At 32.3% G+C, this 114,900-nt stretch overlaps 4 protein-coding genes, 1 long non-coding RNA gene and 1 other non-coding gene across 6 annotated transcripts in view; 4 read left to right on the top strand and 2 right to left on the bottom strand.

The window, feature by feature from the left end:
* The window catches only part of LOC130441222 (uncharacterized), a 16,753-nt gene extending 7,698 nt beyond the window's left edge, over positions 1 to 9,055 (top strand). Inside the window, exons 3-4 of the mRNA XM_056774796.1 lie at positions 3,889 to 4,136; positions 8,799 to 9,055. Of these exons, the coding sequence (XP_056630774.1) occupies positions 3,889 to 4,136; positions 8,799 to 9,055 (505 nt within the window). The remainder of the gene's footprint in view (positions 1 to 3,888; positions 4,137 to 8,798) is intronic.
* On the bottom strand, positions 8,239 to 8,357 carry LOC130442232 (5S ribosomal RNA). The gene has a single exon (XR_008909702.1). It is a non-coding gene; the product is annotated as a 5S ribosomal RNA (ribosomal RNA).
* Positions 9,056 to 37,565: 28,510 nt separating the features above from the next.
* On the top strand, positions 37,566 to 41,207 carry LOC130441803 (uncharacterized). Its single transcript, XR_008909635.1, has 3 exons — positions 37,566 to 37,596; positions 37,661 to 37,713; positions 40,767 to 41,207. It is a non-coding gene; the product is annotated as an uncharacterized LOC130441803 (long non-coding RNA).
* A 4,914-nt stretch (positions 41,208 to 46,121) lies between these two features.
* On the top strand, positions 46,122 to 53,296 carry LOC130441218 (high-affinity zinc uptake system protein ZnuA-like). The gene is made up of 2 exons (XM_056774793.1): positions 46,122 to 46,207; positions 52,606 to 53,296. The coding sequence occupies exons 1-2, from the start codon at positions 46,134 to 46,136 to the stop codon at positions 53,294 to 53,296; spliced, it is 765 nt and encodes a 254-aa protein (XP_056630771.1). The 5' UTR covers positions 46,122 to 46,133.
* A 9,756-nt stretch (positions 53,297 to 63,052) lies between these two features.
* LOC130442089 (titin-like) lies at positions 63,053 to 89,980 on the top strand. Its single transcript, XM_056776097.1, has 12 exons — positions 63,053 to 63,733; positions 64,049 to 64,210; positions 69,528 to 69,858; positions 72,037 to 72,180; positions 76,680 to 78,982; positions 81,423 to 81,650; positions 81,912 to 82,282; positions 82,371 to 82,667; positions 85,976 to 86,112; positions 88,112 to 88,289; positions 88,424 to 88,733; positions 89,747 to 89,980. The coding sequence occupies exons 1-12, from the start codon at positions 63,385 to 63,387 to the stop codon at positions 89,794 to 89,796; spliced, it is 4,860 nt and encodes a 1,619-aa protein (XP_056632075.1). The 5' UTR covers positions 63,053 to 63,384; the 3' UTR covers positions 89,797 to 89,980.
* Positions 89,981 to 93,671: 3,691 nt separating this feature from the next.
* LOC130442088 (sideroflexin-2) lies at positions 93,672 to 107,437 on the bottom strand. The gene is made up of 5 exons (XM_056776096.1): positions 106,737 to 107,437; positions 101,778 to 101,976; positions 100,713 to 101,005; positions 98,982 to 99,029; positions 93,672 to 95,220 (listed from the first exon to the last, which is right to left on the bottom strand). Exons 1-5 carry the CDS (start codon positions 107,057 to 107,059, stop codon positions 95,109 to 95,111), a joined length of 975 nt encoding a protein of 324 aa, XP_056632074.1. The 5' UTR covers positions 107,060 to 107,437; the 3' UTR covers positions 93,672 to 95,108.
* Between the last annotated feature and the right edge of the window lie 7,463 nt (positions 107,438 to 114,900).

Below are 114,900 nucleotides of genomic sequence, written 5' to 3'. Positions count from 1 at the left end.
ACTAGAATATAAATCTGTTATTATTTTTCTGCCTTCTCTTCTCACCCACCTAAACTTATGATATTTTATATCAAAGATAAAATTAACTATGTATTTTCACCAATCATCAAAGTAGAAATTTGTACGATCATAATATGAAATAACCGTGACCATGAAATGGATTAGATAAAAAAAAATTTAGAGCGAAACCTTCTAATTGATGTATTAGAAAGTAAACTTCTCAGTTTCTTTTTTTATCTTGTTTAGAATTACTTTCACCGCGATAATATATTTATGTATATAAACTATAATTTATTGCGACAGAATTAATATGATCGCAAACAATTTGATAAATTTCTAATCATTCAATGTTATTAGCGTATAAGTTTATGTATTCAAATAAGAAATATTGAATCTTCGCATAGTTCTTTCTGTATCTAATGCGCAAAAAAATTCAATACAAACGTCAAAAAAGCCAACCAAATTGCTGGAATAATTTTTACTATAATGATAGTAAACTTTATAAAAAATCAACTAAAATTATCAAATTCCTATACGTACACTGGTCATTAATTTCGGAGAACTTAAGCTACGCTTCTTGTTAATGTGGAGGACCATAAAAAATAATCAAATGAATTTTCACTTGAAATTTTATCAGCGAACTTCACAATAGTCTCTATGAAAAGTATTTTTTAGAAACCGTATGAAGTTAACCTGTTTAATACCAAATTTAACAACTTCTTGACATGCTCTACCATGATGAATTCCTTTGTGGTGTACTTCATCGTGGAAAATAAAAAAATCTCAAGTGTATTATTGGGAATATAGAGTGGGAGCATCATCATTGGAATGATCAATGACGAATGATCTCCAGCGAATATCGTAGTGATAGATCCAGTCTATATAAGTGACAACATCCAATCACTTTTTGGCAAACAAGAACATATTTACCATAAACGACGCTATGATAGCGAAAAAATTGATTAAAAGTTTCTTGGACTGCGACTTGGATATGTCTTATTTCGTTCAGACATTTTAACCCACTGCTCACTGTTTTCGGGTCCAAGAGTCATACTCAAATATCAAGCCCTTATCTAGCTTATCTAACTCCTTCAACATCTACTGTACTAAAACAGTTTCTTTAAAAATATATGCACAAAATAGAAACCAAAAAATATGCTATCGAATTTAAGCTCCAAATAAAAAATTATCTTTGCTAGGCAGATTTAGACAAAGAGACGCATTGATATCAATTCCCGATTTTAGACTGAATCCTAGAACTATGACCACATTTAAAACTTCTTGACCTGCTCTACCGACTTCATCGTGGAAAATAAAGGAGTCTCAAGTACATTATTGGGAATATAGAGTGGGAGCGACATCATTGGAATGCCTTTTTTGTCAAAAACTCTTTTGCAATCAATGATGAATGACCTCCAATGCATTATTATAGTATGAGATCCAGTGATAACATCAAAGCACTGTTTAGCCGACAAAAACATATTCACCTTGAACGACGTTATAGATATCAAAAAAATAATCAACATGTCCTTTCATTGCGACATGGATATGTTCTCTTTCGTTAGATGTTCAACCCACTACTCACTGTTTTCGGGTCATACTCAAGTATCAAACCCTTATCTAGTGCTTATCTGATTCCTCCAACATCTACTGTACTAAAACAGTTTCTTTACAACTATATGCACAAAATACAAACCAAACATGCTATCGACTATCAACTCAAAATAAAAAATTATCTATATTTGAACGCACTCATACCAGTTCCCGATTTAAGACTCAATCCCTAGAACTATGGCCACAAGTCGTAAGTGTTATGAAGAGACCTGAAGGATGGAAATCTTCGCTAATTGTTAAAAGGATACGTGGAAGATTTTATTAATAATAAAATTCAAATTTTAGACTGTGAAATTACAGGAATGCTATAACCTTTATGCCAGTTGCTTCAAAGTCAAAAATAGACAGTTTTCCAACCCCAACAACTACAATGTCACAATATAAAAACAAATTATCTAGTTCACGATTAACCATAAGTTATAAAATAGCTGCACCATTAATGTTAATAATTAATAGAATAAGGTGAGTTACGAAGGCCACTTTATATATTTTGAGATGCCACTCAACTGAAGGTCTTTGAGTAGTAAACTCTGAATATAATCGAATCGCTGCTACCAGAGAGTAAATAGTTTTGCTTACGATTGGTTATCGAATTATAAATTTAGAAATGTACGCGATATGATCTACTATTTTTTACAAGGTCGGTTTAAGTGAACAGCAATGTCTTCAACGGTTTCAACGAGCAATTGGTGATACGTCCTCAATAAGCAACTGCGTGTCGTTGCTAGCGAATTTAAAAGACGACAAATATTGCTAGGGGATGAGACATGTACCAGTAGGCCCACTTCTTTTATTACTGATTTAATCATTTAGAGAATGAGACTTATGATCAAAGAACATCCAAGATTTATCAAATGATAGAGATGTATCCGCAATAATAAATTGGATACCACATACGTTTAAAGATTCCCAAAACACAGAGCGAGTAAGAATCATCATACATAAAACTATGTTCCTGAAAAGATGATTTTTTGAAATCTCGAAATATGACCAATGTATATAGGATCAATGGATACTTGAATTTCAATAGTATGAATCTACGTGTGTGTGTTAACCAGATTAAAAAAATTCAGTTTTATTTGCAATTGCTATGAATATTTATCGAAATCTCAAAACTTTAACCAAAAGCTAGAGTTCTTCAGTTTTCTTGGTACCTTTTGGTTAAGCATGGAAACCTTATTTCCTCCATGCATCTTACCTACGCATACCACTACCTTGTTATTTGTCTATAACATCCTTTATTCTATTATTATTATCTTCTCTTCCAATTTTTTTAAATAAGCATCTTCTCGACACCTCCCTGTTTTAACATACTTTTTATTTTATTAGCTGGAAATATTGGAAACTCCATTCAAACTCAACTTAAGTTTTATTAAATTTTTTCTCATGTTGCCAACACCAAGTTAACATAAAGTCGTCTTCCATTCAATTAACACTTTAGTTTACAACTGTTTGTCCACATCAAGACGATTTTATTAAAGAAATTCTCGATTGATGACGATTTTATGCTAGCAGACTTCATATTTTAAGTAAAAAGAAAAGAAAGCATAGATATTGTATACGACCAAAGCTTAAAGTAAGAGATACACGTGAAGAAATTGAGCCAATAAACACTATAAGAGATGACTTGATAGAAAGACTTATTGAATATTAACAAGTTAAAAATTTTCTCCATATAACTGATGATGATTTTCATTGATTGCTCAATATTTTAAAACAACAATTCTGAAAAAAGTTGAACTGATTTTAGTAATATAAGCCCAGCTACCGTCGACTAATTCCTTTAAGATGTTTGTGTTATTTCGAGATCATCTACACTTATTTTATCACTATTATTTGTCTTGCATCATTATCCTTATTTTTAATTTCAAAATCCTAGAAATGTCAGTTCGTGTTCACAATGACATATCCAAGTGAATGTTGTCAACACAAACATTATTTTGAAAAACTGAATCACGGTTGACAATATGAGGAAATTATTTACAGAAACATTTGTACTGACTCTTGTTATTAACCCTTCGGGGAAAAATAAACTCGATACATATTTAATAAATCTAAATTTTCCTGTCTATACGCATGTGTTAACTCGTCCAATCTATTTGCTGATGAAAGAGAAATCTACTAAAACATGAATATATTATGAATTATATTTTATTTTTATATTGACAAAATATCATTGATTTTATATTCAATACTAATTGTTTTCGTAGTTTGCTCAAAAATTATTTTTATCCACTCTTTTATCAATATTATTTTCTATTTTCTATTTTCTAGACACAAGAAAGTGATCATCCACGTCCCGTTCAAAGTGAAACACATCCACCACACCCACACAGTTGTCAAACATGTTGGACATGAAGGAGGAGGTGGAGATGAAGGCTACAAAGTCATTGGATACTCAGGAGGCATTGACGATGGTGAAGTAGTTGCACATGATAGTGGCCATGGAGGTTATGGAGGACACGGAGGATGGGAAGGTGGCACTATTGGAGGTGGTCATGGATATGGAATTGGACACTCAGGTAGATAAACAAATATCTATTTCCACTCCATTTTCCATTAAATATCAGACTGAGAAAATGAATCAATAGATTTTCATATGAATTAACTGATAGGTACTGTCACAACCATAGAAAGATACTAATATTCATCAGTACTTACCGAATATGTGTCATGAAATTTATCGTTTATTCATCCTCTCTAATCATTACTATTACTACTACTTCATTAAAAATCTGTACTGTTTTTACTAACAAAAAATGTGGTGTTTATCATTACATTTTCACCAGGTGACAGTTTTCTGATCAGGAAATTTCCAGGGAATTTGTCTACAATATATTACAATAACAAAATCTTGTTTGTATTAAATTTTTAATTATTAAAATGGTGATAAATGTCTTTTTCAGTTTTATTAGTCAGTTTAGTCATGCTTAAAAGTATGGTAATTAGAATTAACTTTAATCGGCATCGACAATAACAATTTCCTGTTCAGAATACACTCATCTAGCATTTGAATCATAGAAACATTTTGATCACATACAAGTTTAAGCAATATATGCATTAGAAAGTTTATCATGAAGAATAAGCATCTGAAGCAGGAAGTAGCCAAAGTTATGAGAGAGCATAACTTTCTTTTTCCATTGAAAATTGGTTTTTAACACTTAAAAATATTGACGATTCGACTTATTTGGGAATGTTTTGATATAGACGGAAATAAATGGAAACGTCAATATTTTCACCTGTTTTAAAAACCTAATCAAATTATATTTTTCATATTAAAAATTTCATAGTTCTATTAACAAAAAATTCCTTATTATAAACTTGTAGGTGCTCAAAATTAAACCTCAAATTACATACTATCAAATCCATTACTTGTATAAATTGTTTTATAGTTAGAATAAATATGTACAAATTGGCAACATCGGTAGTTCTTTTTATGTACATAGAAGTATATATTACAACTAATAGATATATATCTTTTAATGTGGTTGTAGTTAGTAGTATTTTACGACAATGAGATTTAGTATCAACATAAAAATAACTACCAGTTATCACAATATTTGTTGTAGTTGTAACTAATTTTTAGCTGTGTTGTTGGTGTTTTGTGAATAAATGTATATAAAAGTTCATTCGTTTCTCATTATCTTTCTCTTTCATGTAGATATTCTAAAACTAAATCATTAAAAAATAACAATCTTCAATGTCCATATCTACTAATTTACTAAACTTTTTTAACATCATTATAGTTTGTTTGAAAATGAACTCATAGTTTTTATGATCCAGGAGGTAAACCAAAATATTAAATTGAAAATCAGTTACTTATCCTCAATTTTATTGTCACATCAGTATAGTGTGTTGTACATACTCCCCAGAAAATGGTATAAAGATTTGAAAATCTTTCAGTTAAGATTCATATATCTGTTTATATAGTCCCTTAGTTGTTACCTGCGCAATTTATTAGTTGCATTTGTGCAATAATTAATTTTAGTATGAAATCTACATGAACATCATACTAGAGGATACAATGATTACAAAGTTGATGCAAAGGATGGACGAGAAGATGAATAAAGCCAGAAAAATTGGAAAAAGCAAACCCGAATACAACTTTGCATTGTCTTTGGCTGAAGATTTAAAATCATTTCATCGAGACTATAAAATGAATGCCAAAATGGAGATCATGACAGTTTTGAAAAAAAAGCATATGTCTAACAGCTATGCTCCAAACTAATCAAGATATTTTAGTCCAGAGCAAACCAGGAATTGCAGCCAATTAATTCTTCCCCAAGTGTTTATGACGAGAACAGTAACGCTAAAGATACAATTTATAATGATTTTTTTCTGAATTGTAATTTTCTAAATCCTGGTACTTACCACCTTTTATTCATTTTGTTATTGTATTGTGCGCTACAAACACGCAACGAAAACATTTCTGCCACGCGTCCTCCACGGGCTGAACCGCGTCGGAATTTTGAAAATCTTGACGTTTCGACTTCCACTTTGGAACCATTATCAAGAGAAGGATGGGGATAGGGTGTTTATTCGTTCATTGGTAAAAAGTGATCTGATTCCGTGGTCTTAATCTACCTACTCTACGCAACGAATCACCCCTTTCACCTCGTTGATTCCAAATCCTCAATCTGCCTACTCCTTGGAATTTCACCAAGGAAATGAAAGGCTAAAGCAAAAAAATATGACATGATTAAAATAGAAGCGTGAACCACTATATGCCAGCTGTTGCTCGATTATACGCTCCACGTTTTTTTATTATGCTCCAAAATTCGAGCTCCGACATTTTGAAAATAAAGCAGTTGGTTATAGGAAATGAAAGTCTGAAGCAAAAAAATATGAAATGATTAAAATAGAAACGTCGTTTTAAAATTTCAAATTGGTTTAACCCGTGAACCACTATATACCAGCTGTTGCTCGATTGGAGACTCCACGTTTTTTTTATAATGCTCCAAAATTCGTGCTCCCAAATTTTGAAAATAAAACAGTTGGTTAATGGCCATTAGCTCGCTCAATTATCAAGCTAGAAACTTTTTTAAAAAAGCATGTTGTGGGAATTTCAAGTACTTCAACATCATTTTAATAAAACTTTTTTTAATCTCCGGTTTTGAAAAGGGTGCATCTCAAAGGGATTGCCAAAGAGACATTTGTTGCGCGAATGCAAACTTTGAACTAATGTATCCCTTCAATTTTTATTACATATAAATTCATATAAGCCCAAAGTCTTTGACAAGAAAAACTCTACAATTAGTATCCGAAACATTTTCTCATTTTAAAGGTTTCTCTATGTGCTTTGAAAAAGATATTCTGAGTTTTTTCCAAAAATTGCATAAACTTAAGTTTATGCAATTTTTGCAACTTTGCAACTTTATTATAAAGTTTTTTTAGGTTGAATGTTTTCAATTTCGGGACTCCCCAAATATAGCCATCCTTCAACCAGCAATAACTTTAAATTTACAGAGGTCCTTGAAAAACCAATAAAAATTGTTTAGAATAAGTAAATCTATCGACCTATGAAATAAATTTTTATCTCCAATAAGGGGTGGCTTTCACCTTAAGCGCAAAAGCACACTTCGATACTGGGTAGATTTTGAAAATCTATCTTCACTAACAAACATTTGGATAGAAGAGATAGAGAAACTACAAATGGAAATTAACATAGAAAAATGCAAAAGAATGATAATAGACGAGAAACTTAGAAACAAAGTCAGACTAATAGAGAAAGAAGTCACAACATTTGATTATCTTGGTACAGAGTATGGTAAACTAGAAGCGGAGGTTACAAACAGAATTAAAAAAGCAACAAATGTATACTATGCATTGACTAAAACGGTCAAAGAGAGTAAATCTGTTCATATACAATGTGAAACTAACAATAAGATAGTTAGGAAAGTAAATATAATCGAGATGGAGTACCTACAAATAATAGAAGGAAAAACTAAAATGGATAGAATACGAAATGAAATTATATGTAGGTACTATAAATATATATAAACATATATAACTATTCCATTCTTTCCTTCAAATACGCCATCTCGGTTACATAAATTGTTTTCTATTGCTAGAAAAGTTATTGTCATTCAACTCTAATATGTGGTAATGAGTATGCATTTACGTACAATGGTATTGAGAATTCTATATAAAATAATTTTGAGATTTTAGTTTACTCACAGTAATGTCTAATAGATTTTGGGTATATACTATTTACACTAATTAATAATAAATAAGAAAAGAATTAATTATTATTAAATAACGATGGTTACTCAAAAACCATGTTTAGACAAAATAAACTGTCAAGATTAAGAGAAAAAAAAACGACATTTGACTCAACCTTCAATAGTTGAGCTTAATTAGAATCTGTTAGAAAAATCACGTCCGGAAACAATCAAAATGTAATCTCAATAAGTATTTATAAATATACACTAACAGATATTAAGTACACTAATTGACCAATAATCAATTAACCAATAAATGACATTCTTTTTTAAAAGTCTAGCGAAGAATCAAAATTACATAGTTGCATATTGGGTGTAATGAATTGACTTCAAAATAATGAGAAATAATTAAAAACATTATTTTATCAAATGATAATTACAAGCATTAAGTAGAAAAAAAATAAGGCAACAACATGCGGTGTTCCCAAGCGGTCACCCATCCAAGTACTAACCGCACCCGACACTGCTTGACTGCGGTGATCGGACGAGAACCGGTATATTCAGTGTGGTATGGTCGTTGCCGTCAATTTATCTACTTTTAAGCTTTATGACGGAACTGCACATTTAACGAAATCTTCAATATTTAAGTTTAATTAAAATCTGTTAGAAATTCTACGTCCGAAAGCAATCAAAATGTAATCTCAATAAGTATGTATAAATATACACCAAAAGATTTTAAGCACACTAATTATTTATTGATGAATGGCATTCTTTTTTAAAAGTCTAGCGAAGGAATCAAAATTACATAGTTGCATATTGGGTGTGATGAATTTACTTGAAAATAAGGAGAAGTAACTAAAAACATTGTTTTGGCAAATGATAATTATATGCCATAGAAATAAATATATACTGTTATGTGGTATGGCCGTTGCCGTAACAAAACACATTTTTGATCTTTATAACTGAATTTTAGTTTCACCAAATTGTCAATAATTAGTTTAATCACAGTAAAATTTCCTCCAGTTTCAGAAGGTCATGAAGGCGGAATTGGAGGAGGCCATGGTTATGCTTTAGAATCGCACGGTGGATCTTTGGGTGGTCATGGAGAAAGTTTACATGAAGGCGGAGGTGCTGATTATGGTTCATTGAGCCAAGGTCTAGGTGCTTACGGTGATCACAATTCTATTTCCAGCGGACATGATTTCGGCGGAAGTTTAGGCGCCAGTGGCGGTGGATATGAGAGCATAGGCAATGAGGAAGGCCACCATGGCTATGAATAAATATTATACTTTTTTGTTCGTTCATTTAATTTTTTGTAAAATGCCAGGACTAGTCGCAATTTATATGCATTTTGTAAGCTATATAAATTATTGAGAATATTTATTACTTGAAATTCAAGTAGGTAATTGATATTTTCAAAATATATACAGCATCACTGTTGTTGTAACATATTGTTATTTAATGTTTAGTTGTTATTTTCGTACTTTTAAATTATTGTTCACAATAAAAAATCAAAAATAAATTTCTTATTGTTTTTAACCATCAGGGAGGCGTTTCACGAAATTTGATGTATTCTGCAGTTGCTTGGATTTAAATGACGATTTTTTTTAATATACAGAATTTTTATGGATATATGCCGTCTTGGAAACAACTTTTGATTCTTCCGAATTATTGTAGTCGGTGTGACGCTTCACAAGAAACCTCGTAATTTTAGATATATTTTCAGTCGAAATGTATGTAATTGAAAAGTTCATCTTTTTATTTAGTTGTGCTAGAAATTCAAAAACTCTTTTTCAAAATTCTAAAAACTATGAGAAAGGAGAAAGCTCCATATAAGCTAAAAAGGTATAAAGCATCGGACTACGTCAACATTATAAGATAAATGCTACAAAATTTGGAAGAAAAGGGTTTACAAACACTAACAACATTGATGCAGCTAGTATGGATGGAAGAAAAAATTTAGATAGGTTGGGAAATAGGCTATCATTTTACCATCTCTAAAAGGGACATAACAGTCTTCTACAATTATAGAGGCATAACATTGCTGTTGTACTGAAAGTCCACAATAGTACCTTAGGGAATAATAATAAACAACAGCTAAAAGAATCGCAAAGCGGCAAAAGTACCCAAGAAAAATTTGTTACATTGAGCCATAACAGAGAAAAAATTTAAAACAAATGTAAAGGCATAAATTGTTTTTATAGACATTAAAAAATCATTCGACGACGTTCGAAGAAATCTGATATAAAAAAGCTTCCAACAAAGACAAGTCAAATCGAGAAACAATATCAAATGAATGTATATATATGGAACGTCAAGAAACCAGATGGGAAAATGTAATGACCAATTATAAAATTATAAAATCAAAAGACTCTATAAAGTCTGAGTGCTCTGATGGACATGGAAATATTAAGAGGGCTAGAGTTTCTGAATTCTGAATATCGAATATCGAAAAGTGCCTTTTGGAATGGATAAAACAAACTCTCGATAAGAATATTCCCATAGATGGACCTTTGTTGAAAGAAAAATCAATAGAGTTTACTACAAAACTGAGAATCCAGAACTAACTAACTAGCAAAGGCTGGTTAGAGGGTTTTAAAAGGCGACATGACATAGCTTTCAAGAAAGCAGCTGGAGAAAGTAAATCTGTGGACCAAGGTGTGTGCAACCACTGGACTGAAGATCTGTCAAATCTTTTAGAAGGGTATGAACCAGACGATATTTACAACGCGGATTAAAATGCTTTGTTTTTTAAGTGCTTTCTGGATAAAACATTTACGTTTAAAAGCGAAAAATGCCATGGAGGAAAACAAAGCAAGGAACGCCTTACACTTCTCCAGTGTGTAAACATGAGTGGTACGGACAAACTCCCACTTCTCATCATCGGGAAATCAAAGCGGCCTAGATGTTTTAAAGGTGTCAAGACTCTACCCGTTGATTATGCCAATAATACAAAGGCTTGGATGACCAAGATACTATTTAAAGATTGGTTGAAAAAATTTGACGAACAAATGAAGATAAACCGAAAAAAAATTCTGCTATTTATTGACAATTGTGCTGCCCATACCAACATAAAAGTAATGTTTTTACCTGCTAACACCACTAGTAAACTTCAACTATTAGAACAAGGCATCATTCACACTTTTAAACGCTTTTATCGCAGATAAGTCGTTAAACATATTCTTACGTGTCTGGAAGAAAGCAGTAGCTCTGACATTAACGTATTTCTAGCTATGAAATTTGCTAGAAAAGCATGGTACTTAGTCAGTGACGTTACTGTCAAAAACTGCTTCAAGAAAGCTGGGTTTTGGAAAAGTACAGATGATCAAGACCTGCCAGAGGAAAATGATGTTTAAGTTGGACGTAGCAACGAGGAATGGACTAAGCTTGTGTCTCACAAATCCAATATGTTAATGCTGAGCTTCGAAGATTTCGTTCAAATTGACGACGATAACAATAACTACTACTTGAGAACAAACCGACGACGATATCGTTAAGAATTTTGTGAACACCTATATTGCTAGAAATGACAGTGAAGACGAGGCACAGATTCCGAAAACAGAAATAAAGATCATTCCACTCAAGCTAGCTTTAAATGCGTTGGAGACGGTGCATCAGTACTTTGAATAGGCGGCGGTTGTTGAAGCAATTTATGAGTTAGAGAAAAACATTAAAAATACAAAAACAGAAACCCAAACGAAATTAACGGTTTTTTTGAGTGCAAATAAGTTCTAAATAAAATAAAATTACGTAGTACATGAATTTTTGTTTTGTTTTCGTAAGCACTTAAAAATATATACATATGTACATAATATATGTTGTGCATATCATGCACATAATTTTATCATATTACATATTTACTACATTTGTACTTGCTGTGACTTGTTATTGCTGGGTACCCCTATAAGAGAGAAACGCTACCCATGTACCTGCATTAGCGAGAAACTCGGCTTAATGAGAAACCTCTATAAGTGGGAATGAGATTTTACTCCTTTGAACTCTCTCTTATCCAGGTTTGACTGTAATCTGAAAACAAAACAAAAAGATTCAATAGAGAATCAAACAATGAATTAAATAAAAAATTTTTAAATTATTATAGATAAATAGCCTGGGATGCTTGATGTCAAATAATATTTATGTCTTGACCTTCACTAAATTGATTTATTAGTCGAATGTTTTCAACTCATTCTTCATTTCTCTCACCATCAAAATCAATAATGAAAACCCCGTTCGGTAAAGCGCAAGGCTTTTGCAATTGATTTGAAGAAATTATCTCAAACTTGAGTATTGCTAACTTTAAGTTTAGGACCAGAAAAACTGGTGACTAGGGTCACCTTCGCTTTATGAAAAACTGTAAGAACGTCATAGTTAGAGGCATAGATGGAATGGCTTTCCCTGCAAGATATCTAGTTCGAAAATAGAAAGTTCGATACAGTCCATTCACCAATGAGCTTCTGTCCATCAGTATTTTAAGAGCCAAGCTGCACCATAAGAAAGTTCAGCTCGCAATGCAGGAAACGTAACTCACGAAAAAAATGTATATTCACTACCTAACAAAAAAGCAAGCCCACAAGCGATTGATTTTCATTAGTATGGATAAAACACTCATTTTTTTATTGGACCAGAACCATTCATTGATACATACCAGAGAGAATTGTTCCAATTAGAATGAGATTAGGAGAAGAGCTACTTAATATCATAGGAATATATGCGCCGGAAAATAATAGAGAAGAAAACGTTCACTACGAACAACAAGGTTTTAGAAGTGGGAGATCATGTACAGACGCAGTATTTGTAACTAGACAAATCACAGAGAGAGCTCTAGAATATAATCGACCGGCGTTCATTTGTTCAATTGAGTCGACAAAAGCCTTTGACAGAGCTAGATTAAAAGACGTGGTTCTCCTTTTATATAATAGACAAATACCGTTAAACATCATCAAAACAATCGGAGACATATATAAGGACAACAAAATATAGGCTAGAATAGACGGACAACTTACAGAAAAACATAGGCACGGGAGAGGAGTATACGACAGGGAGATTCCTTAAGCCCCAAAAAACAAAAACACTGATAATTAGCAAAAAACCGATTAGATGTAAGATAGAAATTGACGGCACCAGCATTGAACAGATTATGGAAACTAACTACTTAAGCATCACACTATTGAGTTATGGAGATGTAGAATCAGAAGGAAAAAAACAAATACAGAAAGCCAATAGAGCAGCAGGATGCCTCAATAATACAATATGGAGAAACAAACATATTAGAACAGAAACTAAGACTAGAATTTACAAAGTTGTTTTAAGACCAATAATGACATATACAGCAGAAACGCGACCGGACACATCCAAAACACAAAGAAAGCTGGTAACGGCTGAGATGATTAACGAGTGGTTATTGAATAAAAAAAAAGAATGGAACAACCATATAAGTAGAATGACAGATGATAGGTTAGTAAAGATCGCAAGAGACAAATCGCCGGCCGGGAAGGAGAAGTGTCAGTCGACCCCGGAAAATATGGTGCGATAATATAACTTAAAAGCACAACAAAAGAAGCTACCAAGCATTGGCAATTAACAAAAGAACAAGACAAGATTCTGGTAAGTAATTGAAGGATTAAAATAGAATAAATCAAGCTTGTAATACTGGAGGAGCCGAAAGAACAAAAATATATCACTGGAAAAAGAGAAATAAATTGAACAACGTGCTTACTAACGAGAGATTACCTCATAAATTATCATATGCAGAGTAAAGAAAAGGCTCCCGATTGTACCTGTCACTTGTGCGATGAAGCAACTGGAATAGTTGAACACTTACTCGGCAATCTTATGGCTATCCATAGGCCTGGTAGTGAGGTTTATTGCGACCTTACTGTCCGAATGATAAGTAATGAGGGGTTACAAAATGTGAATGTTGAATAGTTCAAATGTCTGACAAACATCTGATATACTTAATTTTCTGGCAGAGCTTCATCGATGGTATGGGTTATAGTGGCTGGCATATGTGGATTATAAAGAACCTAAATAAAAAAGCCTAATTAGTTCATATCGTGAGATCTAGGTATCTAGTTCAAATCATATCTACGTGAGGGTGACAAATTGTTTCAAATCGCTTGTCAATGATACCGATTTAGACATGAGCTGTGTGGAATGCAGCTCTATCTTTGAAACCATATGTTGTTGGTGTCCATGTTATTTACTTTCATAATGAACTTTCAAAATTGTAGTCGCAAATATATTCTTCTTGGGAAAGCTCGGAAAGATCTAATATGCTTTTTAAAATCATTGGTAAAATAGGAATTGTTGGTATTGAGTAACTGAGTTATAAGTGGAATTTCCTCCTTTTGTATTTAGTATAACCTTTGGACTTGTTCCTGGTGGTAATATAAGATGATTCAGTGCTGTTTACAAGTTATAATGAGAAAATTTAACTTTGTTGAATACAATAAATAATGATGCAGTTGCTCTCGGTTCAGAGATCTGGCACAGTTTTTTTCATAAACTATTTTGCCTGATTTTAGGATTCAGAGTAACTTTGAACGAACAACTCTAACCAAAGAAATGTAGGTGGCTTTTCATACGATATAAATCTTATAAATGTGGCATAAAATTTTGGAAATTAAAAGGTGTAGAAACGAAATATATTAGGAAATGATGAAATAACACCTAGTCAACATTTGGGATAATGCGTAATAACCTATTGCAATTTAATGTTATCCATAAATTTATCAATCAATATTAAACATCATTCACTAAAACTTATCCTTATCTAACCAATAAAAATTCAACGTCATTCAAAATCAAACCAATCAAAAATTAATAAAAATTCCTATAGTAACCAGAATAAATATTTCAATTAATCAATATTTCTATCAAAGTCAATTTGAATATTGAATTTTGAATTCCATGAGATTAACAATTTTATTATTGTTACATATTTATACATATTTCTTATATTGTACTTGACCATAGTTTCAATACCAGACGATGAATACATATGTATTCGAAAGCTCGGAAAATATATTGAGGTTAGTCCACTTCGGTGTTTCCTTGCCACGTTCCCAATAAAAAACTACTCACTTGATTTGATTATACCCCCTCTTATTCCTCACTTATACGAATTCAATTCAGGCGAGACACGTTTAGAATGCCAATCGTTTCTAGCGGAGCTACTCCTAGAGATTAGGCACAATATTTCTTATATTGTATTTGACCATAGTTTCAGTCCCAGACGATGAATACATATGTATTCGAAAGTTCGGAAAATATATTAAAGTTAGTCCACTTTGGTGGTGTAAGTAAAAATTCCAACTTAGTATGTATGCGATACCTCCGAAATTTCCACACCTAGTTTTTTCCTCTTATTTCGAAATTGAATATATTAGTGTCATCTTTCATACAGGGTGTTCCAAAAAAGAAGATCCCGTCTCTAGGCTAAACAGTAAACTAAAAAACATACCAAGGCCTCCAATAGGTTAGTACTGATAATTATTTAACTTCGAATTTTAAACGGCAACAGCATTTTCTCTGAGTTTGTCATGGAAAACTATAATTCATTGATAGTTATGACATTGACTCAATAATAATTACATTTCTGAAATCTTTTTAGATATTGTTAATCAAAATGTACTAAAATCGACATCGACATGTTATGAACTTTAGGCGAGTGTTTACGAAACTCTAGTGCAGCTATTGCGCGTTATGCAGAAAAGTTTCCTCGAAGAAACTTACCAAGTAAAAATACATTTAGAGCCATTAAACAACGTTGTCGAGAAACTGAGAATGTGAGATCTAAAAAAATAAATTCTGGTAGGCCAAGAACAACAAAAACCATTAATAAAGGAAATATGATTGTGAATGTAGTTGATCAAAATGCAACAGTAGCCGTAAGGGATTTAGCAAGACAAACAAAAACGTCTTCTTCAAGTACATGGAAGATACAACAACTACATCCTTATCATTACGGATAAGTCCAATAGCTCTTGCCAGACGATTTACCGGATAGAGTGGATTTTTGTCAAACATTACAAAAAAGAACAGTCCTCAATCAAAATTTCTTAAAATGTATTTTTATACGGACGAGGTCACTTTCACGCGACAATTTTTGTTTTACTCCCATAATACAAACTACTGGTGTGATGAGGATCCACATGTCAAAAGGATATCAGATTACCAACACTCTTTATCACTTATTCAAGATATTAGCCTTTTTTTAAATTCTCCTCGTGATTTTTTATTTAATCAATACATTTATCATTACTTCATACCAGCATCAGTTATAACTTCATAATTTTTAAATCAATATATTCCGAAAACGGTACACAGTGTCGAGTTTTATCAAGAGTACCTTTTTAGTGTAAAATTAAATGATGTTCAAGTTTAATTGAAATTTTCCTTAGTAAATCTAATATTGAAAAGTTATATCCTATACTACTTGGTACGAACCGTGTAACTAATCCCTCCATGAGAGGGGCATAAAATCAAAGATTTTTAAGTTTTCTATCTATCCTAGAGACGGGATCACTTTTTTTGAAACACCCCGTATATCACAAACAATAGGCTGTATATTGTTTTTTTTATATGTTCTCCACTACATCTAATGATTTATGCGAGGATTCCATTTATCTGACACTTTTATTATTTTCCAGATCATTTATAGTTTTAGTTGATGGTCATGATTCTTTCTCATTTTATAAATAGGAAGAAATTACATAATCGCGTCATTAAATAACCATAATATATTTTTCTTATGCTACTATCGCGTAATATATATCGGAAGTGGTACCCAAATGAAGCAATGAAATTGAAAGTTTTCACTATCACGTCAGATTAGATTGATAACTATTTGAATATATACTAAGTGGTTTGATTTTTATTTACTAAACAAGTATTTAATTCCGTTTGAAATAAAGAGATAACTGTAAATATTTTTAGCCGATTTCAAGAAAACATCGATTTGCATATTATGATTAGATTTTATGAGGAAGATCGTACATAAAATATAATAATCCCGTACAAATTTTACCGAAAATGTATTTGGCGATTTTTCAGAAAATCTAGATAAAACAAAATTTTGTTTAACAAAATTCTAGACTCCCTATCGTTGTTTTAACTATTATCTTAGAAAAATTTGTAAAATAAAACAAAGATTGTATCTATTTGTAAAGAGTCATAGTGGTTCAAAACGAACAAAAAGCAAAAAAAATCTCAATTTCTCAAAAATCCTTTGTCATATTGTAATGTAATGTAATTTTATCAGGCAATACCCTAGCAATCGGCAAAAATACTGAACACGAAATTGTATTTTTATTAGAATAAACTTGCAGCTAAAAGTATGAACTTCAAAATAATACAAAATATTTAATGTTTCTTGCTCTCACAGTCCAACAATTTGTTATGATCGGGAACCACCTTTCTTACGCTTATTTACAACAGTTCTAATAAGGGGGAAGTGACCCTTATAAAAGTTATCTACCTGACCCACTACTATCAGTTAACCATCAAACGTCAACCGATACACATTCTCCGTTAATAACAAACAAGAGATCAAGTCCAAGAAAAGCTCAGAGTGGCTGTGAGTAGCTGGACAGTCAGAATAATACTTGAGGCGGCTAACCTTGTGCAGCTACTGGCCCCTGATTATTCCCTGCTCATTAAGCAGCCCAGCTTCTATTTGTCAAAGAAAACGTTAATTAAACTGATGTACAATGGAGCTCCCTTCTCTTCTCAGATTAAAGCAGAGTATATCTGCATGATAGCGATAAGAGAGATCAAACCTACAGAAGACGCAAGAAGAAGAAATATTCGCTCAGTGTTGCATAAATGAAAATGTGGCTTTTGGAAAAGATTCCTGGATAGTTTGGGTAGGCATATCAATGGAAGCAGAAATGGTGATGGTTAGATTAGTTTTTTACAATAACTTCAATTTTAAATTTTGTTTTTCTTTATGAAGGAAGCACAAAGATTACAGTTCTGGGATGGAACTTGATATTCTTCGATATAGCCAATTCTGTGAATCTTTCTCTAAATACTTGGTTGATAACTTGCAATATTCATTGCTATTATACAGCTCTGAGGGAGAAAATCTATCATTTGTTCGAACCATTCTCTCAAAACATCAGGTAGGAGTCAATAAGTCAAAAACCTTTAGCCTTATGGTCGATTTGAACCAGTAGATAAACTACGGAAGCCGTTTTTTTCAGCCTCCGATCGCTTAGTGCAGACGCTACGCGGGTAAAAGAAAGCAGGCTTGCGCTGTAGACGACTAAAAGCTCTCGCACTACACACTCCCCAATTGTTGACATTCAGGAGTCAGTCGACGTTGTGCTACAGACACGTAAATATGTCTGCCATTATTGATGCTCCCGCCAAGTGTGAATTGCGAAGTGTGATTCGTTTTCTACAGGCTGAAGGCCAAAGTACTGCAGAAATCTATCGGAGAATGGGTCGTGTGTATGGGGAAAACCACATGAATGGTGGTGTTGTGTGTGAATGGTATCGAAAGTTTGAAGATGACCGTAATGATGTGCATGATGAAGGGGGCCAAGAATGTAAATCTGTCGTTTCAGATGATCTGGTTCAAATAGTTGACAGAATAGTTAAAGAAAACCACAGATTCAGCATTACTGCTTTGTCTACGTAATTTTCAGAAGTTTCAAAGTATGTTTTGTACTCTAATGTTACTGAACGGTTAGGCTACATTGGTAGCAACTTTCTTTGAAGAGGGTATTGAAAAGCTTGTCCACAGATAAGACAAATATCTCAATATCTTCGGTGATTATGTCGAAACGTAACAGTAAGTATACCAATCTTTTGGTAATAAAATTATTGTTTTATATAAACTTGTCTTTTATTTATAACGGCCCTAGTATTTTCGTATTTAAAAAGCCTATCTTTGACTTTTAACAGTCTCGTCTTAATAAAATCATATTTCTTCTTTGGTTTCTCATTTCTTCAAATATTCTTAACTAATTTCTTCTGCATACTACACTATCGCTTCTTTTTAAAGAAAAAGAGACTTTCTGGTATTCTTTTTCTAGCGAAAACCTATTTCTTCTAAAAGTTTTCATGGTGCACTTTGACTCATTTCACGCTAATCTTTTCTAATGAAAAGCGCATACACTTTCCGTCGACGTTCTTCTTTCAAATGATTTTCTATTTGAGATTTTGGTTTTCCTGGAGATTTACGTGCTGTTTGAAGCTCGCCACCTTTCTTAAGTTTCCCAACACCAAGCGTACTACTAACTAGTTATGTTTCATAAACACTTATACATAATTTTTTTTTGTAAATTATTTAAAATAATTATATATTAATGTTAAATGACCGCTTTTTTGACGTATATACGGCTCTTTCAAATTTTCCATTCCAAACTGTTAAGAATACTTAACTTGGACCTGAGAAAAAATTTCTAATACGGTTATGTAATTTTCGATAACAATCTCATTGTCAAATTTATTGTTTTTTGAACAACATACTCAAGACATAGCAGAATAGAATGTCACATATTTGCCAGTTTTTGTATTTTATTCTCATTTATTATATACTCTCTACCATACATCTACAATCTCATATAAATATATATACAGTGCTTTTCAGATAAGTATCCACCTTTAATAACTTTTGTAATACTGGTATTTAGAAAAAATCCAAAAACATGTCAATTTATGTTGGAAGGGGCAAGCATTATGGCTTATTTAAACTTACTGGAAAAGCCACCCCCTCACCCCTAGCAGCATCCCCTTTATTTTTGTAAATTACTTTTCATATTTTTTATGTAAAATTTGGATACTCCTCTTTGAGCTGATTTCAAAAATGTATAATACTTGTAGGTTAAAGTGGTTAGTTTATGAGATAAACAATTTTTCTTTTAAGAGCACAAATTTTACTTATTATTTACTTTCACCTTATTTGCCTGTACTAAAATGGGTTGTACAACAGTTCAAACTCTTTAATCTTTTTAACTGTGCTATTTATTATGAAGTTACAATAAGTGTTCAAAATGAGTACCATTCACTTCCATACAATGGTATAATCTATTTTGAAATGCTTCTCTGACATTGCCTAATATGGCTGGATTTAATTGTCGACATTCATTTTCTATCCTTTCTCGTAAATCATCCAGAGATTCTGGTTGGGTAGCATAAACTTTTGTTTTTAAATACCCCCATAAAAAGAAGTCTAGGGGTGTTAAATCCGGTGACCTAGGTGGCCACTCCATCATCTGCCCCCTTCTACCTATCCAACGAGCGGGGAATGTTTCGTTTAAAAATTGTCGGACAGGCATAGCATAGTGTGGGGGAGCTCCGTCTTGTTGAAATACCAGTAAATCTTCGGAAAGGTTATCATCATTTTCTATTATTGTTGTAATACGTGGGTCAACCCCTTCCCTGAGTAACTCAAGATATGATTCACCATTTAAATTTCCGTTGATGAAGAAAGGTCCGACAATGTGGTCACCCAGGATACCACACCAAACGTTTAACTTTTGGGGATGTTGTGTATGGAATTCACGCATAATATGTGGATCACTTTCAGCCCAATATCTACAATTATGCCTACTTACTAAGCCATTTAATGACCATGAGCATTCATCAGAAAAGCAAATATTGTTTAACAATTGTGGATTGTTATTGATAATTTGCGTCATTGATTCTCAAAACTCTAGACGACGATCAAAATCATCTTCATTCAACTCGTGCACCAACTTAACTTTGTATGGGTGGTACTTGAATTTATGTAGAACTCGGAAAACTGTAGAAGATGAAACACCGATCGCTCTACTTATTGTTGACAACGATTGGGGTTGTTGAGCCTCTAAGCTGACTTGCCCTAAAATTGCCACTTGGATTGCTTCGTTATTTACGAGTCCCTCTCGCTTATGCACTTTATTGCAAACAGACCCTGTTGTGGTAAATTTCTCCATCAGTTGAATTACATACTTATGAGTTGCATGTCTTCCGTTATGTAATTCGTTAAATATTCTAGCAGCAGCTCTTGCACAATTATTATTTTGGTAGTATAAACCTACAATTTCAATTCTTTCTTGCAAAGAGTAAACCATTTCAGAGAAACAAAATAAATAATGTATCAAATTACACTATCAATAGTGACTACAAATTCTAGTTGACAATGTCAAACTTTAATAAAAAGTAGAGTTTCTTGTTGTTTGGATTTTTTAAGTAGAATATATAGCACAGTTAAAAAGATTAAAGAGTTTGAACTGTTGTACAACCCATTTTAGTACAGGCAAATAAGGTGAAAGTAAATAATAAGTAAAATTTGTGCTCTTAAAAGAAAAATTGTTTATCTCATAAACTAACCACTTTAACCTACAAGTATTATACATTTTTGAAATCAGCTCAAAGAGGAGTATCCAAATTTTACATAAAAAATATGAAAAGTAATTTAAAAAAATAAAGGTAAGTAAAGTAAGTTTAAATAAGCCATAATGCTTGCCCCTTCAAACATAAATTGACGTGTTTTTTGGATTTTTTCTAAATACCAGTATTACAAAAGTTATTAAAGGTGGATACTTTTATATATATATATATATATATATATATATATATATATATATATATATATATATATATTTTAGAAACATCTGATTAAAACAAATATTTTCAATATCAGCTGATTGACTAAGTCAAGCTATATTTTTTCATCAAATATTAAAACATACTGCAGCAATATAAAACTTATGTGTTTTAGTCAAGTTTTTAATAAAAAAAAAAACCAGAAACAGCTCTTTGAAAAATGTATGTAATAAATTATTTCCACTCCAACAGCGTTTTGACACCTCCATGTGGTAGTGTAAGCTTTTGTGGTATGCCTGGTAAGCCCAATGCACTATCACTAATTTAGCGCATTTTCCTTTGCTTCGCTATTCTGGATGGTGCAGGTTTTGGAAGTTCATCGTTTTAGTACTGAGCGAATTGTCGTCAATAGAAATTGCTTTCACGTCATCTGCGATTGAATCACAGTTCCATTGTAGTCCTCTTGTTCCTAGATTTTGTCTTGTTTGCTCGAAAATAGATTCTGTGACTTCTCATCGTTATCTTGTAGTGGAATATTATATATAATTAAATTAGGCGGTTTTGATTTTCTAGATTTTGAGACGGGCACGCATTTTCAAAATTTTGGGAGAAACTCAAAAATATTTTGAATCTCGAATAACTCGAAACCTACATAGAATTGGCAAAAAAGTGCCGGAGCAAAAACTGTACAGCACAAAATTCTCCATAATACTCTTACTCTCAGTAATAAAATAACTAGAGATGTTTCTTAAGAATTCACAAATTAGTATGCGCTTCATCAGAAATGGATGGTCCTCACTAAAACTGTACAAGAGCACATAACATCATTTCACTTCTACTATTTTTCATATTCTTACATACTCGTAATCCTTACCGTTTCAGTCAAAAATCCTGCTTATTTATGTACAAAAACTCGTCTGCGCACATGTGTGTTTTAGATGATCATCCCTGCAGGTGGCAAGGTTACTCATGAGAAAGAGACGAGAAGAAACATTTCGTTCTCTTAAGCTAAATATCTGAATACAATGTCACGACTCGCAATCGATTATGTGTAACGTGCTTTCATAAATACAACTCAAAATTTTCGAATAAACTTACTCTTGGATATTTATGGATAAGGATAGATCATCCTGAGAATGTTTTTGTATAAACTTGAAACTAGGATCCTAAACTTCAAAATGACTACCCACATTTTTGTGAAAAAAGTCTGTAAGTATTGAAATAATAATCAACCGAGACCGAAGACAGCGTTCGCGTTTTTTAGTTAGTTCATTTGAAACCAAGAGGTAGTTCAAGTGTGTGTGTGCTTGCTTCTATGGCAAGTGATGAAATATATCCATTGAAACTTCAAGTTCTTATGTGGCCAATATACCTCTTCATCTCCCAAAATTTTCGAAAATTTCCTAAGTCAAAAATTATGCTGCTTTACCCGAGTAGAAAATAGAGATCTTAAACCTCATGGTGCATTTTGATTTTTTTTTCAAGAGTTAGAATTAGAGTCAAGAGTCTCCATGTGCACCTGAAACGTAAATTGGCTTGAATTCGCACTGGCGGGAATTCGCGAGAGCAGATGCTCCGACTCCGGATTTTTTTTAGTTACAAGTTCCAAAATTTCGGAAACACGTGCCCGTAATTTTATTAAGAGTTGCTAGGCTTATTCAGTAATCAAAATGAGAGAATCTAAAAAATCAGAAGCGCCCAATTTAATTTCGGGTTCAATCCCATTTTACCTGTACTAAAATAAAATTATATTGTTAGTGGAGTGTGACCACATCCTAAACATGCTCAAAACAGTACGACCTCAAGCAAGCTTTAAAATAATATCTTCCATTGATAATACACATATATACTATATGATAGCACAAACGCGCCTGTTTTTGTTTCATTCAAGCCTCTGACATCGCTTCCTCTGCGCAAGCAAGCAGAGATGAATTTCTCATTGTTAAGTTTTCAATACGCATCGTGAATAGCTCTAGATTTCAGTCTCTCCAGAAGTTTACTCTTGTCATCCTTTCTTCGAATACTTTCCTTTACTTCAGTCACACTAACTCACTCATGTCGTACTGAACTTTCACAAATGAAGCAGGTCACATTCTTCAATTCTATGACTCTAGAAATACGAAGACGCTACACAATGTTAAACTTGCTCTGATTATTTAGGCAGAATATTTGAGCTCGGTCGACAGATATTCCATACCATGGAGGAAGAGGGTGTCGGCCAAAGCGACATGTATTTTTATACCTACTATGAAACTTACAAAAATAGTAGCACAAACTATTTATAATATAGACGTTCCGCACGAATAACTCAAGGTTCAATCAAGTTTCTAATTGAAGTTGAGGGCTTTAGATTGATCTTGCATCGTAAGTAGATAATAAGGAAATTTTACACAAAATTGGATACTTATTGGTATACATTGTACAGATGATTCATTCTCGTGTTGTTGTGTAATGTATAGCACAAGTCGTTGTAAATTTTTCAAAATGACTTTCAATAAATATTGTGCATAAATTTACGAATCTATCAATCTCATGCATATGTTCCCAAATCCTCATAAGTTTTAATAGTTGACTACCGGCTATAAATAATACTAAATTAACTGCAAGGGATTTATTATGAAGTTCAAGTAATGAAATTAATTCAATTTAGATCTAATTACTTAGAATATAACATTTCAATTAGCTGTTTTTCTATGCAATATTTTATTTATAAATATATATTTCCTTCCACTTTTATTCCCACCTTATTTATAAACAATACCACATTTTGTTCAGACTATTATTATAATTGAAAGATTATCATATAACTATAAAAACCTGATTTGTCTACATTTTAATTAAGTAAGAAAATAAGTGCTCTTACAATAACTTAATATTTTTATCATAACCAGATTAAAAATGAAATTTATATATTTTTTCATAACGATCCTTAAAATCTCATCTTTTGTAATACTGTATTGTGAAAATATGCCATTCTGTGAAATATTAAAAACAAAAAATGAATTTGAAACTATACTGCTAAGAGTTTACAGAGCTCTCATACGCTCAAAGCTTGACTATGGTTGTTTTATCTATATGTCCGCTTCCAAGTCTAAAACTGACTTGTTGAACTCTGTACACAACACCGCTCTTCGCCTTTGTCTTGGTGCCTTTCGCTCAAACCCCGCCGCTAGTGTCAATCTAATGAGTCACCACTATTCCTAAGACGACAATCTCTTCTCGTGTCATATGCTGCTAAAGTATCTTCCAATCCTTCTAATCCTGTCCATTCGCTACTTACCACCACTTCCGTACCTAACAGCTCATGAATAACTGTAAATTCAATCCCTCAATTGCTCACACCTCTACTCCAAAATACCAACCTCTCGTTGACCTTTCCACTTTCTTTACCTTCTTCTCCCCCGTGGATAAAAAATATTCCCATAGTAGATACATCACTAACCATCTACAATAAACACGAATCCCCTAGCGTTCTTGTAGAGAAAGCATTCTTGGAAATTATGCATAAAAATTCCTTCGACCTAATTCTCTATACGGATGCCTCCAAAGCTGAATTCGCTGTGGGTTGCGCAAACCACGAACTCATAAGTTCTTACCGCTTACCCTCGACCTGTAGTGTTTACACAAGTGAACTATACAGTATCCTTCAAGCCTTCAAATATATTTCTTCTCCCCATAAACATATCGCCATATGTACTGACTCTCTTTCATCTATACAGTCTATCACAACCATATTCACCGACCTCCCAATAGTCCAAAACAATCATGACATCTACCAAACTCTTATTGCTCTTGATATAACAGTCTCTCTCATCTGGCTTCCATCGCACACTGGAATTGCTGGAAACGAATGTGCCGGTCGCAATGCCAAAGATGCCACAACAAATCATCTTGAAATCCCAGTACAGCTGTGCAATGATCTGAAGATTACTTTCAAACACCTCACTAAAAAATCTTGACACGATACATGGAGCAAAAGCACTACAGCACTACATCAAATCCACCCAACTACTTCTCACATTTCCCTAAACTTTCTGAATAGGAGAGAAGCTGTAAGAAGACTTCGTATCAACCACACGAAACTTACTCACGACTATTTGATGTCGTCAGAAAGTCGTCCTGTCTGCCGAACTTGTCAAGTTCCTGTGACTGTTAAGCCCATCCTCACCGACTGCAGAGAATATTCCACCGCATATCAACAGTTTGATATGAAAACCAACCTCCAGGAGACATTAACTGTACAAGAAAATATAATTTAATTTATACATTGTAACAGATTTTATTTTTTGTGTGTAACTGTATTTAACTGTAATTTTATTTTTATTTAATTCGAATGTATTTATCTTATGATTGTTTTTGTGTGCCAATGACCAGCGCTGTCAAGGCACGTTAAACTGAAATAAAAAAAAAACAAAAAAAAACAAATTTTAAAGGTATTAGTTATTATGTAGCAGTTTGAACTACTGAATAATCTAAGTTACGCGCCTAAAATTCAAATTTAAATATTTTTAGGAAGGATGTCACATTGGTAGTTCAGGTTCAGACTCCCAGTCGACGTCAATTTGGTTAGAACAAATGACATTGTCGTGATCCATCTAAATATAGGTGATCTATGAGTGGTAGCAGGGCTTTTAACATGTAGGAAAATATTTTCGTTAAAACAGAGTGTTGCAGTCAATCCTGCATTTTTGAAATGGCTGTGAAACTAAACGGATCCATTTTTAAAAGTTTTATTGTTATAGTCTTATTATGTATGAAAAAGCATAAGACGAAATGTGAGTGTGATTGATCAAGATTTAAATTTAACACCGGTCAGATGGCGTCCTTTCCGATTAATGCCTTCTTGCAGGCGATTTCTGAAATTGCCTTTCACTTCTTGAAGAAAGCGATGAAGAGTTGTCAGGATTTCGAATCGGATTCTTTCCTTAAATTCTTCTACTGTCCAAGGTCGTTCTTCACTTTTCAGGAATACCCTCAAAGAAAAATCACATATTTTTAGGTCGAATGAACGGGGTGCCAAGGAATCGCTCTGTTTTGGGATATCACACGATTCGGGAAAACCTCATTAACAATATTCATTCTCACACGGGCTGTTCGGCTTGTGACTTTGTCTTTTTGAAATAAGGTTTGATCATTGATCTCATGTTGACAAAATTTAGGAATGAAGAATGACCTTAACATTTCCAAATAGCCCTTAAGTTCACGGTTACTAAAAAAATGAGCCTATGATTCTCGATGAGGGCATGGTACACCAAAATGTTACCTTGACTGAGTGGAGAGGTTGTTGATAAAGTTCCTTTCGCAGAATCACTTGAATTATGTAAGAGTGATTATGCAAATTTGACCTCAAGACCCGACGAGGGAGATTCCAAGAGTGGCACTCTGCCGACGCGCGAACTTTCGCTGACTTCTTCCTACAGTAACCCTCACGCGTTCAACATTATCAGGAGTTTGAATGGATCTCGTACTGCCATCTTTTTTGCTCCACCGATATTTCCAAAATTGTCCTCTCACATATAACTTATAGGAAATTTCCTCTAGTTTGATCAATTATAAAACATTTTTTATGGTAAGATGAGTCGAAATGGAGCAAATCTCAAAAATCTGTGTTTGAACGCCATTTTTTCAATATTTTGGCACAAACTCGAAGGTTCGAGGTGGTAAAGTGAAGAGAACTTTCCAGGTTACTCCAATATGAGCATGACTGTACTATAAAATATAATAAAGACCTTGATAAATATGTAAACTAGTGTTTGTTGATTCATATTTCTCATGCGTGGTAACCGTTCCAATAATTTATCATTTGAGTACGGAAACACACCTTCTAGACGTTTTTTTTTTTTTTGAAAACATTACAGAACAAATAAAAATTTTTACTACGAGTCTCTATTATGGCAACCATATGAAACGCTTTAGAGAAGTCAATATTTATCTGGATTAATATTTATTATTTGTTAGTGAGATTCTAATCTCATTTCATTTAATTCTGTTTTGTTTTGATTTAATCCACACAGGAAGCTTTTTGATACCATTTTCTGTATAAACTAACAATTTTTCACTTCTCTTATAGATCTTGACCTCATCACTTACAACATAATTTTTTCACCCGGTACATTCCTAATTCTGATCGTTATTTTCTTCCATTTAACGGTTAGTAACCGTACATTTCACTTTCACAGTGTGTTATTAAAATATGCTGATAGTAATGTAATTAAAAAAATTAGGTGCGGAATTGGTTATAGAAACTATATCAATCCATCCATGGCTTTCACGCAAATGTTACTATTTTCATTAATCAAAACAATTATTCCAACTTTTACTTGTCTAATTAATCTGTAAATTATGAATGATTTCGGAGCATTATAATTCAACCTGACAATTACTTGAAGTAAACCTTTGTTTTGTTTATAATCAATTTTTGGGAACAATCACTTATTCTGTCGAAGGTTCACAATAAGTGATTTATCTATGCAATTTCCGAAAGTTCTAAGATCTGCTATGTACTCTAAATTGAACAGTTGCGCTTCAGAAAAGTTCGTGCTCATTGGGTCCTAACGGTGTTGACTGACAAGTACAAATCTCGCCGAATGGGTGCAGCTTTGGAGTTCCTTGATCTTTGAAATCCCTTGTGACAGATAATGAGACATAGATTCTGTGTGAACGCTCGAATCACATCGATGGATGCACACAAACTATCTAACCAGTCTCACATAATTGAATCAAACCTTCAAAACCATAAAAAATTCCTGAGCGTACACAGGGAATTAGACAAGCAATCTTGACATCTCCTACAGAGCCCAGAAGATATTTCAACGTTTCTAGCACTGGATTCCACTTGGTTATTTCCAAAGAGCTCTCAGACGGATGACCCCACTTAGTACAGACCTATCACGTGCCTTCCCACTTTATATAAAATACTCACAGCTTTTATCACTTACAGAATTTACAGGCACGTTTAGGAAAATAACATCTTAGACGAGGAACAGAAAGGTTGCAGAAGAAATCACCAAAAGTGCAAAGAAATACTTGTTGCTTTCGTATATTACAAGAAAGCGGTTGATAGTATACCTCATTCCTAGCTTGTAGAGAGCTTGCAGATTTTCAAAGTCCACCCAGCTATTGTAAGCTTCCTTTCCACAACGATGAAACAAAACTCAGTACTGACGAAATACCCATTCGTAAGGAAGTATACCAGGGTGCCTCCTTGAGTCCGATGTGGTTCTGCCTTGTAACGATACCCCCATCTGCAATGCTCAATGGATTCAACATTAAAGCTAACAGAAACACCAACTGTACCATCTTCCATATTTTCTACATAAAGGATATCAAGCTATTCGCAGGAAATGAGCGTCAAATCGGTCACCTCTCGGTATAACGCATCGATTCTCCACTGATATACTCATGGATTTAGGACTGTGCAAAACTTTACATATAGAGAAAAGCATTGTCATAAACGGAAATGTGCAACTTCCCAACGGAGCTTATTTATTGAATCACAAGCAGGCGAAAGCTATAATCCAGGATCAATAGACCAGAGGAGTGAAGTCACTTATGAATTCCGAATTTGTAATCCTGAAGTGTACGAAAACAGAGTTAGAGGGTATTCAAAGGTTAACACGAATAATGATGACGAAGAACAACAACCACAACCTGAAGTCATTCATGACTAGAACATTACCCCGAAAAGAGGGTGGAAGAGGCTTGATCGATCTGTAAACCTACACTCTCAACAGATAATGAAACTACGTGAATTTTTGCACAGGAAATCAAAACCCTCAGCTTTACACCGAATTAGATCCAAGGCGGATAAGGATTACTAACCCCTCAACCTCGCAATCTGAATTGAAGATAATATTAGACACAGGAAAAGCACTACACGGTAGACATCATCACGATCTCAACCAGCCTCTCAAGAAGCTTTGAACCTATAGCTTACTAGTGGAAATCTGTTTTCAGAGAAGGATCAGAATCAAGTTCTTAACACGATAACTACAAGAAAATTTGATTAAGCATCCGAAAACTTAAACAAATGCAGAAAAACAGATTCCATCCTAATTAAATAAAATTATTTTACAACAACTGTAGTAGTTAGGTATGGACCGTAATTTGTACATGGCGCCACGCATTTTAGTTATATGTTATTTGTCATAAGAACCTCCTCATACGTAAAACGTCAAAATCAAGTAATGAGTGTAACATGGCGGCAGTTTGTTGCTCTTTTAATTTTTATGTCATTTTGGCCAGTTTTTCCAATTAAAAGTTAGATAATATGTACTTTGTGTTTTTGTTATAATAGCTTGTAGTGTGTTAGCTAATACTGACTATCTACACCGACATAATCAAGTGTGCAGCATTTGTCTAAGCATGTCCCTTATGCCACATCTCAGTATGTATATATATATATATATATATATATATATATATATATATATATATATATATATATATACAGGGTGATTCATTAAGAATGTCCAATCTCTGAACTGTAGATTCTAGACCTCAAAATAAGATGATTCTGCTCAACATGCCTTATGCAAATATTGCTAGTTTCCGAGATACGGAGTGTTCAAAGTTTAAATTTAAATTTTGATTTTAGCAATAATTTTTTATGTTTTTACGTTTTTTGGCATGAGGAATCATAATTTGCACTCTAATTTAACATTGCTAATAGGGGGCGCTAGTTACACTTGTTTGTGTTAATTAAATCAAAGTAAACTTTATTTGGGCTAAACTTACAACTAAAATAATAAAAAAATATTAAAAAGCGTTAAATTCTACAAAAAAAAGTTACTCTTCTTTGATTCGTGTAACTCAATCGGTTATCGAGTTATTTGCTTCTAAAAGCATATACAATTTACCAATTTTTTGCATGATAAACAAAATATTAACCCAGATTTTCTGGATACGATTCTTTTTACTGATGAGGCAACATTTACCAGACGAGAAATATTTAATTATAAAAATAATCATTTGTGGGATTCTGGAAATCCACATGCTTTGAGGGAAACACATTTTCAGCACGAGTTTAAGTTTAACATTTGGTATGGTGTAATATATGGGTATTTAATAGGTCCTTTTGAACTGCCAACCAATTTAAATGGACCTCTTTATTTAGATTTTCTTCAAGAACATGCACACGAATTACTAGAGGATATACCTCTCGCTTTAAGACAAAATATGTGGTTTTTGCACGATGGAGCACCACCACATTATTCTTTACAAGTTCGTCAATACTTAAACGAACAGTTTCCGCATCGATGAATTGGTCGTGGAAGTGAGTTTGCTTGGCCACCAAGGGGCTCTGATTTAAATCCTTTGTATTTTTCAATTTCGTCGCAAATTAAGGCATTAGTTTACAAAGAAAAAATTACTTCTCTTCCACCACTGCGACGGAAAATAGAAAAAGCCGCGGGTGTACTTAAAAATAATAGAAAAGGATTATTTGATATTAAGAGATCTTTACGAAAGCAACATTTATAAAGTTCAGCTTTTATATAACGAGGATGTTTTGATATCTAGTTAGCCTAGACCAGTTCCATGCATAAACAAAATATTACGTTACCATAGCAACAAACAATAACTTATTAGAAGTATTAAAGTTTGACGTCAAAAAAGTAAACCAGAGTTGCGCAAAAGGGTTAAGAGGTAAGCAGATTTACGAAGATATGCTTAATATCCTTGGTGATCAATGTCCTTCGTATGCGACCGTGAAAAATTGAGCTTCAAGGTTCAAAAGAGGTAAATTTTCTATTGAAGATAATGATTATTTGGATAAGGGTAGAACAATAACAAGAGATTACAATACGAGATTACTGACTACTCTACGGGAAAACAATTAAAGAGAAAAGACGCGGAAAGCTATCCAAAGGTGTTTTGTTTTTGCAGGACAACGCTCCTGCTCACAAATCTCATGTTGCCATGCAAAAAATTCATGATTTAGGGTTTGAATTACTAGAACACCCCCCTTATTCACCAGATTTGGCTCCGTCCGACTACCAAGTTTTTTCCTTAACTGAAAAAAATTAAATTGTAATTATTTATTGAAAATACGTACAGGACATATTGAAACATTGAACAAACATTTCTTGGAGAACTAATGAATAAATAAATAAACATTTGTACTATATACTATCGAATATATAGTAGGTTAATGTTCAATGAGCTATTTAATAAAAACGTGCAAGTGACTTAATTTATTAATATCAGTTTGTAATAAATATTTTCAATACCTGTCATGAATAATTATCACGTCGTATTTGAAGTTTCAATATGGCAGAATTTACTTTTAGTGAATATGTATTTGATGTATGATTTGGCTTCTGGTAACTGGTAAGAAGCCAGAAGGTTGTATACTGAACGCTTTCCGGGCAGAATTATATCCGACTGTAGAGGTTTGTTAGGGTTGATCGTAGCTTACGAGAAACAGATATGTCTACATAAATTGAGTAAACTAGTTTCCATGATTTTTTATGAAATTATATTTCAGTAAGTGTTCTAGGGTACAGAATGGGTCCCCACTGCCTAAAGGTATTGTTTTATGTAGATGATGGTATTGCCGTCTACTATATTAGATGAAAATTTCCGCCGATAAATTTGATATGTGCATCTCAGTCAACAACACACTCAATGTTAATATCAAAAAATCCTATTCTATGCAAATTGGCAGTAGATAGCAGAATAATATAGCAGGTATCAATTACCTGGGAGTGAATATCTCTAGTGAAAGAAACCTTACAGAGGAGGCACGAACACAAGCGATGAAAGCATCAAAAGTCAGCGGCTGTCTAAGAGATATAATGTGGAGAAACAAAGCGATGAGCTCACAGAGCAAGACCAGAATCTATAAAACGTATGTGAGACCTCAGAAACTAGAGCCGAAACATCAACAACAAAAAGAATAATGAGAGATGAAAATACTGCGAACCATCAAGAGAGTCACCCTCAGGGAGAGAATAAGGAGTGATGACATAAGAGAAGAATTGGACGTACAGGATGTGGTGAGATGGGTCAGGGCACGAAAAAGATTCTGGAGGAATCACGTAGAAAGAATACCAGAAGACAGATGGGCAAAGTTAAAACTCAGAAACCGAACACACGCAGACCTGTAGGCAGACCACCAAAGGGGTGGTACAAGAGCTAGAGTTCAGCTTCTCAGGAAGATCCAGGAAGAGGGTCAAATGTACAGGATTGAACAGGACCTGATCCTATTGAAAGAAGAAGAAGGAAAAGAAATGTTCTACCAAACAAAGATGACGAAAATAAAAAATGAACTATTCGAACAACAGCATTAGAGCATTAGAGCAAAATGCATCAGATGCAGTTGATAGTGATCCCACAACTAGCGTACGCAAAATAACTATTCATAGGATACTCAGGAGCAACTTCTTTACCTCTTTCTCATCCAGAAAAAGCATGCCCTGGAAGTAGAGGATTATCCAGGAAAACTTGCCTACACTCGTTGGTTTCTAGATAAACAAATTGTTGATAGTACACTCGTTGGAAAAGTACTGTTCACTGATGAAGCTGGAGCTGAAGACGGTTCTATCAATTCCCATAATTCACATTCATGGGCAGATGAAAATCCTCACGGTAGAAATCAAAATCTATATTGTGTTAATGTGTAGACAGGAATTGTGGGTAATAATTTAGTAAGTCCATATTTTTAATTATTACCTGAATGGTCAGAGAATTTCTTCAAAATGATTTCTCCCCTATTGTTATGTGATATTCCTTCAAACATTCGCAGAGACATGTTGCTCATGCATTATGGAGACTATCTTCACTAAATGATGTAAGAAATCATGTTAATAACAACATTTTTTGGGGATATCTTAAAAGCTTGATATATGCAACACCGGTAAACACAAGCAACGAAATAATCGATAGAATAAACTTCCATTGTGACAATATGAGGCAGAATCTTGTAATGCTCTTCCAAGTTCCAAGAAATACCCTCCGTAGACTCCGGAAGTGTGTAGAAGTGCCCACATTTATTATAGTTTTTTTTTCTATTTTCAATTGTTGTAAGTTGTATGCTAACCAACTAAATTTTAACACATTTCGATTTTTTCCTCATATAAGTAACACGATGTTCGCCAGTATGCAATTCAATTAGAATGTTTGATTGTGTTTTAATACCTCCTGTGAGTATTTTCAATAAATAATTACAATTTATGATAATTTTCTTTAGATCGTCTCTTTATGGCGGATAGTTTTCTTGGTATGTAAAACGATCTAAAAATTTACATATTCTCTAACTAAGACATCAACTTTATCGAGTTAAGCAAAGAGTTTCTTTTTGTCAAAAACTTAATTAAAAAACTCATTTTTGCTATCTGGCCTTCAGATTTGGTGTAGAATTATTTATTTCATTGATAACACTACATGGACATATGTAATCATCCATTGAAAATTCATAATGTTTGAATGTATAATTTAGAAAATATACTCAAATATAAGTTCTGCTTCCGCAACTTTAAAGACCTATATCTCGTATGAGAAATTTATTTTGTCACGGCATTATTTTTACGTCATCTATTCACTCCCAAATTTTTTACATCAACCCGTAAATAAACAACTAAAATAAAAACATATATTACCTATAATTTATTCAATTTGAATTTTAAATCAAAAATTTTTCTGTATAAAAGTTGGAAATATCTGAATTATCTATTTTGCTTATTATAACTTCGGGTGCAGATAGTAACGTTATATTTAGGACTATAAGAAACTTTGGTTCTCTTGCGTTTCTGATCTCTCAGTTTCTTCAATGTATTGTCTTCCTCTTCTTCTGACCAATCTGTGTCTTCACTATTAGCTATCTGCTCTCGTTCAAATCCTCAACCGCATATGCATCTCACTCCAATGAGTGACTTTATTTCCCTTTATAACAGCTTTCAGATTCTGTTCTGTTGTTCTTTTCTAAGGTCTTCTCAAATTTCTTCACGATATTCGTAGCAAAGATCATTAGTTATAGATATATCACTACTTTTCGATATTTTTGAAAATACTTCCTGTTTCTTAAAATGAGAAATGAGCTTTGGGACAACTGCAGGTTTTTCAGTGTTTCCAACTGCGTATAAAAAAATCAGTTTTACTAGTATTTAAGCTCAGAGTAACATTTAATCCGTTCAAAGTATCTTTCAATAAAGAATCTTTGCCGAACTTTAAACCAAAAATTATTATATTACCTATTTCTTCTAAACCTTCTTTGAGTGACAAAGTAATGTTTCTTTAATTCTTGTGTTTTCTTCTGAACATCAATTTTATTTTCTAATTTCAATTCTAGTTACTCTATGCTGAAACTCTTTTTTTCAATTCATCAATTTGTTTTTATTATTAGCTGTCGAGTTTGGAGCTCATTAGCTTCGTTTATTAACTTTAGTAATTTTTCTTTATCAACAATATTTTAATACTATCAATTTTAGAATTTTAGTGCTATGCCTATAACCAAAAGAAAAATCGAAAAATATGGAGAAATAGAGCAAAAACTTGAATTATTATCAACAGACTACTGATTCTGGTGCTAATAGATTATGTTAGGTTATACAGAGTGAGTTTTATGTATAGAACGCCTCAATTATCTCGGAATTATGGTAGTATTTACATTGTTTTCAGATCTTTCCTTTTTCCGCAAAAATCATGAACTTCGTTATTCCAACTGGATCACCCTGTATATTTGTTGCTTTTCGAAATTCTTAAGAAATACTTATTATTTTTCATTTAAAGTTCCCTATTCCTAAATGCCATAACTTCGTTTATCTGAAAAAGATATTGAATTGATACTGATATTTTAATGATATTAGGATATGGTGATAGGAGTAGAAGTCAGTAAATTAGTAAAAAGTTCATCGAAACTGGTTCAGTAAAATTTTTATACAAATCAAGGCGCAGAAAAAGTGCATCAACTGAAAACAAATTTTTAGATGTTTGTCCTGTTAGAAGACGATCCACACTTGAGTACAAGTCAAATATCCATGGAACTTGATATTTCGCAATCAACCGTAATGAAAATTTTACGTGATAATAATTTCCATCCATACAAAATAACGTTGGTTCAAGAGTTGTCAGATGACGATTTTGATAGACGTGAAGAGTTTGCAGACCTAATGATGGTAAAATGTTACAAACGATCAAAATTTTTTGAGTAATGTTATGTTTTGCGATGAGGCTACTTTTTACATTGATGGACCGTAAATCGGCATAATTATAGATACTAGTCACGTAGCAATCCTCGTTGGATGCGTGAATCTCACACCCAATATCCCGAAATGAATGAATGTATGGCTGGAATAATAGGAGACAAAATAATTTGACCCTTTTTCATTGATGGTAACTCAAATGGTACGGTGTATTTATATTTATTGGAAAATAATATTAATATAGCTGAGTTGGCTCGGATATTTCCAAATCCAAGTAAGTATTTTCAATTACATTAAAAAAAACTTCAATATTAGAAATTTTCAGAGAATAACAATATCCCAAACGGTAACACAAACAATTCCTAAATAATGTGTTTTCCAGAATATGGATTGGAGGGCGTGGTTAAAAGAAGAAGATAAAAGGAATTCAGCAGTTAGGGATGTTGCTAAATATAATACAAAGTTTTAAAAATCGCATTGCTTGTTGTATTGAAGTAAATGGACAATATTTTGAGCATCTGCTGTAATTACCTTTACTGTATGTTGTATTGAAGTAAATGTATGTTACTGTATGTTTTCTTAAATTCGTAATTTTGCTTCTTCACAAATGTGGATCTACTTCTAACGTGACACAAACATTTGAAGATTTGTTTACAGTTGTTGTAGGTTTTCTGCGCCATGATTTGGATAAATCTCTCACTGAACCAGTTTCGTTAAACTTTTTTACTAATTTACTGACAGTAGATCCTGTTAAGAGATTTCTGTTAGGATATAAATTATTAAAAATATTACACGTTTCTTGTTGACGTCTACGCCTATCACCATATCCTGATATCATTAAAATATAAATTCGTTATTTTTCAGATAAACGATCCATTGTGACTTTCAATAAACTTTAACTATAATAATTTATTGAAACATCAAATTTTTTATTGTAGCAGTCATAGCCACCTAAATGTATTAGTTTCACTTCGGTGGAGATATCGCAAGACCCTTGTACACAAAAATTTATAAAAATCGTTCCAACCGTTTCCTCGAGGCATTCCATACATAAAACTCACTTTGTTTACGTTATAGATCATCTATTTGAAAATTCTTTCCATTCCTTCCACTACCACTACTACTATTGTTCTCAATGTGATATAAAAATTAAAAATGTTGCTTACCATAATCATCTATAAACACATTTCTTCTGACACTTTTTACTACTGTCCAATGCTACAGTGACGTATCTTAAGATAGCAACTGTTTTTTAAGTACGTTTCTTGTGGAGAATAAAATCCTGGCAGTTCTTTTTTGATTTATAAAATTTGTTATATGGGACGAAGACACAGCGAAATAACAATATGTATATTTGGTTTGACAGAGATAGAAAAAGAGACTGAATGAGAAATTCAAAGGGAGATTCAACAAAAAGACTACATATCAAGACCAAGGTCATTGTTACATAAAAGTATTAAATTTATCACATCCAAGAAATCTATTAAGATTCAGAATGCGATTTTGAATACTTCTCAAATATAATCATATGGATAACCATTTGAACTTAGAGAACATTTATGACCATTTTGTAACTAATTTTGAATATCTTTTTGATCTCAAAATGTCTCAATTTTCGCTACTAAATAGAAAGAGTTTCTTTTCTCATTAGCGTTAAGGAAATGTCTAAATAAACATTTTTTTTTTCTTTCATGACAGCTAAGTACATATTGAGATTATTTTTAACTCCATTTAACAGTTCAGTTCGTCCGAATTTCTTTAGTCAAAAGCAATGAGATGGAAATGATTCGATTGGCAAATATTTCAATTGGCTTAATCGTACATTATTTATAACAAAAGATTCATGTCTACAATTACCTAAAACCACCTTTGCTAATTTTTCAAACCAAAGTTTCGTTTACTTCTAAGAAAATTAATAAGAAAGACGATCTCAATGATACACTTCCCGTTCGCTATTATATAATTATCGTTGATTAGGAAGAGAAAGTGATTTTTTTTATATATGTTGATAATCTTATAATGACTGAACGGGAAACATATGGTTGGTATAAAAGCGGCAACTAACAATCTTCGAGTGCCACAATTAGAACTGCCAACCGGTATTCCATAAAAACAACTCAACTATGTCTGCGAAAGTTTGGGTAATAAGAAGTAGCAAAAAAACTAATTTAACTATATTTACAATTTATTTTTATTGTGTTTTAGTTTTGGTGGTGCATCCTAGCTTTCGCTGCTTTGTTTGGAGTTAATTGCGGAGGGTGAGTACAACAAAAATGTTTCACAAAATTTCACCAAACAATATTTTCTACTTGAAAGTAAATCTGAAAAAAACAATGTGTAGATGCAGTAGCATAATATACTGTTATATGGACGTTTAGGTTGGATAAAAGTTTTTTTGTTTTCAAATTACAAATCTAACTGTCAAGGCCGCATAATTCTAGCTCTACTTTTTTCATATTTATAAAAAAACAAGTGACGGTAACGATTTTTTTACGAAAATAATTAACAATAAATCTATGTACAATAGAAGACTATTTGACAGTATCTAATATTCAAATTCTAATTTATCATTATTTGAGAAGCTGTTATCAGAATTTTTTTTTCAATTCAAGTCAGTTCAACCCGATTATGACCTTCTGTCTTCTAAGCAATAGATTTTTAGATTTTATTAGATGAATATGTACATTAATTTTCTTCAAATTTTTAGTTCTTAGACCTTTTTATATATTATTCGTGATAATTTGTCTTAATTTTAGGTCACGTTTCTATGAAAATCAGTTTAACATATAAAAATTAACATTTCGACTTATAGATACTATAAAGACATCTATTGCTTACTTTTTCAAATTCATTTGTCTTTAAAATCTCTTCTTCATCGTACGTTAGGACTTAGTCCTGTGTTTGCATCAATGATTGTCTAGCTGCAGCTCGGATTAGGAAGACCAGCTTTCGTACCATCTTGTAGGTGGTGGTCATGATGTATTCGGTTTTACTTCCTTTGCAATCTTTGCTAACCAGTTATCAAACATTCTGTCCACGTGGTCTCTCCATTCCCTTCGCCGATTTCTCGCCCGTCTCACTTCATTCTGGATGTCACATACCTCCCTTATTTCTCTTGTGGTCAAATAATGTGTGTCTCGCTATTTATCTCAGCGTTCGCATTTCAATAGCTCTTCAAAGCCGCTTAGTTATGGTGTTCTCTGCTTTGGTCTCTATCGCGTATGTCATTACTGATCTCACACAGGTCTTGTATATTCTAACTTTGCTCCTGTTAGTCATATATTTATTTCGTCAAATTACATCTCTCAAGTACCTGATATTAATGACGCCTTTGTTGTTTGAGCTTTCACTTCATTATTTAGATTTCTATTACTTGTTATGTTCGCTCCTAGATATTCTTCTCAGTTCTCTAGATACTGTAAAAGATTTGGTTTTCTTCAGGGATATTTGCATGTAAGTTTTTTTCGTCTTCTGAGATGATCAAGGCTTTATCAGCATAACATACTATTTTTATTTCTTTGTTTTCCATTCAATATCCTCTTCCAGCTTACTTTACCTCGTTTATAATCTCATCCATTATGATGCTGAACAAGATCCGGTTGAGGCTATCTCCTTGTCTGATACCGGCCGGCACAGGCATTCTACTGCTCAGTTTATTTTCAATTTCGATATGTGTAATTATCGGTGTTCAGTTCTCCGATTACTTTAAACACTCAATTCAAGTAATTTCGGACAGCAACACTCATTTTGTTCACTTTGAATCTGCAATCTCCCTACAAGTATTTAATATAAATGTTGAGGTATTGTAGCACTCTGAATAGTTTTGAAAATAAACACATTTACTTAGAATGAATGAATTTTTTGTTCCCTATATCATATTTTAACGATAAATAAAACAATAAAATTTCCATGTTTGACCTTCCAAAATTCTATCAGTTTTTGCTGTTAATTCAGCAATCTACGCTCCGCGCTTGCAAAATTAATATTGAAAGTACTGACACATACGCTCAAATGCTCGCGTGTTATAAAGCCCGTCCCGTAAGACTTCCATCCCCGGACAAAGTCTCTCTTTCACCCTAGCAGATCCTCATGGTTATTTCTCGCGTAATCTCCTCCCTCTCTCCCTAGTTCTATGAGAGAATTCGGGTGGTCTCTTCTTGTTAAGGGTTAGCTCTGGTGGCTATACCCTTGTCATCACGGTCGTTCGTTCGTTGGAATGTGTGTATATGCTTTGCTACTTCGGGTAAACCCTTTCAAACTTTATTCGACAAGGTAAGATCCAATCTGAGTGGTCCTTCGCCTATATATAACTCAGCACTTGCATATGAAGGAATTACCATGTCGGGGGTGCCCTCATATGGACTTAATATGGACTTGAGTTCTAGATCTTCGTTTTTGTTTGTTTTTTGTTGTTGTGTATGCGGTTTTGTGTTTATTTGTTTCTTTTAATCCTTTAACCTAACTTATCGATCCTATTGTCTCATCGGTCTCCCGCATTTCAAGTCATCTTGTCTTATGTACTTTATAAGTTCTCTTAATTCCTCTTTCTGATGTATTTCCACTTCCTCGAATAGCTTTATTGTCTTGGCGTCCAATACTTGGGGTCCCGTTTCTTCGTATATTTCCTCGCTAGTCTATTAGACATTTCAAGTTTGTTTCGACGTTATGTTCTGTTAAACCTGCAGCTTCTTCCTGTTCGTTTTGCATGTGTTTTCAGTTTACTTTTTCTATTAATTAATCTCAACAGTCTAACTCTTGCCTGTCTTACTTCATCTTTTACGCCGTGTTTTAACGTGTTCGTTAAAAGTGAGACATTGGTTCAATGTCACGCTCAGCTATTGTTTGATCTTGTTTGTCCACTGGGTTTCATCGATGCTGATTTTTGTGTTTGTAGCTCGATGTTTTCGTGTAAAATAAATGACGACTTGGCTTTTTTCGCTGTTTTTTTTTCTATCTTTCATAATTTATACTACTGCTGCTCTCCGATTTCTTGTTCGTCACCTTCACTTGAAAACTCTTCTCCTTGAGATAGGTGCTCGAGAGTTTTATGAAGGGGTTTCGTGTATCTCACCTCTTCAATATTATAAAGCAAGCCCTCGTGCCACACTCGATCGAAAGCTTTGCTAATATCGAGTCCTTTCGTGTCGATGCTTTCTGGTTGAAACTTTAAGTAGTCTATTACTCTATAAAGAAGCAGAAGATATTTTCTTGGATGGAAGATTAATTCTAATAATGCGTAAAGCAAATTTATTCCATTCGACCGACATATTGAGAGAAAACTCATTTTTATATGGTATTATTTTATTTTCAGACACGGTGGTGGTCATCATGTTGTTATCAAAATACCAGAGCACATCCACACTGTGAAACACACTCACACCATATACAAAACGATACACCACCATAAAGATAAAGGAGATGACTACCATAGCCACGGTGGCAAACCATTCCATTGGCACTGAAGAAATTTCACAATTAGTCTAATTCAATGAAAAGTATTCCTAATTAACCAGTATAATCTACCGAGTATTATTATTACTTTAGTTCTAATTGCAGTTTGAGTTATTAATTAACCATCAATACACACATACAGAAGAAATCGCATGCGTAATAAATATGAAATGTACCGTGTATTGGCGTAAACAACGTTCACAGTTTAGGCAAAAAAAAACTTTTAATCAAAATTAGGATAAGTGATTGCTTCGTACGATTTACGAATAGAATCAATTTTCTTTTTTGTTAAAAGTTTAATAAATTAATATAACTGGTTTTAGAATTAACGAGTTACCATAATTGTGATAGTCTTAGAGAATGGTTTCAATTGTTGTTTGTTGTTATGTGATTATTATTTGATTAAATTACAATACAAGATATACTAGAATGATTTTTTTTCACTATTAACATCATCAGTAGCATATTGTGTACTAATATAGACACGTCAGCCAAGCTCATTGTTTTTCGTTACCAAGATCTACCCGGACGGTTAATAGTTGGACCAAATCACCTGGAGGCTAGAGGGGTAGATGATAAAATCATTTCAATAAACGTAGTGTTAGTTAAGTCCCAAAGGACAGAAAAGATCAAAATATTTCAGTAGTCTAAATTCCGAAAAATAAAAGAAATTTTAGGTTCCACGTAATAAAAGTGATGCTGTTCACATATCTCAGACATTACAATATTTAAAAAATAGATTAAGAAATCAACAAAGAAAACTGCATCAATAAAATATGAAATAACAAATAAAATATACTTTATTTCATAGAATAATAGAAAGTAAAATGTAAAATTTATCATTCTATTTTGTGAATTTTGCAATATTTAAATGCTTGTACGATTGGTAAAACTATTGATATTGAATCCATACGGCAAATTTTACATGACAATTTCATTACTCACTAAGTGTTTGACAACTTGGAGCTTAAAATTGAACAAAAAGTAGATGGCAGAAACATGTTCAAACTGTTCCATTTAGGATGACTCAAACTCAGAGAGAGAAAAATGCTTTATTATCAAAAAATTATTTACAGATGGTAGACAAAAGCTTATAAAAAACTTAGGAACGAACATACAAATAATCAAATGAAGACAGAAATAAAATAAATTCCAAATATAGTATACACCAGTATACACAAGAAAAATACAATGAATAACAAAATTACCTTTGAAAATGTACATATGAAAATTTCTATATGTAACATACATTAAATGTATATATTGTCAAAATCACACCAAATACTAAAATTAACTATACGGCAATAAATAATAATTTATATCAAAAATCAATTATAACTTTAAAGTATGCTCCGAATCAAATATTATTATTGGAATAAAAGTAGTTTATTGAGTAGAAGGCATTTTACAGTAAATCTGCCTTCAAATTATTGCGAAATGCGGGAAAAGATGTTATAGATTTCATTGGCAAATGATTGTGCATTTTTTGTATAGTGAAGTATTGAGCCATTAGCTAATTCTAGACATAGAGTTGGTGGATAAATTCCGTGCACCACGTTCCTAAGTGGATTGCTGTGCAATGATCTTTATAAAATTGGAGAAGCGTGCTTACGAATAAGCCAAACGGATTCAAGAATGTACAAGGAACGAAGAGCCAATATTTTGAATCTTTTGTAGTTTGAATATTCGTTCAATTTGAGTTGCATTACACGTACCTCAGAGGAGAAGGGCCACTCAAGGGCATAATAAACTGTTATAGAGGTGGATAAGTTTACTCTTTGGGAGCGCAAAACGGACAGTACTTATTTTTTTAGATTAAGCGGCAATATTTAACTCCCATTTCAAAGAATTGTCTATTTTTATATGATAAAACGTTAGTTTTAGAAACGTTGACACACGTCACGATGATTTAAGGGCGATCAGGTCACTAGATATTGGCTTCCAAGAAGACATAGTTGTATCAACCCTTACAAACTGACTGCAATTTGTTAATTAAAATAGTATGATTATCCCAATCGAAAGTCTTGGAAAAATCACAAAAAGTTGTTGCAATGGAGTGATGGTTATTAAGAATGGGGTAAACATTATTTTGGTTAGGTTAGGGTAGTGAGTATTTTATGTTTAGACACTTTTAAACGTTAGAAGAAGTGCAATTGGGCAATATTTGGATGCTTGATCTTTATCTCCTTCTTTGAGCAGAGGTATAATCACTGCCATGTTAAGGCAATTTAGGAGAGTACCATTTTTAAATGAAATGTTTATTAGTGGTATGGTAAATCAATGTGCAATCCGACAGATTCGAAAACATTTTTAATGTAAGTCCATCAATACCAGATGAGGATTTCTTTTTGATGTCCTTAACTGTACTGCGAAGCTCTGCTAAAACTACGGGTATAAAAAAGAAACTGTGCAAATTTACAATAGCATCAGGGAGATATGAAAGCGGATCACGTTATAGATACGGAGTTATAGAATTTTATAAATCTTTGGCTACATTCACAAAGTAATTAATAATGTTATCAGGTGGCATAGAGATTGTGCTCGACGAAGAAGTCTTATTTCGTAGATCAATCATCATTATTTCATAAACCATGTTTCTTTTATAACATTACAAGAAATGGCGAGTCTCATATTATAATAAATATCTTTTGTATGTATGGATTTGGGTCTCGTATAGGATCTATTGTGTCCCCTTTTTCTGCTGCAATACTTGAGAGCCCTGTGTTTACAGCTGATCTATTTATCCTACTCCTTTCAAAAAGTCTGGAATGTGGCTTTAATTTCCAGAGATCTTCGTCTTCTATTTCATACCTTCCAAGGTGCTCTGAAGTTCCTTGGTGGATGTGAATGTAGATAGAGGTTTCGTCCTCTGAGCGACCAAACCTGTACGCCGCATTATCTGGTAGGCCTAGCGTCTTCAAGTGTTTGTTGAGTTGAGTTTCCCAGAAGAGTATTTGCCTACTCAGCCCTCGTAGGTTGTCCTAATAATTGGTTTTGCCTCCTATCTACCTTCTTTTCCGGTTTCTCTGTAGATGATACCACAGAAGAGTTCAGGTCCCATGAAGGGCTGATCTGCCGCCGCTTCATCGAGCCTTTCAGCTAATTCATTTCTCTTCGCTCCGGTGTGTCCTCGAATCCATTGTAGGGTGATTTTATTTCTCTTGTCTAGCTCGTTTAATTTTTCTAGGCAATCCCACAAGAGTTTGGATTTTATGATATTGGAGCTTAGAACTAGACTGGTTGACTATCGGACAGAATGATGATCTCCTGTTTGCGAAAGTTTCTCTCTAGATTGAACCAAACACATTTTTAAATTGGATAAATTTCTACTTGAAAATGTTTGGGTCTGGGCCGGTACACTCCTATCCCAGTTCCATCTACTGTTTTTGATCCATCCGTAAACCATTCATTTAATGGCATTTCTGTTCATTTCTTGTATGGTGTTTTGGTGTCCCACATGCTTTGATAGTTTATTATTGAGGTAAAGCTTTTCTCAAAGCTAGACTTTTTCGATGCAACGTCCTGAGGCATGTCCCATTGTTGGTCATTATCTAGGTACGGGTTTTCTTTGATGATTCCGTCTCTGAACATTCTAAGTTATGATATATCCTTTAATGAACCAAGGATTATTTTGCTTATTTTTAATACACCTAAGGAGAAAAGAATCGAAAAAATTCGAAGTCCACACCACAAGAGAGAATGTTCCACTCAGTTGTTAGAAAACAATGCTTGAATTTTTGAAATTATTTTCCGAAAAGATGCGGAATAATTTGCGAGAAACATTTTTAGTATTGAAGTTTATCGAAGATTTTGTTAATACTGCTCCATAGTCGAAGAGACCTGAATTGAAGACAGTACAGTCGCTGTATTCTGAATCATACGATGCCGCGACATAGTCTATAGTACTAGATTTGGTTTTACTTATTCTGGTTGGCAAGGTAATATGCATAACTATACCAAAAGAATAGAAAATTGTTTGAAGACATTCTTGAGCAGCACATACACTGCAATATTCAATAATGAAATCGCCACATAGAATTAATTTGCTTTTTAGAGGTAAGAATTCCAATAAGGTCCGTAGTTTGTGACAGAAAGTATGCACATCAGCGTCAGAGGTACTTTTGGTTGACCTTGTGAAAAAATACAAGGAAATGTTTTCCATCGAGCACAACAAATTTAAAAAAATAGTGGGCCATGTTAAATATTTACTCTAGGACGAATAAATTTCTGTTTTCTCGGCGCATCTACAATGTTGATAATTTCTTCATAATCGTCGAGTTCATCAAATATAAAGTATAAATATTAAATCAGTTCACCAAAACGCTGTATATCATTGTATAAGTGTGAAAAATTTTGGATCCTCCATATCATGTTAAACTGAAGTTTAAACTATCCCCAGACCGCCAGTAACGGTTAAGCCGTAGTTTGTGAGTAAACGCTATCTATAAAACTACAAAGTCGATATTTGTGGCTTAAACTAACGTTTGAGGTTTCATCTTTACTTGTAAAACTGGGCCTTAGTGAAAAGAATCTGTATAAAAAAGTTTCAGGTAGCGCTATCGATGTCAACAAAAAAGTCGATGATACCTAGAGATATATTAGAGATACCTCGTATACCAGAGGGAATTTTATTTCTCATTATCGGCGACTAAAACTTAAAATACCTGGTTAATAATAGGAAATGAGAATAGCGCCAAAGACATTTTGCTGGTTTGTGTTTCATTAAAAACTAAAAGCGCCGGCTAGTCTTCGGTTCAGGTTAGAGCTTCCAAACAAGATGTTAGACCGCTCTGAAGATATTCTACAAAATCAAAACCGTTCTCCTTGCGCCTTTAGACATGTAGATATCTAAGAAAACATTGATCAGTTAAATATCAATGGCGAAATATAAGAATGGATCCTTACATTTCGGACTATTAAATTCGTGTTAAAGTTTTTTAATTACCATAACGTTTTCTTTGCGTAACTGAACTCACGCATAATCATTTTGTATAATTTTTCTTTCTAGCGGAAGTTATTATTATTACCATTTCCTACTGGTTAGAAACAGTATGCCTATTTAACCGCAAAATCGTAATTGAATTACGCTATTTTGTAATCGTGTTCCCAATAACATTATAAATCATTTAAAACACATTTTTCGAGCCTAAAATACCATAAATAAACCAATGACTCAAGTTTTTATATAGGTACTCACCACTGAGCAGTGAATAGTTGTAGACAGTAAATGAAAATGAAAGTATATCACGTGATATTTCTGGTGTATTTGGTGCAAAAATTTGAATATAGCAACGGAAAACAGTAAGTGCATATTTTATTATTATTTTTATTTCATGGGAATGGGAATTATGGGAATTTCTAAAGACATGAATAAATCCAGAAAACCGATTGTGTCTTAAACGAATAAATCAGAAAATATTTCTGAAGTATTCACGAAACAAATATCAAATTGACTCTGCACTTCTGTACAAACCGATTATTATCCATTATTGTTATTGAGGGGTGGCGCTTGAATTATTTAGTTTTAAAATAAAATTTTTCTAATATGACATTCTTAAAGCATTTGCTCTATTACACTCTGGTTAACATTGACCAATGAACAATTTAATTCTTACTTTACCTAATAGAGTTTTAAGCTTTAAACTAAGATATACTTATCAGCGTCCCTCAGGTTCTTCAATGTTGATTGCACGAAAGTTTAAAAGTTCATTGTTCATAAGGCTTGATCCCCTAAGTCTTCTTCCTTACCCAGTCTTGTCAAAAGGTTGGCCTCGACATTGACATGGTTATAGAGTCTTTATTTATGACTCTTGACTGATTTATTGTCTTGTCTTGAATAGTATCTATGTTCCTCGGTGCTTTGTTTTCTTGCTTTGGATGAGTTACTTGCTTTGTCTGACCATGGATACCATTGGTCCATACAGACTAAAGTATCTACCTATAAAGCTTAAGCTGTATTGTATAGATACTGAGTTGAGTTTCTTCCAATGAACCAGTACATTATTTTCATATTTCAGTCCAAGTTCTTTTCTTTTCAACATGCATTTTCCATCGAAATTTGGCATCTAAGGTAATACTTACAGTATTTTGCTGTGGTTAAGTGTGAAAACAGGTTATCATTTATGCTGACTAATTTATTCTTTTGTTTGTAAAGTTAACGTGAACTATTGCTTCTTCGTTACTCTTTCCTACTTCTAGAATGATAATGTCGACCAAGGTAGCTATGGTATAATTTTCTAGCCCTGGAATAGCACTTGTGTACAGTAATTATAGGACACGTCCTAGTTCGCTTCCTGGTAGTACTAAAGCCTTGATCTAACATCATTCTAATTCTCAAAAATCCCTATTTTTGTCCTCCCCTAACTGTTTCCAGCAGAAAATTTTTGCTACGAGCTTTGAGAAGCTCTTGCCTAGCAATCCTATTCTTCCGATCTAGCTTTTGCCTCCGTTTTCTACTCGAACTAGCAGCTCGAGTACATTACTGGTTATTTTTCTCCTCTTTTCATTTGCTTGTAAGACACATATCATTTCCGATTCCTTCGTGTCTTGGAGGACGATTTTGAAGACATTACAATGCCCTGCACCCGTAACACGCCCCAGCTCATCTTCAAATAAGCCTTTTTCGGCACATAGAAAATATCGTCCCAGAAACAAACAGTCTATCCGACCCCCGATATTTGACACTACATACCATGGTATCCATTGATAGCGACTCGTTTGCGTATTCTCCATTGCAGTTTTCAATGATCGTAAAAAATGTCTTCGTTACCTGCTACAGTCACCACCAATAATAAATTTGTTTCTCAGTTTAGACAAGAGATATGTATATTGATTTTTCTTCATTGATGCAATAGGTAGAGACTAAAGTAATCTAATTGTACGAATCCTCACACTTATAGAGCTAGCTAGGATTTTTTTGGTCTTATATTCTATTTGTTAATCATGTAAGATATAATCCTTTATGGCACTTCCACCTCTCGATGCATTTTATAATTTTTGAGTAAAATATGTTTCAGAAACGAGTCACGCAGTTCTTACCTGTTATACTTGTTGTACAGGTTGTCTAAGTAAACATGGTTTCTTCATATTATTAGCTCCAATTTTTGTATTTGTTAATAGTTAACAAAAAATGATCTTCAACTCTACAGTTTTTGGCTTTGTACAATCTTTGTTTAAATTTTATCCAGTATATTTGACACATCTTGGTTAATTCTCAAACCTTGTGTGTTTTGATAGCCCTGGTATCTTCTACATTGGAGAATGAATTTTAATTTTTAAATTGGTTGAATTTTGTTACTGATTCCTATTAAATCTGTAATACTATAGAGTCTATTTACATCTTCATCTTGTCTAAATGACAACATAAATATGTTTAGCGGCTGCTGACTGTTAAACTCAACTTGAACGATTATTTCAATTCAAGTTTATACCTAATTATCATGAATTTTGTACGGAAAAACATGAATTCGAATAGATTGGCTGATTTTTCAGGTAGAATAGCGACATTTTCATGTGGGATATAGTATATTTTAGGAATGACCCTGATATAGAAAATATTTTCTTCAGAAATTGTGACTGCTGGACTCTTTACCAGGTTACAAAGTTACAGGAAACCAGTAAGATCGAAGAGTAAATAGTGGAGATTAATTTTATGTACAGCACCAGAAATTATATGAGTATCTAATGTTATCAAGCATAATTTATCACCGGAGAGTTTTTCTTCTTTTTTCCATTTTTCCTTTTACTCTCTCAAGGGTATCGGAAAGATATTAATTATCCATTTACCCACTTCCTACATATTTTCCTGCTCTGTGCTAGTATCATCATTTGATCTATTCTCTGTTACCTTTGTTTCCCTATAAGTCTGCTATTCGGTCGTTATGTATTTTTCTTGGTCTGCCCTTTCTACTTCTTACTATAGTTCTTGCTTTCCATATCCTTATTATTATTCAATCTTGTTCCATTCTAATTAAATGTCCAAAGCAGTTTAAGATATTCTTAATCATTTTTTTTTATTGTTTCTTGTTGTAAGTTGTTTCTTATAATTTGGTTTCTTTCTATTTTTCGTAAGTATTTCATCTCGATTGCGTTTACTTTATTATATATTTTTTGTTAACCACGTTTCACTTCCATACGTCAGTGCTAAAACCGTTATTGTATTGTATACGCTCAGTATATATTTGTTGCTAGGCTATATATATATATATATATATATATATATATATATATATATATATATATATATATATATATAGCCTAGCCTATATATATATATTTGTATATGCGTTGAAATATTCTCACTAAAATCTCAAGAATTGTGAACGCCTACGCAAATGAAACAGGAGTTAGACAGTGTGTACCTAAGGAGATTCTGCACGAAGACCTAGCTCGAAGAAAAAGACATATGAGTGAGCTTCGACGTGGTACCTCTATACTACATACTACTACAAATATAGCAACGAGATTTACGAACATAACGAAGGAACTTCAATGGGAAGTCCAGTAGTGGCAAATTTTTTCCTGGAGAAGTTCGTACAAGCCTTAAATAGTGCCCCTTTCAAGCCAAAAATGTGGTTTCGGAATGTTGACGAAACGTTCGTGTGGAGTCACGAACCAGATAAACTTCGGGAATTTCTTACACACATAATAATATCTACCAAAATATGCAATTTACAATAGAGGTCGAGGGCAACAACAAACTGGCACTCCTCGATGTTTTACTGACACGCAAAAAAGGCAACTTGGATTCATTGCTCATAGAAAACCGATTCACATCGTCCGCTATTTACAACGAGACTCAAACCATCACCCGTGTCAAAAATACGTTGCCATTAAAAAATCCATCTGTGAACCACTCGAAGGCACTCGAAACTAAAATTGCTCTAATAGATATTCGGGGTACCAATTAACAAAATCAATGCAAAAGTCAACCAGCAACTATAACATTCCTACCATACATTTCCAGAGAAACAGTCAGAATTGATACTGAGATGCTAGAACCTTCAATAGGTTCAGACTTTTCAGTTTTTAGCATGAGTCTTAAAAAGTCTAATTCAATTGAAATAAATTCTTACTTATTCCCTATCTACCCTTACGGGTGGTATAAAACATGGGATTGAATTTCTTTTTATATCGAGTCTTTCCTCCAAAAGTTTTGCTATTTCTTTCGGTTCTTGTTTGTAGTCTTATCTAATATAGTTTATTCCTTCTCTTGTCAGTTATTGTTGATTTCGTCCAACCAGGTCTTTCCTGGTCTTCTTCTATTTCTCTCATATTGTTCTGCTTCTAATATTCTTCTTATCTGTATGGTTCATTTCTGATGTAGTCTAATAGTGCCAATTTCCCGAAGGACTCTCATTTCCTTTGTTTGTATCTTTTTCCAGCATCTTTAGGTGGTTGTCCATGTTTCGGACCAAGATGTTAGTATGATTATAGCTACTCTTTTATAAATTTTCATTCTTATTTCTTTGGGTATTTCATACCTTTATTGTGTTCATACTGTATTTTTTGAGTGTAGAGTTCGAGATTTTGTCATTACCGTAGCATATTTCTATTTCTTCGCCCATTTTCCACTGCCTTACTTCCTAATTTCTTAAACAGAGTTTGATTTCTATTACAGCCTTATCTAAAATTATTGCGTATAGCAATGGACAATTAAATTCTTAGTTATCTTTTACTTTCGTATAAGTCACTGGTCAGCACCTTGCAACAAGAATCTCATTTTTTCGTTTACTTCCTTTAACTAACTTTGAACTAATTAATGCTTGACCTATGTAGAAATATATTATTATATAGTGCACTTTGTAAGTCGTATAAAAGATCTTTTATGCAATTCACGTCTAAATGAATAAATATTAGAATTTTTGCAATTTGTAGTGAAAAGGACAACCAAATACCAGAAGAGAATACCCTTCATCATATACCGTAAGGCTAGTAACTCACAGTTGCGACTAAAAATATTTGCGATGTTTATTCAAGTGCACATCTAGTTCATAAATGACAAAAATGGTTCTTTAAGCTCTGATTCAGTAATATTGTTCTATCTATATCTGATTTCTATCCATCAGAAAGATCAACGACATATTAAGGGCAGAAAATCTGTATGAAAAGAAAAAAAGCCAACCGATCCTTCACATGTAACGTTTTGCTTAAAATACACTATACAGTTTTCACGCACTTAAACACTGTAGACGAGAAATGGGTCTTATTTGATAGTCCAAAAAAAAGCAGTGATTCTGTCCAAGAGAATTCAAAAAAAGTACTGAAAAGCCCCAAAAAGTTTATGTGTGTTTTATAGAGTATACGTTAAAATTCTTTTTGAAGTGAACAAACCTGAACAAACCATTAATTCAGATCCTAATTGTGAACATTGAAACCAGTGAACCAATCTTCAACCAAAAAGTATCCGGCGATTGTCAAAAGAAAACGCGTTATTCTACTACACGATAATGCAAGACAGTGCATACTTTGTAAGATGCATTCATGAGTTGGAGTATGAGGTATTGCCTTACCCACCATAGTCGCCTGAAATCGATTTCCATTTATTTCAATAGTCAAATAATTTTCTTAATGGCAAAATTTAAGAATTTGAATGATGTTCAAAATACCGATCGAGATACTTATTCTATAGCCAATTGATTTTTATCAGCTTGGCATTAACAATTAACAAAATTTTGTTGATATAAAATGTGATCACATTATTACTTCCTGGTCCCCCTTGGTACGAAGGTTGCTACTTAGGTTTACAGATAATAACAAATATGTATAACTGCATATGGCTTAATTGTTTTTCAAAATATCTTCCATTAAGACCAATAAGCTTTAGAATACGTTTGAACTAATTGTCGAACCATTGTTCCATTTCAGTTGGTGTACCTCAAAAACATGTGAACGCATCAACCGCTTCTTCAGATGTATAGAAACGTAGACCTCTCAATTTATTTTTAATCTGCGGTAATAAAAAGAAATCATGGGGTACCAAACAAGGGCTTTACAGCGGATTACCCATCAATTCGATGTTTTGACTTCTCAAAAACGTTTTTGTTTGAACTGATGTGTGAGAGTTCGCATTGTCGTGGTAAAGAATAATTCGTCTTCTGCAATTGATTGCCCTGAATTTTTAGAAAATTTCTGGCAAAAAAATCCTGGTGACCTTTCTACGTTGCTCTAATGGAACGGTGGCGACATATCCAAGGGGTTCATATGCATAGATCTTCGCCTGTCAAGATCTTCTCGACGTCTTTTGGAGAACCTCGATTGAATTTTTTCAACACTTCTTTGCACCAATTGACACGAGCTATTTTTGAGCGATTGTCAAAATATGCGGTATTCAAAGCGATTAAATATTTTTGAACAGCTAGATGTTCATGTAATATTGAATGTGTGCAAGTGGAACTAATGACCAAGAATTCCTCAATCTCACGGTATGTCAAATGAAGATATCAATACCAGTCACGCACAGTATCGATGTTTTTTGACACAATAGCCGATTTTGGATTTAATTTCATTTTTTGAACTAGTATCTGTAAACAACTCAAATAGCACTCGTACGAGTACGTCCACCAAATGTCAAACTCTTTGATGGCAATGTCATATTTGACATATTCACAAAAGTGTTGCCATATCTTAAAATTTAATTAGCAACCCTTATACTACAGCTTTTATTATATGCTTAAATGAAATCATTGATTTTTTTTCAGTGTTCACATCAAAATCCACGTACCGCATATAATTCACAAACACAACGATAAGCATAAGGTAATAGTACATAAAAAACCTCATGTAGTTGAAGGTGGAAAAAAACAAGTTGTTATTCATAAACACAATCATGAACACAGCCACAAGCATGATCATAAACATATCGAACAGCATAAACCGGATCATTATGACGAGAAACATCATCAAAAAGGGACACATGACAAGCCATTCAGTGCACACAAAGCTCTCATCATTAAAGACAATAGTCTTAATAGCCAGATTGAAAAGTTAGATGATCGGAAAGTACAAAATACTCTGAAATCTTCAAACCGTAATCAATTAAAATCGTCCTTAAAAACGGAACATATCGAAATCACTGAAATAAATCCACTCGCTACTAAACCTGGAGACAAAATAAACATTAGAGGAAGTTACAGGGTGCAAGAAAGTGATCCTTACGATGTTACTACATCGTCATATCATGAGTACAATTCGCCTTTCACAAAAGAAATCGCGAAAACATTGACAAATTATAAAGAATATTTTGAAGAACCTTATGAAAATTATAAATTAGATGAAGATAAAGAAGATAATGATATTCAATTAGACAATTATAGAAATTATGGAGAGGAGCGTTCGAAACAAGTAATTTTATACAAAAGTAATGATAAAAAAAGTACCAGTAGTTATTAAGAAGAATATAAACAAAAAAATCTATTTTGTGTTTTATTTTTCTTCACTCCATCTAACGAACTTTGAAAAACCTTCGAATTTATGATTTATACATCAGTTGAAACAAAGAATAAACCACAAATATGAATGGAAGACTTATTCAATAGTTTAATTTAAGGTGACTCAACTGTATTTATATTAGTCTAAGATCCCACTTCTTGATCTTGCAGGTATCTGTTTTTTTGATGAAATCAATTTTAAAGGAATCTTGAGGATGATGGAATGGATTGAGGATAGGTTGCCTTGTAAAAATTGTCTTGTCTTAAGGCCGATTGGCACATCTCCTTTGAACACATCTCGCAATTTACCAAACGAAGCCCATCTTAGTGTCGTTCCTCGAGACAGTTCTGTTGTTTGGTTGTCTCTAGTAATTTTAGAAATTACTAGAAAATTAGCCGCAATTACCTGTAATTAATTTTAATATCATTAATATACTAATATGACTTGCAGCTATATGTTTTTTTAGTCAATCTTACAGCATTTGAAAGAAAATTGTGTCACAAATCAAAATAAAAATGGTTGCCAGCTCGTAGTCGGCCGCAGCATTAGGGTTGCCAAGTGTAATGTGTATAGATTAGTTTTTACTCAAAACTAAATAATTATTACCCACGGTTACCCTACCTTGTTGATTACCCACCGTTTTACCCGCAGCCACTGAAATTACCCACCGATTGGCAATCCTGCTACTAATCCACTTCCCTCTCCAGCCCAGCTTTCTGTATTCAACGCGCAGCAGCAGCGCAGCATTTAATCGCGGTGAGTACGTCATTCTATTCTTGTATCTCACTGCTAAGCAACGAAAGTAACTTCGTGTATTTCCGTATTATCGTCAAATAAAACTGAAAAATGAAGTAAGCCAAATATTGCGTCCGTATCCACTTCTGCGAAGAGCTATGTCGATACTGCTGAGACAACTGAGGGAAGCCATAAACCAAAATATAGGAAATATAACCATAAGTATGTAGATTTTGGTTTTTCTTATATTGAAATGAATAATGAAGAATGCCCACAATGTGCTGTTTTCATAAAAGTTTTGGCTGTTGAATGTATACTGCCTAGCAAACTAAAACGATATTTAGAAACTGTACACCCAAAAATGATTGGGAAACTAAGAGAGTTTTTTCAAAGAAGACAAACTGAGGCAGTAAAACAGAAGTCTTCTTTTTCTAAGCATTTCAAAGCTAACGGTGATGCTCTTTTAGCTTCATACAGAGTGGTACATCGCATTGCAAGATGCAAAAAACCTCACACAATTGCGGAATAGCTGATTTTACCTGCTGCTGTTGACGTGGCAAAGATAATGATCAGTGAGGATGCAGGGAAACATATCTGAGGATATTATCAATCAACTTATATAAATAGTTCGAGAGGTAAAGAGTTCGGAATTCAATTAGACAATGCAACTGATGGTCACAAAAACGCTCATTTGATTTGCAACATTAATGAAAAACAGTTGTTAGAAGACTTATTGTTTGGTAAGGAAATTGAAGAAGGCACCTCTGGTACAAAATTGATTGATATTGTTGACGGTTTTATTGCAGAGAATAATATGAACTGGGAAAACTGTTTTGAGGTGTGTACTGATGGAGGCCGGTCAATGTCAAGCCACTACCAAAGCCTACAATCTCGCATTCAAGCAAAAGCCCCAAATACTGTTTGAACACACTGTATTATACACCGTGAAGCTCTGGCAGTGGGAAAATTCAGCCCAGAGTTAAGTTCAGCTTTAAAAACCGTGATACAAGTAGTAAACTTAATCAAAACCAGGCGAATGAAGGTTCGTTTTTTTTTCTAAATTATGTGATGAACTCAGAAACGAAATCCACATGTTTCTGAATAAAGAAAATAATTTTCTTGCTGATAAGATTATTGATGAAAGTTTTCTTCTTAAACTGGCGTTCCTGACAGATATTTTTGAACGTTTGAAGATTCTTAACAAATCTTTGCAGGGGATCAATACAGATTTTTTTCAAAAGTTTAGTAAAGTTGAAGCATTCAAGAAGAAACTCATGCTTTGGGAAAAAAGTTTGAAGAAAGGAGATGGTTCGAGGTTTTCATTTTTGAACCAGCTCCTACAAGAAAACAATTTAACCCTGAAAAAAAGAAATGAAAAAAAATGTTCTCTAAGCACTTTTCTAAATTGTCGGCTTATTTTGAAGACTACCTACCAAAAGATGAAATCAAAGCGCAGCAATGGGTAAACAACCTTTTTCAAACTGAAATGCCTGAACACTTCAGTAATGAAGAAGCAGAACAGCTGATCGACATATAACGGACTTGTCACTGAAATCAAAATTTCAGTCCCAATCCCTGTTTCAGTTTTGAATTGGTATTGAAACTGAATTTCCAGTGTTGAGCCAGAAGGCTTTGCGTGCTGTTATTCTGTTTGCCAGTTCTTACCTTTGCGAGTATGTTTTTTCTGCTGTTGCAGTGATGAAATCCAAGTAGGTATAGAGCAAAGCTTAACTTTGAAAAAAGAAATTCGAATGGCTCTATCAAAATTTACTCCCAGTGACAATGAAAAAAGACAAACAAGTGCATTTGAAACAAAAACATAGGAACTCATATTAATTTCTATAATTTTTTGCAAGCTGGCACTATATAAGAGCAGGGCTGCGACATTAGAATTAATACAGCAAAAGGTAGCAGATTATTCAGAATACAATAGGAAAAGTACCATTTTAAAGCAAATAATTTAAAACTGGCCCAAATATTAGATGGCTGAGAAATTGAAGATCAGAAAATTTCCTGCGATATTCTTTAGCAGCAGTTAGTTCCACCATTACCATTACAGAACCCATAAACAAAAATAATGTTGGCATATTCTGTGGTCAAAAACAGATGTGGCATTGTGAAGGAAAGTAACAAAAACCCTACCAAGCTGATACATTAGTACGTAAAATAGATAGACAGAAGAAATATATATTCATGTTCACATGGATAACGGTTGATAGGACAATAATGGAAATTAATATGCAAAATCAAGGTAAGTCAAACGGTCAGCCCCAATCTTGATTTTAAAACTTTTTAAAGTTGCTCGTTATTTTTATTTGGTATAGTTGATACAATGTATTACGATATTATCTTAACTGACCTGGCAAACGTTTTCGGCCATATGAATTATATCTAGGAAATATTTTTCTAGATCAATAGAAATAACTACTTCACAATAAGTTTGTAGGGATGTACTTATAATCGAAAGCGTTGTAGACAATGGAAGTTTGGTTTATTAAGGTTAATAAATTATTCTTTATTAGAGTAACAAATATATTTCAAATTACAATGCTTGATAGCTATGTAAACATCAAGAATAATTATTCATATTTTCACTATTAATTCTGCGAAAACATGCCACATAAAATTGTCCAATAACCAGCACAATATTCGTGGTCTTATATCTTGCTATGGTCCCTTCAGGTCTTGCTGGCATTGCTGACAGTACATATAACATATAAATAAATCAAGTTAAATTACTTATTGGTGAAACACTGTGACTTAATATTCGTTTGCTTACCTTTCACAATAGTAGAACATGTATATTTATCAAACATATACACCTCGTTTCTGATTTCTGATTTGAGTCAAAACTATTTGCAAAAAATGTAAAGTACAATATGTACAGGTACGATAATAGCAATTGTTAGCGGCAGATATAAACACGTGTTTATTTACAGGTGACTACAAAATGTCTTTTCAGTTATTAATAAATTGTGAATAAATAATTATTATACTGGAAATTAATGATAAATTTACGATGAGCGTAAAATTAACATAAGAGCTGTACAGAAAAAATAAATGGCCGCAAACTGTATAGTGAGTTAGACAGACTCGGTCCTCATCCCTACTCCTTGTTGTTTGCTGGATGAGACGTGAGAACGGGCGGGGATAACTGATCGATTTATAGTTGATCAGTTATCGACCGATGAGAGTGGAATATCAAATTAAATTGAGAATAAAAACATAATTAAAGGGAATAAAAATTATAAATTTTCAATAAGAATGTAAGAGGATGTATTGATATCTAGATAGCCTAGACCAGTTCCATGCATAAACAAAATGTTGCGTTACCATAGCAACGAACAATAACTTATTAGAAGTGTCAGTGTAAAGCCATAATCAAGTTCCTGTATTTAAAAGGGTCAAGAGGTAAGCAGATTTACGAAGATATGCTTAATACTCTTGGTGAACAATGTTAGTCGTATGCGACCGTGAAAAATTGGACTGCAAGCTTTAAAAGAGGTAAATTTTCTATTGAAGATGATGACCGATCGGGAAGGCCAGTTTCTGTGTCAGTCCCCGAAAATATCGATGCAGTTCATGACATGATTTTATCAGACCGTCTAATTGGGCTAAAACGGACATCTGAAGCATTGAATATTTCATACGAACGCGTTCATCATATAGTTACGTCAATTTGGATATGAGAAAAATTGCTGCAAAATGGATCCCCAAATGTTTAAATATTTACCAAAAGCGTTCAAGGATAGAAGCATCGAGTTCGATCTGTGCTCGATTTGAAAACGATGTAGACTTCTTAAATCGAATTGTTGCTATGGATGAGACTTGGGTACATTTCTACGGTCCAGAAACAAAGCAACAATCGATGGAATGGCGACACTCTGGTTCTCCAAGACCCAAAAACTTTCATGTCCAAAAATCTGCTGGAAAAGTTATTGCTTCAGCTTTTTGGGGAAAAAATTGAATAGAAAAGACGCGGATAGGTATCCAAAGGTGTTTTTCTTTCGCAGGACAACGCTCCTGCACACAAATCTCATGCTGCTATGCAAAAAATTCATGAATTAGGGTTTGAATTACTAGAACGCCCTCCTTATTCATCAGATTTGGCAATTGAAAAAAAGTTTAAAAGGTCGTAAATTTTCTTCCAACGAGGAGGTAAAAGCTGTGGTGGTCTGGTTTGCAGAGCAAGAAGAAACATTTTTTTTGAGACGTTGCAGGTCCTCTGTTATAAATGTATCCAATTAAGAGGAGAATATGTAGATTAAAATTTTCTTTGGTTCTATAGTAGGCTAAGAATTTTTCAATATATCCTCGTATGTTTCCATAACTGATTTCACATCCGTTTATTATACCCACCTATATTTTTGTAAGACTAGGTATACATATTGGAACTAAAAAAATCTTTTCAGTCATTGTAATCAACTTTGAAATACAGGAAACAAAATATCACATTCTGAGCTTGGTTTTTGTTTTTAATTAAAAAATTTATTCTTACATTCCGTTTGAATAATCATACTCTGTTTATTCAAACAAAAAAACGTCATTTTATTAAACTTAAACATAAAACTACAAAAAAATCAAAGTATCTCATTCTAAGCAATTAATAAAAATACCTGTACATCTATTTATTTGAAAAAATCACTAAAAGTAATAAACTCATAATCTAAAATTAAAATATCAAAACATAACATCCTGAGGAACTTTTAAAAATTATAAATATGATGATTTAGAGACAAGGTGGTGGTTCATCTGGATTAGGGATCACGACCACAAGTAGTTTATGTATCAGACTTGTCGTTCGTCGTTTCTTTTAAATGTTTTGTGGTTTCTGTATTGAATATAATCTTAGAAAACTTTTTATAAAAAATCAGTTTAAAATAACTGATTTTTTTTTATTAAGAGACCTAAAATCAAGACAAACCATTACGTTTACACTATAGAAATAAAATACATAAATGTTTGAAGAGATTGTAAAAGAAATGAAGTCAAGATTTTTTAATATGTTGAACAGTATATTTATTAATAACAATGAAATTAAAAACAATGAAATTTGTTATTCTCACAGAAATATCTGAAGATAATCGAGAGATAAATACTGAGAACTATACTCGGACCAAATATTACAGGAGATGAAGGAAGAAGTTTAACCCTTAACTGCATCGCTACTGACAACTGTTGGCTTGTGTAAGAATTTCATTGTGTTGTATGGCTGAGACAACAAGTACCTATTAGAAGATAATATAAAATTTTACCATTTATTTCTATGACAGAAAATTTATAACCTTAAATGTGCACAATTATGTATGTTATGATGTACCGATTTTTTTGAAGTACTTTTAAGAGTAATTTCTGCTGTGTAAAATCATAAAAGTGAATATCAAAAATTATTTTTCTGGTATTTGAGGTATGTAGTTTAGTTGTATTTATTTAGTTTTACCGTTTGTTATCAAGAAATTTCTAAAAATTAAAGGATGGAAACAAGCCCTAGGAGAGAAAGATGTGTGTCGCTTATCAGATATGTCTTAGAGGAGTGAAGATGAATTATCGCAATTCATGAACGGTTCAGATTATGAAATGATTGAACTTTCAGATGAAGTTTTATTTGAAAAAATTGGTGAAGTCCAAAATCGAATAGAAGATTACACTTCAAAGGTTCCGGCTGACTTGTCTAGCACTTCAAAAATTTCAAATTGTCTTCCTAGCACTTCAAAAGTTACAGCTGACGTTCCTAGCACGTCAAAAATTACTGCATCAAAAATTTCTGCAAAACAAAAATCCAATATTCCTCAAAATCACATTTTACTCTAAAATTAAAAAACCAACAATGAATAGAAAGAAAGCATTAGAGGTGCAAATTCGTTGGAGAAAAGAATCTTTGATAATTTTAGACGATAATAAAAAATTTAAAGGAAATTCAAATATTCCGAATGATTTGTTACAGTTACAGCATCCATATAATTTTTTCAAATACTTTTTTAAAGATGATTTGATGAACCTAATAGTACAACGGTTTATATTATATTCAGTACAAAAAGACCCTAATAAAAGATCAAAAATTTTGTTAAATTCGCTGTAAAAATACATAGGAATTCTTATATTTTCATCTGTGGCAAATGTTTCGTGCATTAGAGATATCTAGCACCCGATCTTGGGTTTTTGAATAATGCAAATTAAAAAAAAAAGTAACACTGATCCCACACTTCCCCTGCGGTATATCGACAATTTTTTGGGATACCTATAATCAAATGAATAACAATATTAGGGTTTGCTCCCATATCTGTCTCTCCATCAATAATTACGTTTTCTTGTCCTGAGTAGATTTCCAATTGTAAGCGAAACCATTGTTATCACATAAAACAAATAATTTGTAGCCCCATTTTTTGGGTTTTCGAGGATTGTATTGTCGTAACGAATGTCTTATTTTAGTTGTACAAATTTGTTCATCAAATGAAAGACTCTCTCTCACCCATGGGTACACTAGAAAATTTATTATTCACATGGTCTATGATAGGACGCAATTTGAACAGTTTATCTATAGAAGGATCATTAGCTTGTAAATTGTTAGTGTTATCTTTGAAATGAAGAACAGAACAAATAGCTTCACACTTGTTAATTTCCATAGTTGCTTTCTCCATATCGTTACCCAAGATCGGGTGCTAGATATCTCTAATGCACGAAACATTTGCCACAGATGAAAATATAAGAATTCCTATGTATTTTTACAGCGAATTTAACAAAATTTTTGATCTTTTATTAGGGTCTTTTTGTACTGAATATAATATAAACCGTTGTACTATTAGGTTCATCAAATCATCTTTAAAAAAGTATTTGAAAAAATTATATGGATGCTGTAACTGTAACAAATCATTCGGAATATTTGAATTTCCTTTAAATTTTTTATTATCGTCTAAAATTATCAAAGATTCTTTTCTCCAACGAATTTGCACCTCTAATGCTTTCTTTCTATTCATTGTTGGTTTTTTAATTTTAGAGTAAAATGTGATTTTGAGGAATATTGGATTTTTGTTTTGCAGAAATTTTTGATGCAGTAATTTTTGACGTGCTAGGAACGTCAGCTGTAAGTGCTAGGAAGACAATTTGAAATTTTTGAAGTGCTAGACAAGTCAGCCGGAACCTTTGAAGTGTAATCTTCTATTCGATTTTGGACTTCACCAATTTTTTCAAATAAAACTTCATCTGAAAGTTCAATCATTTCATAATCTGAACCGTTCATGAATTGCGATAATTCATCTTCACTCCTCTAAGACATATCTGATAAGCGACACACATCTTTCTCTCCTAGGGCTTGTTTCCATCCTTTAATTTTTAGAAATTTCTTGATAACAAACGGTAAAACTAAATAAATACAACTAAACTACATACCTCAAATACCAGAAAAATAATTTTTGATATTCACTTTTATGATTTTACACAGCAGAAATTACTCTTAAAAGTACTTCAAAAAAATCGGTACATCATAACATACATAATTGTGCACATTTAAGGTTATAAATTTTCTGTCATAGAAATAAATGGTAAAATTTTATATTATCTTCTAATAGGTACTTGTTGTCTCAGCCATACAACACAATGAAATTCTTACACAAGCCAACAGTTGTCAGTAGCGATGCAGTTAAGGGTTAAACTTCTTCCTTCATCTCCTGTAATATTTGGTCCGAGTATAGTTCTCAGTATTTATCTCTCGATTATCTTCAGATATTTCTGTGAGAATAACAAATTTCATTGTTTTTAATTTCATTGTTATTAATAAATATACTGTTCAACATATTAAAAAATCTTGACTTCATTTCTTTTACAATCGCTTCAAACATTTATGTATTTTATTTCTATAGTGTAAACGTAATGGTTTGTCTTGATTTTAGGTCTCTTAATAAAAAAAATCAGTTATTTTAAACTGATTTTTTATAAAAAGTTTTCTAAGGTTATAATCAATACAGAAACCACAAAACATTTAAAAGAAACGACGAACGACAAGTCTGATACATAAACTACTTGTGGTCGTGATCCCTAATCCAGATTAACCACCACCTTGTCTCTAAATCATTCGCGGTAAAACATCCTGAATGGGTTCATAATCAAGTATAAGCATTATAGCTATCTATGGAGGGTAGATGTAAGGAGAACCATCTCTGTGCTACAGAAAGTGTCCATCAAATTCTTTACGTTAGGGAGGCGTTACTATCGGATGTGTGTAAATTTTTAATAAAGCGCTAGAAATTCAAGAATAAGGACAGAGAAAGAAAGAAGTGGTAATTGACACTTTCTTTCTATAAATTCACTTTCATTAACACTCAGGGTTATCTCAAACTAGCTTTTCTATGTTATATTTACAAAATTATTTTGTACTACGTGAATAGTTTAGATTTTGTATACCAATATTTAATTAACGACTTAACACTGCATACTTCACTCTACCTAAAATAACTAAGTTCATATGATATCTCGTCCGACAGGAGCGCCATTCTGGTCAAAATTTGAATTATAATTTACCGTCTACAACCGGACAGTTTTTAAGGTAAGCCCCCATATGAGATGGTCCTCCTTACCTCTACTCTCCATAATAGCGATCTTTAATTGGTTACCAACTGATTCGAGATGGATTCTAAATTGATCCACGAACAAAGCTAGTTATACAGTTTACAATTGCATATTTCAGCATATGGGGGGTTATTTGAATATTACTGTTGTCATTTTTGAATGTAAAAAGATATTACTGCGAAAACAAATAATTCTAATAGGTTAAAACGCTACAAGTTTCATAAACTACAAAAAAATTCTTCTATCTTCAATACATGTTGTAATTACGTCAACTGTACTTTTATTTTAAAAAAATCTTATACAGTAACCGATACAGTTCACCAACATCACTAATATTCCTTAACATATTAAAGGTAAGTTTTCTAGCACAAAACATTTTCTTTGACAACTGTCAAAATGAACACAAACTCCAATACTTCTATTGTTCTTTGACACTGTTGACAGTTATAGCATCTCTTTTGGTATTGAATATCGGGCCTAAGATGTCAAGAGAAAATGAGAATAACAGAAACAAACTAACAGATTTTATAAGTGGGTTGTAGTTTGTTAAATATAGGAATTATGTTTTAAAGATAATATATTAATTGTAAGTTTATGTAACATAATTGGTTAAAATATTACAAACTGGTTTACATATAAAAGTTATGTACAAATAATTGTAAATTGAAAGAAATGTAGCAATTCAAAGCATGGCACAATTATCTGGAAAATAAAACACGGCCGTATCAAAATACGAAGTTAGCTACGCGAAAATGGAAAATTTGCAATCAGACTGGATTGATGAAAATGCCGACTCAAAATATGTTGATCCGGAGTTATCATGTGTTCACGACGTTATTGCAGACGATCCAAAACCAAATTACCTATTCGCAAATGAAAATTTTATCAATAGTCCTACTTTTTCTACAGACTCTAATGAAAATTTAGGTGACGAATCAAATTCAAAAACTGAGCATCCATTATTAAAAACGTCAATTATAAATGCATCTTTAGCAAAAAAAAGATTACAAGCCTACTCTAAACAAGTAAGAAAATCGCCTGTCAAAGAAGAAAAAGTTGATAATAAATTTCAGAAAGAAGTTGCAAAAAAAACGAAAAAAGGTAAGAACATATTTTGAACTGATATTAATTAAGAACAAGCAATTTAGCTGAATGGTAAATGTAGTTAGTCAGACATATTTTCTATTTACTTTCCTAACTTCCAGTGAGCTACTAGTATTCAACTCATTGGTTTTTAACATGTTTAAAGTATTAACTATACACATTAACTAACTGTTAGAACATTGAACTTTTCATAGTAATTTTAATATTAAAAAAATGTTCCTATGATTATACAATATTTTTAGTTGTAAAAGGGGTACAAAAGATAACGGTAGTCTTCTTGTAATTACTTGTCTTGTAATAATTTTTGTATAGATCTGTATCCAGGTGCCAAGGCAAAAGCTGTAATCCAAGAAATAGAAGAAATAAAAAGGAAAGATCAGGAATTTGAGAATCTAAAAAAGAAAGAATTTGAAGATCTCTGCAGGCGTCTAGCAGTCACAGATGCAATCAGGTGTCAACTTTCAGATTCGCCAGGTATGTGTAATTACTGTCCATAAAATAAAATATACTGGTGGTTTTAAATTGTCATGCTAATAAAATATCTTGTAACAAACAGCAAATGAATGATAAGATTAGGCATTATATTTAATGCAATTTTTTGTTTGAATGAATTTGAAATGAATTTTTTTTCACTTAATATGAACTTGAGGAAAAAGGAGCTTACAAGCATAAGTTTATATTTGGACAATAACTCTCAGGCAGTGCAATTGTTAGTGTTTTGGGTAATGGTAGTAAATAGTGTGCTCAGTATGAATATCACCAACAGTTGCAGACATTATAAGGCAGTTTGAAGAATCTTTTACCAGGGGTGATCTAAATCTATATTTGTAATAACCATAACTGAAAATTCAGTTATGGAGTATGGATGTTTTCAAATTTAAAATAAGATGCATGCACTGTGCAGATGATATCTGTATATACTTCATCCAGTATATATACGCTGATTATCTTATGATATTGAAAAATACAATGCAAACTGTAGTTAAATGGACTGAAGACACTGGTATGATCTTCACAACTGAAAAATAGTCAATTATATATTTTTCTCTACTCTATCGAACAAAAATAGTAAATCAAAACATATTCACGCATAGTGCACATGATCAGAGTTAAAAACGTCAAAGCCGAGCATGTACAGGACTGCATTTAAGAAAAAATTTGCGGCTTCATACAGCAGATTAATAACATAAATGAACGTTTTGACTGAATTAGTAAATATGGAAAAAAATACAATACTTTTATTTGAAAGGCCTTAGCCCAATCAATAAAAAAGTTGAACTAGTGCTAGACTAAAAGTGCGTGAGCTAGTAGATATAGTAGGAATTTCAAAAAGTGCGGTACATCGCATATTAACTGAAAATTTGGAAATGAGAAAACTGTGCACAAGATAGGCGCAGCATTTACTCACAATAGAATGAAAACAGATATTTCCATCGAATGTTTCACAGAAATAAAGCCGAATTTTTGCGTCGTTTCATAATTATGGATGAACATGGGTCCATCACTACACACCCGAAAAAAAAGGACAATCAAAACATTGGACTGAACTGGCTGCAAAGTAGTCAAAGACCTTTCCATCTGCAAGCAAGGTCATGGCGTCTATATTTTGGGATGCGCGCGAGTTAATTTTCATTGAATGTTTTGAAAAAGGAAAAACTATCAATGGCGAGTATTATGCGAACTTGTTGCAACGTTTGAGCGAAGAAATCAAACAAAAATGGCCGGATTTGGCTAAGAAGAAAGTGTTGTTCCATCCAGACAATGCACCAGCTCACACATCTGTTATTATGATGGCCAAAATTAATGAATTAAAGTTTGAATTGCTACCTCATGCACCCTATTCGTCAGATTTACCCCCCTCTGATTATTTCCTGGGAGATTTGAAAAAATGGATGGTTGAATCAATCAAACTTCACGGTTAGTGTGAATATACTTAATTCTAACTGTTTATCAGTAAAGAAATTATACCTCCTTAGGAAGTATTAAGGAATAGGATCTCTTTTTGAGTTTTTCCTATAGCCATATAGTACATTCCATAAAAATGTGTGATGTGAAAAAATTCTTCCTTTATAAAAATATATCTAATTCTCGATAATTATTGGCTGTGTTATCCATGAAAAGTTAGTTTAAAAACTAATTGCAAATAGAATAACAACATGAACGACATTGATTTAGCAATCTTCCTAGGCTTGTTTCTGAGATTGATGGTTTGGAAGATGTATGACCATTTATAATTGTTAATTAATTCATTGCATCCACATAGCAAGCAAGAAAATAATTAATTAAACTTGGTTTCAATATTCCGACTACTGTACTCGACAAATGCCAAACTATTAAAAGCCTCGTATCCGCTTACAAACCAAAATACCAAAATTCTATTGTACACAATTTTGGTATTTGGTATTTATTTTGGTTAGAGTCACATCAATATAAAATGAAATTAAGTAATTTGATACGTTAATGGAACTTCAAGGGACACTTGGAATCGCTTAATTATTCCCATTAGGAGTGGTCAGTGTATAATAAATCTTAACAAATACTTTAAAAGTCAGGTAGGCAAACCTTAATTAAGGGACACTTTGTAACTAGGTGATTAACAGATCCTAATGCTTCCCAACACAAGAGGTTGTTTCTCTCTCTGGGTTACATTCTTACAATGTTGCCTTATTTTAAATAGGAAATTATTGTTAGAACAGTTTATTTTCACCAATATTTAAAAATTTTTACTCTTACGTCTTTTCCTTGTTTTGTCCTAACTATTAAGACCATCAAATGGCCATCTACCGATGTCCTTCAGCCTGTAATACAATGTTTAATATAATAGATTTGGTATTAATAAAAATTTGTATAAGAATAAAAAGCTTTATTGTATTTTAACTTCAACATCACTTTAGTTTTCTTGTATTTATAACTTCCCAAACTGTCTTCTGAGATATTTTTGTTTTAATTGCTGAATTGTGTAGTTGGTGTGATTGATACCTTGTTATTGTGATGAATCTTATGGTTGCTGTTTCTGCTATCTCAACAGGTGTTCATGTTGACGAGTATTATATAGCCACATTAGAGTATCTGTTTACAAAAACCTTTTTATGTATATGATGCAGTTTTATTGCTTATGCCCCTGTTTTTGTATGTTATTCATTGAAAGTGCTATTTTTATGTTTTTATTAAAGTTAAATTTGTTGTTTATAGTCATACTAAGCTACTTTACAGTTATAGTTATTCCAATATCAATTGCAGATTATAAAAATCCTTGCGACAATTTTGTTTGATATATCTACCATAGGCGTAGATACCTCATTTTATAAATTTATTATTTTTATAAAAACTTTTAAAAATAGGTTTATCTTATGTGAGAAAGTATTCCTTAAAAGGCAAATGAACGGCAATAATACGCCGTTATTTAGACAGATACACTTAATTGTAGTCCTACTTGGAACTTAGAAAACAAACAGTTTACCTTCAGTCTCTGAAGACTTGGTTATCGAAACGCGCGTCAGACAGTGTAATTGTGAGTGTTGGTGTAAACAGTGTATTCAGTATAAATTTCGCCAACAGTTCCAGAAATTGCAAATTGTAAAAGTTAAAAATGTGTTTAACAGATGTTTTAAAATGAAAAACTTTACTTCCAAAATTATCTTAAAGTCAATATTATAAAAGTATAATATCTTATAAGAAAAGGATTTTGCATTCAATATTCCCACGAAAAGGATAGTAAAATATGTTGCTTCACATTTATTTAAGAATGATCGTTTCTTTTTTTCTTTTTTCTTATATTTAGCTATGGAGGAACCTGCTCCTAACTGTCTTTATAAATTTCTTTAACTTTTTACTTCTTAAACATTTTTATGATTTTGATATTTAATCAATTTAACAAAAAAAACAGATAAAAGACGTTTCGCCCTATTTTCGTTTTTATTTATTTATTTTCATAAGGACTGAAATAGGTAGTGTTTTTGAAACTAATTTTTTATCAAGAAATTTTCTACATATTGTGCTGCTGTCTTTATAGTCCAGGAGCTGTCAATCAAAAAAGTCCCCTCATACCCTGCATGTAATTTTTTCATGAAAATTGATAGATCAAAACTATAGGAATTAAAACAAACAAACCAGCTTAAAATCTATTAACTTCGAACTCATTTTTGATAAATAGAATTATAGTCAATGAATATAATCTAGAATAAATGTTTCTATTATAGTTTTGAACTATCAATTTTCATGAAAAAATTACATGCACGATATAAGGGGACATTTTAGATTGATTGACAGCTCAGAAAATCAAACAAAGTGCAAAGTTTATGCATTATATCATTATTAGGAGTTTTTTGAGGATGTACCTGTTGACCCATAATAGATGAAAATTTGATATTTTTCACACTGTCGATGGGTTATGTTTGTGAAATTGTGTGAGAAAAGTGTACAACTATATCTACTCTGTATTTCAATAAATATTTTTCCTAATTTCTTATTAAGTTTTTCCTTTTGTATTTTTTTTATTTTGAGCTTTGTTTAACGATTTAATATTATTGTTGACGATACCATCTATTAGTTTCGTTGGACTGTTCTGGAATTTTAGTTACTATCCCCATGATCTTCAGCACAACAGCTAGAACATTTTAGAGGTGGATGTGTTATATTTTGGATCATGATGACGATAATTTATTTAATTAGTTCATTATATCTGTATATTAATTTTTGGTACCAGCTGTGGAATTGGAGCAGGTGAAGTGAAGCTTTTGTGCAACTACAGTTTCTGGTATGAGATTTTTGGTGATACTAGACTTCCTGCAAAATTTCAAATTCACTACCAATAAATATTTGGAGAGTTGAAGTCGTTTAGGTTTTTCATTTATTTTAATAGAAATCCGATTTTTTTCAGTATTATAGCGTTTGAGTGAGCGAGAGGCCTTAGAGATGAAATTAAAAGTCAGGATATTAGAGAAGAACTAGAAATTCGAGATGTTCTGAGATAGATTAGAGAACGTAAACGAGGTTGGAGAGATTATAAATGAATGCCATAAAAAAGATGATTAAAATGAGCAAAAGACCGGAAACCAAACGTATGGAGACCACTAGGCAGACTACCAAGAAGATTTTATGAGATCTGGAACTCAGCAACTTGAGTAGGGGTCACGGGGAGGATAAACATTCGGGATTAAATAGGATAGGGATACTATTAAAGAAAAAGAACACATCGTTTGAGTTGGGGTTTCCTTATTACTAGATATCAGTAAATTTTGTTCTTGTAAGACTCTGGGGCTTCGATTCAGTAATTTCTTCCATTTTTTACATATTTAAATCCATGGTCATTATTTGTTTTAAGCTGTATTGACTATTTTGTTGGTCTTTATGTGAGAAGATTTCTTTTTGTTGGATTGTTGTTACTGTTTATGTATTAGAAATGGAGCTTGTTCCATTTATTATATTCATTTTTCTTATAATAACGCCATAATATTTGAGTGTTTTTTTTTTGTTATGTATTTCTATTTTCTCTTCATAATTTCTTTTGATCCTAACTTTGTACGACATGAGTCTTTTTTAACTCATAGTAGATTTCTTCTGATTATTATGTTTGGTATGTTGAATTATCATAAATTGACTATAACAACACTATTTGTTTCCTTAGACTATACACTCTGTTCGACTATAGTAAATCTCACTATCAAATTTATTCTAAACAACAATAAAATTTGTGATGTTGAAATTTTACTAGACTAGCAAATATTTAACTACATTTTTGTCTATGAGATAAATGGATGAAATTCCTACAGTGACATAATTTTTTTTTTAGATCGAAACAAACAATTTAAACGGAGAGGAATAAAACAGAGAAATTACAGACGTACAGATTCTTTCAGTCGTAAATCTCCTACTCCGGAGGATGTTAAAAATAAAGATAGATATTCACCTGTGCATAAACATCCAAAGGATTGGACGGAATTTAAAAAACAAAACTTATCAATTCCAAAAGATGGTAGCAGAGGTAGACCCTTTGCTCGAAAAGGTTTTTCTGTGAATTTATTAGAAAAATTATATAATTTGGATGTACCCTCACCTCCAATTGTTCCATGTAGAATTGAAATGGAAAATGGAATAAAGGAGGTACCACTTCATTCTATTAAGTAAGTAGTTTTATTCCTATGAAAATAATGTTCAAAAAGGCAACATAATTACTAATGTGTATAAATTTTATATCAAAAAGGCAGATGTTTTATGACAGTTTGTTGTTTGAGGACCCCATCTTACTCATTACAACTGCATTAGTTCCTCTGGAAGTCATATTGTCCTTTCAAATTGAAAAAAATTATTGCACATTATTGAAAAAATGAATTATTCACAAGGATTCGCGTTGAAAAGAAATGGTATAAATTATAAAAAGATGTACTGTCTTCTAAAAAGGAACACAAAACAAACTGCTTCTCCACAAACATATATTGAAGCCTGGCTGGACATATGGCATACATTTTTGAGGCTATGTCAGTAAAAGTAATATTTAAGTGATACAACGTTTCCAAAATAAAATATTAGGAACATTGTTAATGCATCTTAATACTGCCGTAACAGTGATCTCCATAAGGACTTGTTAACCAGACTATAGTTTAATTCGCCAGTAGCCATGAACAAAGGATACAACAACTTGGGAATGTTTAGATTATCCAACTCCTAGACAATGCCAATTTAGTGAGAAAGCTTAATAGGCTCAAACCATTTGAGTTAGTAAATGGTAGTGTTGATAAAATTACTAGAAACTAGGATATACTAATGAGTAGGACTTTAGGATTTAAGAATTTCCATGTTAGTTAAGTAAGTTCATAGAAGATGAACTTACATCTAGTTAATTGAAAACAGTATAAAATAGATCCATAAGTACGACGATTATTCGGAGACATACAGTGCCATCGATGGTACGAGGCAGAACTAACCTATCAATATAGAATATCTATTGTATTCTATGTTATTCATTTCCACCCAATTCCCTGAATTCACAATAAAAAACATCTTGAACATTTACAAAGTAAAATTTACCATACATGTTCAACTAAACCAAGGAAAACTAGTAGACATGATTACAATATCACTTTTAAAATGAAAACTGACAAAATATTACAATGATGTAATACAATGATTTTGTGATTTGACAAAAAATATTACTGTTAATACAAGTGAGCCAAAAAACATAAAAGTTTGTTAATGAATATAAATATGAAGGTATTTTAAAAGGTTTAATGTTATGTGTCCATAACATAAGTCAAAAATGAGCAATATTGATACCAGAGATACATAAAATACAACAGCAAAGTTGGAATTTTTGGAACCGTTGGGGATATTCATACTGAACAAACTGTTTACACTACCACCACACCAACACCCACAATGTCACTGTTTACCTTTAGCCTCTGAAGATGATAACTTGGTTATCGAAACGCGTGTTGTAATTGTGAGGTTGGTGTAGTCGTAGTATAAACAGTGTGTTCAGTAATTTAGTTTATAGAAAGAGCAAAATTTTCATCCTGTATAGTCATCGTTTTACTGTATCTTGTCTGAATTTTTCTTAGCTGTAATTATTGAATTCTTTCGATACATTATTTAAACTTTCTTCTATACAGTCAAATGTCCCAATTTCACACATCTTCTTCAATGTCTTTAATTGCTCTTTGTTATTTTTCAAACTGTTTTTCAATTTTTATGTTTTCACTGTTGTATTCCGATGAACTTTTTGTTTGTCAAAACTACCAATTTCCTCTGTAACAATGGATTCTGAAAATTCACTTGAAAACTCCAATAGCTCTTCTATAGCTAAAATGCTAGATGTTGAGGCACGAACACTCTCTGTGTCTACTATACCTGTATTTACAGCATATGAATGTTCTTAGTTTACTATACGGTCATTAACTTTGGCTTAACTGTGATCTTCATAAATGGAAGTAGACAATGAGGTAAGAATAGATGGGATAGCTTTATACTTTAAAATTTTTCTATTGAAATTTCTAAAATCACTTTCCAGAAAATTATTTTCACACAAGCGATAATTTGATGTTTGGCGTTGAATTTTATAAAATATTTCCCATTTAGAACACACATCAGGAAAGCGTTTGGAATATTTAAAGAAATTATGTTTTAACTGACAATTGACAGTAATGACACATTTTTATTACAAATATCCAGAAGGGAAGTTGATCTATGAAGCAATAGACGTATATACTCAAAAATGTATCTATGTAAAAATTAATTCTTGAAAAAATTGTTTTTACAACTTTTTTAGATATATTTTTAATCTAATAATTTTATTTTCATTTTAGGGTAACAAATAGTCGACCACATATTATATACAGTGTTAATACTGAAAAAATTAAAGACAGTTTCCCCACACGGCATCAGTTGTATGGTTTTATTACAAAAGAGCGTCAACAGTGTATTAGAGACGTCATCAATAAACGTGTTAAGTAAGCACCTAATTTATATGTAAAATATAGTTGAACACAAATCTTGAAGTTAATTTACAGTGTAGAACAGCTATATAGAATAAATTTATTATTTCAATTATCAATGTAATTATCATAAGGAAAGAAAAGATTCCATCAAAAAATCTTATGTTTGTAGTAAATTACTTAACAGATGGTAGAGAACTTCTATGTGAGAACAATTAGACTTTCACAAATTACAAGGCTGGTTGGGTCAATGGTAACAAGCTGTGGAAGTCAAGGGTATTAATTGTGTATATGTTTTGTTTCCAACCAGATAGTATATCAGGACATCCAAATCACAACAGTTAAAGAGATGAAATGAGAAGAAATTGGATGTATCCCGAGACATTAGAAAGACATACAATCAGCTAAGCAAGAAATTATAGAAAAGTAAACAATTATGACCAGCAAATCTGGAATTACAATAAGAAAATTTTAATTCCTGGGGTTGTTTCCTCTATTTCCAGCTAGATGGTACATAAGGACATTCAAGTCACAATAATTCCTAAGTCATTACCAGGAACAAGTTAGAAGATTCATAATTTGAAATGCACTGCAATCATCGAATATGGGTCAGAAATTACAAAAAACTCAATAAAGGTGACCAGTGAACGTTAAATGAGGTGGAGAAATTCCAACAGAAAAATATTGGGTCTCTTGAACCATTTTATAAACAGAAATTCAGTCTGTGCAGCATAAAGCACTTGATTTGCTGGATCTTTCAATTCCTAGGGTTGTTTCTTCTGTTTTCGGCCAACAGCACATTCAATCATCAATAATTCACAAGACAATAACAGAATGATAATTCAAAATGCACTGCAATCCTCAAAAATGGATGAGAAATAACAAAAAACTGAATAAAGGTGGCCAACAAACATTAAATCAGGTGGAGAAATTCCAACAATTGGGACTCACAAACTCTTTTTTTTTTAATATTAACAGCAATCAGAAATACATTTTCTATGAGCTATTCTATTGGCTATGGACCTATAGGTTGGTCTTGGCAATGTCCCAAAGAGACTTCTCCAGTGAGAAGGTCTCTTGCACTTTATTTGAGATCAATTGGCCAGCTTCGTTTCGGTCTTCTGTTGTTTGTTTCTTGGGTTAGTGGCTGTAGCAGTAAATTAGGATGGCTGTCCAGCTTTAGGTAATGGTTATGGTTTCTTTCTTGTATTGTTGGAATATAGAGGTCTTGATGGATCAATTTGTTTGTGATGTAACATGGTGTATTGACTAGTGATCGAAGCATTTTAGATTGTCCTCGTTGTACAAGAGCAATACTAGATTTGCTGGCACATTCCCATAATTCTATTTTGTAGGTCGTGAAAGGTTTTATTTTGTAGTGAGACTGGCGATCTTCTTCCGAGTAGCTAATATAGTTCTCGGAACTTCAGATTGATTCACGAACTCTAAACAGAAATTTAGTCTGTAGCATAAAGCACCTGATTTGTTGGATATTTCAATTTCTAGGGTTGTTTCTTCTGTTTCTAGCCAGCAGTACATTTAACTCTCAATAATTCACAAGACAATAACAGAATCATAATTTGAAGTGCACTGCAATCATCAAATATTTATGAGAAATGACAAAAAAATGAATAAAGGTGGCTAGCGAATGTTAAATTAGGTGGAGAAATTCCAACAGAACAATATTGGGACTCTTGAACCATTTTTTAAACAGAAATTTAGTTTGTGTAGCATAAAGCACCTGATTTGCTTGAACTTTCAATTCTTAGGCTTGTTTCTTCTGTTTCTAGCCAACAGGTCATTTAACTCTCAATAATTCACAAAATAATAATAGATCCATAATTTGAAATACACTACAATCCTCGAATATTGGTGAGAATGACAAAAAATTGAATAAAGGTGGCTAGCGAATGTTAAATTAGGTGGAGTATTTCCAACAGAACAATATTGGGACTCACGAACTCTAAGCAAAAAATTAGTCTGTAGTATCAAGCACTTGATTTGCTGGATCTTTCAATTCCTAGGGTTGTTTCTTCTGTTTACAAAAAGTTGTAATGAAATATGCCATCTTCATTTATGACATCCTCCTATAACTCCAGGAAATATCAGTAACAATATCGCATTAAACTAAAAGATATCAGCCTCCAAATATACCTCAAATGAACAAGTTAGATAAATGAAATAACAGTTTCAAACTACTTAATATGAGAACAACAATTGAAGCAGTCAGAGCTAGATTTACATATGGGCTGCAGAATTCAGTGGGCGGCCTATTTTAGTAAACAGTGAAAAAAATAACAAATATTCCAGCAATTAGCATATTCATTATTAAAAATTCAAATTTTGTCACTGCATAGCCCTTTTTTTAAAATATGTGCAAATTTCAAATAATAATTTTAAGATGACCCAAATCCAGAATCAATCATGATTGAAATCAGAGTCAAGTTATTGGATTGTAATTCCTCATCCTCTTGAATTTGATTATTCTTAATCCAACATAAACTTTCCGTCTTTCTTTTTTTATTAATTTGATTTTAGTTTTATTATTACAACCTTTGTGGGGCCGCCTTGCTGCCGTCGACCCGCCGCTGTACCAATGTAAACCTACACGGTTGTCGTGGGGGAGGGCAAACTGTGGATAACCCAGGGCCGGCAACTCCGCCTCTGGAAGCATCTATTATACAGAGATAATAAACTGTATGGAATGTTATTTTAAATAAAAAACTGAGCAGCTCGGAGTACGAGTAGCATAAAATTTACTAGTAAATTTAAAAACTTCACTTTCTCCAAAAAAATTTGCTTTTCCAATTGGACTTGTTTCGTCCTTTAAAGAATAACTTCACTTTCTTGGTATATAAAAAATAAACATTCAAAATCGTTTATTTTCATTTGAACTTACAAAAAAAATGACAACAGACATTTTGAATCATAAACACTTGTGGCTGTATTTTTTGACAATAAAAACTTAGGCCGCCAATATATTCTCTTTCCATTACATAACCACGAGTACTTTTCTAAAAGTCAAGAAAATATATTCCAAAGGGGTAAAGATGCGGTTACCACAAAAAACTCTATTCTTTGACAAAAACGAATGACCACGAACTAAAAAATATTTTTGGGTTATATTATATCAGCCATTCATGTAAGAAGTTGGTTGATTGGTTTCCAAATACGGCTGCAGTTTTTAGATCAACTGGCAAAAAAGTAAGTGGTATACTCTGCATAAAATCGAAAACAGGTGTTACAGATTCAATTTTTTGTAAAATTTCATGACTCGTCTTTTTATATACTAGTGACTTGTTAGAGCTAATTGTTTTGCAGTATTGTTTTACGGTAGAGAATTATTTTCACAGACAACTCTTTGCGCATGATCACAGATCCACTTGAAGCCTACAAAACTATGGTCACAAACATGTTTCTGAACATATTTATAATTTACAATAGGCGTAAGATAAGCTCGAACATATGTTTTTTTTGTTCAACTGATATTCAAGATATGTCAGCGGTTTACTGCCTCTTTTTTTGGGAAAAAAATTGATGTGCTCATTAATCACATTATTCGCTTTGGCGTCACCACACTGTCTGATGGCTACACATGTTGTGGTGTTTTACCAGCTAATAATAAAGAAGTCAAACAAAATACTCTGTTAAAAATAGTATAAAAATATTCCTTCACATACCCCTACTGGATTTTTTCTGTTTAATACATTGAACACAAAGTTTTTTTTGATGTTACTGTAATTGCTCATTTCGAGACCAGTGCCTTTGAATTACTTTGGCTTATAACCCCTTTAGAAAAGTGTCCTGTTCCTTTTTCTGATTTTAAACTTAGTAACAAGACAATATAAAATTTACCTCAGTCCGGGCCTGTTTGTTTTGCTTTTCACCGCCTCTTTAACATGTATTATTTTTACCAGATACTATACTGTACCAACTTTTCTCTAAGTAATCTAGCTTTAAGCATACATTATATTCATAAGCTTTGGTGTTTGTACCAGCTGCTACAACATCAAACATGCGACTGCGCGACATAAACTTATTGTATAAGTTTTAAGTACGGAATAAATACATTAACTTTTTCTAATATTTTTAAATTCATCTATAGTCATAGTCATCCTATATTTTCAAATTTAAATCCAAATCTGATGGATGCAATTGAAGTTGCAAGAACATAAAAATTCAACCTATTGATATCTATATTAAAATTTTAACAAAGAAGTTTGCTGCAAGTAATAAAATATCTATCCAATATGTCAATACCAGATTACTTTACTTTAACTTTTTCAAAATATAAAATAATATATCAAACAATAAATAATTTTCGATAAAACATGTAATTTTGCAGTTGTATAGATATAGACCACAGTCTATAACCTATTTGATAGAATTTTCAATACAATAAAGACAATGATAACAATATCTAGCTGATCGACATTGTACGTTTCTATGTTGTCAATAAACTTTTTTTTTATTTTGGACAGAGAATTAAAAATAAATGTATATTTTTCTTATAGAGTGATACCAGAAACCAAGAAACCTACGTCCCGACCTTGGTATAATAAACAATGGAGGAAATCTTTTACGGAATGTAAAGTATTAGAAAAATCCGTTGGGTTATCGTTTCTTCAAAACTATTCAGATGAAGAGGACGATATTGAAACTGAAGAAATCGTAATATGTAGCACTACTAAAAAAAATGTTGAAACTCCTGTACTGAGTAACTTAGAGTATGAACCTATTAGCACTTTTGCAAGAGGATTTTCTGATGAGTTTTTAATCAAAGAAGCCAAATATGAAAAACAAGGTTCGATTTCAAAGACATTTAGTGACTCTAAAAGTGATACATCAGTATTTACACCGGAAAGAAATAGATTAGAATCAGTTGCAGTAGTAAATGAATCTGTTTTAGAAGACGAAACTGGTATTCTGACACCAGATATATCTGCCCTTCCGTTACTACAAATTCAAAAAAGTATCCAAAAATCAGAAGAACGGAAAAACGAAAATGAACAAATGAACAAAGAAAATAAATTAGATCTAAAATATAAGAAGAAGAAAAAACGAAAACTTGAAAATGAACAATCCGAAGACGATACTCCTAAAAAGAAGAAGAAGAGAAAATCTAGAAGTAGAAGATCGAGTAGTTCAGAAGATAGCAATTCGTATAACGGAAATAAAAAAAAGAAAAAACAGAAAAAAACTAAAACTAGAGCAAATAGAAGTACAAAGAGAAAAGCGAAAACAGATACAACTGAAATTAAGTTGAAAAAGAAAGACAAACGAATAAATAAGAAGAGTAAACAACTTATTCGTACATTAAATCAATCTCCTATGGAAGATGTTGAGAAAAAGCCTAAAAAGAAAATAAAAAAACAGGAAGAAGCAAATAATAAAAAGTCCAACAAAAAGGAAGCTACTCCAGAAAAAACTCCAAAACAAAAAAGAGTTTTAGTAGAAGATTCTGATAGTGAATCAGAACACAGTAAAGGGGAAAAAATTAGTGAAGATCAAATACAAAAAACGGAACAAATCAAACAAAAGAGAATTAAGAAGGAGAATACGGTAGATGAAAAACATGAACCATTGATTGATATAGTGATAAAAAAAGAACCTGAAGATGAAACTTTCTTTAAATCAGCGACTAATAATGTCGCGAAAACACCTGATACTAACAACTATTGTAGAAACTGGGAAAAAGACGATCAACTTTGGGAAATCGAAGATGAAAATATACCAAAAGAAAAATACAAACTAAATTCTTCTTGTTGGGAAAGTGATGAAGAATTGTATGAAAAGAGATTGCCAGAAAGGAGACCCATTGAAAAATTCATAGAAACTAACGAAATTCGAGATCTGGAAATACCTCTTAACATAAAACCTTTTAAAAAGAGGGAAATTCAAGTAGTGAAACTAGATAACATATTTATAGAAGAGGCGAAACGAGAAGATCCAATTGAGGAAAAAAATGAAGTTAACGTTACTAAAGAGTTAGAAAAGAGGTGTAGGTGGGATAAGAAGGACATTGAACCCAAGACTGAACAAACAACATACACCATTTTAGAAAACGAATACGAAGAATTTATGAAAGCCGTAAATTCTAATACAAACACAAGCCCCACATTCGAAAACCGCAACACCATCGGTAGTGATCCAAATAATCATATTGATAATGTGACAAAAGAAGAATCGAAAATAATCATCGCACCTAATGATATTCCATTTATTCCAATGCCCGACGAATTGAAACTACAGCCGGTACCTTCTCCTCGTATTGTAAATACTCAAATATCTCAAATGAAGATTAATCTATCTCCTAAAATCGCCGCTTCTTCGACTTCAGACACAGATGGTAAAACTGATATTGTTACCACTCCGCATTTAACCGACCAAACAAAATCGTTCAGTTTTACAACGTTAATGTTACCGTCAAAAAAAGTATTAATAGATAATTCTAATTTAAAATTGGGCGATTCGGACGATGAGGAACCTTTAAAACCCATAGAAGTTAAAAAAGAACTAACCGAACCAAAACAAACTCAATCGGTAATCGAATCACCAAAAGAAAAGAGTATGAAAAACCAAAATACCATTAAAAATGATGAATTTGATGAGTCTAAAGTTAAGCTTTATAGTATCAGTCAAAGCGATCATAAATTGATTGATAAATCTCCTAGTAGAGACAGTTCACGTAGAAGAGGATCACAATCATTTAAATACAGAAGGGAAAGTCCACGAAGGAAAACGTATTCGCCGCCGAGAGAATATTCTCCAAGAAGAAGACGAAAATCTCCGGAGCGTTATAGAAGTAGATCGCCAAGTAAGTTGATCAAAAATATTTATTCCAATAAATTATTCCTGGAAAATATACAGTAAATAGTTTTAATTTATCAATTAATGCGAATTTAGGATGATAAAAATCAAAATATAAAACATTATACTTGAAATTTTCACGTTTTTCTAAATTTTCATCTGTCATTTTCTATTTCTGTTATGTGCTGCTTTTATTAGCTATTTTAGACCCTATAATTTCTCTAGAATAGTTCTAGAACATTTTAAAACAGTTAAAACCACTTAAGAATATCTTTTAGGAAATAGCGAAATTAGAGGAAAAAGAAGTATCACCTATCCTGTCTAGTTACTTCGTCCTCGAATGAATATACACCAGGGTCTACAATCACTTATTGAACTCAGCCATTTTGCTCTCAAACAGCTTTGCTTCCAGCACCTTTTCATTATGAATGGTTGGTGGTCCTGCTAATGACATTTTTAAGTGCTGTCATCTTGGGTTTTATTTTTACTTTGGGTATTCCATTTTGCTTGTAATTTAAATTTGTAGTAATTCAAACTCTAAAAAACCATAAATTGTGTCGGTCTAAGTTTGATTAGGTTAAAACATGAAAATCACATGAGTTCCTACTCGTCAACTGCCTCCCTGGAAGCATTAAGACGACCTCATTTATTGATATCAATACTAAATATTCTGTTTGCTTCTACCATTACACCAACACTCACAATTACACTCTCTGGCGTGCGTTTTCAGAGACCAAGTTTTACCTTGATTATGAGATTAGGGAATGTCTAAGAAATCGTGAAGCTTTGGACCAATATTGGAGTAGATTACAATTATTACGACCCGGATTGTGACGAATATCGATTCGATAACGAAATAATTTTTTTTGTAATTGTATTTTATTTAAGATGGCACAGACCTCAAACAAATAAATAGCATATTTAGGTATTTTAGAATTTTCAAAAGGATTTTCCTTTTTATAACAGGTGGACTGAAAACTTGGTAAGCCAGTATAGAATTTGATTTTATTATTCTTCGAGGGTGATAGAATGATTACAGTGGTCATACAATATGTCGATTTGTTTTAAGCCTCAAACTAGGGTACAGTTTCGGTGAAAACTGTTAATCGGCGAAAAATTTCTCTCCAGCGAGCATCCTCTTCAGGTCTGAAAACAGGATAAAGTCGTTGTCCAGTTTCAATAAAGTTTTTGCATAACCAAACATTCTTTCACGATATGTCCAACACGTTCCTATGTTATCTTAAGGGTATCAGCTCCACATTACAAAATTATTTTAGGGACTTTTTTTATGTTTTTGTTGGAGATAGTCTCTTTCGGGTGTCCACTGCGTGCATCATCCTCGGTGCTTATTTCATCTCATTTAAATTTTGTAAATCACTCCACAAGGTTGATTTCCCTCTCTTATTAAGCCAAGCTTTGCCTTTAATAGTATTTTTTTGCCCAAAATCAACGTCTATTATATATTGTATATGTATTCAAAATTCCTTTTTTCCATTTTTCCAGCCGACAAATTTATACACTTGTCTTTTTGAGGTTAGGGCCGAAAATGATATGGATTTAATACTAACAGCTTCATCTATGGTTCAACCTTCGGACTTTTTAACCCACTAATAAATTACTTTATAATTTTGAGCTCAGTTTAGTTTTTATTGCTTTATATACACTTTGTAAATTTCTCTTGTAGCAATTGAAAACAAAATGCTGTTAAGCCAAGTTCTCCTAATGAGTGCTACTCAGGGAACTTTGTCTAAGAAATTACTGAACCGATTTTGACAAAATTTGCTTTGTGTCGAAAAAGTTTACAAATTAACTTATGCTGTTTGATATGTATGGACATACAATATGACATACCTCCTTTTAAAGTCTATTACAAATTCCCAAACTAGCTAATACATATCTAGAAAGTTATAAATAGTAATGATAGGTATATCATCCTAAGTTGTAATAGTAATAATAATAAAAGTTATTTCTGCCTCTCATGTTCCCTGTTTTTCTTAATACCTTTACTGATTATATAGTCCATTGTAACCTTCCTTCCCCAGCTGCAGACTTTTCTTCAGGAAGTGGCATTCGGCCTCGCTTCAAATATTTAAATAACTGACACTTAGATTGAACGCCACCAGCTTTTAAACAAACGAAGTTAAAAGTAAATAAAAGAAGGTGAAAAACCTGGAAATTAAATATATATAGAAATTAAAATTTCTATATATTAAAGACTGGGACTTATCTACGGAAATCTGGGTGGCAGCCCTCAATTGAACCCCAAATTTTTGATTTTATCCTTAATTAGGCATTGTGGAATGTATTCTAAAACGTCCTCTATCTACATTCTAAAACGTCCTCTATCTAGACACGACGCTTTTATTCATTTTTTTAAATAGAGTGGGAGGTCGATAACAAATTAATTTCTTTTTAACTTATCTTTTTCATTTAAATTTTATTTTTAGCGAGTAGAAAATACCATCCAAGAAGACATTATTCCCCTCACAGGAGAAGAACGCCCTCTCCCCGAAGAAGGTCGCCTAGAAGAAGCGTCTCTCCGAGGAATCGAACCAATAAAAGAATTTTGAGCAGGACGGACAATAAAAAAGAAAAAGTAATAAATGAATTTAAAAACGTATTATCTTCTCCATTAGAAGGAACTAAAAGAAGTGTAGCAGATTCGACAATATCAGGTACAAATCTCACACATCTATTTTTTTTGTTTATTTTAATATTTAAGCTTTCACGACAATGCAGAAGTCAACTGACTAAATTTGTGTAATTATTTTTAACGATAGTGCTCCAGAAGAAGTATATTTGGAATAATATTTCAAATTGTTCTTATATGATTCTAGATCTTTCATTCATTCTTTTTATTTAGACTTTAATTTAAAAAAAATCTGAATTGGTAAATATTGAAGTAATTTTTTAAAACAAATTATAATTAATTTCAGATGATTCCTTACTTCCGCAGCCAAATTTAGAAGAATATGCACAGTCTCCGGTGTCATATTACATGGGACAGATGAAGTCAGATGATGGGAAAAGATTATCACTCGATGAAAGAATCAATATAGAACTTGGACTTAACAAGGATGATTTCAAACCTATCACCACAACATACGACAATTTTTGCCAAAACCGTTTCTCAGATAACTCTCAAATTGAGAATTATACTATGGATAAGAATAATTTCAATGAAAATATATCTACTAATTTCGTACAACTCGGTAATATGGTTGAAATTGTTCCTACAGACTTAAATCTCAAGACTGAAACGCATATGGAAGATATTCAATCAAAAAATAAACCTCGGATTTTGCAGGTAAACGAAAACAATATTCCTTAAATTTCGTGAAAAACATCCCATACCAATACAAATAATAGAGTATTAATATATGTTTGTCCTGTAGGTAGGCAACGTTCTTCAAATAGTTCCGACCGAATTGCCGCCAGCTCCTCCGCCATTACCGTCTACATTACCTATTGCAGTTCCGCCGCCAGATGAAATCGTTACGAATTCATTAGTAACACCCGAAAAGCAATCAGTTGAAATTAGTATGAAACAAAAGATCGAGGAACGAAAGGCCGAAAGAGAAAAGAGGAAACTCGAAAGAGAAACTAAACGAAAGGAGAAAGAAAATAGGAGAAGGGAGAAAGAAAAACGTAGACAAATTAAGATGAAGGAAAAAACGGAAAATATGATAAAAGTAAGAAAATTTTTTATATCTGTTCTTTTGTTTTAATTTCCTAATGCTGGAGGTAGCCTCAAAGAACTAAGGTATGCTGGTCACTTTACAAGACCTATCATCAATTTTAAAAATAGTACCTATATTTTATTAGTACTTTGACATCTAATTTTATAGTAGTAATTTGGATTATGTAAATCTAGATCTGATTATTTCATTCTAGTTTTCCTATAAATGATTCTTCCATAGAAACATGCAGCTTTCAATTCAATATATCGTGTTTCTCTTTCCCATGACAAGTTTTAGTACGCAAATGATCCTTATGGTAAATCCTAAAATTTAATCTGTGTTTGGACAGATGATGGATGGCAGATGACAACAAACACGTAATAGACGACATTATAACTGCTTGAAATGTTTCTTGACGTGTTTCTATTTGATTAAAATATGTAAAAAGGAATAAACAAAAGTGAGGGAAGCATTTTTGATACATAAATAAGATAAAATATTTATGTCTTCTCTTTATTGTTTGCCATTATTATGGAAAATAAAATGAGGTGTAATAATCATCCATATATGAGTTGAAGTAAAAGTGCGTGCAGACAATAATATTAACAAGATATGAGATAAATTGGACGGAACATTAATTTAAGATAATGTAACGAAAAGTCAAAAGAATAAGGATTAGAAATAAACGAAACTGAAACGAAATAAAATAAAAACTTAACATACAATATGATTTAGTCTTCTTCAAATTACTATCCTTTGCTAGAAATGCACTTTTTTAAACTTTGAATCCATGGAAGGCTTCTTTCGAAATGGCTTTCTTCTGCTGTCAAAACATTTCTCTTTTTAGGAAGAACCAGAAATCGCACAGTTCTGAGGAGTAACGTCAAAGTCACCTCAAAGGAGAATAACTAATTAGTTATGACTAAATATAAGAACTAAGGAATGACCAAATGACCACTAAGGTGCAAAAAGCAAGTAGAATTATACCTCATGGCAATGAAAACAACAACTAGTAACGTCTAATAAATAATAAAGAAGAGTTAGTATTAAAGCAAAAACAAACCAAGACCTAAGTGTAATTTTCCAACGGATTTTCAATTTCACAAAAACAACTCAAAAATCTTCTCTTCTGTACAAGATTTCTTACATTTCTTTATTATTATATTATTGAATTCTGCTTCCATTTTATACTAGCTTGCAATCTTATGTGAGACTCTTTCTTGTTTTTTTGTGCTTTAATGTACATCATCCGATAAAAAATTGAAATGAACAAATATATCTACGTACTTTATTATGTTACCACGACAGCAATGATATATCTTCATATACACATTATATATTGTACAAATTATTTAGCAACGTGTGCGGTATAAATTATTAATTTGTATTTTTTATTCCCTTTTCATTCACTATAGCTAAAACAAACTAACAAGTTACTCAATGTCATTGTCAGTAAAGTTGTATGAATGAATGTTTGGGTATCATATACACTGCGATTCGAAGGATCTATTGTGTCCCCCTTTTTTGCTGCGATACTGGGGAATCCAGTGCTTACAGTTGATCTGTTTATCCCACTCCTTTTAAAAAATCTAGAATGTGGAATGTAATTGCCAGAAATTTTCGTCCTCAGTTTCATACGTTCCCAGGTATAATGCTCTGGAGTTCCGTGCTCTGTGCAACAAAATATGCTTTTTCCATCATGTATAGTATAAACGAGGTGAAACTGATTGGTCTGAAGGATTTGGGTTGTACGGTGTCCTTTTTTCCAGCTTTTGGTATGAAGGTTACTTACTCATAGTTTTTCTATGTTTTGTCCTTTTGTTTTCTGAGGCCGGTTCACCACTTTCCAGAAAGTCAGTGTTCAGGAAGAGCTGTGCTCTGTCCTCCTCATTCTCCGTGAAACTGCTATCCGGTTTCTTCAGTGCCATGTGTAGCTCTGCCAGTCCCCGGAACACTTTGCTCTGTTAAGGAGGTGTCGTGTTTTGGTTCTTAACTTGGACAGATGCTCATTCCACCAGGGAACATCGCTACCTTTTTGCTTTTTTGTATGGGACAACTCGATTCGTATGCATCGAATATGGCCTTATTTACTTCTTTGAGATCTTACTCCAGATTCAGTTGGTGTCTAGCCTTTCTGGTTTAGATGCGCATTAAATTATAATGTAGATTGATTTTGTATGTATTTTCCAATTTTTCCTGCTGAATTCTGGCTCAGTGGAATCTGTCTAAAGAGTCTAAACATGATTATTCTATGATCAGAGATAAAATGCTCATTCGATACCCTCCAGTTTTTACCTGTTCTTTTACGTTCGATGTACTTATGTCTGAAACTTCTTTCCTTACTCTTGTTACAAATGTTGGTGTGTTCAGTACATTGTGTATGTAAAGGTTATTAGTTCAAATCTTTCTCTGGCAGTACTCCACTAGTCTTTGCAACTCTGGTAACAGTACAGGCTCGTTCCCATCTAAGTAGCTTGACACTATGACGATTTCTTGACGTTTCTTCTCGTATTCAAGGTAGGCTCGAGTTGGTAGGAGGTTTCTGGTTAAAAATTCTAAAAGACAAAGGTGATTTATGTCGTTTCTTACCAAGATACATGATCTCGGTATACTGTCACTACTTGTGTCATAGTTGAGTCCTTGTAGAACTAGGGCTCCTGGATTAGGACTAAGGTTTTCTTTAGTGAACGCCCGGCGATTACTGCAGATGCCCCTTTTGCGTGACGAGCGTTCACTTGGGCTATTTTGATGCCTGCTATCAAACGTTAGGTTCGTCCGGCTCACTAAGGGTGTGTTCCCAGTGTTTTTCTGCGGCAGTCTCGTTGCTTGCGCATTCTATTTCCGGTGGGGCAGTTAAGGTTAATTTTCTTTGGCCCAGGCTTTCGATGTGGATGTGATATGTGCTCTCTAAATCTTCCTTAGCGTCTTCCGCAATGAGGTCAGTCTCAGGGAACGCCTTCGGCAGAATAGCCACTTTCAAGAGCTTAGCAGCAGCCGCTTATGTGCCCTTAGAGTATCTTTGCCTGCTTCTTATATTTTCTTTTTATCCGGATTTTGGGTTCAGTATAGTTAATATCAAAATTGTTACAACAGACATAAAAAAATTGGATTAACGATCTGATGGGACAAAAAAAAGAACATAAACCCATTTTCAAGGAATATTTTATTTTGCCAAAGAATAAAAAATTATACTCTCTGGACGCAATAATCGAGAAAATTTATCAGCATAATAATCATATAGATATTAGGAAATTTTTGAATTTTACAAGTTTTCTTGTTCGTTACATAATATACTTTGATCTAACAATTGTTTCTTTTAGAAAGCTTTACAACTTGAAGTAGAAAATCAAGATGAGGAAGGGGATGTTAATATACCAGCACAATGGCCCCCCATACATATTTCTAATTCTTCTAAAGATCTTATTTGCAAAAGAAGTATACTTCTCAAATATGGACGGTGAGTTATTTGAATCTTTTTATTGTAAAAATCATTCATTATTAATAATTTGAACGAAAATATTAACAGACATTGTTTCTTATGCCAACAGACTTCATACATTGAATTGATCTTCAATACAAACTGTCTTCATACTGTTTGAATTCTCATATGCCAATGTATGAGATTTAATTGTTTTATCTCTTTCTGTATTCCCAAATCTCATTTTGTCTAATCTTATTTTTTGTTTCTCAATATTTTCTACTATCTGACACTGGTTGATTTTATTTTAAAATATACAGCATTTGTAACTTTTCCTCAGTTAATTCTTCTTGAGATCAACTATATCAGTAGGTGCTTTCACTCTTACTTTTTTGTACTGAACACAGTGTTTACACCAACACTCACAATTACGTCTGACGCGCATTTCGATAACCAAGTTGCGTCTTCAGAGGCTGAAGATAAATTGAAACCTAATATTTTGACTTACCTGTTTTTTATTACATTTTCACAACAATAAACCTCCTCCCGCAATTAATTCCAGCGGCAAAACCTCCTCGATGGTAAGTGGAAAGTGAATTAGCGGATTCACCTAGAAATGAAGACTGACCATCTTATGTTGAATACAATGAAAAGAATCAGCCGGGATGTATCTGCACGTAGCAGTGTTTTTCCTAAATACATCCCAGCTGGTTCTAGAGAGAATTTTAAATTGGTTTATAAATCCAACAATACATAAAAACAATTGTTATGTAATCCTAAGAATAAATACCAAATTTGGAAAAGAGTGGTATTCATGAAATTAGCTGTGGTATATGGTATATTGGACAGACTAAGAGATCCGTTATTATCCGATTTAAAGAGTTCATAGCTCATTTAAAATATGGCATAATCACGACAAAAATATTAATGTTAACAATGTAAAATTGTTAAAAAATGTTTCCAATAATAAATTGTCGGATACATTTGAAAGCATTGAAATTGCTAAATGTAAGAAGAGCTTAAATATGGACGAATGGCTAATTCTTTACATCCCACTCTATTGTTTAGTAGTCAAGAAATAAATGTGAAGATTCCTGTCAAGGAGGTTTTCCCGCTGGTATTAATTTTCGCGGTAAAAGTTTTATTAGTGGAAAAATTTAGTATAAAACAGGTAAGTTAAGTTATTAGGTTTTAGTTCATCTTCAGTCTCTGAAGATGATAACTTAGTTATCGAAACGCTCATCAGATAGTGTAATGGTGAGTGTTGGTGTAGTGGTGGTGTAAGCAGTGTGTTCAGTTCACTAACGGTTCCAGAAATTCCAAGTTACTTACTTTTTTGCAGGCTATATTGTTTATAACCCCCAGTTTTCTATTAATATAAACGACGGTCTATTTTTTTTAGTTGAGTACACAACATTCATATTTCAGAACCGACTCCTACTGAATGTCATAGACACTTTTCCTTCTCTCACCTCTCCACTTATTGTATGATGGTTTCAGTTCATTACGTAACAATTTTTTTGCCCACCTTCCTTATTTCTTCCAAAGTTGTTGATATTTTTGGCTCCAGCTTCTCTTATTTGGTTTATCAATTTATTTCGTGTTTACCTCTTTGTTTTTAAAGGTGTTTGCAGCCTTCATTATGATGTATATATGAATTTAACTATTTCTTGTTTATTTTTTCTATCAATCTTTCTTTTTTCTTACTTTTTACTATCTTATTTTATTTATCTTAAATTTTCCACTATTCTTCTCAGGGGTTTTATTTCCATTTTGTTTATTTATTTCTTATCTTCTCTGTAAATTGTCCAATTTTCTACTGCTTCTATTATAGTTGATACTGCTATCGTATTATTCATTTTCATTTCACATACATATCTATATTTTATCAGCCAGTATTTTAATATTTAGTGCTTATTATTTAACACTGAGAATTTTACTTGTTTTAACTCAGTTTTACAATTATCAAGCTCTCAGTTCCACCAAAATTCATCTCATTACATTGAATATTTAACTATGAATATTTTATCACGTGTAGGTTGTCAAAAAGTAGAAAGAAAGTGCAATTTGCTGATGGTATCAGACCTGGTGAAGGCACATCACCATCTGCTGGAGAAGATTTAACTTCCCCACCTCCTCCTTCTAAAGTGCTACCAAAGGAAAAGCGTTATACCAAAACGAAACTAGGAACTAAACATGTGAAGAAAAAAGTGAAGGTATGTCTCTTCAGTCTAAAGCATTATTTTGTTGCCATATTGAACAATTAATAAAAAAATTCTTGATCATTAATTGAGAATACATATAAATTCCTTCTCTATTATCAATTTAACTGTATCTGTAAAATTTTTAGGTTAAAATAATCAAATCTAACGAAGCACTTTTGGACGAATCAGAAGAGGATGACAATTTACCTCCACCATCACCGCCTCCAGGCTCACCTCCGCCACACATATTTCCCCCTCGAATCAAGCCACAAATTGTTACTAATCACGGATATGTTCCAAGTGTGGTTAATCAAAGCCAATCAGTGTATCGGCCACCTGTAAATATGCTAATGATGCAACCTCCTTTGCCCGATTCACCAATGCAAATTCATTCGTATCAGCAATATCAGGTACCACCTTTGGCACCTTCTACAACTTTGACACCAGGAGTGACAGGTAAATTCAATGTATAATAATAATTTATTTGTTATTATAACTACATGGTACGAGAATTGCTACTTAAATTTTGAGAAAGACCAATACTCTTTTGAATGCGTTTGAATCAATTATCGTGATTGAGGTACCTCGGAAACATGTGATTTTAACGCATCAACCACTTCTTCAGGTGTAGATAAACGTTGACTTGGCAATTCATTTTTAATTTGCGGGAATAAGAAGAAATTATTGGATGCCAAACAAGGACTGTACAGCGGATGACCCTTCAATTCGATGTTTTGACTATTCAAAAATGTATTTGTTTGAACTAATCTGTGAGAGCTCGCATTATCGTGGTAGAGAATGATTCGACTTGTGCGATTAGATTCCCTGATTCTTTCAAATACTTCTGGCAAACAAATGCTAGTATACAATTCAGAATTGACTGTTCTACGTTGTTCTAATGGAATTCGCAATTTTGCATTCACTCGGCTGCGCTCCGCGCACGAATCACTTCGAAGCAAAGTCGCTTGTTTTTTAGTATAACTAGATATGTAGATTCTGAATTGTATACTAGCATTTGTTTGCCAGAAGTGTTAGAAAATATTAGGGAAACCAATTGCACAAAATGAACCATTCTCCACCACGACAATGCGAGCTTTCATAGATTAGTTCAAACAAATACATTTTTGAATAGTCAAAACATCGAACTGATGTGTTAGGTTAGGTATCTGCCATACAGTCCTTGTTTTTCTACATCCGAAGAAGCGGTTGATGCGTTCTAATCTTATGTTTTAGAGGTACACTACCAAAAGTGTATTGATCTCGATGGAGAATGTTTTGAAAAACAATAAGCCATATCCAATTATAAATATTTGTCTATTTCAAAACTTAAGTAGACACCGAGTGGCTTACAGTAGCAGATATACATTATATCGCAATTCGTAAATAGTTGCAAAATTAATTAATATGACAAATAATCCTATTGCGAATTAGTGAAAAACAAAATATTAACTTCCTGTTCTTTGTTTCAGAATCTGCAGCTGTAACAGTGCATCGTAATCATTTCAATTATTCCTTGTAGAATAGTGTATAATTGTGTAAAATAATAATTGGTATTTTCTTTTTTTTTTTGTTTCATATTTGTAAATAAATTGAATGTGGATTTACACACTAATTCATCTGTAAGTAATAATTATCTTTGTATAAAAAAATCGATTATATAAAGTTTAATTAAACATCAAATGAGTGTAACGTTGCTGGTTATTTTTGTAAACTCCCATAGCAAGTTTCATAAAGTGGAACAATGAGTATAGATGAAGATAAAAACATCAACATATTTTTTAAAGGAGATAAATTAACTCAATAAGATTATAGTTATTATCAAAAAAGGGTATTGCAAATTTTCAATACCTGAACTTCAAAATTGATATAAAATCTCTGATGCTAATAAATTACTTTAACAAGAAAAGTATATTCATAAGGTTTTCGGTTCTAAATATATCAATACAAAGACAGCTCCAAATGTTACAGAGCGTATGGTATGAGTAATACTATTACTACTACTACCACTGGCACTACGGCCCTCAAAGAACCTTTACCTAGTCCACCACATTCCTCCAGTCATCACGTTTCAACACGTCTATACCCCCTCACACTTAGCTCCCCGAAGATCGTTGACATCATCCAGCCATCGTTTGCGCGCCCAAGCAGTCGCCGGCCATCGTTTACGCACCCTTCGCTCCTTAGGCGTAGCCATTTGAGTCTGGCCCTTTTGACTTTATTTGTCATTATTTTCCGTCACTAGTTATCCCAGATATTTAAACGACGGTACATTTTCGAACTTATACCGTCCTACTTCGAAGGCCCCCTAGAATACTGAAAAAATGAGAAAATAAGAGAAATGCCATTAAATAGTTGAGTGATGGTTCAAAACCTACAACAGGAGTTAGTACCTGACGTCTATTATCCTCGGTCCTTGACCTAGCCTCTTACAGGAAAAAGGTATAGATAATACATAGCGATGAATTTCTTAATTGAAGCCGTTATTAGAGCATTAAATTTCCATGTCATTGACTAAATAGGAGTAGCAAATAAAACTTGATGAAATAGGTTTTCACCAATCTGTTTTTAGTTTAGGTCACATAAAAAATAATCTCACACCAAAAAGAAGCACAGATTCTTTTCGTTGACCTTAGGTCTTTTTGTGGTATTTTCATTACGAGTTTCTGAAGAAGAAAAAAAAAATAAAAATTACGCACTCTGGCGCTGCCTTTCCGGAGTAGATCATTCTTAAAAGTTCCTTTGAACCTCAAAACCATTTGAATCCAAGCGAAAACAAGCTACACCTTCTCCCTGGCTTAGGTCTATCAGAACCCACCCAAATGCAAATTCCATAAAAAGAAGAGTAAAACCCCAATTGACCTAGTTCCTGAAAGCCTTGCAATTGCAAGCTTATTCAAAAAATACGTTTAACAAGAAACTTGTCGGAGCAGTGATCCAACTTTATTGAAGCAGACAGATACTGGAGTTCAGTATAATTCTTGAGCTGCAAGGCGAGCTATGCGAGCTAGGGGACACAATAGATCTTCAGGTTAATTGTTTGATGTAACTCTAATTATCTAGATTATAACACTGGTAAATAAAATCAAAGAAAAATAATCACATGCTTGGTCACTAATCAACCCATTAGGTTTTAAACTATTCGATACTTGTAGTTTTCTCAATTAATTGAAGAGATCGTTAAAATTTTTTGTATTGAATGTTATTTATACATACGTGAAGTTAGACCGTCGTCTAGTTTGTTCCCTGATATCCTTTTCTTGCAAAACTGCCCATTTTATATACTACCACTATACCAACACTCACAATTACACTGTGTCTTGATAACTAACTTATCCTTCAGTCTCTGAAAACGATAAGTCATTAAAATGTCATATAGTATAATTGTGATTATTGGGGTAGTCGTAGTGCAAACAGTGTTCAGTATGAACATCACCAACGGTTTAAAAAATTCCAAATTTTTGTCAAATGAAGCCATTAATACGAATCCACTCCAATCGTTCTTAAATCTGTTGAACCAATACATATTCTACATGTTTAACACACCACAACTCAGAAAGCTGTCAATATAAACAAAATTTTTACAAAAACCTTACTGCCAAACAACTGCCATGTTACATGTAGAACCAACATTGAAGTTATGAAAAATAGAAATCTTATGGACAAGGAATGTGCTACTACCACAGCAATGGAGTGGCACTATAATGTCACTTCCGTAGACAGGTGTAGGAATCAATTAAAAAAATACATAGACAGCATTGTTTACCTAAATAAAAAATTTGGTCAGATCGATTCTTGTGAATGCATGTTTTCTACAAAGTATCTGTTACAAGTACTGCACTGCACCAAATATCTTCCTATATGCACAGTTACCTAGTTAGTCAAGATGCAGCGTGAAGTTGGCTGGGGTCGAATTTAGTCTCCGTATCGAGCCACAACTTGTTCCTTTGTAATCTCAGTCTAGCATAATATTCAGTTCATCCAAGAATACCGCACTGGAGAGAGCGTGAATGGAACAATATTTTGTTTAGTGATCAATCACGTTTTTATGTTTTAGTGACTACAACCATCAGAGTTCATCGATGTCCTAGAGAGGAAAAAGCCCAATGTTACATTAGCGAAACAGTAGTAGAGGAAATGTTATGATCACAGGGATGGCATTAGTTTGAAGGTCCACACAGAGTTGCATGATAATTTATGCTTGCTTGAAGTCCACTGTCTTAAATAAAAAATTCATTAATGCAATACAGTACTTGCATTTTTAAAAAGTATTTATTTTCTTACTTATTTCATAAGTTTTTGATATGAAATAATGTCGGAAAGTAAAATATTTAATTAGAAGTGAAAAATATTAGCTATTATATCTTTAATGGAAAATCCTCAAAATTTCAAATGTTTAACTACATGAGAAAACGATCCTCATTGGTTTTCAGTTGTAACGTCAAAGATTTAATAAAAACATTGAGCAGTTGTCTGCCTGATGGTCACGAGGTTATCATTGCCGGGAACGTAGCGTCTGCTATTAAGATTCAGTTTTTATTTATTGGTTATGTATAAATAAAACATTTTTCTATATATAAGAATAAATAGAATAAACCTTTCATAGGTTAAGTTTCTACATTATTACATAATCATGTTAAAAATTAAAAGTATAATTAATTTAATTACTTTAAAATAAGTTAAATTGAACCTTACTTAAATTAAAATGGACCTGGGAACAAAAATAATTACATCTCGCAGGATCGTCAAAACCCAACACTTTCAAACCATTTTTGTATACATTCGAATTTTTTGGCATCATAAAAAAACTCAGGTGTTTTAGTCGTGATATTTTTACATCCTGGCACCAAACACGGTTTATATACCATTTTTCAGATTAATCAAAGATATTTACTTTGTATCATATGTTCATTGTTTATTTTATACCTACAAACGTCACGCAATATGACGGTCTTACTGAAATGTTTAAACAACCTATAAAATTTTTGAATTTTCAATAATTTTTTTCTCTATAAATATTGATCAAAGAATTAAGAATAAAAATTGTATAAAAACTATACAAAACAATTTTTTTCTCAAACCACCCAATTTTTGTTTAAATTATGATGTACTTTGTTAATACGAAATAAATCTGAAGAAACCTAAAAAACTATTTGATCCATCATTGTGAGTTACAATAATTAGAAGGTAATTATTCTAATTTATTTCGTGATGACAACCTATACTGACGTTAAGATTTTATCTGTTTATAAAAGAAATTTCAATTAAAGGAGACCTAAAATCATCAAGAAATGTATTTAAAAAGGTGTAAAAAGTAAACAGATAAAGAAAATTATTCTAATGTATAGACTTATGTGGTATTTTTGCGGAGCGATGTATTTTTTAAATAAAAATATATAGTTTGTAAAAATTTTATTTTTTGTAAAATTCAACAAAGGTAAATAAAAAGTATTGCATATTATTACTTATAAATGATAAATGACTTCCAGGCTGCTTGATTTTTTGTTCAAAAAATTGTTGAAAATTTAAAAAAAACACCAATGTAAAAATGTAAGTTATTGTGAAAAACCATCAAGAAAGCCACTTATCCATGAACATTGTATGAAATAACTTTTAAAAATAAATTATAATCAAAATTACAATTTACTGATATTGGAGTTTTTCAATTCATGCAAAAAATTCAGGTTATGAAAATATGACCTTAGCTATAAGAGATTTTCTTCAGCCTTTCCTCTTCCCAGTTATCAATTCAAAAAGGTGGTAAGTAAAATCAAGTCCTTATGTTTTCCTCAAATTCGAGCAATGCTAAAAACTTTTTATAAATATCCTTTATTTGCAAAAGAATAACCAACAATATTTTTTTAATATTCCTGCTACATTATAAGGGGGTAAAAAAATATTACTTAAAATCCTTGATTATTTCAAAACATTCCATAATCCTAAATTTTTACTTTGGAAGAAACAGAATCGCTTTAGTGTCTTTGTAGTTGATTTTAATGAATAAAAATCTATTAGTTTTATTTCAAATCCGAAAATATCTAATTTTGGTGAATTTGCGTATGTTTTTAAGTAAAAGAACAATACTGAAAACCCTCTTATACTGTATCTGCAGAGTCAATATAATAATGAAATTACTATCGAGCCATATATAAAAATTCGATTCGCAGATCTTACGTACAGTTTATTTTAAATAAATTAGTTTTGTACAAAACTAAATTTACAAGAAAACTTGATGTCAAATAAGAAAATGGATTCAAATTCACCCCTTTATGTTATATAACAGGAGCCCTGAACACTGTATTCACTACTGCCAATACTCACAATTACTGTGTGATCCACATTTCGATAATAAGTAAATTCCAGTTACCACACTTCACTTCACCTTTGGTTTCTAAAGACGATAATTTGGTTATCGAAACGCATGTCCAACAGTATAATTGTAAATGTTGGTGAAGTAGCAGTAATAAATAATTGGTTATTCAGTATAAATATCACAACGGTTCCAGAAAATCTAGCTTTTAAATATGGATATTAAAAAAATATAAAAATTTGTAAATTTTCATTTCATTCAACACCTAGGATTGATATTTTGGACGGAAGTAGGTAAAGGAAATCACCTTCTGAATTTAAAAACATCCTGTAAATCAGCAGAAGTTCCCTCGCTATCTATTTTACTAAGTGCAAACAAAATACTAATCAAACGTATACAACGTTAATGTTTTCCATCTAATTTCTTGTTAATAATCACTATCACTTTATGTAGTGATTATTAAAGAAATTAATGTATCTTTCTATTTATAAGACTCGTCATCATAATCTCAATAGACTTTTACATTAAAGTCCCTTGTTGAAATATACCACATCTGGAACTTTATCTTCGCAGTTCTTCTTCATTTTCTCATATTGTTCTGGTTCCAACCAAAGTATAGTGGATGTCTTGATAGAGCTAAAAAATAGATAACCAATGACTTAACCATTGCGAATGGACCAACTGATCCAAATAATTGTATTTTTTTTAATTTCTTAATTCTTAGAAATTTTATATGTTTATGTTTTAAATAGTCTTGATTTTAGGTCTCTTCTGGTATAAAATTAGTTTTTTTTATTATAATTTTTGAAAGATAGATAAAAATTTTGACCGTCTTTATTTTAATAAAGACTGAAATTGACTGTCAAAAAAAAACTTTTTCTCCCAACCATCAAAAAATGTTGACATTTTTGTACTATTTTCAGGTGCAAAAGCCATCAATTCCCTTACGGTACAAAATTTTCCTCGTTGCTTAGCAGCACTTTTAATCCTGGGATTAAAAACGCCACTTTTAATCCTAGGACTAAACTACTACAAAAATTATATGATTAGTACGTCTACTTGACAATCGATATTTACCAACAATATCAGATATCCATGACTACCGACTTGCTATCGCTGTTATAATTAATAGGTGTTCAAATTTATTACCAAATTATTAACGATTTTTCAATAAAACTAACTTTATTTTAATTTTGACTTGGTTGGAGAAAAAATAGTATATATCATACGGACTAAAAGTGCCTATTTTTACTCGCAATTTTGCAATCACTCGGCTGCGCTGCCCTCCGCCTCGCAACTGCAAATATTGCTCGTAAAAAAATATGCACTTTTAATCCTTATAATATACTATTATAAAAGAAGAGACCTAAAACAAAGACGATTTGAAAACATAAAAATAATTATATTTCGGCTATAATCAGAAAATATTGATACTGTAACGTCGAAATAGACGTTCAAATAACAAAAATTTATACAGAGCTAAATTTTTTGTAAAGACTTTGAATAGACCGGTAGAAATAAAATACAAAAAGTTCCTATAAAATTATTCGAGGTGAAAGTAAAAATTTTGGTATTTTTTTCAATTTTTCTCAAAAATAGTTTCCTCGAAAATATAGTTCAGACCGTATTTATCTACAAAATTATTCTTTATATTATTTTCTGAGAAAAGTTAAGGCGATGTTCTGGTCCAGACGCTTAAATTTTTTATATATTTATTGACCTTCTGAAAATATAAAAAAATTGTAAGAAAAAATCAGAATTTCAATAAATTACAGGTCAGTAGAGTGGGGACTATAAAAAAACGGTGCACTCTGGTTGACATGATTCCAGCCCTTCTATTGATTTATTCCATTAATCTTAGTAAAAAACGAAAAATGAAATATCAATTTTGTTCCCCTTTTTTGACATTTTCGAATTTTTTAAAAATACTTCAAAATAAATTTTGAAATGGATTGGAATGGGTCGGGTAGAACTTAAGATATCATGTCAACAACTTCAAAAAAAGTAATTTCGAGGAAAACGCGCTTAAATTTGAGAAACAATTCCAGTAGAAAATGTTTAAGGACATATTTGAAAATTTCTAGATCAGAATACTGAGTTGCATTCTACATGATACACATACTTTTCCACGCCATCTATGAGGTAGCATTGGCACTTTTTTAAACTTGGTTTAACGGTAGGCCTATGCACAATCTATTATGATGGGGTTTTATAGAAAATAATGTATTTAATGCATAACCTTACTCTTCAACAGCCACATTTAGCATTATAAGGGGAGTTTGAATAAGTTTCAAAATATTATCAGTAAATTTCTATCCCCAATCTTCGGGATTTAGTTGATTACCTATCTATGCCTGAACTTGATAGAATGTTCGATACAAGTGTTGATGAGTAGAAGCCTATGTTGGATTTTTGTGGAATAAAAGATATTTGCATTTTCTTCTTGTTCAGTGTATTCACAAAAATTAAATTATGTATACAATTAATTTTTTTGAGCTTCAAAAACAGTGAAGAGAAAGCGAATACTTTTTGTTATTATTCATTGAGGAGAAAAGTCAATTGTTTTTGTTTCATTGAATTGTTTAAGCGCGGTTTCTTTCGACTGTATGTTCTCAAAATTCTATGGCTTAAATATACAGTGTGTGATGCAAAAATGTAGGAGTGACTAGATGACGTGAAAATAATGCTGTGTTATAAAAAAAAACATTTTCTCATACAACGAGTTATAGGCTTTTCAAGTTGGGAATCAGAACTTATATTTAAGTATGTTTTCTAAATTATACATTCAAACATTATGATTTTCAAAGGATCATTACCTATGTCCATGTAGTTTCTTCACTACTTTCTGAGAGCTAAGGGCAGCTCATGCACAATAATTAACAATCCGTAACTTTTACAGGGACAACCTGTACAACCTAAAGATAGCCAAAATTAGTTTTTCAATCAATTTTTCAACAAAAAGCAACTCTTTGTTTAACTCGATAAAGTTGATGGTTTAGCAGAAATTTTTAGAACGTTATACATGCTAACCAAACCGTTCGCCATAAAGAGACATTCTGAAAAAAATTATCATAAATTGTAATTATTTTTTGAAAATACTTACAGGGAGGCATTAAAGCACAATCATTTCTAATTGAACTGCATATTGTCGAACATCGTGTTACTTACATAAGGGAAAATTGAAATTTAAAAAAATTTAGTTGATTAGCCTACAACTTATCACTTATATTAAGTGACTTCTAAGTATTATGAGGGAATGTGTGCGTATTATATAATGCAACTCATTAACTTTTCAAAATGGTGATATATTAGAAATGGAGATTCTGAGGAATCAATATTTATCAATTATCTATAAAAATATAGATAATTTTGAACATTTATATAGATAATTTTATAATCTACAATTTGGGTCTGGGCTATATTTTCAATAAAACTTTTTCCGTTTCCGAAAAGAATTCTAAAAATTCGAAAATTTTGGCTTTAAACTTTTTTTGCACACAGGACCAATGCGACTTTGTTTCTTGATATCCAAAAGTTTCCAAGAAAATTTAGCTCTGTCGGAATTGTTGTTATTTAATCACTATTAATAACTGAATAAAAACGGTTAGTAATTTTGTCCTTTGCCTGTTAACTAAGCAGTTTTAGAAAATTCTGAGTGCGAGAATAGTCGAAGAAATCGGATGTCAAAGGGAAATTGACAGATAGAAAATTTAGAAAAACATTCAAAGTAGAAAATTATAAACCTCAATTTTCATTAATAAGTAAATGAAAAGTCCCGATGTTACAAGGATTCAGGGTTGTTTTTGAAAGAAACATGGATGTCTAGCAAGCATTTAATCTTAATCGCGGAGCTCAAAAGAGAATGTGATACTGGGATATCGATCTGGAATATTCATTGCATGGTTCTACTACTTTAGATCAAGTTAGACATTATAAGGGTTATGACCAGGAGAGGGAGATCAACAACTGATCAAATCTTTGCTATTCGCTGCCTATTGGAAAAGTGCACAATATTTCCGTACACCAGCTATTCCTCCAAAACTTATTCGTCTAGTGTGGATGACGTCAGGAGGATCCTTTGCTTGGTTCTATTGTCCACAATTATATCTGGATAGGAACTCTAAGAAAGCACTTTGAAAAATAACTATACAAGAATATAATAATCTTACAACAACGTAAAGAGTGGAGGAAATGAGGCAAAATAAATTTCTTTATAAAAAATGTATGTAACAAATACCATGAAGTAGTATCGAATTATGTGAACTCTCTGATAAGCGAATATGGCTCCGATATAAGTAGCTGCCATACCTCTATAGTGTAATACTTCAAAATCCATGGTGAATATAAAATATTTTCAATAATCACATCAACATTTAACATTAATTTTGGAAACTTACCATTTTTGTGGGAACAAAGCACATGCTAGTGGAACCATGAAAGTGAGGCTGAAAAAATTATAATTGATTCATTTTTTATATATTAGAGTATAAAAATTTTTTGTTGTTTTAATAAACAATCAATACTATGGTGTTAATTCTAAATTTATGCAAAAAATTCAAAAGGTTGCCAGTATGAAATTATGATGGATCTTTCTTAAAAAAAATTTCCTCATCCAACCTTATTTGGAACAGTTTCATTTTTTTAAAGACAGAAATTTGAAATGAAGCATCTATTCTGAGAAAAATATCCCGACTGTCATCCCTCCTATTGGAAAGTACTGTAAATAAACCAAAAAGACAAACGCGCATGAAACATAAGCATCAACAAACTGTCTTTAGTGAAAAAAGAAAGTACCTCTATTATCTATTCAATTACAACAAGTTATGGATCAACTAGACTGGAAAAATATTCTAATAGAGAACATTCTATTTTCTAACGAATTTCCATTTAATGGTATGGTAAATTGACAAGATATATGGAAATCTACAATAGATGAATAAAAGCTACACTCAACGTTCGGAAATTGCAATTCTTCCACGATTTTGTGTCGCAGATGACTAACCCTTTTCTTGCCTTAATATTTATATCAAGCGTCAATTTGAATTATGAAGTTGATGAATCTAATGTTTTTTAAAAGATATACAAAATTCAGTACATCATAATTCTGAACTAATTAGTTCCCAGACGATGAATACATAAGTATTAAAAAGAAAGAAAAAAAAAAAGAAATATATTTGAGTTAGTACATTTTGGTGTTTAATTTTGCCACAATCCCACTATGAGAACGCTTACACATGTATATATGAATTGAAAATTGAAATATAAGCGACTGATTAGTTAGAACAAAAAACCAATATATCGCGATTGCAGCAAATTTTGGAAAATGAAAACTCTATATTAAACTATAAATCTAAGCTTTCAGGAAGTGTTCTTCCCATCATCAGGGAAAGTTCAATTTGAAGATGAATTCCTAGGTGTTATCATATTATCACTGGGGATGAAAAACGGTTACTGTACAGAAACATAGTTCGAAAACAATCATGGAGCCAATGAACCAGCACAAACCACATCAGTTAGTTTGATGGGATTACAAAGGTGTTGTTTTTTGAGCTACTTCCAAGGAACCAAACGATCAATTCTGATGTTTACTGCCAACAGTTAATGAAACTGGATGAAGCAGAAGTGTTCCACCATGATAATGCAACGCCTCACACATCTTTGGCAACTCGTGGGAAACTATTGGAGCTTGGCTGGGAAGTGATCCCCCATACAACCCTGATCTAGCACCATCTGATTATCATTTATTTCGAAGTTTGCAGAACTATTTGAATGGTCACACTTTGAATCGCACCTGGTTCAGTTTTTTGCTGATAAGGACCAGAAATTTCATGAGCGCGGAATCAAAAAGTTGAAAGGAAGATGGCAAAAGGTCATTGAGCAAAATGGAAAATATATAATTGATTAAAAGTATTATTTGTTAGGAAAAGTGTTCTATTTTATAGTACAATACCGAAATTACTCGCCTACCCAATAATAATATATATTGTTTGATAAGAAGTTTTACTTCAAAAAAGTGTTATTCAACATTTTTTTATAAACTCAACAGAAATCGAATTATTAGCTTCACTTTAAGAATACACTGTATTGGTAATCAATTTATGCAAAAATTCATTTTTATCAATACTTACAAACATCCTACTCCAATAACTTGGATGGGACCGTGCAAATATGTGATCCTCTGCATAAACTTATATTTCTCTGCTCGTTCCATGATAATTGGTAGTATACACATTCCTGGGGCGCACATGACTATCCTAGAGAAAACTACTTGTGAAATTCCTTTTACAGCTGCTACTTTAGACTGACCAACAATTTTGCCGTTCTCGTCACAACAGTCAATACCATAAATTATTTCATTTTGCCTCATTAGTGGAATATTTACGCAGTTGGCAGCTGCTACAGCTGCGAATGGTACGTATCTCTGTAATTTTTTTTTGATATCATTTATACTATAACTTTATAAGAGGATCAGCGGTAGATTTACACTAGGGACAGTCGGGGCAAGTACCCAGGGCGACAAAATTTTTAAAGTGAAAAAAAATTTTTTTAGTCTTATCAAGATTGCTAAATATAATTGATTAATTCTAATCATTCATAATTTTCCGTTTAATTCATAATTCAAGAAATTAAATCCATCGATTATTTGTGAATTAGCACTTTTAGTAAAATTAATTATCAAAATAATTTAATAAATTTATTTAAAATAATAATCGGTTTTTCTATTTTCTGGAATAAAAGAAATTTAATTAGTATTTTTTTTGAAAAATTAAAAAATTTCGTAATTGTTCTTTGCATTTTTCAAAATATAAACTTTAATCAATCAATGAATCTTAAAAAAATGTTATAATTTATCGATTGTACCAATTAATTTTAATTGAAGCGAAAAATCTTATACTTTTTAATTTAATAAACTTAAAACAGCGCATGCTGCCCCCTACAGTATAGGGTATAGATTATGAGTCACACTTAGTGTCAAATTTATAATTGATAGAAAAAAAACAAATATTTATTTATGTTTCTGGATTATATAACATATTATAATAAATTTTCTGCAATAAATTAGTTATTTCAATTTTGAAAAAGAAAATATATAAACTATAAGTTAAAGTAAAATTTCAGTACAGGGGCGGATTTTTTTCCGGTTCCCAGGAGCGGCATTATGTTTAAATGCGGCCCTGAGGAGGAAGAAATACCTGGATGAAAGGAGAGGCGCGTTTACCCCAATATTGTTTACATCCTAAGGCAGTGATCATTGCTGATGATGTAGCCGAAGCATAAGCAACTACAAGTTGTGTAGTGGTAGTGGGTGATTTGGCATTCCTGTTTGTGTAATTTACTAGTGCATTGAAAGACTGGTTTATCCATTGCCAGAAAACTACTGCAAATGGTGTTCTGAAATGAATACAAAATAAAAAATTAAGTTGATTCAAATCGATAATTAGTGTAATAAATGAAATTAAAAGCAGGATTGAGTAAAGCTTGATTTTTATTTAAAAAATCAAACATCGTTGTTTTGTTTTTATTTTTTCGATTTAAATAAAAAAATGGACTGTTCTCACCATTTCTGAAAACTGAATTGATCTGATCTGTAGATTTTTTACCATCAAATTGAGTGTAGTACAATATTTTATTAGTAGTATTCATGAGAACATGCTTCTTGTTACAGGAAATTAATTTTCATTTAAGGAAAAATATTTATAGTTGCTTGAAAAATACTATTGTATGAGATAGTACACAATCTATACAGCAAATGTTTCAAGTATGAAGACGCCACGTTGTTTAGTATTTATTTAGCAGCCATCAATAGTGAATGTTTTGAATGAAATTTGTAAATATGGAAGAAATTGGTCATCGTTATGTGATACAATACTTTTATTTGAAAGGTATTTGTCCAACCAATATGAAAGCTGAACTAGATTCTACTCTGAGTGAGACTGCCTCTTCGTTACCAACAGTAAAATATTGGGTAGCTGAGTTTAAGCGAGGCCGTACGACCTGCGAAGACCAGCATCACAGTGGTTACCAGAAAGTGCGCTATATCGCATATTAACTGAAAATTTGGACATAAGGTTGTGCGCATGATTGGTTACGCTCACAATGGAACAAAAACAGCGTCCTGAAGATGCTTCCATCTTCATATATGAAAACACAAATAAAATTTTTTTAGAAAATGTTCAAGAATTCGGACCGTGCCAGACACATGATTTATGGTTTTTTTAATCCATGTAGGCAAAGGCAGAGAACATTACTTCCCAGAAAACAGTATAATCCGATATTTCATTTGAAAAAATTGTATTGTTTTCTTTCACTTCAATAACTATCACACCTTATCAATAGGAAACGGATTAAGAGTGAATGTCCTTACTAATTTTGTATTGAATAATAAATGAAAATTTACAAAAATTACTGAAAGAAAAGAGATTTTTTCTGAGAAAATCAAAACAAAATAAATTTGGGAGCGCAGCGGTTTGCAAAAAATGGAACAAATAAATTCAAAGAAAGTCTCATATTTAACTACAAATTATAAATAGTATTCAGTGCTAGTTATCACAAAGAAATCTCATATACTTCACAGGATGTAAGTATATTTACTAGTCTAAATTTCTCAACTAGTGTTACACCCCTTACAGTATAAATATTATTTGCCTCAAATTATGGTTTAAACAAAAAAAATCATCTGATGTAAATCAACCTCACCCTGCTAAATATTATATCAAAACTCTCAATAAGCCTTTAACAAGCAGAAACATTTGAGAAACATGCTAAGAAAATAACATAGCAGTATAATTTTGGTGAGATTGAAACTAAAAACAAAAAAAATTAAGATCAAGATTTTGTTGATAAATCCACATTCTAGAGAGAATTCTAGAGAGAATTACACACAACATTGGTAATATTTGTCTTTTTTTATAGGTGTGGTAAATATCAGCTAATATAAAATATAATCTCAAATTTTTTTATTACCCAGTGAAGCAGAAAATATTTAGAGTAATAATATAAATTATTTGAAAAGAAATATCATGTACACATTAACTACAGGAAATTTAGAAAATACTAATATTTGGAATGACTCTTCAATACAAAATTAGCACAGATAGACACAATATTTATTCATAAATATGAGGTTTATCTTTTAAATAGGAGCCATTTTAATAATAAAGTAGGAAAATATTTAACTATGAACCTAAATTGCATTAAAAGCTATGAACAATATGAAATTGTTTCGCTTTTCAACATAGTCACCATAACCTTTAAACAAGTCGTGGCACCACCTCGGACTTCTTTGAAAAATAAACAGTTTTTATATATCTGTGCCATATAGTCTAAGATTAGCACACTGAAATTTGTAGATCTATTGTATTAATAAACAGTTTGTTGAAGTTCAATTTGGCACAAGTATGATAAGCCACCCCACCACGATCATCATGAAACTCTATACATAGACTATTGATGATACGAGAAATGAATTTATTATATCTATTTTATGCGGAAGCATTTACTTCCGGAGATACCGGAAGTGGCCATTATCTCAGGAAGGCTAACAGATATCGAACCATGGATAAATTTATTCGATAGATCCCATCAAAATTTACCTGTGTGTGAAAAATCATGACAACTGACGCATGCGTAGAAGATTTTCTCTGGAAAAAGTATGCGAATGCATTATTTTCACGCAAAAAATAGATAAAATGAAAATTTAGTAATTTTGGTTGAGTCAGGTTAGATTAGTTTTTTTGATAAAAATGATGCAATTGCATACTTGTGAGATGGCTTATCATACTCCATTGTGCCATAGTGTACTAATACGGCTATAAATTTTCCAAGTGAACTATTTGTCTCTGTTCCAACAAATTCCAAAAGATGGTTGCAATTAACTCAAAAGCAAAAATAACTTCTTCAATTCCTTCAATTTTTCGTAATGTCTGCTAATATCTATTGTTTCATCAAATACCAAGTATTTCACGTGATATATTAGCAATAAATTGCTAGATTGCTCTTATTGAACACACAAAATTCTATTTCATTAGTTTTTTTTTAATTGTTAAACAATTACCCTAAGGTAAACAAATCTGTAGAAGAATCCTTACATGTGATATCATCAGTAGCCACAGGAAATTCTTCTCACATTTGAAGTTTAAAAAATTTATTATACTCTATTTTATGTAAATTTCAAGAAAATACATCTTTATATAGTGGAAAATAAGTTTGTTTTGGCTGTTACTTTATAGAATGACCGTAATGTGTAGTATATTTTCAAATAGCCTATTGTATATGAATAGTTTTTTCTATAAACTACCTACAACTTATTATTGTTTTTTTATTATTCTAGTTTTAGTAATTTGAATAACTTAAGTAGTTAATTCGAGTAAACTTATAAAGATTAGTTTGATATAATTCATTTTGGTAATTTTCCAATGACAAAAATTGATTTCGAAAAGACACCTGGTTCAAAATAAATCAGCTCAACATTTATCATACCTTTTTTCAAAATAGATTCAAGATACAATTTTGATTGATGGTATACCACAATTATTAGTGATTAAAAAAATAGTACAATGGTTAATGACCCTAATGAATAAAAATCTAGCAATTATTTTTTCTTATAAAATTTTCTTATAAAATTCTGCATGTTTTGCTCGAATCGGGCAACTATTGGCTCTTTGCTGCATACACTTGAATTTTTATCATAACCTTTCAAATTATTGGTGAATATATGAATGTGCGTGAAAGAAAAATATATAGTGTAAGTAAAAATCGCAAAGATGATGTTTTTCTAAAGCTATATCAATTTGACATCAAAAATATTAAGTAGTTAGCAAATACTTTTTAACTGGTGAGAGATGAGTGGCTGCATTATCAGCTATTAGTTACAGGGCCGGATTAAGATTTATAAGGCCCGGGGCTAAAATAATGACAGGGCCCCCTTAAGAAATTAGGAAATCAGGAAAAATTCACAAAATAATATCAATACGTTAGATTTGTGGTATCAACACATCAAGAAATACAGAATGAATTCCAAATGATGGGGCCCTCTTGGACCTGGGGCTATAGCCCCCCCAAGCCCCTAGCTTAATCCAGCTCTAATTAGTTACAATTCTATAGGTGAAGAACTCAGTATTCACCAAATTAATGTCTGTAAGATAGGTTAGGTAATGCATGCAGTTTTGAGGAAGACCAATATTTGGATTAGTTGTGACGAAGATTTTGTTGCAGATAAAAGGTTGTGGTCCAAAGGATACTGTTTTCCAACTGACTTGAGGAACTTGTGGTTCATTTAAAATAATTTTATGTTCTTTCAATTTGTGAACAAACATCAACTGCTTATCTATTCTTCATAATTTTCAAATTTCTTACTTTCATTCTATTCTGCCGTTATCACAAACTTTTCAAATTTAATTGTTCATAAAAATATAATAGATATATTTGAGTAATACCCACTATTTTGTATCAACCATGGAATGAATACGTATCTGAAATATAATTGAATGTGTTGAGGCTTTTTAATTTGCAAATCTAAGTGAGCCAAATAAGTAATTGCTAAAGCTAAGTAGAAAATGTAGCATTTGCTACTTGACCTATAGCTTTTGCTAAAAGCAATTGCTTTAAGTAAGTGCTTGTTTTTTATTCATTACGTTCATTGTTTACATCGTAGACGAAAATATAAAATACTATATTATAAATACATAAAAAATGGAATTGAACATACAATTTTTATAACCTTGAATGGTCTATTTGAAAAGTGAATTATACAACTCAAAAATTCTCACTTATTTGATTATTTCACATGAAATTATTTGAACAGTAAAATTAGTGATATGTGTTTTTTTATTTCAAAACTGTTTAATTAAATGATTAGCCACAATAAAGTAAATGCCAAGATATCAAATGGAGCCATTAATTTAATTAGGAATCCATGTTATCATCTATTTTTGTAATAATAATAAAAACTTCACTTCTTTATAACTTAATCTGCAAAAATGTGATAACATTAATGTGACATGACAAAAGTTATTAATTTTTCGTTATTTAAGTATGTAACTGCCTATTTAATCAAAATTTTTGTTACAAAATAATAACCAATAACACATTAACTTGATTCATTTTAGTTATGTAAATATATTGATAATAAAAAAAACAAATGTTTATATTACCTATACCATTGTAACATAGCTCCTGTAATAGCCATTCCACCTGGAACTTGAAAAGACATTCTACCAAATACATTTTGTTTTTCACCAGTATCTGGATGGAAAGCACTTTCGTACAATTTTTTCGCATAAATAATTTGTTCAGTTGTAGTTCCTGGTGGTTCTTGCCGCTTTCTGTACTGTTCTACAAGTACTTTTGCTTTATCCAAAGTTTCTTCACTTTCTATACATGTTCTGGGGTCTGTAACCCACAAGAAATGTTTAAAACGTCCTGTGAATGTGTTTAGGTCCCATAACGGCTCATCTATGTTGATTCTTTCAGTCATATTACATAAACTTTTAAAATGAGTACAGAGAACTTTACTTCTCTATTTAATAATATAGACGTTGAAACTATAATTAAATTTGACCTATTGAACACTTACAAAAAGAAATCTTGTTTATCAAATTTGGTTCTACTATTATCGGGAGAATGCAAAACTGAAAATACGATAGACGAATGGAAAAAATAGGTTAAATATATTTTAACCTTGAATTCACCGGCCAAGAGGAGTATGCTTAAAGGTAATCACAAAACAAAAAAGTAAGAAGCAAAGGAAGGATTATTTTTTTGGAATATCTTGAAACCTAGCATGCGATGTGAATTAAATAAAAGTAATTAAATTGAAATTTTTCCATTTGGCTAGCATAGAAATAAATCCAAACCATATTTTTCCAAATAGTTGAGCATCATTATAATTGAATTACACACAGAAAGTTCGAAAATGATACTTCTATAGCATTTGTTTCATGAGGCCCCTGTAATTAGGCTGATTTTTTACTGTATTCGATTGATCTTTTCATTTTTTGTAACTATAATGAACTTAGTTTTTCCAAATAAATCAATTTATATATTTTTTGTTCTTCAAGTTATTGGAAAAACTAAATATTTTTTGATATAAAATAACACTACTTTAGCACAGCTCCTTCCTTTAAGTTTTAGTTCTATAAAGCTTTTAAATAGAAAGAAATGACTAATGATCCCGCTGAAATTGTTATTAAATTAAATTACTTATTTCCTTCCCACAACCACAAATAATTTCAAAGTTAGAATTAATATAATTCATGTAAACGATAGTATTTCAAAATATACGCAAGTACTCTGGCCATTGGTGATGATGTCATGTATTGACGCCATACTGTTGACTTAATCCAACATATATTGTCCATGACGTAGAATTATACATCAGCGCCATAGTTGCAATAATGATCATGTTTCTTTGAAACGTTCACGTTCCAATTGTAATATATTTGAAGGAACGTATAGGATCCCAAAGTTATTATTAATATAATTGAACTACAATCTTCATCAAAATAAGAGAGGCATTAGCCATTATAACAATAAATCGTACTATTTTCGAAACAAATTTGGTTTGCGATTTTGATCATGGCGAGATTTTTCTTGTTTATTGTGGTAATGATAAATAAATTTCAAAAATGCACAATCATTATCAGATGAAATATGAAGATTACAACTTTAGGGTACAAAACACCTATTTTATAGACTTCTAAGCTGGCTCCCCAACCCTCATCTTTTTTTCGGAGTACTTTAGAATCGTATCTTAGAATTGACATAACCAGTTATAGAGATGTAGAAGACGAGCTAAGAGCACAAATAACTAAAGTAAATGAGGTCGTGGGTTGTCTTTATATCGTATTATAGCGAAACAAATACCTAAGACAAGAAACAGATAAGAATTTACAAGGCGACAACCAGCATTATAATGACCTATACATCAGCTCTTGGAGACGACAGAGATAAGAATTGCCAGGCATATCTCAGGAAAAACATTACTAGGCCGAGAAAGAAATGAAAACATCAGATGATCATTTGACTTAGATAACATTAACGAATGAGTATCACAGCGTAAAAAACAATGGAACCAATATAATTTGAATGACAGACGATGGACTGGTGAAAATAGTAAGAGATAAATCGTTAATTGGGACACGGAGTAAAGGTCGGTCACTAAAGAGTTGGAGTGACAATCTTGTTGGAGCTACCTACTCGTACCTACGTTGTACTTGGTCAAACACAAGATAACAACAATGGACATACCGTTCGAATATTGATTTCACGGAAACGTTTCTGTAACTATTTTTTTTACGGCATATGTCTCTGTGAAGGCTGTGTCTATGGGAAGCATCACCGTGATTCATGTCATGACCGTCAGGACAGGCCCAAGAAATGCGGTGAATGGATTCATGCGAATGTGTGTAGGCCCTTTCAACATGACTGAATTTGGAGGTCTCGTTACTTTCTTTGCTTAAATAATGATTTCTCCAATTTTTGCTGGATATTTTTCCTGAAGCAGAAGTCGGAAGTGGCTTTTTGCTAGGCTACATTCATCAAAGTGTTCAAAAGCTGAAGAATAAGAATGGAATAAGCATGCGAACAACCACTCCATATACCCCTCAGCAAAATGGGGTGTCGGGATGAGAAAGCAGCACGTTTGCTGAAGCTGTACGTTCTATGATTCATTCAAAGACTTTGCCAATCAAACTATGGGTGGAAACGGTAACCACTTCTGTTTTAAACAGGACTGGACCCACTGGACAGACCAAGTTGCCGATTGAAATTTGGATGTAATGCCTACCTCCTACCTCGACTATTTCACGATATTTAAAGCTAAATTCTGCGCACATGTGCCTAAGGTTAAGAGGCGGAAAATGAACAAGAAAAGTATACCACGTCTGTTTGTGGGCTACATCACAGAGGTTATCGTTAGTGGAACTTTGAGTAATATTCGATCATAATATCTCGTGATCTTATTTTTGAAAGAGGAACTCCCTTGGACAAGTTATTCAAATATTCCAATGTCGAGCCTGTGGTAGAAGACGTGCCCTGCCAGTAATCCAATGTGCCTGCAGGACCCTCCGAAGAAAATTCTTCTGCTGGACCCAGATTTTCTGTTTCGGGAAATGGAGTTGATCAAGTTGAAGTAGGGACTGACGAGGGTACATTGCCAGTTGAACAGTCACCTCAGCTTCGCGGGAGTGGCCGCACCAGGCGGTTGCCCTCATACCTTGCTGATAATTATGTGTTTATTGCAAAAAGGGACATCACAGATGAGTGAGACCTATAGAACCAAACCATGCAGAAAGAGCTGAATTCATTGTCAGAAAATGATACTTGGGATTTCGTTAACCCTCTCGAAGGCCAGATTGCTGGTAATCGATGGGTGCTGAAAGTCAAATGTAAAGCGAATAGAGATGTCGACAGATATAAAGCCCTTCGGGTTGCAAAGGGGTACACCCAGTGGATTTTGAGCAAACCTTCAGCACTGTTGCTCGATTTGAAATAGTGAGAGCTCTGTTGAATATGGCTGCTGCTGAAAGTTACGATTTGGATCAGTTTGATTTGCATACTGCTTTTCTGTATGGTAAACTTGAAGAGGATGTGTTCATGAATCAACCAGCTAATTTTGAAGATGGAAGTGGTCACCCCGCTGCTAGAACCGAAGGTTTGCTCAGTTTATGGGATCTCAAAATGTGGCAAGTGTTGCAGATACCTGTCTTTTCATCAAGAAATGCACCAATGGCCGAATGCTATCTATGTCGGTAATGGGATTCTGGTTGGGGATAGATCTGAGATAGATCAGTTTTTATCAAAATTAGGAACTGAGTTCAGGTTCACAATTGACACCTTGGATACGTTTCTTGGAATTCAAAAAGTTAAAACTGATGGTTCCATACTCTTGCATCAAAAGGCTTACACCAAACGCATATTAAGAAGGTTCAACATGATATATTCAATTCCAGAGATACCAATTGAAAAATGGACTCGTGAAGGAAGTTATGTGGTTGAGTAGGCTGCTGAACGAAATAACAAGCCTGCCGGTTACTAACGCCGCTTGATGACAATATGAGTACAATAAGACTAATCTGGAACACAGATTTTCATCGCAGAACTAAGCACGTAGAGGTGTGCTTCCATTTCATACGGGAAAAAGTCATGAATGAGTAGATTAAGTTACAACACGTTTTAAGTCATCCTCAACTTGTCGATATGTTCACGAAGAGTCTTCCTGCTTCTGTGTTCTCAACAAATAGGAAATCTTTTGGAGTCTTGAGTTTGGGGGAAGGTGTTGGAGCTACCTACGTTGTACTTGGTCAAACACGAGACAACAACAATGGACTTACCGTTTGAATATTGATTTCACGAAAACGTATCTGATACTATTTTTTTACATTGACGTTCAATTTGTATGTGTAGTCGTTGTATGATATCAGGATCCGAGCGATTTTAAATGAAACCAACTTGATCTCATTACACCACGTCTATTTATTCTACATAATCACAAAACTGCCAGGTTAGACTTCTCATCTCCTATCATACAAACACTGGCCTCAACCGCCCATACCAGTTGAGCCAATTAATTGTAACTTATGAATTGTTAATTGTCTCGTACATAGGTGGCAGCACAGATATTATATTAAATAAATACACAATGTATGATCTATATAATACAGTCGTTTTCAATTACACTGTCAAAAGCTCTATTCTTATTTTAATTTAAATTTAACCCAAGAAACCTACATCAAGGATGAGGAAATATACCGAAGAAGGAGCAGACCTGTATGGAAGAAAGAAGAAGAATATTCAGAATTCAGTGGAAATCAGTTGAAATAATTTTTATACTTAAATCTGGAGAACCGATTGAAGAAGTTACTTCCAAAGCATCAATTCGGTTTCCGGTAGGAATAAATTACAGGCATTAGGTGAAATTTCGTACATGGGTATACTTTACAAAATGAGAAAATTTATTCTCCTAAATTATTTTCTCATTGTTTGAAGATCGGTGCTTCATGATTAAGTACCAGGACGAATACTCAACAATACATTCCTTGAAACAAATATCGACAGGCTATAGTGATAGTTAAAATATGGAGAATTCAAGTCAACCAAATCAGTCCATGTTATCTTCATATATGAGAAATTGTTCCTTCGTAACAATAAGTAATTCCATATAGAGGGTGGCCCATTAGTGTGTGGAAGTGCAATAACTATACAGGGTGTTCAGCCTAAGCGTGACAACATGAAGTAAAGTTTTTTAAATAGGACACTCTATATATTTGTTTACCATCATATTTAGCGTAAAATTCTACATCTAGCTCTGTCTGTTCTTTTCTCATAAATTGTGACGTTTCCAAGTTGAAGCGTAATATATGAAAATTTGACTAAAATGATGCACTATAAATGCTGCTCCTAGTAAACGTTATTATTGAGAAATAAATAAACTTGTTTGGTAAGTACGAAGGTAAAGGATGGCTGAAGTGACTGAACAGAGTAGAAGTTTCGTTTGGGATTCGGGGTGTTTTTTAGATAAGCATTTGTTGGACTTTGAGCAAAAATGAATTCTAGTTTTTAAACATTTATTTTATATATTTTTGGTTCTTAGAAATATTTATTTAAAAGGACTATTATATTTCAATTTATTACTTTTAAGTTTTTAGAAAACACATTTATGACACATTGGTGCAGTTTGAATGAAAGGCCGGTATAGGTTTGATTTTATGACCTCAGGTACTTGAATTGTAAAAACGACTGTTTATCGTTATACCAAAAGTACAAACCAAGCACTATGGTCTTTGTTCAAGAAAACATGTGTTTTATATATATGAAAATTTTATTAATTATTTATTAATTCAATTAGCAAAAACTTCATTTTTTTAAATGGAACATCCAGTATATTATTTTACCATCTTATAAAACTATTTTATCCCTTCAAATTATGTCTGAAAATTGCATTTTTAATTTATGATTTAAAAACATTCACCTTTTTAACAAGTAAACACTGAATGTGACGTTTAAAACACAATTCTAGTTTTTGTGACAAAATCAACCCAGTAATTTTATACCTTTAAAAACTGTAATAAAATAAATAGGGTATCTACAAAACTAAAAATAAACAAAAATAACTAACAACAAATGAGAAAGAACTAAAAATTTTAGATAACTATTTTATTAACTGTTCAAAATGACCACCATTTACTTCCATACAATAATGTAATCGAACTTCAAAAGCTCTACTAGCACGTTGTAACATATTGACCTCAGTAGTTCGGAGAACATCCCTAATTCTATTCTTCATGTCTTTCTTAGTACTCGCGGGTGTTTTGTACACTTGTTCTTTGACATAACCCCACCAAAAAAATAAAATCCATATTTGTAAGGTCCGGTGAACGAGGTGCCCTATCCATCGTCCGGGAAATTCATTTTTTAAATCTTTATTGATCAGTTGGGTATGGTGAACTGGTGCACTGTCATGTAGGTACCACATTCGTCGCCTATCATGAGCAGGAGAAGGTAATTGCTGAAGTAGTTAGGGTAATTCGTTTTGTAAGAAATTTTAATAAACTTGCCCATTTATAGTTACGTCAAAGAAATATGGGCCTATGACGTGATTCCCAATTATTCCACCCCATATATTTAATGACCACCTTGTTTGACTGATAGTCAAACGGTTGATCTGTTGCATAATAATGGAAATTGTGTCTATTAACAAACCCATTTTTATGAAATGTTGCTTCATCGGTAAATAATACAAAATTGAAAAAATCTCTGTTTTGCTGAATTTGTTACCGCTTTTCATAATCATCACCCAATTGTTCCTGCATTCGCTGTATACGGTAAGGATGCATTTTGTTCTTAGATAGAATTTTTTGGACAACAGTACGACTTATGTCGGTTTGTTTTGATATTTCCCGTGTCGAGATATGAGGATCTTCCGTAACTTTTAACATTTCGGCCATCTCGTTGTCCTGTGACATTGCATTCTTCAACCTTTCGCTTTTTTCGTAAGCTATACGACCAGTTCTGGTAAATCGTTAAAGAAAATTTTCCGATGTCTCTTTTCTCGGTTGTCTTCTATCTGGAAATTTATGTTGATAAATCCTTTGTGCGAGTAAACAGTTCTCATCACTGGCACCGAGTAGAAATATCATATCTGTCGATTCTTATATCAGAAAATTCATAATCTTAATTCCTTCCTCATTATTTGTAATACGTCTAGATAATAACTAATCACTCTGACTTAAACTGTGAAAATATCAAATTTACAGGTTACTTGATAAAACTATGGAGATTTTCATTTCATTTGTGGGTAAGGTGATATTTGCTCAATTTAGTAGATACCCTACTTATTTTATTACAGTTTTCAAAGGTATAAAATTGCTGGTTTGATTTTGTCACATAAAATAGAAGTGTTTTAAATTTAAACGTCACATTCATTGTTTACTTGTTAAAAAGGTGAATGTTTTTAAATCATAAATTAAAAATGCAATTTTCAGACATAATTTGAAGGGATAAAATAGTTTTATAAGATGGTAAAATAATATACTGGATGTTCCATTTAAAAAAATGAAGTTTTTGCTAATTGAAATCTCCTGAATTGATACTTATCTAAAAAACATCCCGACATCCAAACGAAACTTCTACTCTGTTCAGACATTTCAGCCATTCTTTTCACTCCAGCCTGACGTCACAATTTATAGGAAAAGAAAAGACAGGGCAAGATGCAGAATTTTACGTTAAATTCGATGGTAAACAAATATACAGGGTGTTCTGATTAAAAAAACTTTACTTCATGTTGTCACGCTTGTGCTGAACACCCTGTATACCTCAAAATATTTTAAAAATGTGTATTTGTGCAAATATAACAACTTTTATCTGAAATTTTTTTTTTTGTATATTTTATCTTAAGAAGGTTATTGCATTTCCACACACTAATGGGCCACCCTGTAGATGATAACTTTGATGTTTAAGATAGTATTAATAGTGATACAGAGAATGGATGAAAATATATAGAATAATACGATTTACATTTAGAAAAAGTATATTATTTAATTACTAATACAAAATGCACAAAAAAGGCGATAATATTGATAATGTTTATTATGAAATAAAAGTAATAATAATTTTAATTCAATAAAATTTAATAAAATCTAAAATGTCACTACACATGAATGGCAAAGGACCAATAAAACAACTTCGATATTCTTGAAAGATTCTATAGACACCATTTTTTTATGCTCAAAAATGCTTAATAATATATAATAATTTTAAAAATATTAAAACTGAAGATACTGAATGATACTTTTTTTTATTGAACGCTTACCTGAAGCA

The sequence above is a fragment of the Diorhabda sublineata genome, chromosome 3 (assembly GCF_026230105.1).
Source record: "Diorhabda sublineata isolate icDioSubl1.1 chromosome 3, icDioSubl1.1, whole genome shotgun sequence".
Classification (NCBI taxonomy): domain Eukaryota; kingdom Metazoa; phylum Arthropoda; class Insecta; order Coleoptera; family Chrysomelidae; genus Diorhabda; species Diorhabda sublineata.
This window is presented reverse-complemented; position numbering and strand designations above follow the sequence as displayed.

Bases quoted from the DNA above. Each gene is read 5' to 3' on its own strand.
- LOC130441218 (XM_056774793.1), top strand. From the start codon at position 46,134: ATGAAAATGAAAGTATATCACGTGATATTTCTGGTGTATTTGGTGCAA. The intron at 46,208-52,605 runs GTAAGTGCATAT...ATTTTTTTTCAG, and splicing joins GAATATAGCAACGGAAAACA to TGTTCACATCAAAATCCACG.
- LOC130442089 (XM_056776097.1), top strand. From the start codon at position 63,385: ATGGAAAATTTGCAATCAGACTGGATTGATGAAAATGCCGACTCAAAA. The intron at 82,668-85,975 runs GTAAGAAAATTT...TGTTTCTTTTAG, and splicing joins AAACGGAAAATATGATAAAA to AAAGCTTTACAACTTGAAGT. The intron at 88,734-89,746 runs GTAAATTCAATG...TCTTTGTTTCAG, and splicing joins TTTGACACCAGGAGTGACAG to AATCTGCAGCTGTAACAGTG.
- LOC130442088 (XM_056776096.1), bottom strand. From the start codon at position 107,059: ATGACTGAAAGAATCAACATAGATGAGCCGTTATGGGACCTAAACACA. The intron at 99,030-100,712 runs GTAAGTATTGAT...TAATTTTTTCAG, and splicing joins GTTATTGGAGTAGGATGTTT to CCTCACTTTCATGGTTCCAC. The intron at 95,221-98,981 runs GTAAGTTTCCAA...TCTATTTTTTAG, and splicing joins GCTTTGTTCCCACAAAAATG to CTCTATCAAGACATCCACTA.